Genomic DNA, 144,179 nt, shown 5'->3' with positions numbered 1-144,179 from the left:
CCTCCCTTTGGCCTCCTTTCTCATCCATAGCAGGGAAGTGTGACAGACAAGTAAATCTTCAGCTGTCATCACTTCTCTTCTGGCAAGAAGAAGGGCTAACAACCTGGCCTTTTCCCACGGCTGAGTAAACTAAAACCCATGGGCTACACGTTTGCCAGTAAATTAAATCACTAATCTGTTGTGCTTAACTGTTACAACAGGTCTAGACATACTATCTGCCAGGGCAAATTCACATTCTCCTAAATATTACTTACCTATATCTATAACTGATTGATTAGCAGGTTCTGTTCTTGTAACAGGATGTTTTACCTATTCATTGCATACTTCCAACCGGAATGACCTATCTCAATTCACTGATCAAAAACTGATCACAACCTGCAAAGGCAAACCCTGCTGTGTTTAAAGTCAGCAAAGTACAATGCCATGCAGCTTGCTCTGTTTGTGTAAGTCACTCCAACGCTCAGCATCAATCAAGAGGTAAAAGTTGCTGACAAAGGCCACCTTTCACAAATGTTTCCTCATCCCACCACTTTGTCCTTTCTTTCTGTTGAAACAAGCAGCATTTTCTCTTTGCACCATCCAAATTCTTCCCAAAAGTATGTTTCCCAGCAGTGCTTAATAAAGTCCCAACTTCCCTTTGGAGTCCATCACAGTTCCCCATCACCTTTTGGTGGCGAAAACAGTCAAAAAACTATGAAACTTCATCCTTCCATTATTCACAGGGCAGGGCCTACAGTTGTCACCCCTCTGCATAACCCCATGGTGTTCCACAGTGGCAGTCACATACAGCCCAAGCTCCTCCCTGCTGACAGCAGGTACAGTCAAGCAGTACTAACCACTATTCAACAGTCCATCATGACCTGGACAAAAGACACGAGCCTATTCAAAACGTGTAAGCATGTCTTCAGCATGTAGAAAGAACAGGCATTGGCATCAGGTAAAGAGAAATTCCCTGTGCTGAAAAAATGGGATATATTTGTGAAGGCTACTCCAGAAAATTGCCTCTAAAACAGAGGTCCAAAGAAAATGAAAAGGTTTCTTTAGGCTTTTGTTTGTTTCTGTATCATTGTGAACTTTCAAGTTATCTTTATATCTAACTAGTTGTATATCCTTGGGAGGGTCTCTTAAGCTCTGCATTTCAGTTCCCAGACACACTCAGCCATCATTTAGTGCTTCCAAGTAACTCCCTCTCCCTGGAAACACAGGGGAGTGCCTGGGGTTTATTCTCTGTAACTTTGTTAACAATTAACATTTAAAGGCACTAGTATGATAAAGACAAGAGAATTTGATTAAATTATATAGAATTATGGTGACCTTCAGGTGGAAGAGACTTCTTATCCTTTAGAGCTTATATGGTAAGAACAATGAGTTGCTTCCACTCTTTAAGTCTTCATAACAAAAAATGAACAGTTTTCACTTGATTCTACTGGATGTACATTTAAAAATTTTAGCAATAAAAGTCAGACCTCGAATCTGATTGACTTTGCATCAGGAACAAGTCCTGACCAGAGAACATGAGTTTCATAGAATCATAGAACAGTTTGGGTTGGAAGGGACCTTCAAAGGTCATCTAGATGAGTGAGCAGGGACATCTTGAACTAGATCAGGTTGCCCAGAACCACATCCAACCTGGCTTTGAATGCCTCCAGGGATGGTGCAGCCATCACCTGTCTGGGCAACCTGTGCCAGTGTTTTACTACCCTTATTGTAAAGAATTTCTTCTTCATGTCCAGCCTGAATCTCCCCTCTTTTAGTATAAAACCATCACCTCTCAGTCATGTAGCAACAAGTCCTGCTAAAAAGTGTCTCCCCAAAGAGAGCTTGCATGATGCTACATTTTTATAGTGTGCAGACACTCCTGTAATTTTAAAAAAGTATGTATTTTGAGAAGAAATAGCTGCATAAGAGGTTTTCAAGTTTCTTGAGCTAAAAAAGACCAATTTTGATTAATTTAAATGTCAAATTCAATGTCACCAGCAAGCTGGAGATTGTTGCATTGGAGGCAGAGAGATTCCAGTTCCTGAACCAGGGCTTTTGAACAAAAGGCACCCTGTTGGAATAACTGCAGAGAGATTGCGTATGACCAGAGGGAAGCGGGACTGAATATGCGCTGGTCAGATACACCTAGCAACTCCTACAGCTCATTAATCCCTTTGTAGCTACTGCCTATATCGCTGTGATGATGTCTTTTTAATCCAAAGAGAAAAAAAGTGAGCATCTAAGACTTTTTTAAGCATGCTTTCTGAATGGCAGATATCTTGAACAAGTAGCATGCAACTTTTTGGTTAAAAATAATATTATTTTTTAACCATGGAAGACAAAAAAAGCCAATAGGTGAAACGTTGTGGCTACAATTCATGGAAGCGGGGAACAAAGATAAATCTGAATCTTTAATCTGCAAAGGATGTTCCCTAGAAAATTCTCCCTGGCTGGAGCGCATCATTAGGGGTGCTGCTGGTGTTCAACAGCACCTCTGGGTGGATCACCAGCTGCCATGGCCATGAGAACAGAAAGAAATAGATTGAAGACTTTTGCATCTAATTCTTCACGCATGTTGTGAACTCAGACTGGGCTGTTAAGATCATGAAGTAGCTAGTCTGTTCCTATTTATCCAAAGAGGAAAATTCACACCATTTCCCTCTCTGCCAGCACAGTTCTTGGCAACCTGCTGGGAAGTATTTTATACATTTTTCTTTTGATGCACACACCACTGTTTAGACAATGGACTCCCACAAAGCAGGGTGAGGTAGTCCCTGCAAGAGCATCTGCATGTGCCCAACTGTTCCAGAACCCCATTCGCAGGATCAAAGATGAAAGGCATGTTTCAGCTAAACAGAAAAGGACACACATCAGCACTGATGAATAACCCTTTTAAAGCTAACAAAACACTAGCTAACACAACACATCGGACCTTACCTTATGTCATGAGTGTTTTCAGGGTTTTTGTAAAGTTAACCAGAAACAGCTAGATACAGGACTATGCTAAACAGAGCTGCAAATAGCTAATAGCCATGAGCCATGTGAAAAAGCAGCTAAAGCTCTGCTATTCAGGTAGAGTGAGACAGATCCTCTGCAGGATTACCAGGCCACGGGATACAGCTCCTGGACCACATTCAATTGCAATATGTAACCAATGCCATCAAAAACTTTCCACTTCCCTCCCTCCTAATGTCTGCAAGATTCACTGTTCTGTTCATCTAACTGTGGGCTGGGACAATGGGTCAAGAAGGAGCTGACACAGGATCGGGCTGAAAGTGCAGACAAGAGTGAAGGAAAGTAAGGGCTAATTCGGCATGGAAATGAAAACTGATGTGCTATCCTGTGTACCCAGGGGCACCTCCACCAACCCACTGATCTCCTCTCACCCAGCCACTTGCCAAACCCTGAGCCAGGACACTGCAGCCAGCCATTCGCCCTAGGAGAAAGTCTGAGTTGCCCGAGTCACCCTACAGCAATACCCAGGCTTTAACATACTCTTTCCAGTATTTGTAAAACAAGATGTTTCTATTTTTGGAATGGAAAAGAAGGCCCATTGCTTCCAAGATAAAAAGCCTGACCTGCATCCTTCTTTTGCTCTGTACCTTTCCATACTGGAAGGGATGATGAGGAGCAGGATAACATTTTAAGTCTGTGTAAATACACTGCTACCAGCAGCTCCCTAAACCTGCCTTCTTCCGATCTGCACTCTTTAGCTAAAGAGTAGCTATCTGCCTGAAAGAACTATTGTCCCTCACTGCTATTTAAAAACCCAGGTCGCTTGTGTTCACTTGTGGCAAGTCCTCCATATTCTGTTAGTCCTGGGAGACAACATCTCTGTAAATAGTTTAACCCCTTCTCAAGCCAATTAACAACACAAACGCAATTACAGGTTTTCACAGCCAGTCTTGCTAAGCAGCCTGACATCCAGTTGACCGGCACAGGGCATGCGGTGGCTCCAGAAGAACGTGCTGGGAGATCTGAGGAGGATCCGCTGAGACTCCTGTTGCATCCCGTGACAGACAAATCCCGGCCCAAGGCTGGGACTAAACGTTTTTGCTCCCCGGTGTAGCTGCTGTTGGGATGAAATGTGATAACATACGACAAAGTATGCTGAAATCTCATGGGAAGAGCTGCAGATCTGTAAATCTCAGCTTGTATCTGTGACTCTGGCCTATATAAATACATAGTGGCAATTAAATAACACAGTCAACCATAAACCTTACCTCTGAATCAGAGCTATGACCCACAAATTCTGCAGTGATTACAAAATATCTAATGAATTTAATCTAACACACAAGTGTTAAGTAATTTACTAAACATCTGATAACATAAGCGTACAATTAGAAAGGGTCCTGGCAGAAACTCCAGTGGCTTTGCCTCCTTCACACCTGCCCACTGCTTCAGAAATGAAGATTATGGTTTCTAGGGTAACTAGACACAGACACACACACAAGAAAATGGACACACTGTCTAGTTTGGTTTCCTGTCAGAGCATTGTGGGGCCAGATGCATAGCCTAACCCATGATTGTGAAAAGACTTGCAATGTATTTAGCCACTTCTTTTAATTCACAGTCATGCCTTACGTGCATTTTTAGTTTTAAGGGTAATTCTGATATTTAAATGTACGGTTTGTAACAAATAGTGACACTTCTGAATTCACAGACCCTTATGAAAGACACATAGAGGACAGATGGTCCTGTTGTGTATGTGCATATGCTACCACTGAGGGAGTTTGTACTTGGCTCCATGCCACACCCACACATAAATGTACGGATTTGAATGAACAGTTTTCCTGTGATATTTATGTTCCTGTAGGGTTTATGTGCGTACACTACAGAGATGATAGACCAGATTACCAGTTCAAATCACAGCCTCTCACACGGCACAGGGGAGTAAATTATGCAGGTCTTACAGAGGCATGAGGGCCAAAAGTGAGGATGTGCCAGTAAAGCTGGGAACTAGTGATCCTTTTAACCAATAAAGGCTTAACTTTGGCTTATTCGGTATTTGCCAGCCAGGGGTATGGGCACATGTCTGCACTCCCACATGAACACTTGAGCTCCCACATTGACACTTCCACATGTGACAGAGCTCCACTCCATTTTCTTCTTCTGAAACCAGAGAAGACACCACAATGCCCTCCTGTATGGAGACAGGCTGAGAAAGTTGGGGCTGTTCAGCCTGGAGAAGAAAAGGCTGCGTGGAGACCTCATAGCAGCCTTCCAGTATCTGAAGGGGGCCTGTAAGGATGCTGGGGAGGGGCTCTTCATCAGGGACTGTAGTGACAGGACAAGGGGTAACGGGTTCAAACTTAAACAGGGGAAGTTTAGATTGGATATAAGGAAGAAATTCTTTAGTGTGAGGGTGGTGAGGCACTGGAATGGGTTGCCCAAGGAAGTTGTGAATGCTTCATCCTTGGCGGTGTTCGAGGCCGGGTTGGATGAGGCCTTGGGTGGCATGGTTTAGTGTGGGGTGTCCCTGCCCATGGCAGGGGGGTTGGAACTAGATGATCTTAAGGTCCTTTCCAACCCTAACTATTCTATGATTCTACGATTCTATGCCACTGCAAAGCCCATGGGGCACTGTCACCTCCTGCCCTCTGGCACACCAAACAGTCTTCACCTACACATGAGCACTACTGCCCATTCCTCTCTGCACTTCCACAGTATTGCACCATGGCGTCTGAACAAGCAGCGTGTCTTCACCTCTTCAGGACCCATCTTTCCTACTTACCATGATGCAGGTCACTCAGAGACAGCATTCCTTCCTCCACTTCAACAGCATTTAGGTCACTAATGCCAGGCCTGACAACTTCTACCCAGTTATCTAAGACCTAAGGACATTCCTGGCTGGGATGATGGCAATGTATTAAACCGTGCGCAGGAACGTTCTCAGGCACTGGAAGGCAATCGTCAGTTGTGCTAAATGGCTTGAGCAGCCCTGGCAAGTTTGTGTTCCACTTGCACTGCTCTGGAGTGCTCCCAGGCAAGGCTCAGGAGCCAGCTCACTTCCAGCAGCTACCCCAAGCAGCTCCTCTGCAGCCACCCTGCCTCACCAAGACAAGGGGCTGCTTATGAAGCTCCTGGCTGCTTCCTGGTGGCTGGCCTCAGTGCCAGAGCCCACTCCCAGGCATGTCCAATATTACCTGTGTAGATAGAGCCCTTGAAACTTCCCCCTTCCCCAGGTCAGGGCTGATTGCCCAGTTATGCCTGATGGAGCCATACTCCAAGCTAATGACCTGATTCCCTTCTAATCATTCAAGGCATTTAGTATTCATATTTACCATAATAGAGCAAATGCCTTGCAGGCATCTATTTTACAGGCTATCAGCCGTTTTAAATCTAAATGTAATTGTTTATTTTAAATTCTAACCATAAATATCAGACCTCCAGTGTAAGTCTTCCACATTCAGAGCCAAGCAAAGGAGCTTGAATCCATGGCCAGAAAAAAGCTCTCCAATAAGTAACCTGACATCCTAAAATGACACCAGTGATTCACTCTGCAGCAGTCCGTTCATTCCCAGTGCTGCTGTAAGCATCTCAGGCCCTGGTAAAATCCAAACAAAAACCAAACCAGACTAAAACTCCCACCTAGTTACTGTCCAGCAAAGTGCTTGCAAGGAGCACTGAGGTAACTGTCCCACTCCCTAGCTAAGACTGATTGCAAATGCCTCAAACACAGGTTATCTGAGCAATGCTGAGGCCTGAAAGTCACTTGGTACTGTGGCCCTGAATCTTTTAGGCAAATAAACACTCAAAGAAACCTGTGACTTCCAGGAGGTAGCTCCAGGAATTTTAATAGTAGATTAGAAGATTTTAGAACAGTTAATTCTTGCAGAAAGCAGTACTTCCTGATACTGGCTTTCTTTCTCTGCTAAACAAGTACTACAAGTTAATTTCTAGGGCCACGAACCCAGGTGCTCAGTTACACAAGTTATGCTGTACAGGCTACTGATGGCAACTGATGCATCAGCATCCTTGCTGCGCTAAGCTGTGACCTGTGGACACCTCCTCTTTTACATCCTCCTTCAGAGCTGTATAGGCAAAGGGATGAGGTGGTAGGTAGTGAAACAGCCCAAGCAAAGACGAAAGGCCCTGCTCCTTTGCTCCACAGCAGTGGATGCATGCTTGAGGAAAAGCCTCTTTAGGCGGGACAGCAGGTCAGTACTTGGCAGACGTGAGCAACTGAACCTCCAGGGTGTGCGCATGAATGCCTCTGCACGGTGTTATTTTAGACTGGGACAGTCATCAGCAACACCTTACGGCCACAGAGATGTTAGCCCACACAGAAAATGAATAGCATTAGAAACCAAACCAACCCCAACACAAAACCCACCACCCTCTCTACGAATGAACATGCAAATAAGCTTAAAGGATCAGAGTGTGGCTATACGTGTGCATTATCTACAACAACTGGCATGTTTCAGACACAGCCAGCATTTTTTGCCTTGAAAATAATTAGGAATGATTATAGAGATGCCTAATTCCACTTCCAAGCCATATCAGGCACTAGCTAAACTATACTGCAAGCACCAACAAACTTGCATTTCCTGTTCTTAAATGTTTTGAGGCTCTGAACTTGGAGATAGTGATCATAATAACAGCAGCAGAACAGAACAAAGAGGAGGGAAGTGCAACTGAAGCAGAAGCTTAAACCAAAGCAGTAAACTGCATGTTGTCAATGTGCTTTTATTAAGAGGACATGAAAAGGACATTATAAGGGTTTCAAAGCATTTCGGGCTGGGGAGGGCAGGGGGGAAGAGAACACTTGAAATAAATGTTCCATGGAGAGAAAATCTCTAATAATTTATTGACCTTCAGTTTCACATTGTGGAAAAAAAAAAAAAAAAAAAGCAAGTTTTACAAAACCTTAAGATGTAGTAGCAAACAAAAAGACACAACCTAGACAAGTTTACTTCTTCACTTGCACAGTCTTCTTTTAGCACATGAACCACATTTTCAATAGCGAGGAAAGGGAACATTATTCTGCTCTAATCACTCTTATTCAGACAGGTGTCAGACTTTGAGAAAAGGGGCTGCACAATTATACCAGAAGAGGAAGGCTGCCCTTTGTATATGTTTCTACAGCAACGACCCCACAAAATAACAGGAACCTTTCCGTCTTATGCCAGGGTTTTTGTGTGCACTCCGCTGTGAACTGCATTTGCTTCAAAGTGTGGGCTGTTTTGCAAGACTGGAATGGTCAAGTAGCTAGCCAGGATTCTCACATCAATTCAAAGAGCAAGAGCCTAGCGCATTCCCTGCAGAGCCAGAGGCCCACCCTGACTTCAGCTTCCTTCAGCCTACACACAGGAATTAATCAAGAACTTGAAAGCAGGCCACAACGTTGGAAACAGCTGCAGAAAATTCATCCCGCTTCGGAAGTTGCACGGCGCTACAAAACAGATTTCATAAGCTAAGTGGTTCGATGCAAGGCAGCTTCATGTCTGGACTCTAGAAAAAACCCATGTCTCAAGCCTATCTGCCCTTGTTTGAATAAGGGGGCCACTGGGCACCCAGTTCTTTGCTTCCTTGTACCTCGTGCAGGCAATAGCACCTGGGGAGAGAACTTGAAAAGGCCAGGAAGTCTGATTTTACGTCTCCCTTGCACTCCCAGGAGTGATTCACAAGATGAAAGGCATCACCAACTCCAGGCTGTTTGCTTCAATGGGGCAACCTGTGCAACTGCAGGGACATAGAAAGGGGACCTACCCTATCTAAGATGTTTCTCTATTGCTTAAAAGCCATCTAAGAGGAAAGAACCAACACTGGGGCAGGGGAGGCATAGGGGAAGGTAGAAGGAAAGGCTGTGGGTTTAAGCACTTCTTTAATCTACCATTTCAAGAAATCAGTTTAACCAGGGGAACTATAACTGTTCACATCTAGGTGGGCCTCACCCTTTAAAAAACTGCTAATGCCTTTGCTAATTAATCAATGTTCTTTCAGTATTCACAGAATTCCAAATAACCTATTTCTGAAATGTAAGAGTCTACTCCAAACAGCAAGTCAAATGTAAGGCAGCACAGAGAAACTTCCAGTGACCAGTGTAAACACTTTCAGATGACAAAGCTTTCACAAATACAGCTACATCACTGTCACACAAAGGCAAGCATCACCAATGTGACTATTTTTGTTTTGCATGCACGCATGCAGCTGTTTACTTACACTGCAGTACACACCAACCATGGAACTGAATGTGCCAGTTAAGTTGGGCTCCGGAAACACTTAGGAAAAAACACAATACAATACAAGCTTCATGACAGGATCAGGCAAAGAAAGCACCTGTGAAACATAAGCTTCTTAAATCCAGAATAAAAAGAGTAGCTTCATCTCTGTCTCAAGATGAGACTGGTGAGATATTTATTTAAAAATCAAAGTTTGGTTTCTCACAATTGTAGCTGATGCTTTTGAGCAACCAAGTGTTTAAAGACACACCTGACCAAGGAAAATGAAAGGCAGCAGAATTTGAGGGCTATTTTTAAGATTAAGAGGTTTAACATTCATTTTCTATCCCCATAAGAATTTTGCTTGAGCACTTGGGTCTTTCACACCTGGCTGCTCAGATGATCATCTGAAATCCAAATGCACGAGGCAAGCCAGTCAGTGCAAAATTGCTGCTCTCTTCTTTTTTTTCTTTTTCTTTTTTTTTTTTTTAAGACTTCATCACTAACCTAGCTTGAGGTTTTTTTGTTTTTATTCTTAAATCACCATATTCCACTCACTCAGGTCAATCTGGCTATATTGTAGGTACCCCTCCTCCAACCCAATAAATAAATAAATAACTTTGGACAATGACTTCATACGGGCTTGGTATCCAGAAGCTCTTCCACAGTATTTGTGTTGCAATCAAGAAGCTGCACAGAGAGAGAGCTGCAAGAGATTTTGGCTTTTTCCAGATTAGAAATTGAAAGGCATGACCAACAAATGAAATGTAGCAAGGACACCATCTACAAGTCACACTACATGCAACCTGGAAAGCTGGTGGCCTGAGAAAGTGACCTCCGTGGCTTCTTCCTCTAGTACATGTGTAATTTAAGATCCTGCCTTGTAATCCTTCCATTTCTGACTGGGAAGCCACCCCTCCCTCCCACCTCCAACTGTTACCCAATAGTTTTCTTTCTTTGTGCAGCAGAGCAAGTCAGCGATCACAAAATGTGCAAAACATACAACAATTCACACAAGCCCTTGCAACATGAAGACAATTGCAGGCATTGTTTCAGCATGCAAGCACTGAACAATAAATAACTATATCTACAACAAGTAACATAACAGGAATGGGACAGTTTGAACTACTCATAAATACAGGGAGGAAAAGGAACATGGAGCATTTGGGGGATGTAGGTTTTTTCCCCCACTATTGCAAGAACATTTCACCACTGGGCTGTTCCTTATCAAGCAGAAGATCACTCACTGCACACAGGACAATGCATGCAGGATCTAAGAGATGCTGTAGGCGCCGCCCACAGACAAGCATGCTCTGATTAGCAGAGTTCAGCAGCAATACCACTGTATCTTCATTCACAGCGGCATCTTGCTGTTTCAGACCTGGCCTGTTTCCCCTACAACTGGGGCTGGCACTTCAAATCACCACAAAGAGAGGTGACAACCATTTCAAATTTCACATACAAACAGTGGAGTCCATGGAAATCAAGTGCTGTGTGCTGCACAGCTCAGAGAAGTTTGTCTCTTCTTCTCCGTTGAAGGCCTGATTAATATTGGCATTAATCCACAATTATTAGCACAAGGACCTGATCATAGGTTTGTCCATTCATATTCAAGCTATGTGCTGAACCACTGAAGACAGTTTTTTTCTCCCATTCCTTCATGTGTAGATTAGATAATTTACAAGGTGCAGATGATTTTCTTCAAACGCAAGAGACGCTGAACGATCTTTCTTCATTAAAACCATTTCTCCAGATCTGAGGTTCAAATTCTCTTCTCCAAATAGAGGAGTAAACTAAAAGCATGGGAAGAGGAGGGGGAGAGAGAAGAGAGAAGACTTTAAAGGGTTTGCTGAGACAATGTACCATAAGGTTTGTGTTAGATGTCAAAGACAATCTAAACGTTGGCTTAGGATACAATCCAGTTGATAGGCTTACCCGCCTCCCTCTCCAGCCATCCCCCCTCCAGTTTTCCTGTGCAATAGCCAACTTCTGATAAATAAGCCAGCCAAGACCGCAATTACTTAGAGTCAGATTCTGCCTTTATTATTCTACTAGCCTTATTCTGCAAACCACCCTACTGACCCAGAAGTACTTTAATTTTTTTGCTATAAATTCAGTCATTTGAAACCTAAATCAAATTGTCCCAATACAGTTCTGTGATGTGATGTGCTCTGCATCCTGCATACTTCAACATTCCTATGTTCCCCCAATATCTTAAAGGTTTGTGGATTTAAGCAAACATAACCTTGTGCAACTTCTCTTCCATAAAAACCTACATGAACACTTAGTGCAAGGAGTCTTTTCTATCCTTGGGCCAAAGCAAACCTGGCTGGAGCTAAGGAGAAGGGGAGATGAAGGTGTCTCACCCCAATGCTTCCATTCACTGTGAAGAATTCTGAATTGAATTTATTCACAATATAGAAAGGGTCATATAATCCCCTTACTTAAAACATATCTACTATTCGTTAGAGCAGAAGTCTGCCTCATTTCTTTTCACACAGTAATGTACCATGCATCAGTAATTCCATCCTAGAGTCCTTTATAAAAATTGATTATTCAATGAGAAATTCGGCCTTTGGATGCTAAGACTGCACTCTGCTTTTTCACCATGAAGCTGTATTAAAATGCCAGCCTCCAAACCATCATCAGCTCATAACAGTCATTTCTGACAGTACTGCCAGAATTTTAGGAGGCAAATCCTACATTATTACAACACAAAAGAGCTCCAGCGAACTCACAGTTCACTTGAACATACTACATCTCTCAAGCTGTGATGCCTAAGAACAACAGGGAGCACTCAGAGGAAACACCACAGCCTACATAATAGTGCAGAGCATCAAGCCTCTTTGCAACTGTGGGCTTGAAACACACTATTTCCATTATGTCTAAGAAAAAGGTCTCTGCCCTTAGTGTTGATTAGTCTTTTCTAGACATTTTTCAGCATAGCATGCTGTTCTTCCCACTGAAACAGGCTATCAACACTGAAGCCAAAACAATGTTTCCTGTCACAGAATGAACTTAAAAAAGAAAAATATATAAACAATCCCAAAGTAGGTGGGGGGGGAAATCCTCAACCTACTCAAAAGCCCCGAGTTTGAGGAACAAGACAAAGCAGACTGAAGTCTTCCTAAAAGCTGTCAGACTGGGGCCACACAGCACATGAAAACAGAAGGTAATCAGAAGTAATTTCCTTTTTGTCCCTCCCACCCACTGACAGAGCAGCAGGAGTCAGTAGGGAAAAAAGAAAACCAAACCCAAACTTACTGGATGAGCACACAGCATTGGAGAGACTTCAGTTTAGGGCTGTGTTCAGCCAGTTATCTTGTGCGCTAGTGAAGCTAAAACAAGGGCTTTTAACAAGACACTGCAAAGCAAAGGAAAGGTTTCTCTGCACCGTTATATTTTTTTCAAAATAAAGCACTCCCTCTCATGTACTGTAAACCTCAGAACAATTAAGTCAGTCTCAGAAGAGTAAGTCAGTATTTTTCTTGGCACAGATGTGATCACGGGCATTCAATACTGCTGCTCTGATAATGCTGGGAACTGCTCAGAGTCGGTAATAACAGAAATTAACTGAAGTCGTCAAGATGTTGTTCCCTGCTAGGGAAGAAGCCACCACACACACATGGGGGCTTTCATGTGCTGGCTATTGGGGATGTGATTACTCCCAGGATCTGTAAGGCTCAAGGGTTTGGCTTTCTTTCCCTGGGGTAAGTCTGGGAAAAACAAAGTGAGGAGAGGCGAGAGGGCAGTGCCCTCAACACAAACAGCCACCTGAGTCAAGAGCAGCACGACACAGCCCAGCTTCACACCACATTTCTGTGCTGACCTGCTGCTTTGCACAGGCCCAACCTCGTATTCTTTACTCAATCAGAGCTTCCAGTCTGCTGAAAGACGACTACAAGGTGAATCCTCATGTACCATAGAAAAGGAATTTCATGACTACGCTACATTTCTAGGTATATACTTCTATCTACACTGCTTCAAAGACATTTGAGTTCTGTCTTTATCGCAACAGTGACGCAAAAGTCTCCAGCTACAAAAGACCTAAACAGAATAACTTAGGGAAGTCCTTACACACAAACTGTTCTTCCTATTTTCTGGAGAACATGCATCAGTATGGAGCTCCAGGTAACTTAAGTCAAAGTGCAGAGCTTGTCTAATTACTACCACTGTATTTATTTGCCCTGTTTCTTCTAACCTGCCTGCCTTTCATGGTAATATTATATACTGTTCAAATCCAAAAAGAAATTACCACTAACAGAGTATGGATTATTTAGGATTAAGCATGCCCCTGTGTTTGGTTGGTTGGCTGGTGGTAACTGTGATTCTGTGCTAAAGTTTCAAAGAGGGTGTGGGGGAAAAGAGCTAAACAAATCTAATGGAGTCTGCCAGATTTGTTGCAAAATACACAGCTTAATAGTTCTGGAAAATGTCAGTAACTTATTTTAAGTGATGTAACTCTAGAAAAGATACAAATAAGGAAAAATCAGTCATAGTTGAAGTTACAGTGATAAAAATAGATTGAAAAATATTGGCAAAATGTGTAGGTACCCAGATTTTTTAGTGGGTTTTTTTATGAACCTTTTCTCCCCTCCTCCTAAAAATCAGATATTCACAACAACCAAACAAGCAAAGCCAAATTCAGACTTGCTTGAGAGAAGATACAGTGCTGAAGTTGCACCCAGTAAGAGCTTGGCCCATTATGTATAATTAAATTGTTGTGGAACAGTGTATGCCATAGACGGGTAATTATTTCAGCCAGCATTATTAATTATACGTCTTCCTGACACTGTATGTAGTCCAACATGTATGACTGTAACCATTTCAAAAAATGTATGTATTTCAAAGTGTATCAATGAACCAAATGCAGCCTTAGTCCACACAGGTGTAACCATGCTGTCTAGGGGAAATGGAAAATTAGGCCTGAAGTGTCTGTAAAACACCTTTCATAGAACAGCAAGTTTCCCCAAAGGCTGTCTGCATGGAGAAAGCATGCTGCCTGCCTGGAAATTCAAGTGAATTTGCTATCAAGCTTCAGATCACAATTTATAGTATTTTTTTTGGCTGCTGTTACTGGATATATAGTGTGACCTAGCCTCTGTCACCAGGAAGATGGTATCGAAACTTGTTTAGCATGCATTTAGTATTTAAACACAGAGCAGGACTCGGTTTCCAAAAGATTACCTGCATTTCTCCACAAGTTGAAAATGTCATTTTTGCTCAGTCCTTTACATCTAAATCATTCAAGAAAACACCACATAAAAAGAAGTGGGTGCAAGGTATGTGGCAAACTACTTCCAGCATCTGGCTTTGTCAGACATGGTGCCTGGCTCAAAACAGCCCATGAATGCGTGTGTCTCAATTGTTCCAGCTGCAAAACTGGCTTGAATATACTCACCCTCCTCAGAGCTGCTGCTGAAAACCTTTGTGAAAAGCATTATTACAGTGGAAATCAAAGGTGCTATTTCTTACCTGATAATTTGTAATTGCAACACACACACAATTATGAGGGGAGGTGCTTCCATGTGCTGACGAATGCCGTGGGAATCAACGAATAGGGCACAGTTGTTATGCTGTTCCACACATCTAATGTGGGATCGTAGCAGTCCAGCGTCTTGCACCTCTGAATGCCAAAGTAGCCTCCAACCACATACAACTTGTTTCCAGACGCCACTGCGTGGCAGCTCATTCGCTTGGCTGTCACATCTCCCACCTTTGTCCACTGGTACGCCTCACTGTTGAATTTGTAAGCAGAGCACGCAGAGAATTCGGTGTCTCCACCCATAATAAAAATCTGGTTTCCCAGAACAGCTGCAGCCGTGTAGCGCCAGGGCTGGGGGCAGGTGGCTGGTACTGTCCATCTGTTTTCACACTGATCATAGCACTGAACTTTGGGCAGCTTGTCATGGCTAACACTGGTACCTCCAAAAGCAAACAGCTTGAGCTTCGCACTGACTACAGCTGCGTTGCTCACTCCCTCACGCAGTGGGGCAACCATGGTCCATTTGTTGGTCACAGGGTCGTATTGTTCTACTTGCTTCAAGGATACTGAAGGGGAAGCTGGAAGGCAACCGGTTGCTGCAGTGTGTCCTCCTACTACATACAGACAGTGCTTAAGTTCGGCAGAGCCATGCCCGAACCTAGCTACCAGCATGGGAGCAGCCTTTGACCACTCCTCGTGAAGGGTGTCGTACACCCACACGTCTTTGGAGACTCCATTTTCTGACCCTCGTCCCCCGGTGATATACACTTTGCAGCCTATGGCACAAGCGCTGAACTCTTTCCGTGGACTTGGTATGTCAGCCTTTGGAATGATCTCCTTCGCCTTTTGGTCCACCAGGTACAGCTTGTCACACATAAAGGTTTGGCCACCCAGAAGAAAAAGCGAATGGCCAGTTTTCCGGGGTCTGGCACACAAACTAGTAACCACTCCATCATTCTGTAGGATTTTTAACTTGCATCTTATCGATTCTTCTACAATCTCTTTGCTTTTCCTTTGCTTGGTGATGAGTTCTTCCATGGCCACATTCTCCATAAGGTATATGGCAGGCAAGAGGGCCAATCTCACTGTCTGCAATAACTCTGGCAGGTAAGAGTGGCGCTTACTCAGGTCATAGTTGACCCAGTTGATAGCTGATTCATACACCAGCCTTTCATCTTCGGTTTCTAATTCTTCACTGGAAAGGAGCTGCACTACCATGTCTTTTGGCAGCTGGAGGAAGTCTTCACTTTTACTGATACTCTGGAAGTTGCTAAGGCACATCCTCCAAGAGAGCTCATACAGCTTGGTGCACTGGTGAGCATCCGACAGCAGCAGCATGCCAAGACAGTTGGTGGGATGAAGGTTTTTCTCCAGAAATTCTGCACAAGCATCCCGAATGTCCTGAAACTCCAACATGTCGCCAGCCTCCAGCAGCGACTCTGCATTCTCTTCGTTGATGATAACCCTGGAGGAATATGCGTAGTCCAGAAGAAGCTCCAAGACTTCTGGGTGAATTGAATTATGAAAGTTGACTTCACTGTCCTGGCTCTCTTTCAGTCCTCCACTGAACATTGCTTCGAAATAGCGGCTACAAGCAGCCAGGACGGCTCTGTGGCAGGGGAATGACCTGTTCCCAGCGTGGAGAAGTACATCTGTAAAGAGACGCTGCTGACGCAGAAGGTTCAGGTGAGTGAGGACACTATCAGCATAGGATGACTTGTGGAACAGGTATATGTTTATGGAGCCAGTACTGGCCCTAGATTTGCGATTTTCATGCATGCTGACTGACATTTTCTTTCACACCTATAAACAAAAAATTAATAAGATTAATGAGCCAGTTAAATTCATTACATACAAAAAAGTGTAACTATTATGCACTATAAGATGGGAAAAAAACCCTTAATTTATAGATGAGTGGACAGAGAATTACATCTACATTTGGCATGTGTTTACTTTTTTGTAAGATGAGTTTCATAAATGACATATTCTAAACTTGTTGCCCAAGAGCAGGTTTATCTTGGGAAACCTGATCTCCAACTTTCATACAGTAAGCAAGTAAGTTGGAGGTGAAAGAAAAGGAACCAGGGCTGATTTTCTCACCCTTCCCCAGCCTAGACCAGCTGATTCATTACATACATACACATGCACATGCTTGAAACATTCTCCTGTACTGAATCATAGCAGGAAGAGCTACCAGACAGAATACCTAAGGAATGTCAAAAGCTGCATGGAGAACAAAAACCTACTAATCCCATTAGGAAGCTTCCCTTTGGTATAATGATTCCATATTCAACAGCATACAAAGAAAAAAAGGCAACCTTAAAATAAAAACCTAGCAACAACTATAAATTTACACTTGTGAAACCGCAAGAAAAATATGATGGGTGAATTTTAGAGATTACATCTTGAACCCTGCCAGCGGCCGCCTGCTGTAGTGATACAGCACATACATGGGCAGAGTCAGAAGAAAAATGGTTTTTTTGACTATCAACTGAAGTCGCCAAGGCATCACCTCCAAAGCTACCTTGAGCCAGGTACTCAGAGCACAAGCCGTTGGTTCATTTTGAGGTTTGGAGGTGGCATAAACCAGAAGACATATCCTATCCTACCCTATTCCTAACAAACACAATGCTGTTCAGTCCCTGCTTGGAGGTGAATGTTTCTGTTATCTGCCATGATATGCAGGTCTATGTATGATTACAGCAGCAAGTTTCCAGATTTATTTAAGGGTCAAGCCAATACAGTATGACGTAGAGGGAAAGGGAAGAATATTGGCAGCCATATAAAGCTAATGGCCAAAAAGCCACAGTGCAGATAATAAGAGATGAAGCATACAGTGCCCAGTGCAAGTTGTGGCTGTGACTACTACTATAATAATTTCAACTTCTCTCTCTCCAAATTGCAAAGGAACCTTAAGAAAAAGTAGAGAACCTAAATTCTCTAATGACTATGATATTCACATGCCCAGAGTCCCTTTTACTGCACTCTCAAATGAGGAACAGAGCAAAGCCTATCTGGGAAGCACTCAATGCTCGAAGTTAGAGCATGACCTGGGGCCACTTGCGGATGATTTTAATGTGGATATACTTCCTTCTCTCACAGACTCCAACATTTTCATATTCCTGAGCATGTTTAATAAGTGCAGAACTGTACAACAGTATTCCCACATTTCATGCCTCCAGATGACACAAGAGCTTTAAAAACCTCAGAAAAAGGTTTTATTAATAAATACATAATGTATTTTTCTAGATTCATATGACCAGAACCTCAACAAAATCAAAACCGTACAGGATTAATTTGTGCAGCAGAATCCATTTCAGAACAGGCCATTTCTGTATATGGAATATGCAATACATGCAGATTAATTGCAGCATAGCCAGTACCATCCTTCTTGCTCAGTATTCTAATGTACAGAACAATTGATATGTCACATCCAACAGCAAGCTTGTGATACACCTTTCCCTCCAGTCACAGCAAAAAAGCCCCTCAAACCAATATCAGTTAAGGAAAAAAGAGACACCTTACTGGAAAACTACCACAGCCCATTTAACCTGAAACATGACTTCTCAGATCATTAACTGGGATTCAAAAGAACAACCACCACAGCTCAATATACAGTACTGAAACCAAAATCCTCCAAAACAGAGAGGAATACTTCCCATCAGAGCCACAGGTAGAGTTATCTATCTCACTCTACCATGCAAAAGTTTGGAATGGTATCTTACCAATGCTCCCCAGACCAACCTATTAAATGCACTAACACTAAGCACAGAACAACTTAAGGAGGCTGGCATTTCTTCACAACACAAATCCTTTTATAAGGAAAAATAAATTACCTTTAATGCAACTGTACTGTCTGGCAAATAAAGATTCAGATGGTATTCAAGGATCCTGAGTACTAATTTCAGACTAAAATTACTCATTTAATCTATAGCCAAAAGGATTATACTGACCATATACATGTTGAAACCTACTGGAACTGAAGGATTGCAGGGTCACAGATTGAAAACTGGTACACAAACAGTTCAGAGACACAGATGGGAAGAGAAGCCCTTTACTTACAAAGCAAACTTTTCCAGTCACTTTACCATTTTAAATGCCATTATGATACAGTGCAAAGCATTCAGTGGTTCTCTACAGACTGGCTTTCCTCACACCGAGAACATATCCCTGCAAGGTTTCCTAGCCAGGGAGCAGGACAGGAGCTAAACACCCACTGATCAGAGACAATAGAGTCACCAGGATCTGAAGATGCTCACTGCCTCCCTGCCCTCCACCCAGAGTAAATGAATGACAGCCTAGGCATGACAGGATCTGTATGAAAATCTAGTTCCTCTCCTTTCTCCCATATATTGGGGGGATTCAGAGGACACTGAGAATTTTATCATGCACACATGGTTCAGAAATAGGGCAGGTAAAGTTCACATCAGAAGCTGTCAGTGCAGGTATTCAGATCTTTCAGTGGGCTACGTATTCCTGCAAGTGCCACTGGCTCAGCATCATTCAGAATGAGACCAAAACCACAGCAAAATAGAAGCAAACATAAAAAAAAACCACACCCTGCAGTTATGCATACATTGGAGGCTAGTGAGCCACCGACTACATGAAGAGGGGAGGAACAGATCACTGCATGTTACCCAATCCCACCCACAACCATAGTAACAAACACCACTGTAAAAAATAAATAAATAAAACCAACAAAAAAGCCCTATAAGAGTCTCTCTCAAACAGCTACTGAATAGGGCGCTCGGCCTTTCACCACACTAAAATAAAAGATTTGGTCTTTCACAGCGCAACGCCTTTTCTCACGAAGCACTTGCAGATTTCATATATGCTGGTCCTTAACTGTTCCAGTAACGTTGCTTTTATCATCACAATGTCATCTACTGAGACGAAGTCAAAGTATGCCAGTGCACATTTAAGATAACCTAACATATTTCCCCAAACTGAACAAAGGTACGTATCTATGCATCTTTTTCCTTCACTGTGGTTGCTGAAATGAGTTCACATATGGACTAGTCAAACAAACACCCTTACAAGCAATTATCATAATTCACTAACAGTCAGTGTTTCTGTAAACATGTCCTTTTGCACTTTCTGGCAATTAGCTCAGCCCAGAATCTTGCAAGAATATTAAAATGTATAAATGACATCTCTGATTTTTCTATTTGGTGTTGGAAATTATGCAAGCCTCAAATACTTCAGTGGAGGCAATTTACAGTCAGTGAACAAATGTTCATCTTGAATAATGAGTCAATTCCCTTCAGGCATTTTTTCCTTAGAAATAATAATATTTTTATGTAAAAGACAAGAAGTGGTCAGAAAATTACCGATATAGATTTTATCTAGGAATGGAGGTTGAACCAAGACTTTGATTTATAATTACACTTCAACAGGCTACTTGTCACAGCAGTCAAGTAGTAAACACTACTTTAAGACTAAATAACAGACTCCCTGCCCTACTTCTTAACAGCTCTGCAGCATGCGGGTCTCAGCCTAAACCAAATGAAAAAAAATAAGTATTTTCAACTTACTGACACATCCCTGATGTAAGGCTCATTTTAATACGACTCTGTAATTACATGGTAGTGGTGGTGGTTGCGTTTTTGTTCAGAATCAGTGAAAACTGCTGAAGGGGAGGAAATCTGCTAAACATCCCGTCGATTTAACTAACACCACTTTCAACTGCTAAATCTGCAGTTTTGCAAAGCCAAATCCTGACCCTACCTAAAGTCCTCTAACATAAACTCAGGGGCTTCCTAGGACCTGCAGCGATACGGAAAGCAGAACACGCTGCCCCTGCTAGAAACGCGCTACTGCTCACCACACGCAGACAAAGAAACTGAACTCTAAATTCCCCCCAGTTCTCCACATCACAACGCCTAAACAACTCCGTCTCTGAGAAGAAACTTGCTGGGTTTCTTTCCAACCTGATAATTAGTACGAGAAGTCAAAATGCATTCGAGTTCCTTTGTACAGCAATAACCACGTGCGAAAATTTCTGTGCCAGCAAGCGGCGACCAGCAGCCGGCTCCGGGAGTAGCGAGGCGTTCGCACTTTCCCTCGCCCTGCCTCAGCCCGCCGAGGGATGCTCCGGACCTCCCGGGGCCCCGAAGAGGGAGCTGCAGCCTCCCGGGGAAGCCAGCACACTTCCTAATAGAAGTCGGCAGCTTCCTAGCACAGCCGCATACCGGACACAACAGCTACCGCGGACGTCTACCCGCCCGCCACCCAGTGTCCGCTGCCTGCAGAATTCCAGGGCGATGGTGCTCGGCGCTGCGGGCAGAGCAGAGAAGCGCTGGGCGCCGGCTACGCCTGGGACCCGCAGGGCAGCCCGGCTCCCGCCGCCGAGACTTCGCCGCCCTGCAGCAGCACCGACCCACGCGGTGCCCGCCCCAAGCATCCGGCAGCTCTGTCCCGCACGTCTGCCCCGTCCCGGACCCGCCGCTCCGCGGACCCGCACTGCCCACCCGCATCCCCACCGCGTCCGGCGCCCAACAAGTCCCGGACACCGACTTACAGCAGCGGCTTCTGGGAGAGCGCGAAAGTCCCTGTGCTTCCGCGGGCGCGCAGCACCGCGCATGGAGGGGAGCGCGGCTGCCTGCTCGGCTATGCGCAGAGAGGCGGCCGGGCAGGCTGCTGTGCCAGGAGCGGCGCAGCGCGGGGCGGAGGTGGTGTTGCTGACGGGAGGCGGGCCGCAGAAGGAGGGCGGGAGGTAGAAAACACGGACGTAAAAAAAACGCAGACACCAGCAGCTGCTGCTGGCACTGCCGGCCGCAGCTCTGCCCCGGCGGCGCCGCGGAGAAGGGGTATATGTGCTGGGGGCGGGGGGAGCATTTATGCAAAGAGCCTGAGTGACAGGCAGGGGAGGGACGGGAGGCTGAGGCCGGCAGTCCCGCAGGACTTGCTGTCCCGGCTGGCGGCAGCCAAGGTGCAAAGGTGCCCCCGCGCCGCTCCGCCGGGGGCTGCAGCACAGCACAGCAGCGTCCGTCCCGCACCTCACGGGGGGTAGCCGGGCCAGCCCAGCGACCTGCGATCTTGCGCCGGGATGCGCGGTCCGTGCTCCTGGTGCCGCAAGGGGAGCGCTGCCGCCAGCGCGGAGCGAGGCTGCTGATCCCCGCGACACCGGGCTGCCAGCGCCCGCGGCCCTCGGACTGAGCAGCGGGGTGCGCTTCGCTTTGCAGACACCGACGTAACCGCACGGGAGGGCAGAGCCAAGCGGAGCGGCGCGCAGGGGGCTGAGGGAGCCGGGGGCTGCGCTGCCTCAGTTCCGCGCGGCGCGTCTCGCGTCCGCGGCGGCTGCGAAGCCGAGCCGAGAGGAGCGCGCAAAGCGGCCCTGCGGGAGCCCCTCTGCAGCGCCGCGGGAGCGGCCCCGGGGAGCCTCGGGCATCGCGGGGGTCCGAGCACTGCTCCCGGGCTCGGCTCTTCCACGCGGCCGCGGAGCCGCAGCGCAGGGCGCTTCCATTGCGCTCCCGTGAGGCCTTCACAGCTTCATAGAAGCGCACTGGAGTGCTACAGCAGCGCACGCTAGGCCTGGCCTTAATTATTTCCCAATTAGAAGAGTATGAGAAAAACGCATTTGTGCAAAAGGCCAATTTCAAAAATAAACGTCTAGATGTAGCAGCAGTGTTTACATAATGGTACTGTGCAGTTCTGCACAAGAAAAACACAAGATACCATACTAAATACAGTGCATGTTGCTAATTTACTATTTGCTAATACCATTGAAAGCAGTGGTATTAGTCTGAATAGGATTCAAGGAAGACAATAACAATTATTTTACTCCCACCATCAGGAAATTCCTGGTTGCATACAGTAGTTTGGAGAATTCGTTCATTCCTCATAATGAACTGTCAACTAAATTTCTCCTCTTAAAAAAAGCCCTGCAAACAATCCACTAACATGCAGAGTGTTATTTGTATGCCTGTTGCTGGACTGCAGAGTCTGCAGACAAGCACACACATAGTGTACAGCAGGACACATCTGAAATTCCAGAGAGCCTGGAGAGCATGGCTGAACAGGGAACAGGTGAAAGAGAAATTTGTTTCATAGATTATTTCTTTTACATTGTTGTTTGATTATGACATGAAGTATTGCAGATAAGTGCTAAAAATGCTGCACATCTGTACGTAATAAAGTATGTTTCAAAGCTGTTCAGGTGTGAGAAGCTGTTGGAAATTGTAAATGACCTTACGCAAGAGGTATTCATGGACACCAGTGCTCACTTGAGTCGTGTATCTCTAGAGGATTTTGGATTAGACTGTTAGTGTTCAGCCTTTGTTGCAAATAGGATTGCACATGTTATGAGTGTGGGTTTTTCCTTTCATCATAACATTTCTCACAAAATGCCTTGATCTTGTTTTCTCCTATTTCCCCCCAACAAAACCTGCAGGAATTCCACCCAAATCCTGTCCCCTTAAAGCTAATTCCATTTTGGTGACTATTCCATAGGCTGGTGTCAGTCAGATTGTACCATTCTATGCAATTAAAAACACAGGGATGCATTACTTCATACAGTGTCAGGACAAATTTCAAACAGGCAGAATTATCACCATGAGTGAAAAAATGGAAATGATAGAATCATGTTTCCTAATCGCTCAGCAACATCTGAACTGTAGAACTGATTCTGAGCATAGCTGTGAGGAATAGACAGTCTCTACAGTTGGAGGTTTACGCAAATCTGTGTGCCCACAGCACACAGATTTGGATGATACTGTGCATGAACAGAATAAGTCAATAATCATGTAAGAGAGTGACCAGATGAAGTACTGGTCTTCCTTGTCTACTATAAAACAAGGAACCTGTTGAAGTTAATCAGAGCAGAATGATTGGATGAAGCTATACATCATCTGCTGGAGAAACAAGTACACAGCCAGATAGCCCCTTCTGTCTGCATGTAGTTTAGCTCATATGCACTGTGTAAAACAGTGCTGCTGGTGGGAACAGAGAGAGAAGAAGGAAAAAGTAACTCCATAATCTTCTGCCTATAATTCCACACCTGCAAAGCTTACAAACCACAACAACAGTTCTCTTGAACATGCTCCTATTTGTGCTCAGGTGTCAAAGAGCATCCAAAGGGCCTCTGCTCCTTTCTGCACAGGAGATAAAACTAGGTGGCTCTGGCTGAATACAGCTTATAACACATTTAGATTAAGAGTGCATGGCTAGCATGGGAAAAAAACATTTACGAAATAAACCTGGTCCAAAGCAAATCTTTGGCCTGGTTTATGTTGGTCTAAGAATTAAGTCGGGTCACATTAAACACAGTGCCGGTTAAGCCAGTTTTGTAGATGGGCCAATCTGTATTTTGACACTGCTGAAAACAAAGCTGGCCTAGCCTATCCCAGGACATAGTTTAACATGCCCACTGAACTAGTTTAAACATGTTTCTTCTAGTATTCATACGCTGGGGTAGATAGGATCTTTGAAGTGTTGCTAAATGTCATGATTTTATCACAAATCACAAGATAATTGGCCCTTTTCTCAAAGCTCCAGCTTCTAGAGTCATGTGAAATTGATAATCTGTTCGGGTTGTTTTTTATTTTGGGTTTTTGTTTTGGTTTGGTTTTCAAGAAGAAGTCTGAAGGAATGACTGTGGAATGGAATGTGGCCTTCAAGAACAGAAAGCATATTAAAAAAAACCAACCAAACAAAAAAAAAACAACAACCAACCCAAATATTTTCAGTTTTCATCCCTGGACTTGTAAGTGCCACATTGGACTCTGAAAAAAATGCGGTAGCAAAAACTTCTTTGTTCAACTCAAATCCAGCTTGCTGTGCAGAGGAGCACTGCTGTTTTAACTAAATGAGTTTCACCTCGCAGTTAATTTAAATTGGTTTGGCTTCTGTGTTGAAACAAGTTCTTGGATCCTTGAATGTATAGCAAACTTTATAATACAGCTTTATTGACACTTAAATGTTTTGCAGGCATACCCATGCAGCTGAAACATTTTCCAGACTACCCTTGCAATGCCAGCAAGAGTTCTAAAGCTGGCAGAGCTCTACCAGCAAAATAATCCATTTACCAGTGCAAGTTATTTCATTCAGGAGATGGAAATACACTTTTTGTTTTGTTCCTATCAGCTGCATCTACACAAGCAGGGTTTGCCAGTACAGCTATCTTGGCAACCCTTTTAAATGCAAACAAGCAGTATGTGCCCGCAGCACAGGCTGAGATCTCATTTTTAATGCTATTAAACAGCTGTGTCTTTGGCTTCTGCCTTGTTAGACTCTTTTTAACCACATTATTTTGTTCAACTGCTAAATAAACAGCATGGGGTTAAATGTATTAGTGTAATTTATCTTCATTCCTTCCTAATTTACGCTGTGAATGAATTAATTAGAATGATCTAATTAACACTGTACAATAGCAATACCAGTGCCAGAGCTCTCCCAGGAGGATGGGGCCCTCAGTGACCCACACCTGCTTTTCTTATCATTTGTCTTCGATGGGTTCCTGCAGCCTGGCCTGAAGAGGTTTGGGTTGATACGGCCGAGTTGTGGTACAATGCTTGTTTACTGACAGGGATGTATTTAAAGTGTTTGGTAGAGGGTCAGCATTCAACAATTCTTAGCAACAATTACACCACCTTGCACACGAGTTCTGGGGGGAGAAACCCGTCTTTGCCCTGTTCTGATCTCTCACCTCTCTATATGCTTATTTTTCAAAAGGATTACTTTCAGTTAGGCTGGCCCTTAGATGTCATTGCTGCATGGCACGGCAGTTCAGACTGAAAATACCTGTTGCTGTCAAATCTTGCAGAGCTAAGGGACAAATATTGCTGTATGTAACGTGTAACTGCTCCTCTCCAAAACATTTGTATTGTATGAGAGTGCAAATGGTTGTAAGGTGTGAGTTCCTTGTCACCTGTAAATTATATCAGCCCTAGCCCCTTTGAAGTCCCTGAGTTATGCCATCATCTTATTTGTAAGAGATAGGAAAAGTTAGGCCTCGGTTTCTATTTAAGGCTGAATATGTTTTGTACAGAAGATATCCAGAAGGGTCAATTTGGATGTAAAACAATATTATAGATATAAATAATGTCTGGAGTGAGAAAGATTTTCACTTGAGGTTTCTTAATCATTAGGGTAATCCCTTGGAAAAACCTGATCATTGCATCTAGTACATGATTAATAGTTCTGTATTCCAGCAGTATGTGCTGACACAGAAAGCTCAAAAAATATATCAGACATAATTCCTCTGCCTATCTTACTATCTTCCAGTTTGTCTTGCTCTCCAAAAGCCCAAGAAGTCTCTGCTATCTGACTTCATTCTGTGCCTATTCCATACTGCCTGTTCTCCATATTAGCAAGAAAAGTTGTTCCTGGTCAACAAAGACAGCAGTTGTGATGACCCACTTTTGACCAGGTTTGGTTAGCAAGGGGTCCCAATTATTACTGGTATGCAGGCCACTTCCTACAGGTACATGGGGCAGCACAGACTATGAGTACTGTTGTAAAGAATGCTTGTTGGCAGTTTTGCCAACACTCATGGTGACATTCAGCAAAAGTCTTAGCATCTCATTCACGTGTTCATTTTAAAATTTCAGTTCCCTCTGCATGTCTTTGCTGGCTGTTCCCATCTCAGAACGTGACTCCACACAGAGGCAGTTTCTTGCTTTTTTCCAGTCAGTGCAGACTCCAGGCCTTGCAGCAACTTCCCTTTGCTTCTCTCTTGCTAAGTAGCAGTGGCCCCCAGTGGTGACAGCTAAGCTGGCTTCTCGTTTCAAGTTTTTCCACTCCGTACTGTACTGAGAAGTCTCTATGCTGTGACAGAAGCTTGACCTAAAGACTTGTGCGTTTCCCGCACCTTCCAGTTCTGCATAGGACCATAGGCCAGTCCCTCTGACCCCTTACAGACCTAAGCTTGGAACCCACCAATACCGATAAGCCTCTTAGAGTAGGGCTGAACCTTATATTATTAATTTAAATGTTTAGTCTTTAAGAAGGGACTAGGTCATTTAAACAGAGAGCAGTGTGTCAGCTAGGGAAACCTCTAAATTATTAAGATTTTTACTTGTCTTCATCTTTTATGTTAGTGTTAGCAGGAAGTATGTTAGTAAGGGTGTTAGTTAAGGCAGGAAGACAAAAATGCATAATACAAATGAATAGCTGTGGCTTTGTAAGGACAGCAATACACATCAAAGTAGGTATTCTTAAATTCATGAGTAGCATTACCCATTTAAATACAAGGTATTTAAGGACTTTTAATTCTTAAGGACTATTTAAAGACACTTATTCAATACATTTAAAAACAATGATTTTTGAGTGACAAGGGAATACACATACTTTTTTAGTGATGCAACTTTGAGTCATTCAAGTCTGAAAACATAGACCTGTATGTCTCAAATAAAATTTACATTTTAGCTTGGGGACTTGTTACACTGTTCCCCTCAGTTCGATGCTATTTTACCCTCAAGTCAGAAGGGAACTAGCTTTTCACCTCTTCAGGCCTGCTGAAGAGTCAAGCAACACACTGACAGATGGCAGAAGAAGGCAGCAATGCATAGAAGCTGAAATGCCCTGACTGTATCACATCTGAACAGAGCTTTGGATTTCTTCAAGTGAGTAAGAGCAAACATAAGTGAAAAACTTCTTTTGTTCTTTCTGTTTCTCAGTGCTCCAGGGACAGTGAGCTAATCTGTCCTTATGGATATGCAGGTAGATGAGGACCTTGGGTGTCAGCCCAGGTTGCTCACCTGCCACAAATCTATGTCTCAATGCTACTATCATCCACTGTGCCAAGTTAAAGTGAGAACCAACAAGTGTCTTGTAGTCACGCTTTCCATTATCATATACATGTCTCTTAGAGGACAAGCTTCCAAACTACAGGCCATGTGGTCATAGGAAGTGGCCCACACAACCCAGGTAAACTATAGTTTCCAATTCAAAAAGTTTGATGATAAGAATGCATGAGAAACTTGGAAGCTGAACATTGTTTGTTAGAGACCTCTGCTTTAAAGAGACAGTGTACACAATTTTTGTATTTTTATGGGTTTAGGACAGATCCAGACAAGTATTTTAAGGCAAGCTTGTTTTGTGTCAGTATAGCTTTATTAATTTCCTGCTCAACAATTCACCACAAACATCTGGAAAAACTTTATTAGTAGTTTTGAGTCCACATTAATTCTGGATGTTCTTAAATAGCATTTTTAACAGATACTTAAGAACACTTAAGAAAAGAACACTTTTGAAGACTCTTGGCAGAACATGAGAAAGTTAAAACAGACTCTCAGTTGCCTAGTCTTATTCTGTGAAGCTTGATGGTTGTAAGGTCTAGGTAATCTCATTCCAGACATTTTAACCGAATTAAATGTGTCCTATGGAGTTGGTATTTCTATGGTTTAGATATAACTTTTGAACATGATGCCTACAGCAGGCGTTGTTTCCCAGGCATTCTTATATGCACAAGTAGCCTCAGTATCCTCATCATCCTATGTCCAGTTAATGAGAATAACTTAAAAGGACACATTTGCTTGTTTTAAAAGACTTGCTTATGTACTCTCTCAGAACTTCTATCTGAGACTTTATTGTTCTTGTGTACAAAGGAAATCAGTGAATTGGATCCTGCCACAGACCCTGTGTATTATACAAAGATTTAAATCCTTCATGGTGTTGGTTTGAATTATTTAATCTTTTTTTAGGAGCAACCCTTTGTAGATGAATTCACTGTTGGTGCAGTGCTGGTGCATTTACATCTGCAGCAAAACATTTTTTAAAAAAGAGGAAACAGTTTGTGACTGAAGAGGTGTCACATAATAATAGGCAAAGCCTTGCAAGTTTCATGTTCGACTGTGAGGGGAAAACAGATTTCTTAGGGGACCTGTATTTCAAAAAAGCCTGTTGCTTCTTTGCTCTGAATGTTGATTTGAACAATTTGGTTAAGCCCAAGTTAAGTTGAAGGGCTTGAACTTGGAAGAATGGGTAGTGTGGGCAAAGCTTCAAAACTTTCTTACTACAGTCAGTGTGGCATTTATTCTGGTTATTGATTTGCATCTTCAAAGCTCGGCATTATTTTAGGCTAATAGAGTTTAATTAGAGATCTGATTGCTGCTGAAAGTAGTAAAAATGAAACTGTTGATGCTTTATTTGAGCTAAACATTTTCTGGCGATTTTCCCAACCTCCAGGGCATGTCTGAACATGTTTTTACTTTCCTACCTGAAGAAGGAGCCACTTGGCATGTCAACATATGTATATTTTGACTTACAGAAAAGACAGTAGTTTGGAAATACAAAAGACACCTTCTGTCTTTTGTAACAAGTTGTGTGTTAAGATGTAAAAGAGATAATACATTAAATTAGAAAGAATTTGAAGTGCATAGTTGGAAGATAGCTAACTGATCACTTGGGCTTTCTTAAAGAAATGTATTTAAGGTTTTAGTTAACAGGCAATTTCCTTTTCAGAATCTACTTTCATCTGTATGTAAACTTAGAATTTTGCTCAGATAGAATTACAAAGCCTCCTGACAGACCACATCCGAATGACTGGAAGAATCACTGGATTTTCCTTAAAGGACTAATGGAGATTCAGCTGTAGAAGCAATCTTCGCCTATGCTGGCTAAAAGATTAGAAGATTTCCACTAGTACAATTCTCTAGACATCTTCTGAAATCGATGGCTTATTGCCATAAATAATCACAATTTCATATGCACATATCACAAGTATTATGGACAGAAAAATACTTGCCCCCCCCAACAGATGGGGGCAGGGGCTGGCAGCCTTTAGACAGTGTCTCTCATAGCGGTTGTCAAGCACACATAAATGGGTTTTTTTAATTTGAAAGTAATAGTTCACCAAAATATCCGAACAGATATTTCTATGTGCTCAGTAGCTTGCATGAAATGCCAGTACGCTTACGGCATGCACGCGCACACACACACACACACTCAAGTCCAGCCTATCATGTGCACAAGCCTAGACAGAACTTGTGTTTCTACATCAGTAGTGTGATTTTCTCAGCTAGAAACATAAAAATGAAACATACAGATGAAAATTCGTCAGATTTGGAAATTTGCCTTTAAAAATTTCTAAAGCAAATTCTACACTTCCATTATTCACATGATTATTGAAAATAGGTAAAATCCTCAGTAAGTGTTAATCAACTGCCAGATTATCATGCAAATGAAAGCCATGTGCATATGCGGCAGAATCCTAAGATTTGCCTACAGGATTAAGTGAGATCCTATGAGTAAGGTACTTTGTGAAAACCTGTTTCTTTTCTGCTCAAGAACATTTCAAGAACTGCTGGGGGGTTTTGAATTCTCCTTTACCATTGACATGGCAGATTCCATTCAGTTTTTATAAAAGCAATAAACAAAACTACTTTACACTGCTGCTCTGAGCAGGTCCAGTGAAGATGTGGCTTTTCAGGAGAGCTGTGTTGTCTAAGGACAGAACAGTTTTAAATTTCTAGAGTTGCTACTTCTTATTTCCCACCAAATAACATTAACGTGTGAACTTCTAAAAAGTGCATGAACTAATCCAGTGTGGTTTAACTTTTTCATGCTAATGCATCTCAATAAACAGACTATATAAATGAAAATACATTTAAAACACAGGGCTACCAGCCCATCCAAATATAAGACATAAAATTTTGTCCATGATCTTCAGAGTAGGTTTAAGCAAGGCATCTTTAGACTACTTAAGTTGTCAATTTTTTCCTTTTAGTGTATCCTAAATGTTCTTCATATAGTCCTGTATGAAAAATAGGCTAAACAGAATAAAAATAAATAAATAAATAAATAAAAATCCAGTCCATTGTTTTAAGGGACCAAAAGAAAAAAATCCTTTAATCAGTTATTACTACAACAAGGTTCGTAAGAAGATAAAATCTCTTCATTCTTTTTCTAGTGTTATAGTTACACCACACCTACTACCATGGACTTACCATCACATTTGACTGATTCCTTGCAGAGGATAACGCTTTAGACACCTCTTTTTAAACCGAAACAGTCTGGGATGAATTCTGCAGTATGTATCCTCATTGCCCTTGCAGTGAGGCGGGCCCCAGCCCCAAATCAGCACTTCTGCAGGCATGGTGGGACATGAAGACACACCCTGTCTGACTGTGATACAAGCACATGGCACCAGGCAAGGCAAGAAACTGCACGAAGCTCATGTGGAATTATGTTAAACTCATTGTTTAGGCAATCGCTTATCATGAACAAACATAAGATGTTTGAGAAGGGATCGGGTGAATCCTGGCTTTGTTGAAGACAGTAGACAGATGATCGGAGATATGGTTTTGTCTCACTAATTATTACAGAGCTAGGCAATTATGTTTAGTGAAACAGATATCCATTTATAATGCCAAGGCTCACAAAACATCAAACTAACTCCACCCTTCCCTCTTTAAATACATTTCTCCTCTCTCTTTTATTCTTACTTGTGGTACAATTACTTATTCTTTATAGATAAACACATTCCAAAGGAACTCATGGCAATGGTATTTATTTCCTTTGTTGTTTTTTGCATATATTTCTCTTTGCATATGCTTGTCTTGCTCTATTCAGGCTGTGTCCTATGTATTAACATACTCTTAGCTGCCCTCCTAGTTTAGCAGAATTTGTCCATAAAGGTAAATGGAGCTGCAGAGAGGGGAGCCTGCCAATTGCACAGCCAAAATATACTCAGTCACACCCTGGTAATGGGCTGATTTTGGAAGGATTGTGCAGATTCCACCAGGTTTTGGTACCACACCCCCTATCTGATCCACTTATTTCAGTAAATGCCACAACCATGGAAATATAGGTCTGACCTATTAATGCCTGCAGGTGTAGTTGCCCATTGTACTCTGATCTGAACCAACAGATTAACTCAGAGTTTCTGAAGCACATTTTCTCAGCATTATTCATTCAAGACTAAAACCCAGCTTCTGTGAAGTTAATGGGAGTTTTGCCAGTGAACGTCAACGCCTCTGCTATTTTATTCCTTGGCTTCCTAAACAGGAGCTGCCAATCATGCTGTATTACACAGTAATTTTATTAGGCATCCAATCACGCTTTCAGTGAAGTAGAGACAAGTTATCCTTTGCCTTTGCTGGCAACAAAATCAGGTGCCTTCAGCAAACCACCAAATTCTCTACATGTTTCTTTTGTTGGAAGACACAACTCTAAACTAGTTCAAACTGTTCTGAATTCAAATCATTCTGACTTCTGAACTGAAAAACTAGAACATTATGCCATCACACATATGTAGTATTATACACCTGTCTGCAAGTGTATTTTCTGACTTTGTTTCCCTCTTTCAGGACCTAATTATTTACTGATTTCCTTCTGAATAGCAAAGCCTGTACGCTAGACATTGGTAAACTCTGTTATATCATTCTGTACAAATAATATGAAGTGTCAAGAAAGCAAAATAAAAAAAAAAAAACTTCGCATTTCTCATCAGAAAAGCAACTTGAGCGTTATAAAAGTGCGTAGTTATTACTTCAGACTCTTTGCCTAGAGGTATGTATTTTTGACTGAGATGTCTTTCCGTCTGATTATTTAAAAAAATCTACATATGACAAAATAGATGGCTAATGTATTAGGCAGTCTGCCTAAAATATTGGCACATTGGCACAACAGCTCTTGGCAGAACTGAAAGGACTAGACAGACACAGCTTTAAATTGTCTTGCTCTCTTTGTTCCCCTTTCTTCAGTTTCAGCTACAGACAAGGTAAAAAGCCACCTCCAAGCTTCTTTTCACAGTGTTTATGTTTAATAGGCTTCAGGGAGGGAAGGCAAAAAGAAGAGCAGCACATGTGTGCTAGTCTAGGAGCACAAAATGTGAGTAGTTCAAGTCTCCACGATCCAGGGGTTTGCTTTAAAGCCATTTTGCATTATCAGCATCATTAGCAGCAGTTCTAAGCACAGGGTGCCATTTGACTGCACATTCCCTGTCCACACAATTGACTTGAACGAAGCTGGTTTTCTACGCGCTCTTCAGCTGGCCAAACACAGTGTTGACTATTGTAATAATAAAAGACATTATAGATTAGCATAGTCTATTCCTGATACCATTTATTCATAGCAGTACTATGAAGAACATTTACACAAGGCATTCCAGGTAGTAGAAGTAACTAGTGATCGCAAGAAGCAGGAGTTAAATAACACGATCTGAGCACTTCTTCTGACAAACTAAACTGCAAATACAATACACAAGCCTTAGAGCTCAGTGAACAAAAATGATTACTTACAGATTGCCAAAAAAGAAAAAAAAAAAAAAAAAAAAAAGAAAGTATCTGTTACTGGGGTCTGTACAAAGAAAATATTACTGTTTAACTGCAATCAGAGCCATTCAACAGTTCTTATAATCCACAGTTCACTTCAAATGTATTGTTTGGTGGTTTTTTTGAAACTTGATATTTTGTAAGGTTTTCTTTATTGCTTGAAAAAGCTTTTCTCCAAAATATTTCACAATAAATCTTGACATTCTTTTCAACAGGTCTTACTCAGTATATTGAGCAATACTGCTTACAAATGCCTTTTAGTTATATTGTGCTAGCTCTCTGGATCATGAATCAGTGATTAGTCACATTGAGACTCTCCATATGCATAGCTTTCAGATCACTCTCAGCCTCCACACCATAATTCTAAATTAAATTATCACAACAAATTAAATATTCACAGAATGATTAGGGGCTTCAGGAGGTGTGTGTATTGATAATTACACTGCTTATGCATTAAAGGATTGATCATTCATTTCAAGAATACACAGAAAGTTAAAAATATTTAAAATCTAACATTTTCATTGTGTAAAAGCACTTTAAATATGAACTCCATGAATTTAATAGAATTTACTCTGTACTTCCCCATTAACTGATTACATTAATTCTGAGAGTTGAGATCCCTCAACTAACTAAAGTATATCATATCATTATAAAGCATATCATATTATCTTCTTGATTGTGTCAAAATCATAGAATATTGGCTGGAAAAGGTCTAGTCAAACCTCTTGCTCAAATCAGCAAGTTAGATCAGATTGATAATGGTCCTTTGAAAATCTCCAGGCAAATTCTGAGAAATCTCCAAGAATGGAAGATAATCACTTCCCTCAACTCACTGATGAGGATCAAGCTTACACTGCCCAGGATGCTTTCCACCCTTGTCACTGTAAGGTCACACTGCTAATGCAAGTTCAACCTGCTGTCTACCAACAGACCCAGTCCTTTTCTGTAAAGCTGGGCTCTCACGAGTCAGTGACCAGCTTGTACCAATGTATGGGGGTTTTCTGCCTTGAGTAGAGGACTTCACAGTTGATGTTGAACTTGTTTCTGCTTGTTCCATGGCTGCAAGGCTCCATGGGTTTGTATACGTACAGCTTACGTAAGTATTTCCTAATTTGATCCTCCTGTACTGGGGGAAGTGTCTCTGTCCTCCAAACTTTCTTTGTAGTCGGAGAAACCTTATTAGAACAGAATAGAATAAAACAGAACAGAACAGTTCCAATTGGAAGGGACGTATAATGATCAGGCAAATCCAACTATCTGACCAATTCAGGGCTGACCAATAGTTACAGCATGTTGTTAAAGGCATAGTCCAAATGCCTCTTAGACATCAATAGGCTCAGGGCATCGACCACCTCTCTAGGAAGCCCATTCCAGTGTTTGACCACCCTCTCAGTAAAGAAATGCTTCCTAATGTCCAGTCTAACCCCTTCCTGGTGCAACTGTGAATCATTCCTATGCATCCTGTCACTGAATAGCCAGAAAAAGAGATCAGCACCTCCCTCTTTACCACCTGTCCTCCTCAGGAAGCTGTAGAGAGCAATAAGATTGCCCGTTAGCCTCCTTTTCTCCAAACTAGACAAACCCAAAGTCCTTAGCATGAATATGTCATAGGACATTCTTTCCAGCCCTTTCACCAGTGTTGTTGCCCCCCTCTGGATACATTCAAGGACCTTGACATCCTTCTTATATTGTGAGGCCCAGAACTGCACACAGTACTCCAGGCCACACCAATGCTGAATACAGTGAGAGAATCACCTCTCTTGGCCGTCTGGTCATGCTGTGTTTGATGCACACCAGGATGCAGTTTGTCCTCGTGGCTGCCAGGGCACCCTGCTGACTTGTATTGAGCCTGCTGCTGACCAGCACCACAAGATCCCTTTCTGCAGGGCTCCTCTCCAGTCACACTCTCCCAGTTTATACTTCTGTCAGCATTTCCCTGTCCCAGGTGCAGAATGCAGTATTCGTTCTTGTTAAATGTCATGCCACTGGTGATTGCCTAATGGAACAGTTTATCTAGATCCCTCAGCAAGGCCTCTTGTCCCTCAAGAGAGTCAATAGCACCTCCCAATTTAGTATCATCATCAACAAACTTACTAATGGTGCATTCAACTGCTGCATCCAGATCACTCAATACCAGCCAAACTCTGGTCTTGCTAATTCTATCCCTGCACGCCCAAGTGATGCTTCTATACACCTCCTTGGTAGTATATCCTGTCTTCTACTTCCCAGACACTTCTTTTTTGTGTTTGAGATCAGTCAGATAGTCTTTTTTTGACCATGCTGGTTTTGTGCAGTGCCTGCTATATGACTTGCATATTGCGATAATCTTATTGGCCAATAAAGATGTCAGGCACAAGCAGGTTGAGTCTGCTTTAAAACAGAGTTGAGGTGAATTTAAAAAATAATGGTTTCAATTTGGGCTTTGAAAGCACACTAATATTGTACGAAACCACTTTGTGTTGTCCCTTGTATCTGAATTACAAATTAAGGCTGAGACATACTAGTGCCTTAGTTCCTCTCTGTCAGAGCTATAAATTATAAATAAATCCGTGTGACAGTTTGCTTACTACTACAATCAGGGGGTTGACAGAAACACTGTTAGGATCTTGATCTGGAATGTCAGTCCTTTTTTTCTGAGCTATGGTTTCCTTTTGCTTTCCTCAATCTTGTTACTGAACAAAGCATGTACAGCCACTCTGCTCATTGCAGACTCAAAATCAGAGAAGGAGATGCAAATCCAGTGAGAGTTATGGAAAGCAGAAGCTTGATGTTGAACCTGAATTCAAGATGCCTGGCTGGAGGGACGGATGGAGAATACACACAAAAAAGTAATCTAAGCACAGTATTTTGGGTCTCCTGCAGCTTAAGAGTATAGGGATTTAGAAGAAATATAAAAGCAAACTGAAATAATTGAGACAGGAAATGATTGAAGAGTGAATAAGAATTTCAGCAGACCCAGGACTGAAGCAAGGAAGATGCCTTGCCGTGCTGTAGAGGTTGTGAGAGGTCAGTGACACACAAGCAAACTGTAAGGAGGATGACAGACTTAAAAATCAGTTCAGGCTAAAGGATGGCTTCAAGATATTTGGCCTTCACTACTGCAGAAGATAATTAAGCAAATCATTGCATTAGTTGGAATGTCGGAGTCCTCTTACAAAGATTAAAAAAAATAAAAGATTTCATAGCTGCCAAAGAGTCTTTTGCAGGCTTTCCCCCCCTTTCAATAAAAGTTAAGTGGAGGAGGGGTGCACTGGAAGAACTATGGTGGTATACTTGTTCTAACACCTGTCAAGGCTGTCCTCAGTGCACTTGCTCTAAAGCAACCTGTAACGTATATTTAGAAATACACATGTAGAGGATTTACTTGTCTGAAGAGATACTGCAGAGTAAAAAAAAAAAAAAAAACACAAAAAAAAAACCTGTATGAGAGATTTGACATTGACAGCTCTTCTAAGGCGCATGTAACAGAAGGACTATAGCAAATGCAGAATATTACAGGATCATCTCGTGTAGACAGAGCTCCATGGGCTCAACAGAAATGGGAATGTTAAATGGAAGAAAATCATGGGTGCCATTCTTGAAAAAGCAGTGAAGGTTCAGGCTGAAAATAGTAAAGAAATTGACGAAGAAAGGGTGGAGAGGAGAAAGCATCTCAGTTACTTGCTTCTCGGGGCTGGTTGGAAAGTGACAATGACGAAAGCAAGGTGGACAGGGTTCAGTGGAATCCCTTTCCCACTTCACATGGAGGTATTGGGATTTTCAAGTAAGTCCACCTTACCTGAAAATGCCATGCAAGACTGTAAAAATGGAGCCTGTGCAGCTGGCTTTTATGCAAAGCTGTTGTCTTAATGAGAAAATGTGAAAGGCTGAAGAATAAACGTAAAAGAATAATTATTTCGTAGACCTGTAAATGTAACAGAACACAGTCCTAGGGAAGAAATAAACAACTCTTAGATCAAAAGGTTCATAGATCACCTTCACTGGAGGAATAAGTAGAAATTTATTAGCTACCTTTTTTTTTTTTTTTTTTAAGCCAGTTCACAATAAGTATACAGCTAATGTCAACTTAAATTACATCTACAGTTTTCTGACAGATTCATTTGCTTTTTCAGGTTTATGTCTAACACACTGACAGTTTCTAATCAATAGGAGACAATTCCCTTTGAGAGTTATTAAAATATACCTTGCATTTAAATGCAATAAAAAGCATGACTGAACATGCCTCTGTTCCTCATAATACATAAATACCACATCTGGTCCATAAAAAACATGCATTATACAGAGGTTGTATGAATGCCAGATACGTATTATTACATGGAGCTGTTTTATCCATCTAGCCTAATTTCCAGATGTTTTATTACTTGTAGACAAGAGTATTGTCAAAACTGTTGCTGGAAGTCCATTTATTTCAGGAGTGGAAGGGACAGGGGTGGTGAGTTAAGCTACAGGAAATGTTTGTGATACAGTTAATGGCAAGTCATGTGACTGAATCATCAGTGCTATCACATTTAAAGAGATGCACTTAAAAATTCGATTCCAGATTAAAATTTCAGATGAACGCATTTTAAATACGCACTTACTTATTCTTCCAGCAGTAAATGGCACATAATTGCAGGTAATATTTACAAAAACCAGAGCAAGCAACTAATGGAAATGAAATGGAAACCATTAGTGCAAAAGTTGCAGGTAACTATAACCATATCCAAAACCATATCAAGCAGTTAGCTAAAAATTCTGAATATATTGAAAACTAATATCCTTTAATCCCCCAATTTGGAATTGGGCTGTGGGATTTTTTTCTCAGAGTTTTTTGTTTTGGTTTGCTTTTTTGTTTGTTTGTTCTCAGTAAGGAACAGAAATGTGTTTTCAAACATTATTTGAAATTAAAACAACAGTTCTCAAGGAGACATATGGCATCTGAAAAACTTGTTTGGGTCCCCCACAAAAGCACGGTTTCTAGTGCAATAGTTAAAATGTGAGGGATAAAAAGGCATGTAGGTGAGCGCATAAAGGAAAGGAAAAGGAGCAGACACTATGTCATAAAAATGTTGTTTCACCAAGATGTCAGAAGAGACTGAACTAGGCTTAGTTTGAGCACAGCAAGGTAGAAATGAAGCAATTTTAAGAATGCCACTAGGAAGTAGGCACTAACATAAGGGTTGGACAGTATCTACTAGTTTTCCTTGTAAAGAAAGTACATTTCGTTAAACACAGGATTTGGTGTAGCGAAGAACAAGCTATACAGAGATGTGAAGGTTACCAATGAAAACACACTGATTTTTAGAATATTCGGTGTATCAATATGACTTTTTTGATTTTATCCCTGAAAAAAAACCTTAGAATAACTATAGTAAGATTACTTTACAATCCCATTCAAAATGGCATCATAATGTGATCTCGTAACTTCTGTTTCTAAGAAGTAACAACCCCAGACTCTTTTCTGTCCTGAAATACTTCCTATACTGGCACTGAAAACCTCAAAGTTCCTTTCCTCAATTTACTGTGGGTCCTGTTTCAGATTACATAATACTTCTCACACCTTACTTTCTTTTTCAGTAAATCTCAAGCAGGACCACATCCATTTAAGAAAAAACCCTATCAACTCAATGAGCAGGTAAAGGAGAGCAGTCCTGTTTCTTAGAGAAACCTGGCAACTACAGTCAATGTTTCTAAGGTGGACTTCTCAGTTAACTGATTAAATTGATTACTCAGATTTACTAAATACCAGCATTTAAAACAGGTTGACACTATATTTACTAAAACCCTATAAAACATTTCCAAACTGACTTACATAATGGTTAGGAGGCTAAAATGAATTTCATTCTTATGAACACCACAGCCCCATAACTTATATTTGCCTTAAATTGAAAATAGATTATAAACGATCCAAGGCTTAGACATGACTCAAAAAAAAGGAAAATATTCATCATGCTGTCCATGAAAAATATGATGGCTATTCCACCATCACTTGGATTCCTCAGAAATCAAGTTAGGATGATCATCAATAACACACCCTACATCTCAGGTTAAGGCCTATCCTGCTGCAGCCATTAGCCCTCTTCTCTAAAGACAGCTCCAGTGAGCTATCATATGCTCACTCCATATGCTAATCAATATGCCTTATTGATTAGCATTTCAGCAGACCCCTTAAGCTAGTCAGAAAACTTGTGGTTTAGTGTACTGACAATTACAAGAACAGGACATCTAGAATTACAGATTGAGTAGGACAGCACAGGAAATTATCCCTTGTAAACCCAAGACCCCTTGGTGGAACTGAACAGGCAGCTGAGTGGCTTCTCAGCATGGTCTGGGGCCAAAGGCAGGAGGGTTCTCATATCCCTTTTCAAAATGATTATGTATAATCATACAATCATAGAATAGTTAGGTTTGGAAATGACCTTAAGATCATCTGGTTCCAACCCCCCTGCCATGGGCAGGGACACCCCACACTAAACCAGGTCACCCAAGGCCTCATCCAACCTGGCCTTGAACATCACCAGGGATGGAGCATTCATAGCTTCCCTGGGCAACCCCTTACAGTGCCTCTCCACCCTCACCATAGAGAATTTCTTCCTTATATCCAATCTAAACTTCCCCTGTTTCAGTTTGAGGCCATTACCCCTTGTCCTGTCACTACAGTCCCTGATGAAGAGTCCCTCCCCAGCATCCTTATAGCCCCCCTTCAGATCCTGGAAGGCTGCTCTGAAGTCTCCACGCAGCCTTCTCTTCTCCAGGCTGAACAGCCCCAACTTTCTCAGCCTGTCTTCATACAGGAGGTGCTCCAGTCCCCTGATCATCCTCATGGCCCTCCTCTGGACTTGTTCCAACAGTTTCATGTCCTTTTTATGATGAGGACACCAGAACTGCACACAATACTCCAAGTGAGGTCTGAGATAGCTGTGATAAGACTAAGGAGGTAATTAATAATTCTTAGTGATTGCATCAGTCTGATCACTAAGGCATTCCCTCCCTTCTTTCAAACTCTTCATTCTCTCATAGTAAATGGAAAGCAACCTGGATAGAGAGCATGCTTGCTTGTACAAAGGAGGACAGAGTACTCAGAAACATCGTGTGTAAAAGCACCACCAAGAAGAGAGAGACAATGCGCTTGTGCAGTGCTGGAAGAAAAATATCCTGTGTATTCTCTGCAATGTTTCTGTGTTGGAAATGGGGTAAAGGTTGAACTTGATGATCTTAAAGGTTTTTACCAACTTAGTTGATTCTATGATACCATGTAAGTGAATTTTTCCTTTTTGGATCCCACAAAGAAGCACTGGTTAAATTAATAGACTCTGCATAACTCCTGCTAAATATCCTGACATCTCTAGGGATCAGATGTGTCACTTAGAGTATGTCTATAGCATATTTAACAGAATTAAATTAAACTTGACTGGGTGCAGCAATATAAACACATATTAGAGAATTCAAAACAAGCAGCTTGTTACAAACATCACAAGACTTACACTTCTATGCTCAAAATGATTTTTTTTCCAAAGCTAAGAACATAAGGACTATAAATACTAACAGTAGTGTTTATGTTAGGAGGTCTCCAAGTACTTTGCAAAGGAGACACAGCTCTCCAAATACAACATGCTAGCCAAAAGTGTGCTAACAAAGTCACAAAGACAGAACAATCCCAAGCTAAACCAGAACAGCTGCAAATTATATGGCAGGTAGAACTTGTCTCATCCTCAGTCTTCAGAGTAATTCATTCACCTGTGCCCCACTATCAATTTTTATTGAAAGCATCTGCAAACTCTCACTATAATGCTTTATTGTCCAAGAGAAAGATGAGTGTTGTTAAAAACAAAACAGTACCCTTAAAGTTCACCCCTCTGGGGATTTTTCAATATACAGTTACCCATATTACTGTCTAAAACATAGGGTATTCCTTTTGCAGTTCTCATGAAATCCAAGGAGAAAAGGATATCATCTATCTGATGTTTTTTGGACCAGAAAATGCATCTGTCTTGTATGTACCCTGGGTCCTCTTTGCATACATGCTGTAATCCTAGCACATGTTCTTGTTTCATTTTAAAAGGGCCAGTGAAAGAGTTTGTATCCACTGGCTTCTTTACTGCTCCTTAAAGCATGACTCTTCTGTAATCAAAGTTCGTGATAAAAATTAAATGAGCCTAAGGAGATTAATTCATACATCCTTCCTCCATATCCCCTATTCACTCCACACTGCATTAAGGAGGCTGTATTTGATATTGCAAAAAAAAGGCTTTAAATTATTTTCTTCTTAATAGACTACCCTGCATGCAGTTTGCTGCTTTTCAGGATCACAGTCCTGTTTTAAAATAACAGCAAATCTGTAACAATTTGCCTGCAGCGAACAATGCACCAAATGTAGTTTGGCAACACACTAGAACATATTAGTGGGCAACATTATATGATCTTGTGGATCTGCTGGTACCAAATAGATGTCATAACACAAGCAACCCCAAACATTTTCAGAGCACCTCTGCCTTTCCCCTTTTGCTAATCTCTTCCTTGATAGGTGATCTGACTGTTCTTGAGCCAGCACTTGACTTGCAGGACTTAACCTCAATGGACCACTGAGTGACACAGCCTTTTTCTTCTCTTTTACTTTCCCTACAAGACTTAATCCCCTTCCAGCACCGCATAAACACAGCTCTGCTCCATGTCCAGGTGAGCTTTTCCTGCATGCTACTTACCCCAGTACGCCAAGACAGAGCCACAATGAAGCAGCAGGTTCTCTCTCCAGCTGCAGCAGAGAGGCACAGCTGAACCTAGTTAAGGGTGTCCAAGGAGGGCAGAAGACAGTATCATTAGGTATTGTGTGCAATAACTTTGATGTCACACACATTTACATCTTAATCATTGCATATACTTAATTTAATTGTAGTGTATAACAGATCTGCTGTAGCTGGCACTATGTCACAGCAGTGTTCATCAGAATGTTGGCAGGAGCGGACTTTTGCACAGGGTGGACTAACACCAACACCGGGTGAGGTCAGCCACGGCACCTGGCCAAGCTCAAAAGCCCCTATGGATGAAACACTGTAGCCTGTCTGGTGTGTCCCTGTGCTGCTCCAGAGCTACCAGCCTGTACTGATACAGAAGACTATTCTATCCCTGCACACTACTCATCATTGAAATTAATGAGTTTCCTGTTAGTCTGATGCTTGAATTTCTTGAAGTCTCTCTGAACAGAGTTCTGCCTATAGGCCTGTCATCCTCTCCTACTAAATTGTACTGTCCAGCAACTGGACATCTCGTCACAACAGGCATGGCTTAGCCTTCCCTAGACAACTGCAACTGCACATGAAACCACTGTGTGTGTTTACTGGGGACTTAGCTCAGAGCAAAATCATTAGGAGAAAGAGATCAAACTTCTAAGTACCCAGCAATTGAACTCATCCCAAGTTTAAGCAAGAAGGAAGGCAGGAAGAAAACAAGATCCACTCAGGTCCTGAGAAATAATAATTCTCTTTCTTGCCTCTCTAAACATAGCTAGGTTATCTTTTTTGCTACTGGAAAATTCTTTCAGTGACGTTGAAGCACATGGACTTACCCCTGTGCACTGAATTTTGCCCGGTCTCAGAAGCTGGAACACAGTTTACTATCTTGCAATCTGTAATCAGTAAATTTGAATGTTAAGAATGTTAAGTACTCTGAATACAAGTCATCATTAAGTCGGCATCTGATTTGCATGGATTTCTTCAGTGACAAAACAATATTTTCCTTGCCATATACGCACAGCATGGAGGAGCTTGGCTTCTCTAATCAGCTAACAAAAGGTGCAGACGAGACTAATTGCTGTTCTATCAGCCTGTAGTTCCACTTTCAGGGTTATGACCCCGGGAATGAGAGCCAAATGCTGATTCAGTGAGAGCATAGCACCACCTGCTGCCAAAGACAAGGATTCAGAAGGGAGGAAAAGTTTTTGCACTCTATAATATTGCTAATTTAAAAAAAGAAAGCAAAAAAAGCTCTCTGTATTAGCTCTTCAATTATTAATGAAGTCTCCAACATATAAAACTTGCAACGGTTTTACACCTCAGACGTTGTGTGGTTTTTGGCCATTTCAGTTATTCTGTCATGTTTATATTCAGTGCTGACAAGGTGCTTCTCTAGAAAACAATCCCTTTTAGAGCTTATACACACAGGCAGTTTTGCCTAGTGTAAAGCGAAGGAAGTAGAAGGATCTGTGTTTTCAATGTGTATTTTATTACAGTGATGCAACAGATAAGTGACTAAGGTGCTCCGACTGTAATTTAACCTCGAACAAATGTACAGCAATTATATTTGTGTGGGTCTGCCTTTGGTTCATAATACATTAGCAGATGCCTTATTGTACCACACCTCTTCCTGATTCACCAGCCTGCTCATGTGGATGCACTATGCTCTTTTGGGATCTTAGAAGCCTGATCTCACCTCTCTGAAAAAATGCTGCTGTGCAGCTGGGTGCATTGGGTTTACATGGCAAGGGTTTGGTATAGGGGGGATGCAGGGGTGGCTTCTGTAAGAAGCTGCTAGAAGCTTCCCCAGTATCTGACAGAGCCAGTGCAAGCCGGCTCCAAGATGGATGCACCACTGCTGGCCAAGGCCAAGCCCATCAGCAATAGTGGTAGTGTCTCTGTGATAACAGATTTAAGAAGGGGTAAAAAATAACAAAACTGTGCAATGCCAATTGCAGCCACAGAGAAGAGTGACAATATAAGAAAGCAACAACTCTGCAGACACCAAGGCCCATGAAGAAGATCATGACGCTGGAGCAGAGATTTCCCTGCAGCCTGTGGTGCAGACCATGGTGATCCTCCTCCAGTCCATAGAGGTCCACGGTGGAGCAGATCTCCACCTGCAGCCCGTGGAGGATGAGACACCAGAACAGGGGGATGCCAGAATAAGGCTGTGACTCCATGGGAAGCCTGTGCTGGAGCAGGTTTGCTGCAGGACTTGTGACCCTGCTGGGGACCCACGCTGGAGCAATCTGTTCCTGAAGGACTGCACCTTGTGGAAGACCCACACTGGAGCAAGGGGAGAGTGTGAGGAGTCCTCCCCCTGAGGAGGAAGGAGCAGCAGAAACAGGACAACTTTATTTAGCAGAAGTCCAGAACTACTCGAATGTTTGGGCCATAGTGGTAAAAGATCTGAAAATCTTCAGGGAAGTGGCCCTAGAAGTGTAAGAAATTCTCCTTCTGCATCAACAGCCAATATTCCTCCATGCTCAAAACACTGACTCATTTCCTGACTACCTTGCTTCTAGCCCAGGACTGCTCTACCATGTCCTACCCTGCCGGCCTGTGTGTGCAGTGATGGACAGTGGTCTGAGAAATCAGCAAGTAATGATCAGACACAAATCATTACTCAAAACAGACTGTACAAGAGCCCGTACTCACTTCAGTCTTTTTTCCTTCTGATATCTTATTGCAATCACTGCAGACAGAACCAGGGTTGATGAAACTAAAGATCTCGGAGCAATCTATTTGGAAGCAGCAGCTCTCCACCAAACCTGGAGTCAGCATCGCTCCAAATCTCAGAATTCACAGACAGCTGTGAAGCAAAAAGACAAATCAACAGAAGACCACAAGAGGTTTTATAGCTAGCCAGTAGACATTTCTGTATCTGGCATATGCTGGCACTTTCTCCCAACATGTTCTTCACACATTCTAGGGGCTTAAATACTGAAGCCACAGACTTGCCTCAGTATCAGAATCATTCAGATTTTCTTGTAGTCAAATAACATAGCAAACACCAAAACACTAATCAAACAGTAACACACAGTGAGGCTGGCATCCTAAACCACAATTCCCTTTACGAAACAATATGTATATATTACCTATACTGTGTCCACAGTTTGCTTTGTAGCTGGTTCACATACCTACACTCATCATGTGCCTGGCATGTGCATCCATTCTGTACTTGCTATATTGTTTGAAGCAGCTTTGGCTTGTGAGTTTTCTTCAAGTTACATCAGCTAAACATCCTGTTTTGGTTAGTTCTCATCCCTAATTATCTATGTGTGTCAACATCAGTACCAGCTTTCTCAGTGTGTAGCTCACACACAGCTCCTGTATAATCTTCCATTTTGAAATTCTCTCCAACCAACAAACATACTTGAGGTCAACCAGTCCTATACCCATAATTCAGCCACTCTCTGGTCACACACAGGATTTCTAGGCTGTAAAGGGTTTCCAGATTTCTAGATCTAATTGGTGCCTGAACATCCCTGATATATACACAGTGTTTTTAAAATAAATCTGTACAAAGTGGCCAGGATAAAACAGAAGGTACATCTGGCAAAATCTGGACATACAAGCACCATACAGAAGATCATGTGTAAAACAGATTAGGAATTTACAGTGCAGCAGAAGACTCCCTGCTAGAAGTTTATTCTATTTCCAAACTGCAGAATCTTCACAAATTTCCCCTATAGGAAATTAATGTGAGCAGCTACTTGTAGTATGAAATTGTCATCCTACCTTATTCAGTCACAAACCTCCTTGTAGGCAAGCCTCAGCTGAGGTACCCATGCCATTTACCTGCAAAGCAAGCTACTGCATGTAAAGATACAGGCCCATCTGCTAAGGATACATACTACTCATACTTAAATTGTATGTTCTGCTACTTACATAGTGTAACAGTGAACTGCTCACAACATCGGTGAAAACATTTACTTGTAAGTTAAGTCAGTTTCAGCTAACTTATGAATTTAGCTTAGCTTGAATGTGCAGCGGGTAAATTATCACCTGGTTTCCATATACTGGGAAAACCACACTCTGTTAGACATTATAAATTTCATTCAAAAATTAATGTATTGGCCTTGTACTTACTCTAAAGATATCTTCAAGAGACACCAATGTGGAATTCCCAGCCTGGTGTCAATTCACACCTTAGTTTACTGGGCAGTAATATCCTCATGTGTTGACCAGACTGCAGTGGCCACGGAATGTTACTTGGCTAATAGTAAGTTGCTATTTCCTCTCTGCTGCTTTGTTATTTCTCAAGTACAAAGGAGAGTTAGCTGCAGAGAATGCATAGTAAATTTCTTTGCATACCTGGAAATAATCCTGAGAGATCTCCAGTCACTTTGAAGTGACTGCTGTAGCCACAGCAGAATTGGAACAACTAAGACCAGCTTTACCACTTCCTCCTATAAAAGACACTGCTGTCCAGCCCTATTCCAGCATTTTATTTAGCAAGATGAACCTTTGGATGCCTTAATGTCCAAAACTGTTTTGGAAGGTTTTTTCCTCCTATTTAACATAAGGATGTGTGTGTGAAGGAATCTCTACAATTCTGTTGCAAAAGTCAAGTTCAGCTGTATTCATAGCACGTTTTATTTTTCACTGTAGCACTTTTTTCCCCTTCCTTAGAACACCCAGAAGAAAGGGTTAGGCTATAACTAACAGACACTTAACTTTAACGTTAGAGAATGGAAAAGCCACTCTGATAGAACTGGGGGATGCAGATTCCTTATCTGAACAATGACTCATGTTTCCACGTCTGAGTTTTTAAAAATTTCTATAAAAATGCAAAATAATACTTCTAGCACTCATTCCCTAGGCTTCTAGTAGAAGCACAACTTTGTCATTTCATAAGCTATGAAGTTGTGTAAGTCTTTACAGGCATAGATAAGAATGCATTCCCATTCTACACAGTTTACAATCTAACCAAAAAGTTCACAACAAAAAAGAATCAAAATCCATTCCTCTCAGGAGCATGAAATCAAACTTATAGGACAGGCCAAGTAAAAAGAATGATAATTTTTCACATTCAAGACGTTAACTTGGTACCAGAGCATAGTGATCTTTGAAAAATACTCTCATTGCTTTCCCAGGTTGTCCTATGAGTTAGGGGTATAAAGTCATAAACAATTCACAGATACTTTAAAACAGCATTTGCTAATCACAGTACAGTCTAGAAATAAAATATAGATATTTTAAATATACTTTAAAACAGATACTTTAAAACAGCATTTGCTAATCACAGTACAGTCTAGAAACATAATGGTATCTGTTATCACTAGTCTTAGCCATCACTTGATGCACCAGCCTACCTATAATTTAAAAAAGAAAACCAAGCAAAATAATGACACTTTGTCCCACTGTAATGAGTATGTAAAACACAGTATACCTCTCACCTGAAATGTACTTCCATTGTAAAAGCCTCCTTGCACAATTGAGGTTAAAATGTCTCAGCTGAAGTGTTTTCTCTACCACTGTTCCTAACTGTTACGGCCTTATTTCCTTATATCTACAGATAGCTGCAAAAGACTGCTTCTTTCAAAGACTCCTGCTTCATCCACATTTATTCTGTTTATTATGTATGATCTTGCCTCTCTCCTCCACTACCAAAATCCATGTCTGATTCTCTAAAAAAGGCAAGTTAGAGACAACTAGTAATTCTGTAAAAGACAGAAAAATTACTCAAGAATTAAATCCCACAGTGCATATTCTTCAGGTGAAGGAAATTACCATGCCACATGCTGCCACTTACATGTTCTACTAATAACTTCCACTCAGAAAGTCCTTATCTCACAGACACCTCCCCGCAAACTAATAGGGAATAACAACCACATAAAATATGTTCCATTGGTGTTCTACTGTCCTCTAAGAACATAAGGAACCATTTCCTCTGCCAGGGCACATGAATGTGTTTCTATCACTGATGCAAGGGTTTTCATTCAAATGGCAGAGCGGGCATACTGTGTTTGTTTGGGGAGGGGGAAATGTAAGAAAGCTCTTTGTGTGGTCATGGAGTGTGGTTATGAGGTTTATAAGAGACAAGGTAACAAAAACATGCTGTCTGGCCATGGAGCCTGTCATTTTCTTGCCTTTAATAATAATTTAAGTGTGGCTTTTGCACGTCATCCGTGTGTGCTTGGGATCTTCCAGACTTTGCATTCATTCCCTAATGAGAAAGTGCAGGGGGAAAGCACACTCATCAGCCTATTGTTGTCTAACCTCAGACTCCATTCCACCTCTCTGCAGAACTAGTCCAGCCTTTTGCTGCTTTTGAACTTCCCCTTGATATGCCTCTTGCATCAACTAAAGCTTTTAAAATTTAATTACTTATTTATTTTTAAAGAACATTAATCACACTGATGTTTCCTCTCCTTGTGCACATGTGGAAACAATTACAGTCCCAGCTCTGCTGTTTCATCAGTCTGCCATGCACAGTGAAAATCCCACTGAAATAAGCAGGCCTCTGAAGATTACATGCTAGAGGACTGCAGTCAAATTTTCTTCAATTCTAAAGCTCCCTGCTTATCCTCTGCTTTTTCCCTGTGAGCTTAGAACCAGGCCTTAGATGCAATATAAAACTGGGTTACATAATAGTGTCTAAAAATACTAATGCAAACTCAGATTGTTTGTGGTTGTTAAAGACCACCATTAGGTTTCCTCAGAAAATGGGGATAGCGTATTCATGTCTGCTTACTCCACCCTTCCACCCTGAAACATTTAAATCCCAGTGAAAAGGCTCAAGCAAAACTGCCTGAGAGGTAGCTGTCTCAGAGATACTAAGTTCCACAAGTTTGTCCAGTATACAAATGGGTAAAAGAAACTATATTCATGGACTTAAACAAGGAAAGACTATGGGCTCTCTTTATTCATCATCAGAAAATCTACCTGGCAAAGGAAAAACAAATGCAGAAATTACTTAATTATTTTAATGTGCACAGAGTAGCTTATTTAAAGACTGTCAATAATAAATAGGTGAGTATTTATCAGGTAACTAATAAATAGGTGTACTTAATTGGTATAGAACAGCCTTGCTTTATCAAAGCTACAACCACTAAAAAGAGAACTCAAAGCAAATATGCTTAGTGGATCTACAGCCACCATCAAGTATGATGGCCAGGCTGGTTAACACTTATTTGTAAACAGCAGACTTTAGTATCTTACAGCTCCCAGCAACTTTGGTCACTCATCTTTGCCTTCTACTTCCCCAGCAGAGTTTGTTGATCTCTCATTTGTGCAGAAGAAACCTATGAAATAATCCTGATTTTCTAAATATGCCTAAAAAGATGACTAGAGGAAGGCAACATGAACAGTTGAGTCAGCACAGTTGAGAAGACAGTCACACCATGCAATGGAAAGTGTGTATGTTAACAGGCAAAAACCTCTGCGACTACTTGAACAGCAAGTGTAGCAGCTGAAGGGAATGAATCAAAACACCCTGTTTTTGCTAGTCACTGTGTAAGCTAAAATGCTAACCTGTAAATTAAAACCGCTCTGTTAACTGTAAGTTAAGATGTTAAGTTATAAATTGGGACTGCTCTGTTGAGAGCAAGATGGGCCAGTGCAGCCTTGGGATATACATAAAACAAGGGTAAGCTTTGAAGATAAGGAAGGAGTAACCAAGACAGATGGGGCCAGTTCACACAGTGCAGCCTGGCCCCTGGGAGGGCCAGAAAAGACTGCACTGCCATTTCCACATATCTCATAGCATGCCGGTGCACAGGAGTGCATATATGCAGGCATTACGTGACGTGTGCCTGGTTGGTATCACATAATACAGAATTGCTTTCTTACTTACAGCATGACAAGATTAACTAACATTCTGCTATGTATAGCCTGCATCAAACAGCTTGATGGATGGGCACATCCAGCTGTTACCACAAAAGACGATTGAAGAAACTCTATAAGACTCAATTTGTAGTTTTAGAAAGCAAGCATTCCTTATTGCAGCACTGGGCTCACACAAGAATCATTTTGTAAAGGTGAGCATGCCTGGAGTCTACAAGCAGCATCCATATATACAACAAACTTACGCATATTTACAACTTTCCTGCGAAATGCTTTTATATTCACTAGATTTCCTAGAGCTAATTGTAATATCTACATTTTAATTACACATGCACTTTCTTGCTGAGTGGTAGTCTCGAGGGGTCTCTGGTGGTCCTTATAGTCTTCCTTGCTGTGTCCACTGATTGACCTCTATGCTTGCACATGTGCAAAAGATTCTTGTGAATTACTTAACAACTGTGTCCGTGTTTCAGGTCAGTTTGTTCTGATTTGTTCCTTATCTTGAAGAACTGGCCTCATCTGTCTTGGTCACTCCTTTCTTATCTTCATACCCAGCTGACTACAGAGGGGTGAACTGGCCCCATCTGTCTTGGTTACTCCTTTCTTATCTTCAAAGGCTGTCCTTTGTTTTATACATACCCAAGGCAGCACCTGCCCATCTTGCTCTCACCAGAGCTGTCTCAATTGATAACATCTTAGCTTACAATTAACAGAGTGGTTTTAATTTACAAGTTAGCATTTTAGCTCACACAGCCACTAACAAAACCAGTGTGTTTTGATTCATTCCCTTCAGGTGCAGTTCATGGTCTAAACAGGCCTGGCATAGTCCCAACCGTCCTCTTACCCTGCAGTTTATTCCCCCTGTTCCTAGTGTGCCATCACTTTTTTTGGCAGGGCATGAGATCAGCTTCCTGGACATGCTGAGTCCAGGATCTGGATCACATAAACCTGACTGTGTGACCAAGAGCAGCGCAGGAGACAGCTGGGAGTCACCTCTTAAAACTGCCGTGCAGCCCAGCCCTGCAGTGATTCACTAGGTGAGCAAACCACCAGTGTCTCCCAGGGAGCCTTCTGGAGGAAAGAGCAGCTGCTCCCACAAACTCTCAAAGGGACATAGGCTGAAAGAGGACAAACCCTACCTACTGCTTCTTGGTAGTTCTACAGCAAGACGTGTTCTTTGCGAACAGATGGAACCCTTGTTATGGAGACACTGTATTTATTTAATTTTTTTTTAAGTTAAGAGGCTATTTTGTAACCCAGAACATGTGACTATAGAGTTACCCTTCTACATTGCCCAGGGAACGATGACTGACCAGCTCCTCAGTCACACTGCAATTACAGTATGCAGGTGTCAGTTCCCCCATCTCTAGGGGTTGAACTGGTGCATCAGCCAAAGCCACAGCCATGACACCTCAGAGTTTGCGTTAATCATTCAATTAGAGCTGGCCTAAAGCCTGAATTCCTCCCCATTGTGCCTTCGAGCTTTCAAAAGCTTGATTTGCCTTCTGTACACTTCACAATAGCTTTCCAAAATTTGTATTGAGACATCAAAACACCTAGTTTGCTTGGTTAAAGCTTGAAATACTTCACTGCAACTCAGATTTCTGTTTATTCACGCTATAGCTTTTAACACAGCCTGCAGTCTGTTAAAAAGTGATTTTTCTTGAGACTGAAATTGCATCAGTACAAGAGATGTGTTAATTTCCCCTTCATAAGAATATAACGGCCTTTCCATACAGAAATGAAACCGCTCAGAATTTCGGGCCCGGCGCCGCTCTCTCGCTGTTCCCCCGGGCGGTTTCACGCGAGGACCGAACGATGTCCCTGAGCGACGAGACCCCTCCGGAGGGGCGACCCCGCTCCGGCAGCAGGCACCTCCCCGGGAGCAACCGCGGCCGCAGGCGGGCGCTTGCGGCGCGCTCGCGAGGCCCGCCTCCTTCGGCCCCGTGATGGCGTAGGCGGGGCCGAGCTGCCTTTCGAGGTGGTGGCCGCGGGCTGGCGGAGCTGTTGTGGCTGTGGTGTTATGGGCAGAGCCATGGGTTTGGCCGGGCTGTTGATGGCGCTTTTCCTCGTATCCGCCATGCTGGTGAGCACCAGTCTTCGTCACGGAGCCCCGCGGGCCGAACCCGGGCCGGAGTCGGCCGAGTGGGGGGACGCGTCGGGCGCCGGCCCTGAGGACTCGCTGTGGCCCTTGCCGCAGTGGGTGCGCACTTCGCGCCGTCAGCTGCAGCTGGCCCCCGACCGCTTCCAGCTGCTGCATGGAGCCGGCTCCTCGGCGGGGCCGGCCTGCGGTCTGCTGCAGGACGCCTTCCGCAGGTGAGTCGCGGCGGGGCGCGGGGGGGGCTGCAGGTGGCGGCCCGGCGGCGGGAGCTGTTACCTCAGGGTCCCCCCGGCGCCTGTGCTTCCTCGGCAGATACTACGAGTACATGTTCGGGCAGTCCCGCTGGCGGAAGCGAAGCCGCGACCCGCTCGGTGGCCGAGCGGAGCCCGAGCTGTTGCAGCTGCAGGTGGTGATCGAGTCCCAGCACTCCGGCTGTCACAGTTACCCGCACCTCGGCTCCAGCGAGGCCTGTGAGTACCGCGCACAGCCGGGCACCGCGTGTCGCTCTCCTTCCTCTGCTCACATCGTCAGCGCTTGTGCCCCAGTCGTGTCCGGTGTAGAAGTCAGCAGATGGGGTGTTTTTAAGGAACTGCAAACCACAGGCTCACGGTTGCGCTAGGGAGCATTTCATAATAGTACCGACCGGAAGACAAGTCTTGCTCTTAATGCTGTGGGAATCTCAGCCTGCAGTGAATCATAAAGCTGGTTAGAAGGGTAGGCTGTAATTTCTGCAGTGTAACTAGGATTCAATTAATTTACCTGCTGCTACCCTTCCTAGTAGCTGTCACTGAGAATCGGAGGTATTTTGCCGTGCGCTGCCCAGTTATGTATGGTGAGATCTATTTGTAGCCAGGAGATCATCCCTTCTTTCAGTACAGGGTGTTGAAGGCTGGATTTACTTATTAATCTGCTGTCCTTAGAAATAACCATACTTGAAAGCTACCTACAATGACTTATGTACATGGTATTTCTGTTATGTCAGGAAAACCAGAAAGTACTCGTTGAACTTTCTGTTCCTCTTCCAATGTTATAAATACACTTTCTTTCTATCAGCAGATATAAGAAAGGATTTAAAACAGGGTGGTTAGATTGGATTTGTTCTGCTCTGCTTCTTTAGTTCTGTGACTGAATTCCAGAGTGGAGATGTACTGTAAAATCAAGTCCTAGTGACCAGAGAAGTTTAACAGAAATAAGGATAAATTGAGTATTTCTTTTTGTCTGGGCAGGTTAGCTCAGAATTGAGTATATTTGACTTATCCAGTTCTGTCCTGGGATATTCTTCTGTACTGTACAAGGCAGTTGTTTAGTATCCAAGATACAGATCCTCAGAAAAAAATCCTTTTAATCTTAAGGTCATACATCTGTAGCAGGATTAATTCCCCCAGACTTGTAATAGAATGTATTGATTTAAAATTTACTAAATCTTTTTTAGTCCATTTAGCCAAGTTGTTGGTTTTTGTGTGCAAGTTTGTCATACATTTCAATGCAGATGAGGTACAGCAGTAAAACTGCTAACACTTTAGAATTTTTCTGCCACTGGTTATCATACTGGTTATATTTACTACTAGTTGAACTTCAAATGGGTTTGTGAACTATAAGCAAAACTGTTTCTTCTCATCTGTTAGAGAATCTGTCAGATCCTGTGATTTTTAGGTTCCACTCTTCAGAACAGTCAGTTTTTCCGTTTGCTGTAGAAAAGGAGTTTTCTGTTACAAATAACATAAGAGTTTTCCTCATGTAGTAAGCTGTCCTCTCCAGACTTCAGCAAGGTTTTACTTTTCTGTTTGCTCAGGGGACATATGCTGAAATACACAGTTATTAGTCATTTGCTGGATTGAGCAGTTTGACTCCTTTTTTTAATAGAGATGGCATGGATGAGTCAGTGACTATGGACTATATCCTATAGCAAGAATATTGGATACGTAACGAAAGTACAAGTATCTGCCCTTCTCCCTGCTGTCTTCTTGCCTGTTTATGTAAAAAGTTTCAAATAGCCATAAAACATTTGTTCTGCACTCATTTAAGGTATATGTTCAGAAAAAAGTCTGCTGTCTCAGAAATAAATCCTGATTGAACTACAAATTAGCACAGAAAGACCTGTGGAGATTCCAGTAGTCTTTAAGTTCTCTTTCTCACCGAGAAATTCCAGTATAAGCAATCTGTGCTTAGGTTAAAATGGAAACTTGAATTACTTTCTTCATGTCCCTGAATGGGTTTTGTTTGGTAATTGAGATAAATGTTTTAGCTGTATAACTTATCCAGCTGTTCTTTCATTCTGAGGCTGACCTGATAAAATCACTGAACAGCAATTTACTCCTGATTTTTTTTCTCTGCCGCTTTGAGTGTGAGACTGTGGTCAGTTTATTATTGCTTTGAAGTGTAAATAATAATCTAAACCTATAGATTTGTAGATAGAATTTATTTTTTATATATATGTATGTAATTAAAAAGATGGATTTAGAAGATATTTCTCTCTTCACTAAAATTCTGAAATTTACTGAACCACTTTAAATGGAAAACCGAAATGTTTTGGGTTTGGATTTTGGTGTTGATTTTTTTGTTCATACAGTCCTTTGTACTGTACTTCAGTATGCAAACTTAAAGGAGGACTGTTGTGGACACCTTCAGATAGCATTCTTCATTTCACTTACCTTACTTGATCTTGCTGCCCTGTACATACGCTCATTAGATTGTAGGGTCCGTTTTGAGCTTTGTTTGGGTTTTTTTCCTCTTTGTAATTAGACCATTTTACAAAGCACCTAACAATATTACTTGACAAGCTGTATCTCTAAAAAATTATGTAAGCAGAATCTATATAAAAGGAAGGTAAAAGAAGTAAACTTTGCAGTTAGGTCTGGCTTAGTTACCCAACCCTTATCACCTATGTCTTAAATGCAAAACTATCATCTGCTGTGTTTCCTTTGAATCACAGAATATTTTGGGTTGGAAGAGACTTTAAGATATCACCTGATTCCAGCCCCCCTGCTATGGGCAAGATCACCTTCCACTAGACCAGGTTGCTCAAAGCTCCACGCGAACTTCTTGAGGTTTGCACTGGCCCACATCTTGAGCCTGTCGAGGTCTCTCTGGATGGCATCCTTTCCCTCCAGTGTGCCAGTCTCACCACTGACAGTTGAGTTAAACTTGGCTGGAATTCTGGCCTGTGTGCCATTGACACTGCCATTATTAAGCACCATATTTGTTTTATCATTTTACTGATTAACTCTTGACTCTCTGACTAGTAGCTTGCATTATTTCAGGAGCATATAAATTAAAAATAGCTGCACAGTATCACTGTTAAAAACAGCATTGATTAGAATTTAAAAAATAAATGGAGATGTGGCACTTGAAGGATCTCTAATGCCTGTTAGCATTATCCTGTCAGTCTGTGCTTTCTTGAGGAAAAACTTCTTTCTTTTCTTTAGATCATTTAACTGTAACTGAGCCTGTGGCTACACTGAAAGCAGATGAGGTATGGGGTGCTTTAAGAGGTAAGCTGATATTTTTCCTATAGAGCTGTTTGGTTTGGGTTTATACAAACTCCGTGGTGAACAAGAACCAGCTGACCACTGAGCCTTGCCCTCATTCAGTCCTTCAAGGGAAGTATGCTTGGGCAGAGAAGCTGGAATGGTGCACGTACATGTGTTGGTCACACCTTCAGTCTGGGTGCTTGGCATCTCAGATCCAGTGGCACACTATCAGTGTGTTCTTGCTGTGCCTGAAATCAGTCAGACCAATTAAATCATGGGTGCTAAAAAGCTCTCTGATCTACAGTGTGAAAAAATTATTCTCGACATCACCTAATGATCGAACACGGTGGACACGTCACCAAGAAGACCGTAATGCTGAAGTTTCAGTCTGCTGTGCTTACTGGAATGTTAGTCCAAATTAGCAGATTTTTCATGGTCAATTAGAAGCTTCACCAGTTCCAGACATGACAGGAATAGACGCTGACAGCACCAGATATTCCTGCCTTACACTCAGTAACTTCCATACTGTTCAAGTGTTAATTTGGTACAGCTGAGCTATAGTGCTAATATTCAGTATTTGTGTATAAGGTAGAGTTTGAATGGTTCTCCCTTTAGAATTTAACTGTGGTGCTTGAGCAATTAAGGAAACTGCTGAAGAGAAACAAACTCAGCTACATTCTTTCTAGCTGTGTGAATGCCTGTAAATAGTTACGGTCCTGTTTTTAACTAAAACTTGAAGGACAAGTACTGGGTTATATTCCAGATCCCTTTCTTGGTGTTTTTGTTTCCCAGGTTTGGAAACCTTCAGCCAGTTGGTTCATGAAGATGACTATGGAAGTGTAAGTATAGCTATTAAACCACAGTCCTGATAAGACAACCATGTTCCTTATTAGGTGCTTTTCTAGAAACAGCATAGTTACTAGGTTCATTAAATATTTTTTTCAGAAAATTATCTTTGGAAAGGTGTTAACAGGCTGAAAAGCAAGTATGATGAAAATAAAATGGGAATTCTAATTTTTAAATTTTGTTCTCATAGTTTCTTGTCAATGAATCTGAAATTGACGATTTCCCAAGATTTGCTCATAGAGGAATCTTACTAGACTCTTCAAGACATTATTTACCAGTGAAATCTATTCTCACAAACTTGGTAAGTGGGTGATTTTATATCATTAATAATAAATGCTTTTTGTTGTTGTGTTTTGCCCATTGAAAGCAGCTGGAGCTGGTATGAAAGGAGAACCTGTCTCCTCTGGCTGACTTTTAAAAGGACAGCTTGAACTTTGCTGAGTGAAGGTCAGAACATACACTGGAGAGCAGCTGGGTGTGCAGACTCAGGATTTGTAAACCTGTAAAGTAGGCTGGGATTTGTGGTACCTTGGACTTTCTGTATTTTCTGTTGCCTAAACCAGCTCAGATATTTCCTGGAAGCATGTTTTGAGACATCTGACTTGTCACCAAGCAATACCTGGGAGACCTTGCAAGTCCTAGCTTCAGTGCCAGTGGTTGCAGGAAAATTCCAGTCTTTTCAATAACCAGGTTTTGGTAGTCGTCTTTTAGACTGCTAAGAGCAAGCTGGTAGTTCAGTAGTACAGAGCGAGGGGGAAAGTTGGAAATATTCACTGGAAGCTACTGCTTTCTTTCACTGCATCCCTTCAAAATTAAAAAACACAACCAAACAACAGACAGACAAACGAAAACCCAAATAAAAAAGCTTAAGTAAGCACACTAAGAACTACATGCTCCCACTTTGATGGGAAGGTGATAAATTTGTGTAATCATAGCTTTGGGGCTTTTTACTCCCCTTTTCTGCTGTTGAAATCCTCATTGCAGGGCTTATTTGGTGGGTTGAAATGAAGAAACCTTTGAGTGATAGAATATGCAATTTCTTGTCTTGTCTTTTCCAAGATGAAATAGTGTCAGAAATCTCCCTTTCGTGTTGCAGAACTCTACAGAGCAGGCTTAAGATGGGCAGAAAGAGAGTGCAGGTAAAACCAGTCTTCATTTCTGAGGTCCTTGAACTATGCTCAGAACTTGCCCCTCCATGGGTATTTACCACTTGTATTTTGTTTTAAGATCAGTCCCTCCTCAGCAGGTAGTGTTTGTCTAGTGTTCTGTTTGCAGCAGAGGCTGCTTCAGAGAGTCAAGTAGTTACTTGTGTCAATATTTATTGTCTTTTCTAAAAGACAGTGCCCAAAGAGTAACTTTACCTTTGAGACTACCAACCACTGCTGTGTTTCTGTAATTGTTGTTACTGTTTTGTCTCCTTTACTTATTACACTGTACTGACTGAAAATACAAGGGGAACGCTATCTTCTGCAGGGAAAATGCATGTTTTATTTTGCATGCATTTGAAATGGATTCTGCAGAAGCCAGTAACTGGTAGGGATGTACCAAACAGTAGGAAACTCTCATGCTGTTTAGTTTTCAAGTTTCAAAGTATTTAGGTAGAAAAGTATAAGTTTTTCTGTAAGCTGAAATGGTACAAAGAGAATTACCCAGATATGTTCTGAAGTGGAAAAAATTAATAAACATTTGTAGCAGATCCCCTTCTACCAGCCAGTGTAGCATGATTGTTGGCAGGAGTGGTGCAAATAGATGGCAGAGGAACGGAGCCATAGTAGGATAAACAGGCTCATCTATTTTGGTGTATGCTTCTAGGATTTGTGAAACATGGTATGCTTTTTCTTTGGGTTTTGTTTTGGTTTTGTTTGTTCATTGGGGTTTTTCGTTGTTGCTTTAGGCATGAAGGATATACTGGGACAAGACCACCATTTTCATATAGGTTTTCTGTGAGAGTGAGGTGCTTAACTAGACTGTGTTGTATTATTTGTTACAGGATGCCATGGCTTTTAACAAGTTCAATGTTCTCCACTGGCATATAGTAGATGATCAGTCATTCCCTTACCAGAGCATTTATTTCCCTGAGTTAAGTGACAAGGTGAGTAAACATCATTGGAGTAGGGTGGGAGGGCAGAAATGAGGCACATGTTTCACTAAAATAAAATGCACAGCCTACAAGAATACATGTGCTTTGGCTGATAATGAAACAGTACCTGAGGACCAGTAACCAGCAAGTCCAAGTTTAGGGTCCTACCTGAGTGTCTATTGGACTATGGTCAACTCTTCCATGGTGGATGCATGGTAAATGACCTTCCTAACTCTTGTGCAAATTTGCTGGTGACAGTGATCCTCGGTGTTTGCAGGTCTTCAAGCAGTAGTGTGTGCAGATAAGTTGTTGTGGTGAACACTGCTTGGATTTCTGTTCTTCTGTTTAACTTGTAGACTTCCTGCCACTCAAACAAATGTAAGAGATTTTCCTGTCAGCTCTAGGTTTAGAACCACTGCAGTATTATTACTTTTGCCCTGTCTGAGATCTAGTTAACTTTACAAAACATAACATGTCTATAAAAGGTCCAAAAGTGAGAGATTGTTTTCTAAAACATTTATAGTGCAATGTATCTCTGTATTTCCAGATTCACAGCAGATTTTGTTAATTACTGAAAGCTATCATGAGGTTCTTGTTCAGACATGGTACAGTAGTAGCCAAATCAAGCACGAATAATAAAGTAGACTGAGTCTAAGCACAAGATTTGTGATTCTGTTTTAAAACTCTTGCTGGAGTCTGACCCTCATGAAAATTATGTAGGCAATGCTTGAGCAGATGCCATGAATAATTTTATAATTTGAAATTGTAAATGTTACATGGTACAGGCAGATTATTTTTCCTAGTACAGGGCTGTGAAGTTCTGTCCTATTCCCCACTGACAGCTGGAGAGGGAGACAGCCTTTGTCTTAATAGCCTTCTGAAAGGCTTCTTGCTTACCATTATCTTTTTTGAGTAACTCAACTGTGGAAACTGTTTCCAGATAAATGGAAGCTTAAGATGCTATTAATCATGAGGAATCATGATGTAGTTTGGCTCTTTGGCAAGCATCTGTTTCACCAAACTGTAGCAGAGTGGCTCATTTGTCACATCTGTTGGCTGCATGGGAATGGAATAATGCTCAAATTCAGCGTCACAAAACAAATGTGCCCTGATGCTAAACTGGTCACTGTATCAAACCTGACAAGCAGAGGTGTTGGAAGAAGACACTATTCTTTCCAACTCGGCAGAATTTTTCTATTAGTCTTGCACGTCATGTAGCAAGGGCCCCACATTTCAGAACTGATGATGCAGAGGTGGAAGGGAAAACTAATTTGCCTCTGTACAGAATAACTAAAAAATACACCTTTCAAAAAGTCTGATGGAATAGAAACTAGCTTTTCTGTTTTCTTCAGTAACTGTGAGCTAAGGAGGAAAGGATGGTCTCCTCAGGAGATCTGCTTTAGTGTGAGAAAAGGGGTTAACCTTAATGGTTGTGTTTTGTTTTTCTCACAGTAAACTGGAAAGTTCTGTCAAGTGCAGTTTCACATGTGATAAACCAGAAAAGGACAACTTGTAAAACTGCTCTGTTGTCTAAATCATAACACTTCAATCCCAATTTTGTGAGCTGCTGGTATAACATTCTGTAAACTGCCTCTAAATGTGAATACTTTACAGGGAGCATACTCCTATAACCACATCTATACTCCTTCTGATGTCCGTCTCGTGATTGAGTATGCCCGGTTAAGAGGCATTAGAGTTATCCCAGAGTTTGATACCCCAGGACACACGCAATCTTGGGGAAAAGGTATGTCCAAAAAAGTATTAATGGTTAAGAAATTGTGGTAAGTAGGGTGTAGCAAGCAAATGAAATGTTGAAAACCGGCCTTTTAGGTGCTTTGGAAGGCCCTTGATAAGAGGCAAGCAAGGGCCAGACTCGGTGATGGTCATGACGTGTGTGTGTTAGAGGAACTAAGGTGAGTGAAGAAAGCTGACACTTCTTGTGCTGGACGTGTGTGTGATGCACAGATAATATTCTGTCTGGCTTAGACTTCCTGTTGTTGTTCTCCCCCCATCCAGTACTCTTGAGTTTAGAGTAATAAGGCAGTGGCTAGAAATACTGAGTTGCTGTCTCTAGTATAGAGATTTCTGCTTTGGAAAGGTTCTTTCAAAGTGGTTGATGTTTCTGTCTACTAGTAAACTGGTAATCTGCCAGTGTAAAAAACACAGCAAAGCTGGATGCCTCTTCACTCTGTCTTCTGGGTTTCAGAGTAATACTTCTTTTGATAGAGAATCGAATCCTGAAAGTGGTGGTGCTTAAGTGTACTCAAGGACCAAGCAATTTTTTCCCTTAATTCAAAGCACACTGACTGCGATTTCACTGCAGTTAATGTAAGATGGTTTTGGCCAAACTGGAAATAATGAAGATTCTTCTAGCACTTCACAGCTTTAGCTTTAACCATGGGGTAAATCTTGTGCTTATCCAGTGGGGATGTGGCTACAATGCTGGAAGATGCCTCAGGCTCTTTCTCACGAATTTAAAATGAGAAGGAAAGGAACAAGGCAAAAACTGAATTTGCTGAACATTCTTTCTAAGACTTCATCTCCTGTGGTCTTTGCTATTACAGAGCACTAAGAGAAGTCAGCAGCTTGCCTGGTGATACATGAGAGAGCCTACGTTCACGTTAAGAGCAAGGTTCAGCTCCCTTGCCTAAAATCAATTGTTCCTGATAGCTTCTTGTAGAATAGCTTTTATAACATGATGCACAGGAGCCAGGCTTGGTTTTGCCTATGAACCTGGGTAACTATGCTTTGCCTATGTTCAAATTCAAGTTATCATTGAGAAGTCTTAAGGCATGTAAGGACAGTAGTTGAAGTAATCTACCACTAGGGCCCTGTTTGGGGAAAACGTGCTCAGAGTAGGAAACAAGCAGCCAGGAAAGTGCTGCTGCTGCAACCACAGTTTACCAAATAAATTGGACTTGGGACTCTCCAACCTACATATAATAAACTTTTTCCTATTTTGTTATCCTGGCTCATTTTCTTCATGTATCTTGACTCAAGAATTAGTGCTTAGTTTTGGTCTCTGTCTAGCCTCCCTTTCTTGGGTAAATTCCTGGCAGACCAGGGTAGGACATCTGTCTCAAGCCATATAGCTCCCATCTACTTAGGTGTTAACAAAGCAGAGTAATAAAAAGAGGAGAGGCCTCTCGAGCACTCTCATTTTATTTGGCTTCCTTCTAATTGGCTTCCTTCCTAGATACATTAAAGGTTTTTTATTCAAGTAGTCATCCAGAAGGTGTGTTTAATGATATGCTCCGTAAGTTAATGTGTGTTAAATCATACATCTGAAAGTCAGAGTCCTGATTTCCAGTTAAAGGGTTCTTCAGCTTTTGTCAGGTTATTTCATCCCACCTCTATTTGATTATACTTAGAATAGGTGAGCACGTAAGTCATGAATATTAACCTTTTTAATATAGGCAGCTGCCTCTTCCTGCTAGCAAAGTTAGCATACAAACTACTGAATGGAACTGAATATCCTCTATTAATTGTTTCTATTAGGTCAAAAAGATCTTCTCACTCCTTGTTACAATGAAGAACAGCCAACTGGGTCCTTTGGACCTGTAAATCCGATTTTGAATACAACTTATGACTTCATGACTAAATTCTTCAAAGAGATCAGCAGTGTATTTCCAGATGCATACATTCATTTGGGAGGAGATGAAGTGAACTTCAGTTGTTGGTACGGTGACAGTTCAAAGAGTAAATATATAGTGCCTCTTAAACCTGCCTAAATGGATCAACTGTGGAACTCAGTTGTGTGAAACAGTTTTTACTGCTTTACCCAAAGATCCCCACTATTTACAGGCAGAGTGCTTGTGATCCTCAACAAACAAGGATGTTGTGCAGAATTTTGCTTTGGCTAGTAGCTTCACAAATGTTCAGGTACTCCAAAGGATTTCTTTATGAAAATTAACTTGACAGGAAAGAGAACTAGCATTGTAGAAAAGTACTATATAAGATAATTGACATTTAAATGCTTTGGTTTAGAGGAAAAGCAGTTCCTTCCATTGAGTTCTGCCTTCCAGAAAATCTGCTAACATGAAGTATTACAGTACTGACTCTTCTGTGCTTGTATAAGTAGTATGGCATATAGTAATAGAGTTCTTCAATTGGTTGTAGATTTTCACTATTGTGGTCGTATCACAGTATCACAGTATGCTAGAGATTGGAAGGGACCTCAAAAGATCACCTAGTCCAATCCCCTTGCTGGAGCAGGAACACCTAGATGAGGTTACACAGGAATGTGTCCAGGCGGGTTTTGAATGTCTCCAGAGAAGGAGACTCCACAACCCCCCTGGGCAGCCTGTTCCAGTGTTCCGTCACCACCCTCACTGAGAAGAAGTTTCTTTTCAAGTTTAAGTGGAACCTCTTGTGTTCCAGTTTGTACCCATTGCCCCTTGTCCTATCATTGTTTGCCACTGAGAAGAGCCTGGCTCCATCCTCGTGACACTCCCCCTTTTATATATTTATATACACTAATAAGGTCACCCCTCAGTCTTCTCCAAACTATACAGACCCAGCTCCCTCAGTCTTTCCTCATAAGGGAGATGCTCCACTCCCTTAATCATCTTAGTTGCCCTGCGCTGGACTCTCTCCAGCAGGTCCCTGTCCTTCTTGAACTGAGGGGCCCAGAACTGGACACAATATTCCAGATGTGGTCTCACCAGGGCAGAGGAGAGGGGAAGGAGAACCTCTCTTGACCTACTAACCACCCCCCTTCTAATACACCCCAGGATGCCATTGGCCTTCTTGGCCACAAGGGCACAGTGTTGGCTCATGGTCATCCTGCTGTCCACTAGGACCCCCAGGTCCCTCTCCCCTACACTACTCTCTTAACAGGTTGTTCCCCAACCTATATTGGAACCTGGGGTTGTTCCTGCCCCGATGCAGGACTCTACACTTTCCTTTGTTATATTTCATCAAGTTATTCCCTGCCCAACTCTCCAGCCTGTCCCAGTCTCGCTGGATGGCAGCACAGCCTTCTGGCGTGTCATCAGCAAACTTGCTGACAGTATACTCAATTCCCTCATCTAAATCATTGATGAATATATTAAATAATACTGGTCCCAGTACTGACCCTTGAGGCACTCCACTAGATACAGGCCTCCAACTAGACTCTGCCCCATAGACTACAACTCTCTGGCTTCTGTCCTTCAGCCAGTTTGCAGTCCACCTCACTACCTGATCATCCAGACCACACTTCCTCAGTTTAGCTGTGAGGATGCTGTGGGAGACTGTGTCAAATGCTTTGCTGAAGTCAAGGTAGACCACATCCACCGCTCTGCCATCATCCATCCACGATGTTATTTCCTCATAAAAGGCTATGAGGTTGGTCAAGCATGACTTCCCCTTGGTAAAGCCATGTTGACTGCCCCTCATAACCCTCTTATCCTTGACATGCCTTAAGATGGCACCAAGGATAAGGTGTTCTGTCACTTTCCCAGGGATGGAAGTGAGGCTGACCGGTCTATAGTTACCCGGGTCCTCCTTCTTGCCCTTTTTGAAGACTGGAGTGACATTTGCTTTCCTCCAGTCCTCAGGCACCTCTCCCGTTTCCCAAGACTTGGTAAAGATGATGGAGAGTGGTTTAGCAATGACTTCCGCCAGTTCCCCCAGCACCCGCGGGTGCATCCCATCTGGACCCATGGATTTATGGATGTCCAGATTGATCAACTGGTCTCTAACCCATTCCTCATCGACTAAGGCAAACTGCTCTGTTGACCTGACTTCATCTGAGGTCTCAGGAGTACAGGGCTCTTCAGGACTGCCTCCGGCAGAGTAGACAGAGACAAAGAAGGCATTCAATAACTCTGCCATCTCTGTATCTTCTGTCACCAGGGCACCCATCCCGTTCACCAGCGGGCCTACCTTGCCTCTGGTGTTAGTTTTATCTGCCATGTATTTGAAAAAGCTCTTTCTGCAGTCCTTGACCCCTCTCACCAGATTTAATTCTAAGGAGGCCTTAGCCATCCTAGCTGCCTTCCTGCATCCTCTAGCAGCAGCCTTATATACCTCCCAAGTGGCCAGCTCCTCCTTCCATGACCTGTAAACTCTCCTCTTCCACTTGAGCATACCCAGCAGTTCCTTATTTAGCCACACAGGTCTCCTGGCCCTCTTCTTTGACTTCCTATGTGTTGGGATGCTCTGATCTTGAGCTTGGAATAAGCAATCCTTGAATGCCAACCAACTATCTTGGGCCCCTTTACCTTCAAGCAGCCTTGCCCATGGGATTTCCCCTAACAATTGCTTGAAAAGGCCAAAGTTTGCCCTGCTAAAGTCCAGGGTTGCAATTCTACTTGCTATTGTACTGGTCCTACCACACAAGATCCTGAATTCCACCATCTCGTGGTCGCTGCAACCAAGGCAGCCCTCAACCTTTACTGCTTCAACCAGACCCTCCTTGTTAGTGAGGATGAGATCCAGCAGCGCTCCTCTCCTGGTTGGCTCACCCACCATTTGGATGAGGAAGTTATCATCCATACACTGGAGGAACCTCCTGGACTGTGGCTGGGTTGCTGAGTATCCTTCCAGCAAACATCAGGGAAGTTAAAATCCCCACGACGACCACGGCCTGTGACTGTGAGGCCGCTCTCAGCTGCCTGCAGAAGGCCTCGTCAACTTCCTCACCCTGATCTGGTGGCCTGTAACAGACACCCACAACAGTATCGCCCCTGCCAGCCTGCCCCTTAATTCTCACCCGCAGATTCTCAACTCGCTCGTCCCCTGTTCCTGGACAGAACTCAGTACATTGCAGCTGCTCTCGCACATAAAGAGCAACCCCACCACCCCGCCTGGCTGGCCTGTCTTTCCTGAAAAGGACATAGCCCTCCATGACTATATTCCAGTCATGTGAGCTGTCCCACCACGTCTCTGTAATTGCCACCAGATCATAATCTCCTGACTTAACACAGGTCTCCAACTCCTCCTGCTTATTTCCCATGCTGCACGCATTGGTGTACAGGCATTTCAAGGAGGGAGCTGAGCTCACCGATTTCACCCTAGGATTATAGGAGGCCTCCCGGTCTTCATCAATCCTAGAGTGCTGCCCCACTGGGGCAAGCCCAGTTACAACCCCATCCCCCTTCGAATGTAATTTAAAACTCTCAAAATGAGCCCTGCTAATTCATGCCCCAGCATCCTTTTGCCTCTGTGAGATAAACCTTTCCCACGTGCCATTATCCGGACTGGAGCCTTATAAAACCAGCTGTTATAAAAGAATCCAAAGCCCTGCCTGCAGCACCAGTCTCGTAGCCAATTGTTTACATAGTTTGAATATTGTAGAGTCTCTCTGCTAGAGTAACTAATAATACAGAATGTGGAGCAGATCTAATTGGATGAGTATTCAAATTGATCTTGTTAGTATTTGTATGTTCTCTTGAAACATCAAATCTGAACAGTAAGGAATTGCTTTAATTTTTAAAAAGAAAATTTCTGACAAATGCTTTATCAGAAAAATGTTGGTTTGCTTTTGGGGGCATTTTCCCAAATGCTTTATGTAATCCCCTCAGATTCCCTGGTACTATCTATAGCTGCTCAGTTCCTAGACCTGCTGGCAACCTTCACAGAAAGTCACAGAGAAGCCAGGAACCCCAGAGCTCTTAGGAGTTTGAAGCAGCCTGCCAGAGGCTGCTTCAGAACATGCACTCCAGTAGTTCTACCAGAGAAGGAGGACTATTGGATTTATTTCAGCTGAAGATGAAACTGTTTCAAAAAAACCTAAATCGTGTCAGCCTCCTGCTCTGTTGTGCAATCCAGGCAATGGTGCGCCTAAGGCATCACCTAGCATGCTGTACGTAGGTGGAAATGCCTGGGAAATCTGGTTTAAAATGAAACAAAATTATTCTCTGTCTGGTTTTAATTAATTAGTTTTGTTGTTGTTATTTAAGGAAATCTAACCCCGATGTGAAAGAGTTCATGGAGAAGCAAGGATTTGGCATTGACTATGCTAAACTGGAATCCTACTATATTCAGAAGTATGTCGGTTTTTTAATTCTTACTCAGCTTTTTACCGCCACTGTTTGAGGGTGGTGTTGAGGTGCAGATATTGAAGCTGATGTAGGTTAGCCTATATTGTTTTCCAAAATTGCTATGTATTGGGGAGTATCCACTTGTATTTTAATACACTGAGTGTAAAGTTAACAGCTTTAAAATGTGGGACACAACAAGGATAGGTAAGCTAGTTCTATGTACACTCTGGACATATTGGATGTCTCAGACTGTGTCTGCTGTAATGTTGGTACACAAGGTGGGGAGGAAAAGTCCTAAGGTTTTTGCAGCCATTTAATTCTCTTGGTCTTAAATAACATGTATTTAGACAGGTGTATGAGTTGCTGGTAGTTCTGAACATCAGTTTGTGTTACTGCACAGACTATCCTTATGCATGGGAGAACATGAAAAAAAAGTCTTTTTTCTTGGTCCCCTAAACAGTGCTGGGAAAGGCCTGATGTACTTTAGGGCTGAATATATTGCTATTTCATGTGCCTGTACCAGTTTCATTTAAGTTCACAAACATCATCTTATTTCTAAATTCTAGGATTTTGGACATTGTTTCCTCCTATAACAAAGGATACATGGTCTGGCAAGAAGTGTTTGATAACAAAGCACAGGTAAGATGGGAAGATAAGTAAGATACTCTTGCATAACAGCACAATATTGTGAGAGGCTTCTGAAACAGACTATCAAGCAGTTATGGTTGTGTCTGTTAGAGTTAAAGCAAGTCTACTGACTTTAGCAAGTGTCCCCAGGTGTGAGGCCTACCTTAAGATTATTTATTGAACATGTAAAATAGATGGAACAGGAACACTGGCATTAAAGGTGGACACAGGTAGCACAATGTGCTTTAGAGCATCACACTAAAAGGTAGGGAAGTTTCTGTGAGCTGCTTTTTTTTTTTTTCCCTCCTCACATAACTCTGCATCTGCACTAGTAACATCAGGTGCTCAGCTTTTCAGAGCTGATCATGTAAGTGGTCCATGTAGGAACCGTCTTAGGGCATTAGCTGTTTATAGTATAACCTAGGCCTCACTCTAGTGTGAACTCTGTTTAAAACCAGCAAAGAGCTAATCAGCTTTAGACTGGGGGAGGGGGCAGAAATGACAAAAGGAACTTCCAAAATGTTCCCCTCCAAAACAAAATACACAGTTTTGAAATCCATTATCCTTTTCCCTGATAACAACAATTAGGATTGTCTTTAATGTTTTTGGGTTTTGTTGTTTGTTTTGGGGTTTTTTTCACCTTTTAGCTGAAACCAGATACTGTAGTTCAAGTGTGGATGAAAAACAACTATGCCCAGGAACTGAGCAGTGTCACTGGAGCTGGGTTCACTGCTATCCTGGCAGCTCCCTGGTACTTAGACTACATTAGTTATGGGCAAGACTGGAAGAAATACTACAGCGTCGAGCCACTTAACTTCTCTGGTTTGTTACTTTTTTTTTATATACATATTCTATGAATGAAAGTCTTTGGAAAGGTGTAAATGGAAAGAGTAAGGCGAATTAGAGTGGTTGTGCAGTCACTACAATCTGATACACTGTCATCGGAGGACCTTAATGTCAGCTAGAAATCTGGAAAATTCTCAAATAAAAATGAAAACTGCGACTCTCCATGTCCAGTCCACACAGGAGTGTTACCTTCCTCAAGAATCTGGCACTGGTGCTTGTATGAGGCAGGAAGCTGGTCTAGTTGGCCAGATGCATCATGCATTAGGGGCAGAGTTGTGCAAAATGGCTGGTTGACAGACACTGAATTCCTGTGTTAGCAAGCTCCTGGAGTATTAGGCTGTTCTAGAAAAAGACTTGTTCTCTCCCTCTGACTAAAGCTGATACAAACATTTTAATGCTTTTCCTGGTGGTTTAATTTTGCGCAAGGTAGGCTTTCAAAGCGGGTTAGGAAGAACACCTGACTTCTTAGCTTTTTCAAGGAATGTGCTGTGTGTGATAGAATGAACAGTTTAAATCAAGACTGAAATCTCTGAAGAATGTCAGAAAGCTGAGGAATGTCTTCAGAGGATAAAGGGTAAAATCCTTTCCAACAAAGAATGTAAATTGATTCTCTGGACAAATGGCCCAGTAGTTCTCGCATTCAGTAACAAGACTACCAGAACATCAAGTTAGTGCTCAGGATAGATATTTTATATGATAAACAACTGAACATTAATCCTCTCTCAGTATTGGAAAATGAAATTGCTGATATATGTCTATTTTTTTGGCAAATAGAAATGATAACTTTCTGCTTTTGAATTCAGGATCTGAAAAACAGAAAAAGCTTTTAATAGGTGGAGAAGCCTGCCTATGGGGGGAATTCGTGGATGCAACTAACCTCACACCAAGATTATGGTATGAACTGCTTTATCATTAGATTTTATAAAGACAGCTACAAGAAACGTTAATTAATCCAGCAGGACTGTATGTTAGTGATAACAGTGCTCTGTGCTGAACCTGAACAGATATGAATATTGATGCTTCTGGATATACAAGACCTGGTATTAAGAACTTTAACGCATTCTTGGTTGCAGACCACACCTGCTCTGAACCCTAGTATATCTTTACAGGCCTCGAGCAAGTGCTGTAGGAGAAAGACTCTGGAGCAGCAGTAATGTAACTGACTTAGAGGATGCCTATAAAAGACTGACTAATCATCGATGCCGCATGCTCCGGTAAGACTACTAGCTATAGCAAAGCTTGGTTCTCACAGCTTATAGATAAAATGGAGTTCAAGTACAGGCCTAAACTACTGGCTTGGAAAGGAAGGGAGAAGAGGTAGCAGTCTAATCTGACTAGGTAAATGTCATCCCATAGGGGTTTTTGTATCCACAGAAGAGGAAGAACAGATGCAAAACAGTCTAGAACTCCTGTCTTAACGTAACTAACATTTTTAGAACTTTTTCTTCAGTGAAATTCTGGAATCCATCTCTGTCTCTTTCCTTTAAAGGAAAAACACCACTGTAATTGGGATTAGGGTTTTGTTGTGGTTTTTTTTTTTTTTCAGACAAAAATTGTATTAAAGGGTATGTGGGAAGATTACACAAGACAGGAGAGCTATTCTTTCAGGTACTGCTTTATATAAGGGACTGAAAAGGGTGGAGAAGGAGCCCCTGATAAAATTTAATTCATTTAAAAAAAAAACAAAGTCAGTTCACAACATACTCTTCTCTGTAGTTCTTTCCCAAAGGTACCTAGACAGGTTACTGCTCAATAATTGCTAGTGCTGTCTTTGTATATTCGCAGTTGTAGAAGGAAGTGATTTCTAAGTCTTAAGTCCAAATTTGACTACACTTAACAGGATGGTGCATGTCTTGATGGGGTTTAGAGAAAACACTGATCTAACTGAACAGTGAAGTATATGGTGGCTGTACCTCTAGGATTAGGATTTTAAAGTGAAATAAACCATACTGTCCCTGGACCTGGTTAACTACTGCTGCATCTCCATCTTCTTCCTTAGTGCTAGCACTGGTATTGCTGTATAGAAAGCTTATACAGGTGACTGTAGCTGTCCTGGTAGTGCTAGCATGAGAGATGCAGAATGGGGAGGCAGACTAAAGACTACTCTTTGTACTTGTTGCACACTTTTGCCTTAAACTACTTCCTGGTGCTGAACAATCTGTTATAAACAGACTATGTTAATAAAAGGACATGTCCTCCTGAAAATGATTCCTTTTATTTGAACCAGAAAAACACTAGAGAAACCATTTGCTTTCCCCAGTGAAATGAGCATTCCTTGGAGCCACAATTCTGTTGCCTTTCATATATATGTGGCTTCCTTAGCACTCTGAACTCAAGAGCTTTTTTAATCAGGCTGTTGTAGCCTTAAGAGCATGAGCAGAGGACTGTGTCTCTACTGACGTTTTCATACACAATATGTAAAGACTGTGGCAACTGTAGCAGTCCAAAGGGTCTTTGAAAAAGAGAAAGAAACAACTCTGTCTTGCTCTGCAGCTGCAGACCAGGGACTGAGAGAATGGATAGGTGGAACTTTTGTAACAGCTAGACCATGGTCACAGGAAGAACAGTAGCTCTGCCTATCCAAGTCTGAAGCCACTGCTGTTGAAACAATACAGCTACTGTTTCCACAGTACTCTGATATAAACTCAGCTTCATGTAGGAGACAACAACCCAAATTGCAGAGAAATGATGATGGGAGAAGGGAAACAAAAAGGCAGACTTACATGCCAGAGACCTAGGCAACAACCTTGTCTTTTACTGAGAGTAGGTTTTGCCTTGGGCAAGCAACTGTTGTTAGGCTGAGCTATTTCGTTATTCAGTTTCTTTCACTGCAGCTCTTAAGTGCAATTTAAACACCAGCATATATTATCCTACACTGTAGCAGTTAGGGTCTAGCTCATTAGAATTTCAACTACAATTACTGTAACTGTGAAACCTGTTCTTTTACTATACTATCTTACTGCACCATCACAAACTACAGGGTTTTTTGTTTATTTTTAAGGCTACATGAAAACAGAATAATTTATGATAGTGTAGCTGGAAAAAATCATGTTCACTGAAACTGGCTCCCTCTGAAAATGAATGAAAATTACGTAATTAAGAGCCACATATGAAGGAAACATTATGGGTAGGGTTGACAGGAAGATCAAATGTCACTGAATTCATATTTTCACATTCTTAAGACTTCTCAGTGAAAACAATACACTTTGCAGAACACTGACACAACCAGCCACTGAATTTAAGCTTTTCAACCTGTTTTCTAATGTCCTGGTACATCTGATTGAAACAGAACTGTACATAACTGAAGTACAATAAACAGTAGAATAGGGCCCTTTTTCACGGTCTTAATAGGCCATCTGTTATTTCTTGGAAGTAGTTTTGTTTATACAAAGATTAAAATAGAGTGCCAGTATCTCTCTTCCTTCCTACACAACCAGCCAGTTGTTTGATTATAATAATACACATTCCACTTTATTTTAACAGCCGTGGAATATCAGCCGAGCCTGTGTTTGTTGGATACTGTGCCCACGAAGCAAGGGGATAGTAACTGCTGCAAAGACTTCTTGTCAGAGCCTGAAGTGCCTCTGGGGTATGAATATATATATGTACATGCAGTTTGGTATTTGAACCAAGACTTAAAATTTTCACTTTTAGAATAGAGCTACTTGACATTCTTGTTGGAGTTAAAATTATGGGGTTTAGCTTTCATTAGAAATGGGGATTCTTCACTGTGAAATACTGAAACCATAGGGTTACCAGTTTCTTTACATTCTAAACCTGAGGGAAAATAAAGCTATGACACTATTACATTATTTAAATAAAAAGCAAACCGTCTTTTTATTTCAAAGTATCTTATAATTTGCCACTTTTCTATGTAACCAGATAACTGTAAATCAGAACTTGTTACACATAGCAACTCAGAGCCATTACAGCTTAAATCACTCCTTTCTAAAGGTCAACCAAAAAAATCAAAGGCAGAAAGTAGGGATCACTGTCCTAGGAGAACTCTGCCTTTCTTGTATTTTTTTGCACAGATGTTACTGAATTTGCAGAAACACCCTTTCCACTTACTTGCTAAATCAAACTTGGGTAGAAGTTACACCCAGTCCTGAAGTCTGGTTCAAATTTGTTTCTAACAATATAGGAAGCAATACTTAGAGTTGTACAGTTTAAAATGCTTATTAATGGTATTTTTTTCAACTGAAGACAAATCAAGATACAGACTGCCAAAACTGTAAAGTAATTTCACTTATGGACATATGACTTGAGACTTACACTGAAGTAAGTAAACTTCAGGAACTTTACTTCAGTAAGTAAACAGTCCTAATGGCACATTAAGGTGCACTTAGTGCTCACTTCTGTGAAGAGGATTTGCATCACTTCTCATTGCAGATATCTGCAAGATAAGAATCTGCAAAGCAGCAAATTGTGGTTGCATATCTGGTTCAGCTGCTTTGCAATTACAAGGCTGTACTAGAAGAACATAGTCTCTTGAAACCTTCCTTGGACATTTAAAAGCACAGTCTGTTCACAAGGCTGCTAATTCATCATTCACCACAACCAGCTGGTCCCACAAGAACATACTGGGGTACATAAATAGGCTTCTGAAAATATTTAAGAAGGAGGACAGAAAATACCTTTATTGTTCTACAGAGTAAAGCAGTCACACCAACCCCATCCTCCTCTGAAGCAGTGCACTTTGTTCTTGACTGTTCAGGGCTTGGTAACTGGCAAGCTCCAAAGTGAAGGTTGCTGAGCCTGATGTTAGAGAACGCAAAACTGTTGAGTAGCCCTGGACAAAATGGAGAATATACATTGCTCAGTTTAGGATAATGGGAAGGTAAGTTAGCACAAAAGATGCTTAGGTGAGAGAAAGATAGAAGCATACTGCAACATACTAGTAAGTTAATTTTTTTAATATTAGTGTATTGAAAGTGCAATATATTAATGAGTCAATCTAATACACTTATAAAAAACCTGTTCTCTTTAAAACCTGTTTCAGTAGTATTTACTAATTCTCTGACTTACAGTTGAAAACGTGCTGGTTTAACAATCTGAATCAGGCACAAAAACACTGCTAGATTTGTAGGTGCTTGCTTCAGACCTTCGGTAACTAAAATACTTTACTTTAAAAAACATTCCAAACTTCTTCCATAACAACAGGAAAAGTGAACTGAAGCCTAATTATTTTTAAGAATGAAAAAAAAAAAGACAATACCATGAAAAAATGACATACCATTGTTTCTGCTAGCGGAACAGTAGCAACCACAACTCTATTATCCTGACGACTCTGGATTTCTTGAACGCTACCTCTCCGCTGTGCAAGGTCAGCAAGTGCTGCGCTGAGGTGATCTTCACTTACTGTGATTTCTAGGTTCATTAAGGGCTCCAGTATTTGAATACCAGCTTTTTTCAAAGCCTACGTGGGACAGAAGGAGAGTTACATTGAAGCCTTTTGTGGTAGTTTGATTTTTTTTTTTTTTAAATAAGTACTTGCATAACTAGAGCTAACACTGCCTCCCACTTCCAAAAGCTATGAAGGCCTCAGTGAGGGCATTTCACTGTCAGAGAACAACAATTACCAGATACATATTTTCCCAGTAGTGTATCATGCTGCAGCATCTTACAGATGGCATCTGCCATCTTCTGTGGCAGCTTACAGTTTCACTGTACCTTTTGCACGCAACGGGAGACACAGGCTGATAGCATTGTATGGGAGGTGTCAGGATGCAGTGTCAGTGATTGCACTGTCACATCTATATCCTGAACTGGGAATCCAAGCAAAGGCCCTAGGGAAAAAAAAGGGGGGGGAAAATCACAAGAACAAAAAAAACTTTTTTTTTTCCTCTCCAGGATATTAAAACATATGCAAAGAAGTTTCCAATTAATTTGGAGCTTTTCACTTTCCTCTTTCCCCTCTTCTCCTCCTTCCTCCCCTCAACGGCATGACTATTGGTCTTGTTCCTTATTCTGTGCTTTTGTCACTACCTGGCTTTGCCAAAGGATTGTGGGCTCCTACTTTCTTACTCCTTTTACCAAAAGCACAGATAATTTTCAAAACCAGAAGTTCCCAAGTGTGCTCCTCCATACAACCATTCCCAAAGATGAAGTTATTTTTTTACATGTTATACCATCTAAAACTTGTCTGAAACAAGACCTTATTTGAGAAAGTAGTGAAACCTTTGGTTTAACCAGAAGCCAGAATATCTTCTGTGTTTTCCTTTTCAACACCATGTAACCATAGCAAAGACTGATAGAAACCCACCAGAACTACAGGGTTAACTCAATTATGAGGGATGAATCACAGAGTAGGTTATTTCCCTCCCGCCCAGGACTCTCAACCACACCAAAAACCTGTATTAGACTGGATGGGAGGCCTGAACCACATCTGAGAAAAAACACAGAGTTTTTTTCCTACAGAGAACATGGCCAGATATATTTTATTTTTTATGGGCTTTTTAAGTACTTAATGGCATGAATTTTAGGCTGGAGATGGCACTATTCTGAAGTGTCTTCAGAGAGCACGAAGAAAGCATACAGTCAAGAATCATTCTACAACCAGAGATGAGACATGCTTTCCAACTCAACACAGCAGTATTGAAAAAAACCACCTTATGCTGCTTCTTCTAGAGTCATTCTTGTTTATCAATTCACTGCACAGTAATTGTGCTATAAGGGAGAGTTGTTTGGCCACAATTTCTTAAATACTTCCTATTTTTAATCAAACATAAAGGATGCTTTTAGTCCTCTAGAAAACCTGTACTTTGCAAGTAGATAAGGCTTTTTATTATACCAGATTTAACATAGTTGAAAATTGAAAAAAAAAAATAAAAAAAATCAGTAACTTTATTAAAGTGTGGTATGTACATGTTGGTAAACCATTTCTGTTACATCACTGTGGCTTACATGACATCATAAAGTAAACACCTTATCTCTTATACCAGATTAAAAAGCAAACCAAAAGAACCCCACATTCGGTGTTGAGTGACTGAGAAGAAATCAAACATAAAACCAAACGCATGCTGTTTTCCATTCCTGACACAGGGAAAAAAATGTTTGGTAATTTCTGTAGTAAAGGAAATACCAGAGTTTTCCCTTCCATCTAGTGCTACTATGTACTATCTGTTGGTTTTCAAGCTACCAAGGAGTCTTTCCTCCTAGAAATGTAATAAATTGTTTCTTACAGAAATGTCAGACCAGGATAGCTGTCATAAAACTTTCTTTACCTTGAATGCATGAATTTGTGATTCCGTTTTCTATAGCTCCCTGGACTTCTTTGGGCAGTTCTTCAATGACACCCACAGCATACTCGATGGCAGGTTTCGTGGTTGCTGTCTCCCCTAACCTAGGCCTCACCTCTAACTCTGCAGTTACAAAATGTCGTTTATCTCCTACTGTTTTGTCCAATACATCTGGGAGGGTTGGGGGGAGAAGAAAGAAAAAAAAATGTCAAACAGCCATTTGGAAACAACACTAATACATAAAATTCATCTGAAAGTTACTCATAAGAGCATGTAAAGTAAACCAAGTGCCAGAACCGGAAACAAGATGTTCCTTCCATTCACTTGTTTTACCTGTCGCTTGGGCAGCATTTAGGATTGTTTCTCTGTACGCTATTTGAAGAGGTCCCAAATAAGTCTCAATTCCATATTCACGTTTGATTCGGTCATGAATGATTTCTATGTGTAGTTCTCCCATGCCACAAAGAACAGTCTAATAAGAAGGGAGTTAAGAGAGAAGAGGAAAACCATGCAAAACTCACGTTTAGTATAAACTCTTTACACAAGGACTTGCATGCTGATAATAGTCTTTTAAAAATATTTCAAATGCCAAGGTGCCTACAGACAAAACAGGACTGCTTTAGATCATCTGACATAAACACCACATAAGTGACAGGGTAATTACCACTACTGTGACCACTATAAAAAAGGTTATTCAATAGTAATTCAAGCTTTTTTAAAATACAGAGCTGTCACAAACACGCAGAGCACAGGATGACTTCTCTGTAAAGCGTGAGTGCACAAGGCTCCCTTTTAGTTTGATGCACAGAACTTTGTAAATACATGTTATGAACAGCAAGTCCTTTCTATTCAAGAAACCTCAGTATGTAAATGAACTAACTGAAGAGCAGTCTTGACAGTTCCAAAATAAAGCTTGGTTAAAGGTAGGCAATAGAAGATTCATCTTACTTGTCCTGTGTCAGGATCTAGCTTCACTTTTAAGCTTGGATCTTCACGCTGAAGGCAGCTCAATGCATTATCCAAGTCTGTACATAAATATCAAACATTATGTCTATAGAGACTTCAGTAATTTGAGAATCACAACGAATGTCTAAACATCACTTTCTCATAAGGTCAAATCTTATTCTCAGAAGAAATCCAAAGGACAGAAGCATAGATTTTGCCAAAGTCAGCTCAAATTACAAGCAACTTGCAAATTTTGATTCTCTCCCAGCAAATTAATTGCATGCTACAGAGTACTTTCATTTGACCATTAAAAATGCTATTTTTGGAGTGGTACTTTGTACTTGTATGAAAAAAGAATGGTGCCTGTGCTTGATCAAGTCAGTAAAAAGTACTGCTCCCTATTTACAGATAAGAAAAATTGTCAACTAACTAAGCATGACAGTAGGAAATGAACTAAAATCTAGAACACAAAATCTAGAAAAGTACCAGTGCTGCTTGACATGGCAATAGGATATGGACATGTCCAGGATATGGACAACCATGATCTAAAATTATCATCTGTGCAAAACACCAAACAGGGCCTTATTGCATCCCAGACTGATAAATCTGTGCAACTCATTCATGTCAACCAGGTGTGCATCAACATAAGCTCCATTCCTTAATTATGAGAATATGGTTATGCTTGAGTACCTCTTTTGTAGAACATCTTATCACATTCCTAGGTAACTATGTTGTACCTTGTTGTTTAGCCATTGAAGGAGGTTCAATTGTACAGAAGAAGACAGGGTCAGGGATCTCCACGCCTGCCAGCAGAAGGCTCTCTATGTTACTGCTAGATCTTTTCTCTCCCCCAGCATCCCTTTCAGCTCGGCGTGCTGCAGCTGCTGCTGAAGCCTTTGATGACACTATGGTATCTCCAGTGGCACTCTACAGATCAACACTCAGTCACCCAAAAGACACAGGATGGGGAGAGGAAGGAATATGGAAAAACAAAACAAAAACGCCTAAACAACACCCCTCCCCCACAAACTAAAACCACAAACCCTGACCATTTCTCTCACTCAAAACCACTTGTGCTAAACTCCACTTACACACTTATTTATAAACAATTATTGTAAGCAACTACTCTTCAAATACATAATATGGAAGAGGAAAATCTGTGATCAAATTTAGACTAACCTTTCTTTGTACAGTTCATTGCACTTTAAGTCTAACTTACCAGTCAAGATACAAAGCCACAAAGAACAGTACTGCTAAATTAAAATCTGCTTACGCATGACAAAGTTGATTACATTTAAAAAAAATCTGTGCAAATGAGATCTACGCAGCCTGTTCAGACAACAAAACACTGAACTGCTAAACTAAGAGAAGCAAGCTTGAAACAAACTTACTTGAACTTAAACTGTTGCTTTTGAGTAACTTATTTTAACATCACCCTCCTTCCACAGAGGAGATCTCTCCATGGCATTACAATGTATTTGAAGAGCTACAATATACTTTGAAGATCAGAACCCTACTAAAACACAACTTCAGTTTTCATTCCTTTCCACATAATCAGTACTGCAGCTCTGAGGTCAATTACTGACATTTGTACGTTGTAATATTACATTTTAAGAGGAAGTACAAGTACTTCAAATAAAGCAAGTTTACATAAGTCACAATAATCAAGACTGCTTCTGAGATAAACCACCACAGAAGCAGACAGGACACTAGTGAAACAAGGTCCCTTACAGAATCAGTATTTTCCATTACCTGTTTCAACCCAACAGTAAGGGCAATGTTGCCAGGCATTAGTGATGGTATTTCAATTTGCTGATCAGCAAAAGGCAGGAGCAGCCGGCTCATTCTCTCCCTGAAAATGAAATTCTTGTATTACATGAGACTTCTAACAGATGTTCTAATGCTACATTAAGTCACACCTCTATCTTACTCACGTGCAGCTCTTGTTAATATTATAAACAGCTGACTGAGGTTTCAGTGAACCTGAGTAAACACGAATGAAAACTAGTGGTCCACGACATTTATCATGCAGAACTTTAAACGCTAGGGCACACAGGTCATCCTTGTACCATTGTCTGCAACATAAAAAGCAACAACAAAAATGATACTTGTAGGATTAATCCACTCAAACTCACATTTACCTAAATTTCCACTCATTTAAGAAGCGACAGGTTTCTTAATGTAACAGGGGCAGAATTAACAAAAATCGTAATTTATACCAAAAACCATTAACCTAAGCAGTTTCAGCTCCAGCAGGATATACAAAATATCATGTGGCTCAGCCAGTATTAAAGATGATTCCTAACACCAGTTTTGTAAAATGGCAGTATCCGGAGATTAAAAATAAACTTTAGAACTCCAAAGTGCAAGTTTGACAACTGGAGATAAATGCACACAATTCCAGTAAAATTGAGCAAAGAAGGGTCAGTACTCAGGTGTATTTTTTATATCTGCACATCTCTACTGTTATTTAATATATAGAACCAGTAAACATTTTTAAAGATATGGATGGTTTGTCAATATTTTTCATTTTCTCGTTTTATGCTTTCCTACTATGCTATTTATGCTTTTTCCTGACCCTCCTTTCCTCCCTCTACTCACAGAAACTCATATGACCGCTCATTAGGCGCAGGCAGGTACATAGTAACAGCATCCAGTAACGGCTGCACTCCTTTGTTCTTCAGTGCACTGCCACAGAGTACAGGTACTGCTTTCTGAGCTAGCGTGACTCTGCGGATAGCAGACTGTAACTGCAAAAAAAAGAATTAGTTTCTGTTAACATGTGAACTACAGTTTAGCCTTAAACTACATTCCAGCTATCAGATATTGCTAACAAATCCCCAGAAGTTAGAGTGTGTCTGCAAATACAACAGCACTCATCCAAACTCCTGTCAGTGCTTTTAATGCCAAACCTCAAACCAAATTGTTCAGGTTTCTAAACATTTCATGCAGATCTGTGGATTGGCTAAGGAATGGCGGACACTTCGTGACCAACCCAGACGTCTTAGCCTTAGGAGATGGCAGTTATGAAGAATACAGCTGAACAATGGACATGTGAGCAATCTTAGCCAAAGTTCCGCGCGACGATGGAACCAGACCCTTTATGTACTGTTGAAACTGATAATGCGCATGCAAAGGAGGCAGAGGAGGGTCACGAAAATGACCAGGAGAGTGTCACGGACTTTCCTGAGCCACCAACTGATGCGTATCCACCTCTTCCTTTGTCTTCTCCCTCGTCGCCGGTGTCCAAGTGTTCCGCCCAGTTTCAAACAACTACTGGTTCGGGCGATGCTCAGCTCTAGCAGCTACTGAAAAAACTTGAAGCTTTGGAAGCCCGAATGGACCACTCGCCCTCTGTGCCACCGCCCTATCCTCCACAAAATCCTTTTTCGAAGGAGGTGGGGGGTATGGGAGGTGACATGGCGGGGGGAAATGTGGGAATCGCGGGACATTTTAATCCTGACCATCACTGGCGCAGAATGATAAAAGATGCTATTATTACGGGTGATTTTTCCACAACAGGGCCAACGGCATATCCAGTATTTACCACTCCTCAAGGGGGGAAGGAACGGGAGGCTCTTGATTTAAAAATAGCGAAGGAGGCTTGGCAGGCGGTTACCAATTATGGGTTAAAATCATCATACACAGTGTCTGTTATTGCCCATATATTTTCAGCGTATATTTTGGCCCCTTATGATGTGCGTATGATAGCGCAAACACTATTGACCCCTCACCTTCAAATTATGTTTTTTGATAAGCAGAATCTCACCTGCCAACGTGCAGCAAATCAACTGCACCAACAAAGTGACACTTTATTTGGTATCAGCGCGGATATCTTGCTAGGACAGGGTCAATATGCAGACCCTCAGACCCAAGCTCACCTTCCGACTGCCGCGCTCACGCTATCTCAAGAGTTGGCATTAAAAGTGTGGTATGCCCTGCCCGACGATAAGGCTTCTCCTGGGTTTTTAACAGTGAAACAGGGGACATCAGAATCATATTCCCAGTTTATTGATCGCCTACATGATTCACTGATTAAAAATCCTGACTTAAGTGACAAAATGAAAGGCAAATTATTAGATATCATGGCATTTGATGGTGCCAATGATCAGACAAAACAGATTCTTAACACATTACCAATGGGAACCTCTACAGCACAGCTCCTTGAAGCCGTGGAATGTATGGGTCATAAGCAAAAAGCTGCCTATATAGCGGAGGCTTTTGGTGCTGCTGTCCGTCCCTTGCTCCCCAACAGTGGGAAGAAGGAAAGGAAATGTTATAATTGTGGAAAATCTGGACATGTACAAGCTCAGTGTCGAGCACCACCAAAACAAAGAGAGGGGAAGGAACAACAAGGTGTACAAAAAAAGAAATGGTGTGCTAGTTTTATTTGTATTGGTAGCAAGTTGTTTGTTGGGGTGTGTGATATCTATGGTTAAGAAGAATGTAACCTCCGTCTGGTTTGCTCAAAAAAAAAGAGGGAATTGTGGATTGATTAAGGAACGGCGGACATTTCGTGACGAACCCAGACGTCTTAGCCTTCGGAGATGGCGGTTATGAAGAATACAGCTGAACAATGGACATGTGAGCAACCCCAGCTGTTTGGTCTTAGCCAAACTCTGAGTTAAGCTGCAAGGCCTGAACTCAAGTTACCCAGGCTGCAAGGCCTAACCTTAGGTTACTGAAGGTCAGCTACGTGCAGCAGAACAAGGAACTTGGCATTTGCTCAAGGTTAACAGGATGTGATGTATGGGAAATATAACCCCCATTTTCAAGAAGGGGAAAATGGATGACCTGGGGAATTACAGACCAGTCACTCTCACCTCTGTGCCTGGCAAAATCTTGGAGCAGATTCTCCTGGAAGGCATGCTAAGGCACATGAAAAACAAGGAAGTGGTTGGTGACAGCCAGCATGGCTTCACTAAGGGGAAATCCTGCCTGACCAATTTGGTGGCCTTCTATGATGGGGCTACGGAACTGATGGACAGGGGTAGAGCAGTTGACGTCATCTACCTGGACTTGTGCAAAGCATCTGACACTGTCCAACATGACATCCTTGTCTCTGAATCGGAGAGACATCAATTTGATAGATGGACCACTCGGTGGATAAAGAACTGGCTGGATGGCCACACGCAAAGAGTTGTGGTCAATGGCTCAATGTCCAGCTGGAGACCAGTAACGAGTGGTGTCCCTCAGGGATCGGTGTTGGGACCGGTCTTGTTCAACATCTTTGTGGGTGACATGGACAGTGGGATTGAGTGCGCCCTCAGCAAGTTTGCCGATGACACCAAGCTGTGTGGTTCGGTTGATACGCTGGAGGGAAGGGATGCCATCCAGAGGGACCTTGACACGCTTGTGAGGTGGGCTGATGCCAACCTTATGAAGTTTAACCATGACAAGTGCAAGGTCCTACACCTGGTTTGGAGCAATCCCAGACACGGCTACAGGTTGGGCAGAGAAGAGATTCAGAGCAGCCCTGCGGAGAAGGACTTGGGGGTGTTGGTTGATGAGAAAATGAACATGAGCCAGCTGCAGTGTGCGCTCGCAGCCCAGAAAGCCAACTGTATCCTGGGCTGCATCAAAAGGAGCGTGACCAGCAGGTCGAAGGAGGTGATCCTGCCCCTCTACTCTGCTCTCGGGAGACCTCACTTGGAGTATTGTGTGCAGTTCTGGTGTCCTCAACATAAAAAGGACATGGAACTGTTGGAACAAGTCCAGAGGAGGCCACGAGGATGATCAGGGGACTGGAGCACCTCCCGTACAAAGACAGACTGAGAAAGTTGGGGCTGTTCAGCCTGGAGAAGAGAAGGCTGCGTGGAGACCTCATAGCAGCCTTCCAGTATCTGAAGGGGGCCTACAAGGATGCTGGGGAGGGACTCTTCATCAGGGACTGTAGTGACAAGACAAGGGGTAACAGATTCAAACTGAAACAGGGGAAGTTTAGATTGGATATAAGGAAGAAATTCTTTACTGAGAGGGTGGTGAGGCACTGGAATGGGTTTCCCAGGGAGGTTGTGAATGCTCCATCCTTGGGGGTGTTCAAGGCCAGGTTGGATGAGGCCTTGGGTGGCATGGTTTAGTGTGGGGTGTCCCTGCCCATGGCAGGGGGGTTGGAACTAGATGATCTTAAGGTCCTCCTTTCCAACCCTAACTATTCTATGATTCTAAGATGCTATACTATTCTATGTGGGAGCAGGATGTTGAAACTGCAAGATGCATGCAAAAACTAGCAAATGGACAGTTTTTAGCTAGCTTATCAGCTGCTTCAAAAATACGCGTGGATGGCACTTTTGAGCCAATCAGAATCTATATTGATTACATCAGCTAGTTCTGTAGACTATAAAAGCTATTGATGTGTGTGAATGAATTTGGCAATCGCTTGATCACATTGATTGTCTCCGCGTTGCCCGTGACTCCCGCGTAGTGACACAGATCTGCACCTGTTCTTGTTCTAACAGTCCTTTAATTCAGAATGTTGTACCTCACCACTTTCAATATGCAGTGTCTGAAGATCTAACCATTCATAGAAGCTAAGATGCTACTTTTGTTAGTAAAAGTCAGCAGCTCAGACATGTACTGCACTGAGTCCACCTGGAAATTCCATTCACCTTTCCCTCAACTTCTTTGCAGCAGTCTAACTTTAAAAAAAACCCCAGACAAAACAACCACACAACCAAGCAGCCACCACTCCTGAACAAAGGTACCCTACTTTTAACATTGTGCCTAGCATGTCTAAGAATCATAGTTATTGCATTATTGTAAAAAATTAAAGTACTAAGCTTGACTGTATTTTCCTAAATTCAGTGCTGTAAATTCACTACAAAAGCTGATGTGATTTTTTTTTTGTTGATAAAAATGCACATCTGCAAAATCATCAGCTGCATGTACCAGAGGAATTAAAAAAGCAGCCCTTCAGGATAAGAACCAGCAAAAACTTGTTTATAAATAATGTAAATAATGTAAAAATTACCTTGCCAGCTGGTATTAAGTCCAAATTTTCACTGTATTCTCCTAGAACCAGTTCAGCAAATTCATCATCCAGATCTGCAACCTTCAACAGAATAGTTCTTTAGTTGGCACACAGCAGTCTCACAGACAAGTCACAAATCTTAGTTGTTCAGTATATATAGCTAAAAAGAGCAGGAACAAAGCCTTTAAAGACATCACAGATCATAAACTCAAACCATAGAAAAATATGGGAATGAAGGTTCCAAGAAAGTATGGGGATGGGGGGATCAACTTATAAAGCTGCTGTCAGGCAAAACATCAGTGGGAGAGAGAATGTTTGATCTCCCTGAAACTGAGAAAAACCTGCAGCCATACACTGACAGCCATGCAGGGTATAACTGAATGTATTTCACATCTGCGAACAGGGCAAAGTCTGAAGTAAGCAGCAAAGTAACCTTTGTGAGCTGGACAAAAAGAGACAAGCTTTCAGGGCATGTTGACACCCCTCATGTCAAAGGCTTGTAGGTCCAAGAGCTCACCTGTGTTTTCAAACTGTGCCGCCAAGGCTGACAAATAAAATACTCCTCCTTTGCACTGTCATAGGGCGAGGACAAGCTACATGCAGGAAGACTTTTTGCCCCCTCTAGTGGCTAAGACAGCAATTGATCAAATACTGAAACGAACTATTGATAAGCAATTACAAATCTAATCAAGATAACGGTTAAAACATGAGAGACAAAGGAAAGTATATAAAAAAATATTTTTTGATATCTCAATTATCACACCAGTGGTGCACCCGTTCCTGCTTCAAGAAGAGCCCAGAAACCAAAGGAAAAAAGCCCAACACTGTTCTCACAAAGTTTTCTATCTGACAGTATCGTTCCTAAGACAAGAGGCTGAGTAATAACACCTCAGTTTAAAACCTGGAAATTTTGAAAACCAGATTATGTACGTGTTTTGAACTCAGAGCAATATAAAATGGATCTCTCCAATTTTGATGCATCAAATGAAACTGAAAGCCTCGCACCATCTGTTTATGCATTCGCACAGTGTTATTCGAAGTAGTATGGAGGGCAGCCCTTTCAGCAAAATGGACTGCTATCCAAGAAAAACACAGTTGTTAACCTCCAACACTTTTGCCTATAAAAATATGCACTCAAATGTAATCACTACCACACTTTTACACTGTATATAAGCAAACTGAATGTAATAAAAAATACCTTTTTAGTTGGAGACAAAACTTGCTTAAGAGCTTTTCAAGTACAATCAGATTTTCCAATATCATTATATAATTGACACAAAATAACAAGGGACCTTAAAATTCTTCCTGAGGGGAGAATAAGAACACTCTGGACAAACTATTTCAAATGTTCTGCGCTGCTCAACAGGCAAGTTACTCTTTTACTTTGATTAATTCTTGCATTCTTCACCCTTTCTAAACTGTCAAAATGTGGTTATCAAGTAGATCAAGTTTCTATTATCTTACCTTCACAGTAGGATATTCTATTTAAAGAAATATTTATATTGTCTTTTCTCATCTCTCCCCTGGACTTTTTTGGATAGATCTAAACCTAGATTTTTATTGTGAGATTCAGCTGTGCCTAATACAGTATTTAGTGTCATTTTGACCAGCCTGTAACATCCCATCCAGCTTCTAGCTACACTCCAGAAATGTATAGATATGCTGCAGGTTCTGGGTCATATCTGTCAGGCCTCCTGTGAATGACGGCATCTCAGACAAAGCAAGATGCCATGTTAGCCAACTGAATGCTAAATTTAGTATCTGGTTTCTTCAGTTCCCCATTTATTAAGCAGGGAACATTTACGATTTTGTACACATATTGTAGAGCCAGGGAGTTCAACTATCTGTATTCAGCATGTTTTGCCATTCCATACTGATGTTTCCAACGTGCAGTAAGTGTCTTTGACAGATGGAAAGGAAGTGAAGAAAATCTGAAATTAGTTCAGTAAGGACAAACGCAGAATCTAGCACCTGGGATAGAACAAATCCATGCATTGATACATAGCAGGGATCAACTAGCTAGGAAACAGCTCTGCAGAAGTCAATCAGAAGGTCCTGATGGACAAGCGCGCATGGGGCAGCAGCATCCCCTTTCAGTGACAAAGGCTAACTGCATACCAGGCTGCAGCACCAAGAGCATGGCCAGCGGATCAGGGCAAAAGGTTAGTACCCTCTACCACGCACTTGTGAAGCTGCATCTGAAACATTGTCAGCTTTTAGGTTCCCCAGCACAAAAGAGTCTGACAAACAGCAGCAAGTCCAGTGGAAAAGCACTCAGGTGGCTGGACTGCAGCCAGAAGCCCAGAGAGATGGGTCTGTCTAACTTGGAGAGACTAAGGCAGGATGCAAATGGTGCCTCTTACTACTTGTAATGGTGGGGTGGTGGGCCTGCTTCGGGAAAAACAGAGCCAGAATCTTCTCACAGGTACACAAGGAAAGGACAAGTGTCACTGTCACAGGCTGCAACACAGTAAATTCCCACCGGATAAAAAGAAGTAATGTTCTACTACAAGAATGATCAAGCACTGGGAAGGCTGCTTAGACAGCTTGCAATGACCATCCTTAGGGATGCAAAAACTCCACTCAAAAAGACCTAAGAAACCTGATCTAGCACTGAAGGTAGGCCTGTTTTGAGCAGGTCAGGAGACACCTCCAAAAGGTCCCTTTCGCTGTATTTTTGTTACTGGTCTAAATAACGGGTTTAAATATGTTATGTATTTACTTTAGAACTTTACTTGTTCTATTAAAGTATTTCTGGCATCCTGGACTTCTTGGAACAGGTTGGGATCATCAGCCTCCAGCAGCAGCTTTTGCTCAAAATTTTTTCCATCATCCAAATCAGAAGTAGGTTTCCAAACTATTTGTTCCTTAGTGACGACATCAACCAGTCCTCTGAAGGTTTTGCCTTCCCCAATGGGCAACTGCAAATAGAGCAGAGATTTTAGACAGCTGCAAAGCACTAAGAAAGGAGGCCTATTCAAAAGAAAGCAAGTAAGCATTTAATATCTAAGCTTACCTGTAAAAGCAAAGGTTTTGTCTTCAACTTTTGTTTGATACTCTCAACAGCATATGTAAAACTATGTAAAAAAAAAAAAAGAGATACTAAGTTATACAAAACATAGAAAAATCAGTTTATCATTCCTTATTTACTGCAAAAATTACATAAAAATATGCATCTGTGTAACCAAAGATACATATAGTAAATATTAATATAATTGCTTTACTGTATGTTTAACAGAGAAACTTTAACTGGACTAGATACATTCTCTTACAAGATTTTTAGCAATGATTAAAGTAACTGTCCAAATACCTTGCCCTACTTTTGTCCATCTTGTTCAAAAAGCATATTCGTGGTATCTGATGTTTATCTGCTTGTCTCCACACTGTCAGAGTTTGGGCCTAAAGCAAAAGGCAAAATGGAAACATTAGTGCTGACAGCTGAACTATACACTCCCCAGTATTGCTGAGGGACCAAGTTCAGAGTACAGGAGGAAACTGTGCTGAAAGTGCTGCAGCAACCCATATCCAGCAGCACAGATGACCTCCACAAGCAGCTTTGTCTCATCTCATCTCTCAGCTATCACCATTCCCCCTCCCTTGCTAAGGGCACACAGGCACATGGGAAGGGAACATGGAGAGAAACTAAGCCTTACAATGGATATATATGGAAACAACTCAGTAATGTAGAGACTAAGGCTTTATTGATAAGCTACTTAAGCACACACAGACAAGCATTTCTCTGGCTACACAAACAACAATAAAAACTGCTGTGGTTTTGGCTAGTAATTTGTGTACTGCTGAGCCATTTATGATATACACTTTTGTTTAAAAGTTCAAACAGGCATATATGGAAATCAGTTCAGATTCAGAAATAGTCTCTTACCAATACATGGAAATTGTGCAACAATTTCCTACACAGTTTCAGTAAAAACACAAGCAGATCTAATTGGTTTGTTGTTGGGTGCAGCTGCTGTTACGCAGTTCAGGTTCACATATGATGGCACCTAAATGCTTTCCAATAGCAAGTTAAATCATGTAATTCACACTTATCAAGAAGAGTTCCCTCATCAAGAAAAAATGCATCTCCCATGGAACACAGCAATTTCACAGCATGCAACTTATCTATAGGACTGAACTACTCAAACATCCCATGCTATAATGTCGAATTCCAGCCTTTCTCCACCTTTTCCGTACTAGGCGTCAAAGGGCATGTTAAATATGCCACTGAGGAATGACAAATTCTCTATGAAAATTATTTTATTTTCTACATGACAACTGAAAATGAGAAATGAACAGGTATTAATTTCTTTCCACTGGTGGAGTTAGCAAGAAGCATTCACCTCAATGTTTGCACAGCAACAAAATAACCACCCCACCAGATACTAATGCAAATTTCACTTAGTTGTCCCTTATTAACATGGAAATACCTGTACACTGAAGGGATTTAAATAAAACGCACAGCTTCCTGAAGCTGAACTTTGATCAAAGCATCAAAAAAAATAATGCAGAGCAACATCTCTGTACTATTTTTATTTCAGTCTAAGTCATTAGAAAAAAAAAAAAAAACAACAACACAAAAATGGGTTATTTTTACCTCAACACCAGCTGAAGCATCAAATACTGCTACTGCTCCATCCAGGACTCTTAAACAACGCTCAACTTCCACTGTAAAGTCCACATGACCTAAAAAGCAAACTTCCTTTTATACCATCATAATTCAAACTGGTAACATCAACAGGTGATTACATTTTAGATTTTTTTTAATCTTATCAAAACAGCCCTGTCTTCACTTGCAGAGAAATCCACCATCAGTCCTTGAAAGACATAAGATTGTTACATTGCAATCTCAGGACTGAGAGCAATTTAATGTGGAAATGTCTGACCTCACCTTGAAAAAGCTCGATTAGGCACCATTAAACAATAATTAGCCAAAGCTGAATGGAGCTCAGTATAGGCCTTTTTACTGATGCAATTAAACCAATTAAATATTGCACCATATTTAAAACCAAGATACTCTACAACAACCCACCTAATCTACTCTTCGCTAATAATATGTGTACTGCTGAAGTGCAGTACCTGGGGTGTCAATCAAGTTGATTCTGTAGTCCTTCCAGTCAAACGTAACAGCAGCAGACTGAATGGTAATACCACGTTCTCGCTCCTGTACCATAAAATCTGTCACTGTATCCCCATCATCAACATCTGTGAACAGAAAGCAGGATTATAGCTGGTAGATAAATAATCCAAAATTTGAAATTGTCATTTGATCAGACGCCAAGAGAGATTTGGAAACAGTGCCCCTTTTATATATGTATAAATGATGAAAACTAGCCTTTTCCAGAAAATGGTCATGTCAGCTAACTTAAGCAGGCTTCCTTTCCAGGGAACAAATGCTTTGTAAGTTAAAGGCAAGCAATTCCAGCAACCTTTTCGTTGTTCTTAATCCTAGTGACAACACACTAAAGTGAAATACAAACACATGAACAAACTACAGATAAAAAACAAACAAAAAAACCCACCAAAAAAAAATCAAACAAACAAAAAAAAACCCCACCAAAAAAACCCCAGATGAACAACCAAACCAAACCAAAAAAACCCCAACCCAAACCAGCTGCACCCATTGCATGGAATGTGACTTCCATTTTAAAACTTACTAATTAAAAGGTAATTAAGCGAAAACTAAATTTAATTGGAATTCTGCCCTCCCACAACACCCAGAACAAAGAGGAGGTTGTGGGGTTTTGTTTGGTTGGTTTTTGGTTTTTTTTTTTTTTGGGGGGAAGGGGTTGTTTTGGGTTTTTTTTTTATAAAAAAGAAGCAGTTTCACATTTTTAAACAAACAGGAAGCAGACCGCCAAGTTCACCTGCTCCATAAGCCTAACATCTACCATTCTCATACACAGTAGAAAATGGGGAATTACATTTAAAAGGCCAAGAAGTAGCACAAATGGAGGCTTGTGCGACTCTTCCAATCTTGAAGAATTCTGTGAGAATTGCTGATGCAAGGAATTCTTCCTGTGCTGTGGCTTTCAACAGAAATGGCTACTTTTTGTTAATCTGGTTTCTTTACAGGTCAAATCAGAACTGAAAAAACAGCCTACTAGGAACAGGTGATGAGCATCAAGTAAAACAAGGAGATCCTCTAATTATATGTTGAATAAAACATAGTCCAACAAAAGTAAAATATGAACCTATGATCTCTCAAAGTACAATTGCCTTTCAACATAATGAAATGTGCATTAGAATCTCATTATATTCCAGCACAACTTTGGAACACACTCTACCAGTAACATCTAACTGCACTGCAAGTTACTGTATACTACTAAATGACATTCAAAAAGTATTTCTAACCTCCAAGGGTTCTTATGTATCCAGAATAATACAGCATTCTCTCTGTTGTGGTAGTCTTCCCTGCATCAATGTGGGCCATAATGCCAATGTTACGGATTCTGCATAAAGCAAAAACATTGATTTTACTGTGGCAATTTTTTATTCCGCGATATTGTTTTCTGCATAAGCAATTAATATTCACTCAGAATAGCATACCAGATTAATAACATTTTTCTTCTGCTGCATATTTGAGACAGTGTACTTTCTGAAACAGAAGCAGCCCCTCCACCATCTCCTCCATTCCAACCACTAACCCCTGATGCCTGAAACAATCCATCATGTACACACCCTTTACACCCCAAATATAGCACCAAAATTCCCATGAAGTTGTCCTTAATTCAATTCAGCAAAGTCTTTCTTTCTGAAGTAACTCACCAGCAACTTCCAAAGTTGCTTCAATAGTTCCATCCATCACAGGCTTGCCATCAGCCCCCATAATCACTGTTAATGATAGCTGAGTTCGCCCTCAGGACAGTAATAGTCTCCTAAGGCAAATTCACCCCCAAGCCATTTCTTTGGCAGCTCACTCCCTAATTACATTGCCCTCCTTACTAAGGCCCTTATCTAACACAGCTGAGTGATCCCGTGAACACAAAGTTCCCTGCCCACAGCCATCACCTAGATCCCACAACATCCCTTACTCTTCATTCAGCTTCCTGCAGCCGTCATGGATTTGGAGCTTTCCTAAGAGCCCAGTTCTGGTTCTGATGATGTAAAAAAGGGGCATTCCAAGACCTCTTTGACACCAACAACCACTCCATGTTGAAATGTCAGAAGAGTAAGGTAAGGAAATACTAACTTCAATGTAGAACATGCACATGAACTAAGCAGGTGACAGGCATAGCAACAACCCATGAGTTTTCACCACATCAACTGCTCTGACTGCCAGTTACATCCAAAAAAGAAGCTAGCTTGACGTACCTGGATATATGAGGATTAATAACAGAACGCAGAGACTTAACATCTCCTAGAGACAAACAAGACAACAATTTTTAAGACTTACCTCAATGTAGAAATTATTCTAACAAAATTAAATGTATTTAAGAAAGCTCCTAAAAACTTATTGAAACAAAGATTTGGATTCAAATTTCTACAGATATATATTTTCAACAAATTACTCTCTTGCTCTTACAAAAAAACCAACAAAACTCTTCAAAACAGTTGGAATTCAGAAACAACAGGAAAAAGCCAACACACAACAGTTTCACCAGCACAGCAAAATCTTATTCTGCAGGAGCACTAACAAAACATGTCACAGTTCAACAACTGTAATGCTGACATTCATCTGAACCAGCTACTAGCAAATTTCAAAAGTCATTTCTCCTTTAAATGCTAAAGCTAGACAGCATAATCCTTCAGAAGAAAACACAAACTGACCTATGCTAAGAAAACACGGGAGCGAGTTTTACATTAGTGTTTTCTTAAAATGTAATTCCTCTATCACACCCTATTTAGCTGGAAAATAAGCTGCCAGGTGTGGGTGATGGGATAGAAATAGCTAACAAAATGGATTCAGGCGTTATCACCCTGGTTCAGCTTAACCTGGGAACGGTAAAGAAAATAACCAGGTGCTGTTGCTCTGGTTCAGCTTAAGCCTTGGGAGGTGAAGAAAACACCAGGTGTTAATGCCCTGGTTGGGCCTAAGCCCTGGGAATTGTAAAGAGAACAATGAAGGGTAAAGATTGGTTAGCAAAACAAAGCAGGCGGTTTGCAAGATAAAGCAGGGTGTGCATCTCATAGACAGACCAAACAGTGTGAATATTAGTAACCCTTAGTAGTTTTGCTAAATTAGAATGATACGGGAGTAAAGTGTGGAAAGTTACTGCTTAGCACTTAATAGACTATAAAAGGGATGCGAGATGCAAAACAAAGGTCTTCAGATTTCACCAGAACTGGAGTCCACCTTCGATGTGCCACAAATGGCACCTGAACATGAGGAACTTGGGCTAACCTGTCCGAGTCAGTGGCCGGTGGTGTAGCTTGGCTGAACTCAGACGAGTCCGGTGGGGGAGCACTGAAGTCGTGAACCTATGACCTGGGAGAGGTGAGGAGGCTGGTGTGGGAGCACCAAAGAGGTCCAGGCATACAGTCACCTGGAAAAGGTGAGCAGCTGGGAACGGGACTATGAGGGGGAATATTACTAAGAAAGAAGCCTCCGTTTTAAGGATGTTTTCAGTCCTTCTTAAGAAGAAGGGAGCAACCTTTAAAGAGACAGACTTAAAGCTGAAATGGTTGAAGACAAGTTATCCAGAGATTGATGAGTCCACTGTATCTGAGATGTCTTTGTGGGATGGGGCAGGAGTTAAATTGTGGGATGCAGACACAAAAGGCGATGACACTGTGAAAAATTTGTTAGTCATTTGGAGAACTATTTTAGAGGCTCTAAAGTCAAAAAATCAGATCATGGAGCCCAGTGCCCCCCTCCCATCCCACACACCCCCCCCCGAACCTCTGCTAGTCACTGCCATGGCTGCGAAGACTGAGGATGGGGATGAAGATGATCCTTCTGACCCAGGCCCTATTGACCCTGAGAAGGAGCCTGTGCACATTCATCAAACTCCTGAGGTTCTGATGCTGACCTGGATGGTCCTTTTGACCTGGGGCCTATTGATCCGGAAAAGGAGCCTGATTTATATCCCCCAGATCCTCATGATAAATGGGCAGCTGTAAAGGGAGAAGTGAGACAGGTGGGGGATGCAGCTGTATTGTGTGCTTTCCTGGTGGTGTATGTGCCAGATCAAGACTGGCAGTGCGAAGGTCTCTCGTATGCTTTTATCAAAGATATCAGGCGAACAGTGACGGATCGTGGACTTGGGGCTACACATACAATTCATTTGATACAGTCTCTCTGTGATACTCATGTACTAGAAGTTGGCAAATATAAGTATGTCCATGTTTCTAACGACCCTTGGAGACCTTTATAGATTTTGCTGGCCACTTCTTCTGACGTAGGCTGGCCGTCTGTGTTGGAATGAGTGTGCATTTTGGTCAGTATAAAAGCCCAAGCCTCATGCAATGTGGGGGAGGCAGAGCCTCCGCAGGGATGCCCGCTGAGGTTGAGCCTGCCACCTTGCACTGCAATGATGCTTCTCAGAGCTGGTTTCCTGATTGTCTTCATAGGGTCCTTGCGCCACGTTCTGTACGTGGGACCATGTAGTGGGAGTAATGATGGTCCGGATTTTGTGTTTCAAACATTGTAGTTGTGTGGAGTTTGCCTGTCGGTCCTCTGTGTGTGTGTGTGTGTGTTGAGGGCAGATGGTGTTCTGTGCATTTTTTGTTGTCGGGTTCGTGTAGAAGTTTTTAACGGGTAGCAGATTAACATTTTGGGCAAGAAAGGGTTAATGCAAAAGTGCAGCTGCTGGCAGGTATTTATGGCTGCTGCCAAGCAGGCAAGCAGCTGTAGCTGCTGCTGAGCAGGCCGGCGTTTGTAGCCGTGCAGAGCAGGGTGAGTGACTTTGGGGGGAAAAAAAAAAAAATAAATTATTTGGTAAGAGTTCGGTACCCATGTTCAAAAGTTCAAAAGAAGCTGCCTCCGATCCGGCTCCCAGTGCTCCACCAGCAGAACAGCCAGGATGGACACCGGAGCCACAGAGCGAAGAAGAAAAAAAAAAGAAGACTATCTATTGAAGCATTGGATTGGGGCAGTTTGCAGAGACTCCACAACCAAAGCCTAAAGAGTGCCTGCAACATGCTGCGCGCGTGGCAGGAGCCTTGCTTAGTGTGTTTAAAGTAACCTGGGGGTGAATCCAAGACTTGGAGGAACAGATAGATTGGTTTAAACAAGAACTGCTAACTGAAAAAGAGAGCGGTAGTGCAACCACAAGCTTTATCAGCCATCACCTAAGCAGCCTCAGGGCGGCAGAGAAAGAAGAAAAGAAAAAAAGGGTAATGACACAGCAAACTCCTTGACTGTTAACACTGTGCAGTTTACTTCTGCAGTTGCTTCACATTCCCTTTTTCATCAGAATGCCTCTGTTTTAAGGAATCACTTTAACCTGTCTTCTTCTTAAGAAGTGATAACCTGGGGGAGGGGGTATATTTGTGTCCTCCTTCCTACAGGTCCATGGTGGCTGCCTGCAGTTTGTCAAGCCTTGCCATGAGCTGGACAGACGAGTGGAAGAACCCAATGCCCCAGCTACACAAGGTGACCATAAATACCCCCAACAGAATGAGACAGAGGAAGAAAAAAATGAATGATTGCAAAACATCACTTGGGGGCAACTGAAAAGTAACAACTTGAATATCTGTGCTTGTAACGTAGCTATGATTTATGTAGTAGCTATGAAAAGGGATTCGAGATGCGAAATAAAGGTCTTCAGATTTCACCAGAACTGGAGTCTGTCCTTGATATGCCACAGCCAGGCTATATTTTTATGAGACTAATCCGTAATTCAGTTACTTAAGTCATTTAAGTTGTGTTTCAGAAAGGTGTCCTGTTATTTTATTTTATCTTTAGTAGACCAAACTGAACTCAACAATATTTAAACTAACATTCCTTCACCATATACAACAGATCATCCCTCTTACCAGACAGACATTAAGGAGGCATCTTAAAGGTTAACACTTTGATGAGGAGAAAGCCTGATCTTAGGAGAAACATGATATCAGGCGGGAAATTCACCAACACCTACCACCACCCTAAATAAAACCTGTAAATAACGCTTCCTTTTTCCCTCCAGTTTCTAAAATAGCCCATAAAATAACACATTAGTACACTGCAGATTTCTTGCCTGCCTGAGTCATGATACCTTCTTGTGTATGGAATGAAGCTCTGCCTCCATGTGACACACTGAGATACTCAGCACAGCAAAACAGGACATAAATACAGTAGCCAGCAATGACATTGCAGAAACAACTACAGAGAAACATTAATACATGGCAACTGAGACTGTGCTGACATTAGCTATTAAAAGTAAGTCTTTTTCTCAGGTATGTGACTGTAAATTAAAAGCTTTTGCTAAGACACACAGTGCTGAATTCATTAACATTTTGTTTTTAAAGAAGCTGGTTACCCACCAGTAACCAATATTTTCTTCGCATCTCCACCTTGATGTAAAGAAAGGGTGGAAAAAGAGGCCCTTACTCTTAACACTAGCTTCTATCAATTGATTTCCATTCAGTCTCAGTGTAGCTACTCAAAAAATAGAAAAAATTCCTTTTAACTGAATTTTTGTTTTCCAAGTATCTTTTTTTTTTTACTCTTTTTTATTCTGAAAAGAAAATACACTAATGATAACATAAAACTTCCATTTAATCAGGTTCCTGTCTTTGTCTGCTTGCCCACCATGCTGGTCACCATCAGTTACTTGATAACCGATTAGGCAACTGGACAGGAGTTCCAGCACACTTCAAAACTGACCTGACTTCCTATACATCTGTATCTCTCCTTCTTATAATTTTCTAAAAGCTTTATACCATACATCTACTGAGAAAAGAGCAGCAATACAAAACACTTCAGTCCGTGAACCTTTTAACTGCTTTCATTGTGCTTCATACATCAAATTCTATAGAGAATGACCAAAAGAATTCATTAAAACACAATTCAGGAAGTATTCTTACTCATATGTGGAGTAATGCTTACTATTAAGAAAATAATTTAAACTTATACCTGGTGGAGAACTGTAGCTTCTTAGACAGCAGTTTTGCTGTACCACACTTACAACTCCCATTTTTGTGTTCCTGAAATACATGTGCTTAAAAGGGAGAAAAAAATCATACAGAATATTTATCATTATAAATAATTACTTTGTAGCTACATATTTGCCTGTAGAAAAATAAACTAAAAAAACCCAAACATCTACAGGATTGGATACTCTTGCTGCATCGTAAAATACCAGACATTTGGAAGCCGAAGCATGAAGATAGTAGCACTGAGAATGAGACCAAGCCCAACCCCAATATTATTTTGTAAGTCTAGTAAAAATCTATGATAGCATCAAAACATGCTGGTAGCCACAATATTTTAATTAGGTCTAATTATTTATGTAAATAATATAAACTTAACAATAACAAATGTCAGGTAGTCAAAACCACAGATAACTAGAAAAGTTTACAGAAAAGTTACAAATTCAACTTCCACCCTCTGACTTCTGTCACATCTAATTCCAACATGAAATTATGTATTCTGTTTGCAGTTTACTCAGACTAACCTAAGTATTTTGTTTGCTAACAGATTAAATATCAAAATTTGGGAAAAAAGTTTACCTCACTGCACAAACTTGATGACTTCAATGTGTTCACTGAAAATTTCCTTGTAATTCTCAACATCCTGGTTCCTGTTTCTAAAGCTGTTGCCTGCCAACATAAGTAAACATTATACAAAATGTTTATGACAGGAAATGGGTAACTGTATTACTTCCATATAGATCAAATGTGAAATTTCACTGTTTTTTAAGCTGTATCATGCTACTATTCTTCAGGTCACTGCTTCGCAGATTAAATAGATGTTATAATCTGTAAAAATCTAACAGATTTTAAGTAATTTAAGTCATCTACATCATTAAGCCTTAAAAATGCAGCATAAAAGCATGTCCACAAACACCGAACGTATGTCATAAAGAAATTAGCAAACAGTAAAGCAGAAAAATTAACATCAAGAGTTCACACTCACACTCAGAGAAGCTCCAGAGTATGGGTTACAGATCTGTGAAGTGCAAATAGCTCTTCTGATCTAAAAGGGCCAGGGGACGGGCACGGAAAAGTACCTATCTGGGACAAAAAAAAAAAAAAAAAGCCAAATATTAACCACCGTGAGCTTTTAAGCATCGCTCAAACCACTGTGACACAGAGCTCAAACCCAGCAGCTTCACCAGCATTCCTCGTTGGCTGCTGCTTATTTAGGAAAACACCAATATCCAGTTCTAGTGGTTTTACCCTTCGTGGCAGTCCCACAGCAAAGACAAAGAGGCTTAAGTATAGGCTCACTTGCACATGCACCCCCGCCTTACCTTACGAGCCACACTCGCCCGCCAGAGCCGCAGCCGCAGGGCGCTGACCCGCGGGCCCGGACGGGAGCCGTGCCCTCACGCCGTCCCTCGCCCGCTGCCGAGCCGGGCGGCCGCTGCCCGGCGGCGCTCCACACACCGACAGCTCGCTCCCGGCCGCGTTACTCGGCAGGCCCCTGCCTCCGGACGAAGAGCTTTAACACATGGACTTGACTTTAACTGCCTGGACTTGAGCCGCCAGCCCATACCCGGCCGGGACAGCCGCCATACCACCGGAAGGCGCGCTCCTCTTTCCTTTCCCCGCCACCCAACCACCCTCCCGCGGTTCCGTCCTCCTGCCCCGACCCGACAGGCCCAATCCGCAGGCAGCACTGCTCCGGCCTCCACCGCTCCGTTTCCCTCTCCTCGGGCCCTGACAACTCGGGCGCATAGCCTTCGGGGGCCGCAGGAAGCCTCTCCGCCAGGAAGAACCAAAGCTCCGCTGAGGAGCGTTTCCAGCCGGGGCCGCTTACCTTCCTGCTCCCCCTTTCCGCTGCGCAGGAAGCTGCAGGACGGAGGGCGAGGCGAGACGCGGGGCCACGCCGCGGGGACAGCGCCATGGTGGGCTCTGGGGCGGCTAGGTGGGGAGGGACGGCGGCCACCGAGCGGGACGGGGCAGGGGTGAAGGCGGCCGAGCTGGCTCCGCCGCCCCGCGCTGAGGGTGCCGCCGCCGGGCCGCGTTCTCCTCGGGCTCCTCCGCGTGTCGCAGCGGCGCCGGGTCGGGGAGGGTGCGGGGTCAGCCCGGCCGCCCGGCCTTCGCTCACCGCGCTGCTTTGTGCCCGCAGCCGCAGAACGAGTACATCGAGTTGCACCGCAAGCGGTATGGGTACCGCCTGGACTACCACGAGAAGAGGAGGAAGAAGGAGGGCCGCGAGGCTCACGAGCGGTCCCGGAAGGCCAAGAAGATGATCGGGCTGAAGGCCAAGCTCTACCACAAGCAGCGGCATGCCGAGAAGATACAGATGAAGAAGACGTGAGTACCAGCTCCTCTGGCGCCGTTCGGGCACTCTGGCATTTGAAGGATGAGGCGGGACGTTAATATCGTAACTAAGAACTAGTATCTGTTACTTGGTATATTTTTAAATGGTGCTCAGGTTGTAGGAGAGAGTGGGTTTTGCCACAGTGAAGACATTTCAGGTTTCCACTCTTCTAAATGGATGTTAACAGTTCTGCTTCTAAAAGCATTCTTTAAGATAGGTGTTAATTAGCAATAGCAGTGACTAATTTAGTTAAGAGAAAAAGATGAATGCATTTACTTGGGGAGTTTATATCAAGTGCTGTATATTAGTACAGCAATAGGCAGCAGGCATTTTTTAGCTGTGTTAATACAAAACATACAGTAACATGGACAGTATTTGATCAGAACATGAGGCTTGTCTTACAGGATAAACTGCAGTGTCAGACATAGATAAACAGATGCATTTTCCTGAAAAATTTCTGTTATTAGAAACCGAAATTTAAGCTGTTAGCAATATCATTTATTTCTCATGAACTTAGTAACTATCCACCGTGTTGCTTTCCTGGTTTTCCAAGTGTAGACAGTAATTTTCCTCTGCTATTTGTAAAGGTGTTGGATTTGTAAACTAGTTTGTGCATCTTCTCCCCCCTGTCCAAATGGCCTCAAAATGAACAAAACACAACTCCTTCTACACACATACATGCCTCAGATTTGCAAGCATTGCTGTCCAATCTGAGGAGCAGTTTGTTATTTTTTGTCGGAGAGGAAGGCTGCAGTCTCTCAAAGTACCTGGCTGCTTGCTTTAAGCAATTCAGAAGTTCCTTCATAAAATGCGTATCTTGTGTTTAAGTCTTAACAGGAATTGATAAGCTTTTATGCACTGTGCAGCCTGTCAGTTGTTACGTTACGTGAAATTACTAGTTTACCATGAAAGGAATTTAGGATTATTCCATAGGTATACATATGCACTTCCTTACAAATGTCTCTTGAAATTTTTAGCTGGCACAAGCTAAGTTTATATCTAAAAATAAGTGGAGGTTTTTTGCCTATTTTTAATATTGTTTTTCTTTCATTGCAGCATTAAAATGCATGAAAAGAGAAATGCAAAGAAAAAGAATGATGAAAAAACACCTAAAGGAGCTGTACCAGCATACCTGCTGGACAGAGAGGGCCAATCCCGGGCTAAGGTTCTATCTAACATGATCAAACAGAAAAGAAAAGAAAAAGCTGTAAGTAACTGTATTAAAATTCAGATACTTAGAATTACTTGTGACAGTGACCACTTTGAGTGGCTGATACTCAGGTGATATACAGCCTATAAGCAATGTCTAAGTAAAACCTGAAACATTGAGTAACTGAAAAGTAAGTGTATGCAGTATCATGACATTAATAACTTTAAATGGTGATTAAAATAAGTTGGCTGTAAGTTGTATAAAAACTCTGGTCTACCACTACGCTTTAGGGAAATTTTGTTTTGTGCTTTGGTTGTCCCTTCATTTAGCAACGTAAGACTATTGACTGTTCTAGGGGAAATGGGAAGTTCCTGTCCCAAAGGTCCGTGCACAAGGAGAAACTGAAGTTTTAAAAGTGATTCGTACAGGAAAGAGGAAGAAGAAGGCCTGGAAGAGAATGGTCACAAAAGTTTGCTTTGTTGGAGATGGCTTTACCAGGAAGCCTCCTAAATATGAGCGATTCATTCGACCAATGGTAATGTCCTTGAGCCTTAAAGCATGTTTAATTCTTTGACTTACTGCTTTGAGTTCCTGTGGGAAGAAGCTTTCTTCTATGATAATGCACTTGATCACTGTTGATGTAGAACGTTTCTATTAGTTCCTTTGCAGAAATCTAAACTTCTGATAACCTGAGGGTAGGGTGATGCCCCTGCAGCCACAGCCTGTGCTGAAATACCTCTGCTCATACTCCCCTAACTCAGGTGATGCCAGTAAGTTAAAGCTACAAGCTCTCAAATTAGCACAGAAGGCCTTTAGCAAAGACACATTGAATAGCTTTTAAAGTTGGAGGCGTGTTTTTCAAGCTGCTATGGTTCTGTCAGTTGTAAAAGCGCTCTCTCTTCTAGGATTCCAGAACTCCTTCCGTTTGGCTTGTTAAGTAAGCTTGAAGCACAGTCATGACTGTACACAAGGGAAATGCTATGCCTCCAGCATGACCTTTTCTTACACGCCTGCAGAACAGTGCCTGGGCTCTTACCAGTCTGGCGGTGTACAGGAGGAGAAAACTGATTCACCAAGACAGTGTAGGTCTTCTAGAAGTACCTGTTCCTGTTTCCTCACAGGAATCAACAGAATCACTGTGCAGGCTGCCTGTTGGATCATACCTCATTACTATTTTGATGGACTTACATGGAAACCTAGATTTTTAATGTCATGAAAGACTTTATAATATTTAATGGTGAACTACCCTTCACAAAGCACAGGTCACTAGATAGTGTCATAAGAGATGGGTATTTAATATTTTACAGCATGTGAAAAAGATTTTTCAGCTTTATAAGAAAAAAGGAAAAAATGTTTACTCTTAAAACCCCATAGCACCCTTAAATGCATTACCATAACTACCTCATTTCTTAATGGAACAGAAACCATCTGAGGTAGCAAGTATTCTTCTTGTACTACGACTAAAAATGGTAATTCTGAAAATATATGTGAATAACTTTATCTTGTTATTGATCAGGTTTTTGAGTAAATCTGGTCTTACATAGTAAGCAGACAGCATTCTGTGTACTAAATTGTTTCATTCTTACCAGTATCTCAAAACATAGGAAACTGAGAATATAATGCTGAAATTAAACTAGATTAGTCATGAGGGCTTAAAACAAATACTAACTCATTCTAACATTCCTTACGCAACAGGGCTTACGTTTCAAGAAGGCGCATGTGACGCATCCTGAGCTTAAAGCTACTTTTTGCCTACCTATCCTTGGTGTAAAAAAGAATCCTTCTTCTCCTCTGTATACCACACTCGGTGTAATTACCAAGGGTACCATCATTGAGGTGAATGTGAGTGAGCTTGGCCTCGTGACACAAGGGGGCAAAGTTATATGGGGTAAGTACTTTTGTATGGTTTTAGATCTTTGTTGCCTGATGTATCATTGAGCCCACAGCCTGTAGTCATAAGATCTTTGCTAGGTGTTAGGTTTGGGCTGTAGCTGAAACAACTACTATGCAGCTCTAAAAATGCAAGCTTTAAGTGTTAATCTTAGGCTTTCCATTCACACTTTCAAATTAAGGGAAGTTCAGAATAAATATTCAGCTTGCTTGCCTATGTCTCACACTAAACAATGCTGCAGGTGTACGAAGACGTAACCTTGTAACTGTGAACAATTATAATGTTTACAATGGAAGTTCCAGGTAGAAGCATCTTCATAGGACCAGGCTGTGGAGGGTCAACAGAGAGGTTGACTTGGACAGCAGCAGAATCTGTGTTGGTTTCCCCTCCCGCCCCATCTACCTGGAACTCTAAATGATCCATTCATAAGAAACAGCCTAAATAAAATACTTGGGAACCTAAGTTTGCAGCTCAGCAAAGATAAGTTTTAGCTTTCTAAATGCATTTCAGGCTTGTAACAGGAATTCCCTTAAAAGAGATGTGTGGACTGAACTTGCAAACATAGACATTTAATTCCTTTTTCTCTCCAGGGAAATATGCACAAGTAACAAACAATCCAGAAAATGATGGCTGCATTAATGCAGTTCTACTTGTTTAAGTTTGTTTGATACTAAGCATTGGACATGGGCTCCTGCAAAATCAGTGGAGTTTCAACAAGTTTGCAAGATCTCTGGAACCTTCAACCATTCAAGAATGTTGACCCCCACAGGCTGGTAAAGAACTTAAAGATGCCAGAAACAACTGTTTGGGTTTTTGTATTTAAGTATGCGTGTTCAGCTGAATGCTGTCCAAATAAAGGGATTCAATTTTCATGTTTTGCTAATGTGGTATGGATTTGATCTGAACTTTAGTGGTGTTTTTACGGTAGCAGTTTCCTGGCTTAGATATATTGTATAAATTCTTAATTCAGCTTACATTTCTAGTGATGGGAAATACAACCACTGTCTCACATGATGTCCTGCTGTAATGAAGGTACAGAAGAATATATTAACTTGTACTCTGCTTCTGGGAAAGCAGAAGAGCTGGAAGAATGCAGCTAGAATCTTACTCAGTTTGATACTTGCCTTTACAGAAGCATGGGTTATTTCGTACCCCATCATTACCTCACATCTTTCTCCCCTTTGCCTCCATGGCTGCATTAATGGAAAGAATAAGGGCTGGAGAGTTAAGCACTGTAGTTCTAGGCAAGAGGAGAACAGTTTCGTAGGTTTAAATATATGAAGTTGTAGGGGTTTTAAGATGTGAAATTTGAGAAAGGCATGACAGCCCTGATCTTACTTGTAGTTATTTTGGTGGCTTTAAGAAACATTCAAGAAAAACTAAAGATCACAAGCATCAACTGATCAATACATGTTTAGCTTGTGTCTTTGAAATACAAGAAACAAAAGCTGCTTCTAAAGTGGAAGCTTTTGGTAATGTATGTAACTGCATCAGTAATCTTCCTGTCAACAATTTGGTAGTAGACAAATTCAGCACAATCTATGACTACAAATAAACATAGTTGCCTACTTATACTCTGACTCTTAAATAGTACTTCATGCCAGGGAGCTTCTTAACACAAATTTTACACCAAATTAAAGCCCTACAAGCTTTCTCTAGTTTATGAGGACACTCCAACCTCTTAATATTGTAAGAAGGAAACTTTCAAACAAGACTTTTAAGATACTTCAGAAGCCAGAATGTGAATACATTGGCATTGGGGATTTTTGTATTAACATGAGTTCAAGGTTAGAGGTGGTCACACTTGCAGTAAGTAAATTGAGTAGCAGATTATAGAATCACAGAGTAGTTAAGGCTGGAAGGGATCTTTTAAGATGGTGTAGTACAAGCCCCCTGCTTAAAGCAGAGTCTGCTACAGCAGAGCATCAGGCCCATATCCAGTCAGGTTTTGAGTATCTCCAAGAATGAGGACTCTACCACGTCTCTGATCTTTTCAACCTCATTCAGTGTATGACCACTCTTGCAGTTTAAGACATCTGATGTTTAAATAAAATCTATATTCTAGGTTGTCCTGTAACTGAGCACCACCAAGGTCTTGGTCCACCTTCTTTACACTCCCCACCACCTCCTCTCCTCCACCCGGTATTTGCACACAAAGATCAATCCTCCCGAGCTTTCTCTTAGCCAGTCTGAACAATTGCAGCTGTCAGCCTCCTGTATGACACATACTCCAATCCCCTAATCATCTTCATGATGTTTCAAATCTCAGATGTTTCAAATTTCAAACTCTGGCCAGTCAGTCAAGCTAGGTGCTTTTGAACCAGTTTTCTTAACTTCTCTTACACTATGATAGAGGTAGTACTTTAGCTATACCTCACTGCCGCCTTTTCTTAACAGGCTATTTTGTTAGTTTAACACATTACCCTAGTCTACACTTAATAACTTGCTATGATTTTTATTTCTTTGTAGTGACAAGAGATTTGAAACTAAGAGAGGGTTGCAAGCCAGTAAATCTGGTTGGAGAGAGGGCATTTGTCAAAACATAAGCCTCTACTGAAGTTCTTGTTACTGTAGCCTTTACTGCACATTAACAAGTAACATGAACAGAATACTTTCATTTTGTACAGCTGTCTCAAGAACATTACTACATTTGTGCTATAAATATGCGACTTGTTGGCTGAATAAACATTGTTGCACTTACAAAATTTTAAGCTACCACACTGTGGGAGTGCATTAACAATATTTCTAGTTGGCTTGTGTATAGCAAACTATCTTAACATCTTGCATAGCTGATACAAACAGCAGAACATACACTGTAAACTTCAGAACAGCCTATTCTACAGCTTTTATTAAAAAAAAAAAGTCTGATCCATAAGCTAACTAGGTAGAGGGAATTGTTTTAATTGATAGAATACATTTCAATTAACAATCTTTTGAGCTTTTAAAGCTCCTTGATAGCAGGCAGATTGCAAAATCATGGCCATTCTAAGAAAACTGAACCACTTCAAAACATGCCTCCTGTATAGCAGAAAGGACTCATACTATAAACCAAGCAAAAAGTAATCACAAAATATAAGTTTAATTACTACTTCAAAACTTTCAAAAGCTGCCAAGACAGTACTAAAGAAAAGGAAAAACTGACAGTAACAAGACTTCAGTACAATACTCCAGAATAGTAATACAGCTTTAAGATTCATAAACAGCATATCACTAGTTTAGAAAACATCTACCACCACTTGGAAATGTATCCTTTTGGAAAGTTTCATAATGATCACTTAAAGCAGAGAAGCTGCAACTTGGGCCTATCTGTTGCTATGTTTAACTAAGTAGTGTTCATGACATGGTAAATGATCAATTTGATTACTGACTTCTGCAAATGATGTTGTATAAGGAGCAAAACAAAGGTCAGACGTAATTTCAAATAAGTACTTTTGAAATAAGACATGTATACACTTTCACATAAAGGGCTATGAAGCATGAGAACAGCAAACGAGCCCTACATGAAATGAAAATAGGCCAGAAGATAATAACGAAAGAAACACAAATCCTGTTAATAAGCAATAGAAGACAGATATTTGAAAAAACTCCTGGATTCAAATCCAGACCATTTACCATTTAAGTTGAAGGCTGAAGTCACAAATTAATATTCTTTAAACTCTATTCCTAGGCTAAATAAAGTTCAAAAACAAACCTGCTTGCTTTCACTGTACACATGTAGTTCCACAGCATGTTGTAATAGCATCTGGTACAAACTTGTATAAAATTGATGTTTTAATCACTGGTTGCTGGTGCAATAAGATACTAAATTCTGTGAGTTTGATGGTAGCAAGACAGTTAATGGATCAAATCGTCCAAGCCTAAAAACCACTTATTCCCCAAGGTAATGCGCTTCAGTCAGTACAGCTGGTCAGGTATGTTCCCTTATATTAATGGAACAGAAATTATAGACTATTAAACTACCGTTCCAATGAGACAATCAATACAGCAATAAAACCTATTATTTAAAGTCAGTATTCTGACTTTGCTACTGTATTTACCGCATGATTGATGCCAAAGAAGTTGTTATAAACTGTACCCTTTAGTTCAAAGTACTGTTGCAACCACAGTCAGAACAATGTCCAGTTTTCAAGACTGTATTAGTTACCGAAATTGGTAATTGCAGCCAACTGCCTACATTCCATATGTGACAGTCTGGCCGTCAGCTACTATTTCAGGTACCCCAGATCTAGAGAGGTATCTACTCAAGGGATGTGAATTTAAGTTCAGTATTTAAAACTGACTCACTAAAATGTGATCAGAAAGCTGACTGCTGCTAGTAGAAACCAAGACTGACCTAATCTAATGATCCTGTTATAATATTTGTGTATTCAAGATGCAAATATCTTAAGGAAAGATAACTGAAATCGGCTCCAACTTAACCATGAAAAGTAAAAGCCAGGTGAGTGACATTACCTTCTCATGAATAGTTTTCCAACCTCAGAGAATACAAGCAATAAATATATGTATCAAGTTACATCGGAGTAATTGAAATAACTGGGACTCACTTTTCATAAACAAAAGAATCCTTAACTTTTTGAAAGTGGATACATTTGTAATTGATTGGAGTATTTGACAGATCAATCTTAGAATCATAGAAGAGTTAGGGTGGGAAAGGACCTTAAGATCATCTAGTTCCAACCCCCCTGCCATGGCCAGGGACACCTCACACTAAACCATGTCACCCAAGGGTCTGTCCAACCTGGCCTTGAACACCATCAGGGATGGAGCATTCACAACCTCCCTGGGCAACCCATTCCAGTGCCTCACCACCCTTACAGTAAAGAATTTCTTCCTCATATCCAATCTAAACTTCCCCTGTTAAGTTTTAACCCATTACCCCTTGTCCTGTCACTACAGTCCCTAATGAACAGTCCATCCCCAGCATCCCTATAGCCCCCTTCAGATACTGGAAGGCTGCTATGAGGTCTAAAAATCCTCAGTGAAGTTTGCTCTAAAAATGGAAGATAAGTCACAATACACTGTATACAACCACGCTTTAAGCCACCAGCCCTCACAACTGACAAATTCTTCACAATGCAATAGATTTGTTTTCTAGCCACCTTCTGTTCGGTTTTTGGTTTTAGGTTTCGTTTTTTGTTTGTGTTTTTTTTTTTGTTTTGTTTTTTGGTGTTTTTTGTTGGGTTTTTTTTTTTTTTAATGCAATAAATCTTAGCAGTAAAAGAAAAGCCATACAACAGAACTTTTGTCTTAACATGTTTTATAGAAAATGCTGGATTAATTTTAGAAATAATTAAGGTTCACTTGAATATGTTTACAATTATGAAAGATCTTGAATTTTTTTGATTGATTTAAAATTGATTTATCAATCACTGGCTTCATAAGGAATACCTGTATGTACATTGACAGGAAGTTACAGCTACATGCAGTAGTTAAAGAAACCCAGATTTAATTCATGCACCCCCTGAATCTAAAGTTTATGTAACATACTTTTTTTTTAAAAACCATTTTTTTTTCCCCTACAAGCTGCTCTTACCAGATTAAAAAGGGGCACAGTACTTCATCAGCTGAAAGAAATAGCATGAATCTATCTTATATAGTTAAAATATCTTATAAATACAGTTAAACTATATAAGCATAAAAACCAAAATCAGACTCTTAAATTAGATTCCGAGGGGTAACAGTTAAGACAGCATTGCAACTATTCAAGTGAACCCTGTACTGAAAAGTCCTGAACAGCAATTTCTAGATACCTCTGGTTTTGGGACACTGTGGGAGACTAGTTCACCCCTCTTAGACATATAGCAAGACAAATAGTGGTGTGATTTCCTGTTCTCTGAATAGGAAACAATAGGAGCTTCCTTTATTGAAAGAAAACCTTTGCCAGCTATGTAGTAAATTTACTCTATGTGCGACAAATTAAGTTAAATACATGGCTTGCCAGGAGAATCTCTCAAGGGGAACATGCATGAAAAGCCTGTTTATATTTCTGCTTGCTTACAGCAAAGTTTGGTTGCTGCTTTTAAGGAAAACTGTGAACTGAAAAGCTACCATTGCAGGGATGACACCCAAGTTAGAAAAAGGAAGTGGGAATCAGAAGTACTCAGAAGCAATCTTCTGCTAATTCCTAAAGGCATAGAAGTATGGCAAGCCAGCATTTGCTGAAACACCAATATTCACACCAATGAATGTCACAACCACCTGATATGCCAGTGTTCACAGAAGTCACACTTGGCAGACAATATTTTAATAGTTACCCCACAGGACCAGCAAACTATTTGAAAACAAAGTACTGCTTCCGTTCAGACAAAAATGAGATCAAAAGTTGTCATACTCTTCCTGTAATGTAACCAGTATTCAAGTATCCACTCAACACATGCAAATAGTTAGGAAGGTAATGTATGTACTGGAGCCTATACTCCATAAAATTTGAAAAAAGCCCTGGACTTACCCAGATGCTTGCTTTGGAAGCTACCAGTAATTTACTGTGTAGGCATCTCTTAATCCCCAAGTAAAAAAATTGCATCAGAGTGCACCAGGGCAGACACTGTGCTGATCGCGCTTCTACTCACACAGCTGTTTCAAGCAATTCTCACAAAAGACACATGCTGCTTATGTTGTTTTTATCTACTGAGTTTTACCTTCTTGCGTATTTTGAGACCTAGATTTACAGAATATTTCTTTCTTTTAATTTCATGTGAGAAAGTCTATGGGGAGGGAACAAGCAGCAAGGAAAGACTTTCTTGTTCTGCTTCCCCCCAGAGTAGAAAACTTAAACATAATAAATGCTAGAGTCATCTCTGGCCTCATGGAATTTAGGGAACCTCTACAGGGCCAGGATTTCAGGCTGCATTTTTCTTCCACAACTACCACCTCAAATAAGCCAACTGTTCCCTTTGCTAGCACAACTGTATTCAGCATGTATCCTTTACTTTTATAATCTGAAGCTTACTTCAGCTTTACTTTTATAATCTGAAGTTTACTTCCATAATCTGCAGCTCAATGTCTAGTACTTAAAAATTCAAGAAAACTCCATGAAAGTTGATGAATCCCAAAAGGAAGTCCAACCCAGAATTTTAAATGTGTGTCCCATGTCCCATATGGTTTAGTTAAGCCCTAGTGTTTTACACAAAACAAAAACTTTATTATAAATAGATGACAATGAGTATTCCATTTCTAAAGTGGCTTTCCTTTTTTCTTGGGTGGACCTTTGTAGCTTTTCACCTTTCTTCGCAAGCTTCTCCGATCTACAACAGGTACCTCAATTTCTGCTTCCTCAGAGCTGCTGTCAGCGGCCCGCTCTGCTCCTGTCTGCGTGTACTGATCCATCTGCTCAACAGTCTCTTCCGACTGCTCTTCCAACTGGTTCTTCTGTGCTTCCTGTCCAGAAGGCTGCTGAAAAGAAACCCCATCAAGTTCAACCATTATCAAAGAACTCTGACTCAGGGCAACAGGGGCCTCCTGTGAGTTGTGCCCTGCTTCCTCATTTTGATCTTCCAATGAGGAAGCTGTTTTGGGAGAGACATTTTCAGAAACAGACTCTTCTACTGCTTCAGTTACCATGGAGTTGGGCAGGCCATTGTCAGAGGGCTCTTCCTTTGATGCTGAAGCACCTGCATTTTCAGTGGCAGCCTTTTCAGGTTCTTGCTGTTCTTCAGTGTCCTCCTCTTTCAATGTACTTTCTTCAGCCAGGATTTCTGAATCACCCGCAGTTGCTCCCTGTTTTCAAATTCAAATTATTCAAAGGATTATTCAGGTACAATAAAAACATTCTGAAATTAATCCCAGGGTGTGGGTGGGAAGGCAGTTTTTATTTTGGACATACACAATTATCATTTTGGTAGTATATAATAATCTGCTTTTGCACTATAAGCAAAACCCAATAAAATCTGTGTTCTAAAAGGGTATTTTACCATTAATTAATCGCTTGCACACTTCAGAGTGGAATTACTAGACAAAGTAAGGATGTGGCTTTTCACTTATATCTAACTAATATTTTAGTGAGAAAGCTGTTTCATTACTGTCAAGGCAAACTGTAGCAACATATCCTTTTTGGTATCACATGCATATCTGACCCACTTCTGCATATCAAAACAGAAATGTTAGTCTATTCTGTTCAAAGCTTCACATCATCTGGTCTAATTATCACTTTTTCCAAGAATTTCATATGATGGTGGGGGCTACTCTGAAAGTAAAATGACTTCACATTTTGTTTCAATTCTTTCACCTTCTCTGATATAGTGTCTTCTGAAGGTTTTGCTGCAGACTCAAGGATTAATGGAACAAAAAGCATTAAGGGTTCTTCTTGACTCTCAGACTGCAATTTTGATTCACTACTTCGAACTTCATTTGCCATTTCCTCTTCAACCACAGTAAAGCTCTTACGAGTTTCTTCTGTTACTTCACCATTTAGAGACTCTGATAGAGTTTCCTAAAAAAAAAAAAAAATTAATAGTAAAAAAAAAAAATCACATTTCTAAATCAAGATTACGGTCAGTCATTGTTCCCCAACACTAGTGGGTGTATCTGTGATCTAAATTCGTAGCTCAATGTGAGAAGCAGATAACTCAGATACCTAGATATGTGTACAAAGAAGACAGAGTTTAGAGCAGAGTAGCTAATGTTACCAGCTTATTAACCTGGTGTTGTCACCTGCACTAAATTTCTAACCATAGTTTACAGCATTAGGAGCCAAGCCAAGCAGTTCTAAAGCATCTCACAAGCATACCTACTGCAGTCATTCCTTGAACCTAACTTAGTGTAAGATTCACTTTCTCACTCATCAGAAAGAACATGCCCTAGAAGCATCACTAGGCACAAAGGGTACTTAGATTTAAATTCAAGCTGTTAACAAGTGCAGATAAAAGTTGCATTTTAACAGCAAAGCAGGCAAGCTCTAAGTGAAGAAGTAAGAAGAGCCAACAGTAGTAACCAAAGCATACCAGCTATTGGATTTTTCAAAGACACTTTTTTTTTTAATAAATCAGAAATACTGGATCAGATCTTGACCTTACCCCAGTTCTCTGGAATATGCAAGCAGGAAAACAAATTAAGAAATTATGATGGTAGACAAGCTAGGAATTCACCTTATGAGGATTCTATGAGCTCTATTTTTCGAAATAAATATAATGGAATATTCCTTAAAACTAATTCCATATTAGCTTCAGTTTCTCAGCTATCTTTCTCAACGTAACATCAATATGAAAATCAAGGAGTTGACAGTAACATGGATCAAGGCAGCAAGGGCCATATTTAACACAAACTGTAGCTGTATTGCAAACTTATCTGCTATCACTATGATATCCAAGCTCACCTCCTCCTCACTCCGCTTCTCAGGGTTTGATATATGTAGTTCTGCTTCTGATAAAGACTGGCCCTCATTTTCATCAGTCTTTTCCTCATTCTTCTCAACAGTATTCTCCTCAGATACTTCCACTAAACCTTCAGAGCTTTCAGATGTGTGGGCAGGAGGTTCCAGCCTGCAGCAGGTATTAAGATACAGCCTTTAATCTTTCAGACTAATACATAATTTTAGTGATCTCAGCAGGGAAATTCTTTCATGACCAATGATGAAACGCTGTATCACATGCTTGCCATTCAAAATAAGAGTCCAGAAAACTAAATGCATCTAAAAATGACTAACTCATTAGGAGAAAAAAAAAAAAACCCACAGCAACTAGGAAAAATTGCTTTGGCAATTTAAAAAATGAAGACATCTATCTCATGTCTGCGAATAAGATGAAAGTCAGAAATTTGTCTGTTATTTTACGTTATGTTATTTTATGTTATTTATGTTTGTATAATCATTGAATATTACAAAGACCATGACTAGAAAACAATTTAAGGCAATAAATACATCATGTCTGAAGATTTAACAAGCCAGAGACTGAATTATCAGATAGCTAAAGATGAAGCTCTGATGCACGTGATAGGTAGTAATACTCTCAACATAAAACTTAGATTTAGTATTATGTACAAACAATAGACTTGCAGGAGGCTACTTTACCATTTTATAGTAAAGGCAGTATTGGAGGGTTTTATCCCAGATGTCAGTCTTGAGATGAAGGCACTTCATACGAGAAAGTCCCTGACATAAAACCCTGCTGTATTTGCTAACATGCATGAAAGGAGAGAAGCAAGCTGATATCCTGGCCTTGTTGCCATCAGGATTTCCCTTGGATCTGCTCATAAACACAATGTTACACATCTTACTCAAAGGAGCTGGAGCACCTCATTGGCTTCATTTTGCAAGTCCCAAAATACTGACATTCAACAGCAAACAAATAATCTCAAATATCAACTAGCAAAATATTAGTAGTAACAGGACAAAGGATTTTTCAACCTGTGGCAGTATCAAACCATGCCATTTGGCCTGTCTGAACCAGCTCTGGGTAGCACACTGACAAGTGTAGGACAGCAGTGCTGTATCTCTGCAGTTCCACAGAGGAATTTAAACACAAAGATTAGGCTGTATCTAGCTGAAGACAACTTCACACAAAAAACCCACCCAAACGCACAACTACTTTTAGTTGAAGAAGCCTAAGTGAACAAGTTTGAGGGATTTCCTAGAAAATAATCAGGTTACCGTCAGGTCTTCAAAAGAGGCTTTTGGGGTTGAGATCTTTTTTTTTTTTTTTCTTTTTTTTTTGGAAGTGAACAACAAAGCGAGAGACACACAGTGAGGATAACAGTGTATGTCTATGAAGAGTATATACTCACACAGGAAAGAAGCAGTAGTTTATTTACAATAGTCACAGTTCTGCTTTCTGGAAGACATCACAAATTAGTACTTCAGGTTCTGTCTTGTATGAATTGTTGCATGCAAGCAGTGCAATTCTTCACACCCCCAGCTGACCGTATTACACAGGATAACTGGAGATGACTTCCCCTACTACCTTGATGTAAGTTTGGATAAGATGGTTTTAAAATCAGGATTTGTGTAAAAAGGCTTTACTTTGAAGACAGGTGGCTTCCTATAACTTTTGTTACTAAGTGACAAGCAGTAACCAGCTCGCAGACTAAACAGTTGGACATGCCTCCGAAGATCACACATAGCACTGTGGATACCTGTTCAGTTATATTATCACAAGAAACTATGCTGCACGAATACAGATGTTTTTACCTTCATGCAGACTAAGATCTAATAGAACACCCTCAACCTTCACTGTTTTCTTATTATTTCCAGTATTTGCTGAGCTTTCAGAGACAGAGTTTGGTACAACCACTCTTCAGGTAGTATCTCAATTTTCTTTCCCACATCACGCTTTATTTTTAGTTATTTTAAAATCAAGCAAGGAAAGTAAGAAGAAAGGAGAAATGTTAAGTAGTCCACTGTGAGACACTTATGTAGCTTATGATGGCCCAAGCAACAAAATAAAAAATCAGTAAAATACAGGCTTCTCTACCTGCTTTCTGACACAAAAGCATTTTCCTCATTTCCTTGGGAAGTTCCAGATTCCTGTCTCATCTTTCCTGTCCTGGGACGTTTCAAATGACTGCTTCGTGTCCGAATGGAAGCAGGAGTTGTGTTAGGGTCTTAAGAAGAAAAAAAAAAAACAACAAACAAAAACCACCAAAATAAAACACCAAAATAAATGCCAGTGAACAAATGCAGTCTAAGATCTGCATATAATTCTTCCCCTAGTACTTCATTAAAGCTGAGCTCAAGTAGAACAGCATTTCATTGTGGTACTTCTTTTCTGAATACACATAACATAGTATCTTTACCAAGACTCATAAAAATTTTATCCAAAGTCCTCCAAAAGGTTTGAGTTGAGCCCCAGAACTTCGGAGGAAGGTATGTTTTTACACATTTTGCAGATGATTATGTGGAGACTGAAAGCAGTAAAAGAGCCGCTAACCTACTAATCCACAGTAATAACAATATTGATAATCAAGGTTAATTTTACCTTCAGATGTGCTTGCATGGACATCTGTTGATTCTTTAGATTTTTGAGATTCAGCCTGTGAAGAAAAAAAACCAAACAAACTAATGTTACTCCAAAACTTTCTGAACTGATTGCAATACCTTCATCTCCCTATCTGTGGTTGCATCTTTGTAAAGCACTATTTTGTAGTAAAGATACAGCGGAGGAGCCGCTACAACGCAGGAGCCGCTACAAGCATTCATAATTTAAGATACTTACATGTATTTATTTTATCTCTCAAAAGATTTTTTTTTAATTATCTTTATTACAAAGATGATTATTTCTTCTGCATTTTACTCCTGGCCTCAACACAGAAGGTAAGACTTCAAAGTAACATGCCATTATAAACAATGATACCAAGCTTTTTTTCCTAACCATTCTATTTATAGCGGGTGCCCACATAATTAAATGCTAGAAGTCTTTTTGTTTCCCCTTTCAGTATAAACACAAGGGCATACACTACAGTATTTGACAAAATACAGCAGGAAAGTTTAATTTTTATATTTGTATTCTATTTTTTAGTCTTATTTTTACTGTGGCATGCAACAGAACACAGCAGCTCATATATAAAGAACAAAGAGCAAAACCAAAACCACAACAATCCAAACAGAAAAACAACCTACAGAACTGGGTGAATCAGCAGGAATGCAGGTTATATGCACAGTCAGCACAAGATGCTGTTTATTTCAGAGTTCCCTCTCCCCAGAGCTCTTTTGCCTCTTGTTCTTCCTCACCATCCCAATGCTTCTATTTTTTTCCTGCAACTAGCTGAGGACTCAGTGGTCAAGCACTTCATACTCTGAAGTGGATACAAGCTTTACACATTCACATAAAGATATGTGCATTACTCTCAGCTGCTGGAAGTAGTCTAGAACTGGCAACAATCAGCACCCATAATGCTGCTGCATTTCCAGCCTCACTTCCAGTACCACCCAAGGAGGCCAGCAGGAAGTGGCCATATCTACATTCTGCTGCTTGAAGTAGTTTCAATTGGTTTTAAATACGCAAGAATTTGTAGACTAATGACAAATTATTCTATCAGCAAAACACATAAAATAAGTACCAAGTAAAGAGTGAAAATTAAAGTTGGAGAATAGAGTATTTTTTCCTGGTGCATGAGTAGGTGGGGTATTATTTGTGGTCCAACAGTTTTCAAAGCATTGCAGAACTGCTGGTAGATACTACAGATGCCAACAAGAAAGCTGTCAGCAATTCTACCAAACTATGAGGAGTTGAAGCACTTTGGAACCTACCTTCTTTCTTTTCTGGAAGAAGGTAGAGACAGGGCTAGAGTTCCTAACTCACAGCAACAAAATTCCTAAGAACTACTGTTCCTCTGCTATCTTCTCCAAGTATATCAATGTTATCTACAACCAAACCATGCATGTTTGTCCTGGCTTTGGCTGGGATAGCATTAATTTTCTCCCCAGCAGCTGGTGCAGTGCTGTGTTTTGGCTTTAGTCCAAGAAGAATGCTGGTAACACACCAATGTTTTAGTTCTTGTTAAGCAATGCTTACCCGGATCAAGGACTTTTCAGTCTCTTATGTCCTGCCAGTGAGGAAGGGCACAAGAAGCCGGGAGGAAGCAGAGACAGGATACCTGACCCAAACTAGCCAAAGGGGTATTCCACACCACAGCACATCATGCCCAATATATAAATGGGGGGAGCTACCCGGAAGGGCAGACTGCTGCTCCGGTCAAGCTGGGTATCAGTCAGCAGCTGGATAGCAATTGTATCATGTATCATTTATGTTTATTTGGGGTTTTCTTCCCCTTTCTTCTTTTAGTTTCATATTTTCTCCCTTTGTTATTTCCCTTATCATTATTAGTATTATATTGTACTTTAGTTATTAAAACTGTTCTTATCTCAATCTGTGGATTTTACATTCTTTCAATTCTCCTTACCATCCCACCCAGGGTGGAGGGGAAGAGAGGGTGAGCGAGTGGCTGCATGGTGCCAAGTTTCCAGCTGGGCTTAAACCACAACACATTTTAGATCATTTTACCAATCTGATCATTATTGGAATCCAAGTCGAGAAGTCAGTAATGATGCTCAAGACACTGTTACAAAAGACAGACAACTAAGAGTTGTTTCTTCTGGTCATTTAGAGAGACTAAAAACACCACTACTTTGCTATCAGTTTTGCTTTGGGAAATGCCAATTTTCTCAACTAGGAAAAGTGACATTGGACTTACATTTAAAATCTGAAGCTTAGACATTAATTAGTTGGGAATATTGATACAGCCATTATTTCCTATTTTTAATTAAAGCATTGACTTCTACAGGAGCATACTCATGTCAGTACGACAGACAGTCTTAAAGCACACAAATTATTCGCAAGCAAATTCTGTGTGGCTTCAGAACACAAATGAGTTAGAGGAACAGCTTCATAATATTCAAAAGATACAGACATATTCATGACCACATATCCGTCTGTAGCTGAAATCTGACTGATATTTCAAGTAAGTAGAAATAGAAAAATACTAAGTAGAAAGAAAGCTGCATTCCTCCTGTATGGACAATATTTAACTCTGAATGCAAACTGAACACTTTCCATTGTATTGAAATGTGATGCAAATATGCACTTTTATGAACACTTCTTCATCCTCTCTACTCTTGAGAATGACTCTACTGTTCCAACAGCCTTTCTAGACAGTTAAATCTCAGAGCCAGTTGAAGTACTCTCCTTTCTTTTACATGCTAGCAAACAGTTCAAATTATAGACCCTGACAGTTGTGGCACAGACCTTCTACTTTCATAGGGACACCCATTATTGGAATGCTGGGGAAAAAACCAACAAAACCAAAACAAAAAACAAACAAAACCCAAACCCCAAAAAAAACCCCCAGTATTTTTAACCCCATCAGTGTTAAATCAATGGGAAACACAACATCCACACCAAAAACGTAACAAAAGCATCTGTATTTTATATATAGTGTGTACTTGAACCAGTTAGAGGCAGACAAAAGCATTTCTCTGGTTTTTAGTAATAATGCAATCAAAGACAAAAAAAAAGTAACAGTCTGTGTACCTACACTTAACTGTGTTTCTAGCTCAGTCTTCTGTCCACCTGCTTCAAACACTGCTGCAGACTCCAGAAAATGAATCTTTGCTTGGCAACTCTTTTCTGCCTGTGAAGCCTCTGCTGTTGAGTTTTAAAAGAGGAAATGGGAAACAGAAAATTATAGTACCTTTATAGATCAATTAACCATTGCAGATACAATGCAACAGACCTCGGGACACATTAAAAAAAAAATAAAAATCTTTCTACTAGTTTCCATGGGCAGTGTTGACAGAATTCACTGTTGTACTTGTAGTGTTTGTTCAACATTTGCAACATTTCTCAGAAACATTTGCCAGAAAACAAAACAAAGCATCCCCACCTGCAAACTGGAGCCTTTCCCTTTGCACTATAGTTGCAACACATGTTCTCTGGAACCAATATCCTGGTCCATTCACTTCGTAAAGAAGGCTTTCATCCCAAGGGTACTTCTCAAGATACTGCTTACAAGCTAAACAAATATAAGAAAACCCACTCTATTATATATACTTGACTGTACTTCAGTTTTTAAAGTTTATCTGAAATAAACTTAATTTGCAATCTTCCATCATATACATAAGCCAACACAGAAAGAACTGTTCAACAAAACAGGGGGCTCTGAAGTCAGGGGTTGGATTAGATGATCTCTGAAGGCTCCTTCCAACCCAAACTATTCTGTGATTCAATGAAATAAACATAACACTGTTTTACCCTACTCATTGTTCTCAGTAAATCATTTCTTCAGGTTTAAACACTTTCTATTATTATCCTAAACTCCAGACAGAAATGCCTCTTCTCTAAGCATCCACCTCAGAGTTTTACAACTTTACTGGTCACTGCCCATGCCAACCACAAGACCCAGCCAAGAATGGAATGGAGCTCTTCAGCAGGTAAGCCAAGTGAGTTTTGTCACCCCATATTATTATAGGCACTCATGAAAAGCATTCTTTGGGAATGCACACATGTTCTCATTGCATGTCTTATCATCTACTCACTGTTCACTGCTGGAATTTTTAATTCCCTGCTGTCCCTCAACCTTTTTTCTCTCAAATACACATACTAAACATACACATGGAGAGGCACGCTTAAACATTTTTCTGTAGCAGCTACCAGGAAAACTACCATTTTTGTCGTGGTTTAAGCTCAGCTAGTAACTCAGAACCATGCAGCTGCTCACTCATTCCCCTAACTTCTTCCCTACCACCCCTGCTCCTGGAGGGATGGGGAAGAGAATCAAAGGAATGTAAATCTCATGGCTTGAGATAAGAACAGTCCAGTAGCTAAGGTATAACACAAAACTACTACTGCTACCACCAATAATAATAAGGAAAATAACAAGGGGAGAGAATATAAAACTAAAAGGGGTAAAGGAAAAGAAAACAATAAACACAAGCGATGCACATCACAATTGCTCACCACCCACTGACCGATACCCAACCCGACCCGAGCAGCAATCTGGGCCTTCCACGTAACTCCCCACCGATTCTATACTGGGTATGACATGCTGTGGTATGGAATACCCCTTTGGCTAGTTTGGGTCAGGTGTCCTGTCTCTGCTTCCTCCTGGCTTGCCCTCCTCCCTGGCACAGCATGAGACTCAGAAAGTCCTTGGTCAGAGTACACATTACTTAGCAACAACTAAAAACATCGGTGTTATCAGCTTTGTTCCCAGCCTGAAAATCAAAAACACAGCGCTGCAGCAGCTACTAAGAAGCAGAAAAATGACTGCTACTCCTGAACCTGACAATTTTTCACTCAATTCAGCAGTGATGCATAATCTCAGTGGACAAGATCCCTGCCATATCATTGCTTGACCAGGGAAATGGACTAGTCAATGATTTCTGCTCAGTACAGTTTGCTGGTTTAAGCCTAAGAGGCCTAGTCAGATCTGACAACAGACAGCAGTACCTGAAAAAGCAGAAAATTTCCAGTGGCTCCAGTGGCTAAGGCAGTCAGATGAAAATGTTCACAGAAGGAAGCCTGGCAGATGGCCTAAGAATAGGACTAGCCTTGAGAAACAGGACAAAGAATCATGCTCCTAGCTTGAACACAGTTCCAGCTGACATTGTTTCCAGAACTGTGTATCACTTCCTAGGTGACACAGCCCTCTTGGATCGCTAATGGAAAAGCTGTGTTTCCCTTGTACATTAGAACTGTACCTTCTTATACCCAAGTTAAAACATAGCCTAGTATGTACATTTGACCACAAAGTTCTGAGAAAGCATGAAGTGAGCAGAACATTTAATACAGAAACTGGGGATGATGCCACAAACATTGAACTTGAATGACAGCACTCATTTGGACAACTGAAGAAAGCACAAAGATCAGAAGAATAAAGAGCTTGCCTGTGTACATGAAGGATGACAGCGGGTATCGTAGGCCAAGACATTTTTCAGTGAAGGAATCCACAAAGTCTTCCAAAATGATTAGCCCAGAATCTCTCTCACGATGTCTGGGTCTTACAAATGCTGTGTCTAGCACTGGTAGCTTATAATTCTTACCACAATGAGAGCTACAAATACTTCCTGAAATAACAAGAGAGGAAAAATATCCATTGGCATGCTGCAGCATGGATTTTAGCATATTCAAACAGAGACTTTGATAATTTATAAAAATTACACCAAACTATATACTTGTTAGTCATAAACAATGATAAAACTCTATATCTTTCCTTAAAAATAAGTAACTGCTATCAGCCATTTATTGATTCTTTGAGCAAGCTTCACAGTTTTGCCAAGATACATCAGTAGATTAATATGCTAGAAAAAGTCTGTAGTACCAGGAAAGAATAGCAGAGAGAGAGGGGAAAGGCTCACTTTGTAAATCTAACAATACAATTCCATAGGAAAACTACTAAACATGAAGCTGACAGACTGAGGACGGAAAAGGAGTCAAAATTACTGAATTGCACATATATGTAGATCAAGACAAATACGAAGATCATAATTCAGCTCTGATTCGGAGAAAACTCCAGGAATAAACTCGCCAACGAAGTTTTAAAATGACAAGCAAGTATTCTTCATTGCGGCGCCGGGAGACACGGGGGATAGCTCCACCTAGCGTGTGTCCCCGTATTGCTAGCAAGCCGTCCTTACATAGTCACTGGGCACACATACATACATATTCATGAGGCTACGTATGGATTACGTTATTTTCCAGAAAGTTCCCCGCATGCGTACAAAATTGTGGTGGTGGTCTCTGAGGGTCATTTACTTCTTCCAACAATCTCATCACTTCTGGCAGCATTTGAAGCATGCACAGTAGATGCTCATACCAGCTTAATTGGTTCATTAACACCACAGAGGTAATAATCCTCCTGTCCTTCTACTTATCAGTTAGTTTAACCGTAGCCCATCCTGGACACCTCCCATTCCCAGGTACTCCTTATCCTTGCATCCTGTTCTTCTAGACTGTTTTTCTTAAAACTACTTCAATGGTTTATTTTGTACAAGAATTCCCTGTTTGTTCTGTAGCTGTACTCTATTTTTTTTTCTATGTATCATGCACCTCAGTAATTTTCCACTGCTACTGTTACAAAGCCATCAAAGTTAACATTACTTAAAACTGATTCTAAAGGTTTATCTATTCCATTTTGTAATTTTGTGCCCCACCTTGTCTCAGCTCTCCGTTAAAGACTGAGACAGTAATTCCAATTTTTTAAATAAAAAAAATAAATCCTAGAACACTACACTGAAATTCTCCCATAAACAATACATTATCCATAATTAAAAAAAGATGAAACAGACTGTCATAACACAGAGGCACTTCAGTATCAGAGGATTCAAAGGGTAGCTAGAGACTCAGTAGTGACAAAGGGATGACACACAACATCAGTAAGACAGCCCATCAACTATTCAATCCATTTTCAGGACCTCATTTGCCCTTTCCTCTAACAAGGCTGAAGAGAAGCATACAGTTGTCTATACAACATAGTTAGTCTTTGCAACTTTGTACTTTTGGGACCAATGGACACACTCATCTGCATTTTTCAAGCAAGAATAATGTGGGCAAAGAGGTTACATTCCTTGGGCACCCTCTGGGATACCAGTCAAGCTCCACCACTCTTTCTTAACCATGTTTCCAGAGCTGTCTTTCTCCATGTAGACTACTCATGTGCAGAAGACAGTAAACTATCAAATATGGGTGAAAAATTGATAATCCCTTGAAAGTTAGCCTTCAGTATTTGCTAACTCAGGACAAGCAAATGAGAGGGCGTTGTGAGACATTTAACAAACGAGAAGACAATCAGAATGTATTAGCTGGTTGACTTCCTATCTTGACTGGTAGACCAGAATAGGTCAGTGATGCAGGCAGTTTACTATTTTATTTTTAAAGTTTGCAAAGGCATGTACTTATGTTAGATAGGGGAAGTCTCCAGCAAGTCTCTAGTATCATCATTAATCGTGAATTAGTTAATGCCCTCTAAGTGGTGAAACAAAACAACCAGATTATTTCTTCTTTATCCAAATATTGTTATTCTTCAAATTGCTGTTAATGTGCTAAACAGCTTACCCAAATACTAAATTTCACCCAGCACAAAATGAAAAACACAAATTCCAAAATAACTAAACGGAAACCACAATGGTTTAGAAAAAAACAATAGGAAGTCTGTAACATTAATTACAATTGAACTGGCACATTTCTGTTATCTCTGCACAAATGCATGGGCAGAAGGAAAGGGAATCTCTTCTTGTTATCAGGTGTAGCTGAAAATTACGCCTGTGAGCAAATCTTCTATGCTGTCATGCTATAAAATGTTTAAGTGGTAATGTGTCATGGTTTAACCCCAGCCAGCAATTAAGTACCATGCAGCTGCTTGCTAACCACCCCACATCCTGTTGGGATGGGGAGGAGAATGGGAAAAAAATAGTAAAAACCTTGGTTTGAGATGAGAACAATTTAATAATTGAAATAAAATAAATAATAATATACTAGTAATGAAAAGAGAGAGAACCAGAAGAGAGGGAGAAATAAAACCTAAGGCAGACAAGTGATGCACGATACAACTGCTCACCACCCACTGACCGGTATCCAGCCTGACCCCAACAGCAGTTGGGACATCCCTGTCACCTCCCCCCAGTTTAAGTACTGAGCAGGATGCTCTATGGTATGGAATACCCTCCTCACTGGCAGAGGACAAGAGACTGAATGATCAGTGTTAACAACTAAAACATCTGTGTGTTATCAGCATTCAGCATATTCTCAGACTAAAGCCAAAACACAGCACTGCACCAGCTACCAGGAAGAAAATCACTGCAATCTGGAGCTAGATCCAAAGAAAACCTAATCAGAACAAACCAAAAAACAGAACACCAAGCACAGCCCAAGCCAGCTGCAAGCAACTGTTCCACAAAAAGAAGGTTAAAAAAAAAAAAAAAAAAAAAAGCTTTCTGATCTACCTAATCTCTTTTATTTTGTATAATGTGAAGATCGCTAAAGCATGTAAGCATTTAAGCTAGAATTTTAACATCAAAATTTTGATGTTTGTCTGACCACTTATGATTTCAGGAAAACACCAATTCATTAGGCCTGTAAGGCTTATAAAGTCTACTAAATACAATGTTGTCCAAATAAGCTATCTCCTCCCCTTTAGCCCCTTCAAATCCCACAATACTCAACCATTTTACCTGTAGGTTTAACAGAATAGAACCCAATAGCCTCTCCTTCTTTCCACATGATTTTAGCATATTCATTGCTACGATGACAGAGAAATGGGATCTCATTTCTTTCCATTTCTTGCGTCCGATAGATAATTCGATTCAAAACATAGAGAACAATCCTCTCTCCAACAGACTTAACCTAAGGAAACAGAGAACATGCAGAAGAGTAGTCAGATTAGTTAACACTCACATATCAAGGACCTTATTTTTCAAAGCTTCCACTTAGCACTGTTGCAGATGGAGTCAAGACAAGCTGTAAGTGCTAAAGCAGGATGAAGCTCTGGGGTTTTGTTTGAAGGCACAGAGCTGCTTGGAAGCCATAGCAACAGGTCAAGTAAAAGGACTACCACAGACAGAGGATATTTCACAACTTCAACATCATTCCTAATACAATGGGTAAAGCTGAGAGAAGTGCTGGGAGTGTGATGGTGGGGGGAATGTTCTGATTTCAACACAAAAAAATTTTTGGATTTAAGGAACATTCACCAAACACAATAGCAGTACACTAGCCTCAGACTTCCCAGCCTAGCAGTAAACTGGAGTCCCACAAAGCAGGATGAGTCCCATGGCATAGCACAACTTGGCACACTCAATCACAGCTAATAGAGTGGCAGAAAAAAGGACATGATGCAGTGGAAAAGCTAGTTACAAGTTTGAGGTATGAAATAAAGAACTCAATATTCTTTTCTCTGTCCTGCAGGGTTCCTCTTACACATGAAATTTAAGTTCACCACTGTGAAGGACGAATGGAGGAACCATGCTTTCTTCCCAATGCCCACAGTCTCAGCTACCCTACCTGTAAAGGATTCAGCTTTCCTGATTTAATCATCATCCTACCATTAAGAAGCATATGGAAAACAAGGCTGATTGCCAAAACCTCTAGACTAAATTAAAAAAAATACAGAAATCAGACAAGTGCCCAAATTCCATGAGCAGATATAAATTACACTCTTGGAAAAATACAGATTTCCAGTTTCAGAAAAAAACAACAAACAAAACCAAACAAAACCCTCAAAACTCCATGCTACATAGGTGTCAGTAACAGTAATAAAGGTCAATGATGAGCAATAAAACAAATACCAGGCAACTTACTTTTACAAACCTCATATTGCCACTGCAAGACACCAGCTCCAGCTCACCCCTATCAACTACATTCCCAGCAATATTTTTAGCTTACTAGTCTCCTGTTAAGGCCCACAGGTAGTACTATTGTACAGTGCACCACCCTAAGACGTTTCAATACAACCACATATACAGTGTTCTAAAAAGTAAAGAAAAAAAAACTCTTTATCATTAACATCTAAATAGCCTACATGTGAATTTACTGTACAAGAATCGCTTCTGCTTTAGACCCTATCTTCACAACCAAGTTCCTTTCCCCCTACTACCTGTTCTCCTATTCCCACTGACCTTGCCTTTGACTTGAGACAGCCAACTCATTTCTAAATGAAATGAAAATATGTCATCTCCCACACATTAGTTATTTGCCATTACTTTTCACTACCTTGAAAGGTAGGAATAATTATGAGGTGCATGCTGGAGCACTTTACCTGATGAAGCCCCTGTCTAGCAGAGACAGATGTTCTCACAATGTCATCAATTGACCACCACTTGTCAGCAAGATACAGGGCTACAGCTTGAAATAAACAAAGGGAAATAAAAAGTTAGTGATTCTTAGCATACCAAGAGAAACACTCATTAAAGCTGCTAAACAATTACAAATAACACTGTAGTAACCAGGCATTACTACAGTATTGCTCAGTAACCATTCAGTAACGATGAAGTATACAATAACCAAGTTCTAGCTGACACTATATTAATGCAGCTCTTACTACCCTAACACAACAAATGTTATATATACCCTCTATATGCAACACTCCCTAGTCCAAAACTCATTTGAAAACTGAGAACAATAAAACCAAATGCAGACGTTTGCAGTATGACATACAAAATTCTGTTTTTCAGACATAGAAACTATCCTTCACGACTGTGCTCTAGCACATCCTTAGACTAGAACTTGGGCCTGCCAAGAGGAGTATCATTCACACATGTATTTTAGTTTTGGGTTGCTAACAGATATTATTATTGAAACTGTGTAAGTTTTAGGGAGTCACATGCATGTAAAAAGGCTGTTGGCTTTGTGATTAGCAATCATGACAAATTTGCAGATAGCATTAAATGGAAAGGAAAGGAAACATGGAGGACTGGAAGGGAAGGGAGAAAGGGGAAAAAAACCCCAAAACAAATTCCAAAAAAACCCAAACCCCAAACCCATGAGATGTCACAAAATCATAGAAGCTTTGGGTTGGGAGAAATCTGAAAGCTCATCCAGTTCCAACCCTCCTGCCACAGGCAGAGACGCCCTCTTCACTAGACCAAGTTGCTCAAAGCCCCATCCAACCTTGCCTTGAACACTTCAAGGGATAGGGTAGTCGCAGCTCCTCCAGGCAACCAGTGCTAGTGTCTCAAATCTATCTTCTTTCAGTTTAAAGCCATTCCCTCTTGTCCCAACCCTACACGCCCTTGTAAAAAGTCCCTCTCCACATTTCTTCTAAGCTGCCTTTAGGTACTGAAACTGCTCTAAGGTCTCCCTGGTGCCTTCCCATCTCCAGACTGAACAAACTCAGCTCTCTCAATCTGTCTCCATAAGAGATGTGCTCCAGCTCTCTGATCATCTTCATGGCCCTCCTCTGGACTCACTCAAGCAAGTACATGTCCTTCTTTGTGTTGGGACCCCAGAGCTGGATGCAGCACTGCAGGTGGGGTCTCCTGAGGGCAGAGTACAGGGGCAGAATCACCTTCCTTGACCTGCTGGTCACACACCTTTTGCTGCAGCCCACCATATGCTGGCTTTCTGGGCTGCAAGCACATGTTGCTGGGTCACGTTGAGCTTTTTGTCAACCAGCACTCCCAAGTCCTTCTCCTCAGCACTGCTTTCAACCCAGCCTGTATTTGCACTTGGGATTGCCCCAGCTAAGGTGCAGGACCTTGCACTGGGCTTTGTTGAGCTTCATGAGGTTTGCACTGGCCCACCTCTCAAGCATGTCAAGGTCCCTCTGGATCCCATCCATTTCCTCCAGCATGTTGACCGCACCACACAGCTTAGTGTTGTCGACAAACTTGCTGAGGGCACTCAATCCCACTGTCCATGTTGCCAACAAAGATGTTGAACAGCACCAGTCCCAACACTGACCCCTGAGGAACACCACTTGTCACTGATCTCCACTTGGACATTGAGCCGTTCACCACAGTTCTCTGAGTGTGACCATTCAGCCAACTTCTTACCCACTGGGTGGTCCATCTGTCAAATCCATGCATCTCCAATTTAGAGACAAGCATGTTGTGCTGGGACAGTGTCAAATGCCTTGCATATCCAGGTAGATGACATCAGTCACTCTTCCCTTATTCACCAACACTGAGGCCCCATCATAGAAGGCCACCAGATTTGCCAGCACTATTTGCCCTTAGTGAAGCCACCAGTGACGTGACCATCACCAATCATCTGCCTATTGTTCATGTGCCTTAGCACAGTTTCCAGGAGGATCTGCTCCATGACCTTGTCAATCTAGGTGAGACTGAACAGTCTATAGTTCCCTGGGTCTCCCTTTTTTCCCTTTTTAAGGATGCGAGGTTATATTCCCCCTTTTCCAGTCAGCAAAAACTTCACCTGACTGCCACAGTTTCTCAAATATGACTGATAATGTTCTGGCAACTTCAGCTCTCAGTTCCCTCAGGACCTGCAGATGCATCTCATCAGGTTCCATGGACTTGTGCACTTTCAGGTTCTTTAAATGATCTTGAACATGATTTTCTCCTGCAGCAGGAAGTTCTTCATTCTCCCAGTCCCCGCCTTTGCCTTCTGCAACATGGGCAGTGTGCCAGCAAAGATTGGCACACCGAGGCAAAAACCCTACTGAGTACTTCAACCTCCACACTTCAGGTAACTGGGTCTCCCATTTCCTTCCAGAGGGGGCCCACATTTTCCTTTTTCATAGAACCAACTAGATTGGAAAATACCTTTAAGATTATCGAGTTCAACCATTACCCCAGGACTGTCTAGACCTCCACTAAACCATATCATTGTGGGCCTCATGTACACAGTTTTTGAACATTTCCAGAGACAAATATTCCACCAGTTCCCTGGGAAGCCTGTTCCAATACCTGATAACTCTCCCAGGAAGAAATTTCTCCTAAGTAAAGAAAGTTTTCCTAAAAATTTTCCTTCCTTTTATCCGCAATGTACCTATAGAAATTTTTCTTGCTGCCCCTTGACTGATGTCCCTGGTCAGATTTAATTCTATCAGGTCTTTAGCTTTCCTAACCTAATCCCTGGCTATTTCTCTATATCCCTCCCAGGCTACCTGCCCTTGCTTCTACTATCTGTAGGCCTCCTTTTTATGCTGGAGTTTGTTCAGGAGCTCCTCATTCATCCACACAGACCTCCTTGTGTTTCTGCCAGACTTCCTCTTTGTTGGGATGCACTGTTCCTGAGCTTTGAAGAGGTGATCCTTGCTTGGGCTCCTCTTCCCTCCTGGGCTTTATCCCATGGCACTCCACCAAGCAGATCCCTGAAGAGGCCAAAGGCTGTTCTCCTAAAGTTCAGGGTAGTGAGCTTGCTGTGCACACTCCTCACCACCCTAAGGATCTCAAAATTCAGCATTTCATCGTCACTGCAGCCAAGGCTGTCCTTGACCTTCACATTCTCCACCAGCCCCTCCCGTTGGTGAGGTCAAGATCCAGCATAGCCTCTCTCCTCATTGGTTCTTCTATCACTTGTAGAAAAAAAATTATCGTCAACATATTTCAGGAACATCCTGGACTGCTTATGCCCTGCTGTGTTGATCCTCCAGCAGAATGTCAGGGTAGTTGAAGTCCCCCATCATGAGGACCAGGGCTTGTGAACATGAGGCTGTCTAGAGGGCCTCATCCACTCATTCTTCCTGATCAGATGGCCTGTAGCAGACCCCCTTAGCTAAAGCTATGTTACGGCCTAATGCTAAAGACAATTTTATACTTCATGCTGATCAATAGCTGCTAATAAAGAGCCTCTAAATTTACAAGAGGATTAACAGATTCTATGAGTGCTTAATAAATTCCTTTTGGCGACATGAGATGTATACAAAAAGACCAAGAGATATACATTGTACTAGAATTCAGACAAGCACCACGCTATTTTGCTACATATCTTCTGAATTCAGTGGGTCCACCTCTACTCTAATTAGCATACAAAGTTCTATCACTTGTGTATATGAATCCACAACAAAAATAATAGTATGGGAACAAGAACACAGTGAACAACAAATGCAAGAGTGGCAAAGCTATGAACTACACTAGCATGAAATGAACAAGGACTTGGTTATCTGCCTTTGTCACAGAAAAATAAACAGCAACACAGATTAAAATCTTAAAATGAAACCTGTGATTGAGTCCCTTGGTGAAAACAAAGCAAGAACTTTGTGTGTCTGCTCTTCACCATAAAGAGGAACAAAGCCCACAGTTGACAACTTAATAGGAACCTGAAACAAAAGCATACAACATTTCAATAGACTCTTGCTAAAACAACATTAGTAAAACACACGAAGATTGTTAAGCAGGGTAAGCATGACAAATGTTAAAACCAGAGTGCTTACACAAGCTAACTGTAAAGGACATGTATCAGATCCCATCCCTCACTTTAGACATTTCTGCCTAAAGACAGACTAAATTATAAAGAGCTCTGGCTCTAAAGCTCTTGCAGTTAGCTACAGCAATTTATACCGTTACAGCTCTCTGCTGTCAGCAGAAATAAGTTGCACAAAAAGCCAGCAGTATCTCTACTTCAACTGTCCCAGTTATGCAAGCCATCAAAGCCAACAGGAGAATGAAGAAGGTAGTCAAACACAGAAACAAACTGCCACAGCAAAACTTCTGTTTGTTAATACCACCCCTAATTCGCTATGGTGGGAAGGCTGGATTCAAAAGGGGTTTCTTCCCTTAAATTGCACACATTTTAGAAATTCCAAAGTTGTCTGCTTGATTTCCCCTCAGGAACAACATGAGAAGGGTCAAATCAATCCACCTTTCAGGAGTTTCTTTGTGGAAATGCATTCTGATATTTAAATTCACATGTTTTTCTATGTATAATTAATGCATAAAGACTAGGCAGACATTGATGGTGTGGTAAATAAACTTGCTTACTCAGTTTAAGAAGGTTATGATATGCTATGCCACAAACTAGGATGTCAATAACAAGTATTTAGGCATACAGCACCTGCAGAAATGCAGGAAAGTACTCAAGACTCTGCTTCTGCCACGGAATCTGCAGCAGTGACCTTCTTTTCCCACAGAGAATCCTCTCAGGTCACTTTTCATTAATGCTATATGCCATTCTAGTATACTAGTTCTAATAGAAATGCTCATTTAGACAAAACCAGCATTGACCGACTCATCACACAAGGGACAAGTGTTTAAAAGTGTCACAGAATATTTCAGATAAGAAAAGAATCATTTCTGAAATTAGTGAAACTTGCTGATCAAGAACTGAACTCAACCATGAAGAACACTGAAGGACTGATATACAAAAACAGCCAGTTAGCTTCAGTAAATCATGAACGCCTTAGTTCACAATAGATTTTTGTGACTTTTAGGAATGAACGACTCATTAGTTGAAAAGTTTTTTGGCGTTTTCTGGTGGTGGTGGTGATGGTGTTGTTTTTGTTGGGTTTTTTTGTTTGTTTTGATTTGGTTTTTTGTTTGTTTTTTTGTTTCTTAATACACACAGATTCATTGCCTAGAAGCAGTGCACAGTCACTGATACAATGTGTCAGATTAAATGCTCAGATCGAAATCCAATTACAGAATGAAAAAAGGTATAGCTTAACATAAACAGGAATTTGCAAAATACAAAACCTTTGCTAAAATAATTATGTCATTCAATAGTTATGGACTGGATATTTTAAATCTTTTAAATCTACAGGTATATCAAGAAAACTGGGAGTAAGGTATTTGCTGGTTTCTTACTTTGCCGTGGGCTGGCAGAGACAAGAATTCAGGACAGTTTGGACTTGCAGTCCGAAGGTTAGACAAGTACTTGTCTGCTGAGTTCTTCAAGTCTTCATGACTGGAGTTGATCAATATATCCACAGGGAATGACACCCTCTTGAGAAAAAAAACAAGATTATTACTGTAGGTAGTTTGAGAGATATGATGCACATTTTATCACACATTCTCCTCTACTAATTTCTAGAGCCCTTTATATCCAAACCAGAAAGGAGAAACACTCCAAGCATTTAATTAGGATTAATACCCTGTCTGTAAAACAAAAAAAAAACCACCAAACAAAACCCCTGAACCCAGACTGTGTTTATAAGCAGAAAATAAGTTTTAGTCCACGGATTCCCCTTAGACCCAAATATGGCAGCCTTCCAACATACAAATCCCTGCTTGCAGCACACCTAAAGTAGATCACATGCTCTCTTGAGGTGTCAGGCGAGTTATCTCCCTCCCAGCTGATATTAGGCAGTAAGTGTCCAGTCACATAAAAAGTAAACAGCATGACATGTCACAAAAAAGAAGTTCATTTATTTTGGAGATTGCATTTAAATCCATCTCTGAAGAAGCCACAGCAATGTTCAGAACTCTTCTCAACAACTGGCCAGTCAGTGTGCCTACCAGCTGTTTGTTTCAAAAAGCATGTCAACTTTGAAAAGAGGATACAAGCTTGTTAAAACAAGAGACAACAGTAGATTAAAAAGACACTTCAAGGAGGTGAGAGGACAAACTAAAGTACTGAAGATCAACCGTAGTGGCAATGGCTCCTTCGAAAGCTCTTAGATTCAAATTTTCATTGTCAAAGAGGTATACAAATTAAGATGGACAAGAGCTCCTGGAATCCACTGTGTGCTCTTCAGCTAAGGCTTTTCCAGGTCTATAGAACCATACACAAAACAGATCCCTCAGCTTCTTTCAAACTACAAGCATAAAGTACCACAAGACCATGCTCTGCAGGAACACAGGGATCTCTTTATCCATCTCAGCTCCCAGGAACTCATCACCCAACTCTCAAAATGGCAAAGCTTTTCATAGGTGATTTAGGGTTCCTAGTTTCCCCTACAGAGTCTTTTTTTTTTTTTTTTAATTTTAAATATTAATTTCCAATGTTTAGGGTTTTTTTTCCTTTATATCCAGTCCCCTCCCTTTCATACACCAGTGTTCTACTGACACAGGTAAATGCAAAGGAACTTTTTATTATGACTCATCCAGTAACAGTTAAAAAGTCTGCATTTAAAAATAATTTTGACAGCAATAATATATTACTATTGAGGTACTTGAGCAGCTGAGGAAGCTTCTTTTACAGAAATTGTTTTTTTTTTCTGTTAAAAATATAAAAACTTGGACATGACTTCACTGAAATTTACAACTGCTAGTTACATTGCTTTTGCTGATGAAGACACTACTGCTTTCCATGTATGTTATTTAGACATACACACATTCCCCGCAGCCATTTCTTCTCAAATTCAGCTCATTCCTTCCTCTTATCTGACACACATTCCACACAGCCATATCCTTTTGAATTCAGCCCATTCCTCCCCCTTATGTTATTTTGATTTCCTCTTGCCTTCCCCTCCAGTCTCTCACATTCCTTCTGTTATTGCTTATCTCTTTCAGGTATGCTTAGCAGCATCTCTTAATGTTCCACCTGTTTCTTCCCACCTTCTAGATGCTGCCCTTGCTAATGGGGCAGAAGCAGGCAAGAGACAACTGATACCAGCCAGCTCCATTTGCTCCTCCAGTTTGCAAGCAAAGGGACTTCAGGAGCCAAAGGTGAAGCATGTATGTCTTCAAATCCAGCAACAATGCATAGCAGCCAGAGGAGCTGCTGCCAGGAATAAATTCATCCAATACTGTCCTACTTACCTCAAGCAGATAGGGTTCATCCACCCATTTACAGTTCTGAAACACAACAGCAACACTAGTAGATGTAAATGGACTAGCTGATAAAAGCATGTTGCAAGAGGAACAGTAAGAGGTAAAGTGTGGTACTACATGTCACTGCTTCTACAAGAAGGTGAGGCTTTAGCATCCATTTAGCTGCAACAGGCCAGGTAAATTCTGATTTAATGGAATACAGACACATGAAAAACATTAAGTTTTATTTTCTGTTTGCTGGCAGAAGGGGGAAAGACGCTTCCACTACTAAAGAAATTCCTAAGCACTTGGATAACTGAAAATAACAGGCAAATTGAGCTGAGCTTTTGTTACTACATGACAAACAAGCCACAAGCTGTAACTAGAAGCCTAGGTAATAATTCCTGACATTTTTTGGAATAAAATAATGCAGGACCAGAGCAGAAAACACGCAAAAGTTCAGTAGATTATCTGAGTTCCATCTACTGCACCGCTACGAAAATAAAAGCATCAACCTTATCTTTGCTTTATAAGCAAAACAGACCACCCAAACACAAAAATATCTACTCTGCTAATTAAGAAATTCTTTCAATTACCCTCAAAATCAAAGACCTCCTTTCTGTTTAGCTGTTTGAGTTAACTTACCACTTTCATACAGCATACTTAGATTTTATCCACTCCCAACTCACTTCCATTAGCTACTTTTGACTTTTCATCTTATAGCATTTACAGAGAACGGTTTACATAGGAAAAAACAATACAGATCAAGATTGAACCAAAAAATCTACCCAGCATCCCTGCTAATGTTGTAATTTGTACGATGCAGCAGACTAGAGACAAGTATGTAAAATTACAAGCTTTCAAATACTCATGTGACACAATTTGTCTCAGTGTTGATAAGATCAGAAATATTTCACATGTAATCTCATTAGATCCCTGAAGAAATTAGGAACTATACACAAAGTTATCAAGTTACATTAAAAGCATTAAACAGGTGATGAAAAGAAAATGTTACATGCCAATCTACAGCCAAGCATTAAGGAAGTAATTCAACAGTCCAAAATGCAATCATCATTTTGAAAGGCAAAGTAACCTACCAAAGACAAACCAAATGGCTTCCAATAGCAATGAATTAATACATTTTCCTCACAAAGCCACAACTGTTTTGTCAGTGTCTTTAAAGTAAAAAATACAAATGGCCCCACATCCAGCCAGTGTCATATAATGCAGGAGAGGAAAAGAAAAAAAGAATACAGGTTTTCAGTTTTTCTTGACAAGAGCATTTGTCTCTGCAGGAACAACACAAGTCTCTGCCACAGTTACTCATGCCTCCTTTTGTTGCTCTAAGCCTCCATGCATTGCACAACTGTAAAACTGTCAGGTCAAATCCTTGTCACACACTGTGGGATTTTGTTCTGTTCATGAGGTACCACTCCAATTGGTTAGCACGGTCAGGTTGATCGAGTGCATGCGATGTAGCCTTAAGCAACCAAAGTCATCATGATTGTTTCTACAGAACGCATAGATGTGTGTTTGAAGACAGGGAGTAAAATCTATTTTATTAACTGAGGCGAATTATGCTTTTCATGTTTCAAGTGAAAGAAAATAAATCTTACACTCTTCATAACCATATCATTTCACACAGTAGTATTAAAGACTCTATGTATTAAACTCACATACGCAACATTTGCTTTAATGAGGAATCATATGACTTTCCCCTTGTCAGCATTGTGCAAACTACTATGCAAAAAATGGCACGTCTTTTTCAGGAACAGCTGCAGCACCAGAGGGTAACAAACATCAATTCAAGGAACACCAACAAAACCCACATTTAACAGGATGAGTGAACATGTTCCCGTGCAACTGAGGCAGCTCCTTATTCATGAAATCTTTATCACCGTAAGCATTAAGGTTAAAAAATACCCCAAACAATTAAATGTAGAATAACTGTGTAATGTTGTAAATAGATTTTATTACAAATTATAGCTGCAACCCCTATTTAATCTTAGAAGTGCATGAAGGAGAGATGCACAGTACATGCAGCTTCCAGCCCACACCCGGATTTCAGCAGGAATCAAGAAATCTCTTCATCCCCTTGCAGACCCACAATACTGAGTGCCATGAAACAGCAGAAAGAAAAAAAGCCAAAAGCTGTGTTGTTTCTTACAGCATTTCAGAGGGCTTAAATACAGCTTAAAAATCCTTCTAGGTGCCTTTATCTTGGGGGAACTGAAGTCTAAGCGGCCAGCCAAGGATTTAGAGCAATCAAGATGAATTTCCAGCTCTAGCACAGATGTCATGTTACTGATCTGCCCGAACTCCTCATCTACAAAACACTGATAATTATTTCAGAGACACTAGTATGAAAAAAATACTTCACAGAGATTGAGATACTTAAACACAAGCGGTATCAAACCTTGACCAGTACTGGAATAGATGAAGACTTACACAGCACAACCTCACTGCATTGCTAATTTTCCTTTTAAAAAAAGGAATCACAAACAATCCACCAAGGACTTTTTGACCTAAAATAACTGGGACAGATAAACACGTCTGGCATAACAAATACGTGCAAAACTAAAGCAGGTGAGCAATCTTCAGATTGTGTTTAACAATAAGTAGTAATAATTTAATTAGTCAGGGTTTGTGTATTTTTTATTTTTGGTTGGTTAGTTTGGTTTGGGTTTTGTTTGGCTAGGGGTTTTGTTTGGGTTTTTGCTGGGTGGTTTTGGGTGGGATTTTTTTGTGTGTGGTTTGTTTTGGGGTTTTGTTGGTTTTGTTTGGGTTTTATTTTTTTTTCTTACTATAATTTGAAGTTTAGAGACCAGACACTGGGTTGTTCAAACTATGATCTTCAGAACTCTTCCACTAAACCAGGACAATCAATCCAGGCCCAGCCTGCAGGATGCCAGCTCACAGAACTCCTAAATGACTGCCATGTATTTATGAATCATCATGGACCGTGAACCAAGTTCTATTTTAAAAATACAATCCTACCATGATCTCCCATACTAGCTATAAACTACATCTGGGGTAGCATCATGAGATGATCACATCAATTAAATATATATCCCATATACACACTAGCTGCTGATGTTTCAGAGAAAATAAAGCCAGGACTGCAGAAGTGCCAAACCATGCTCCAGAACCAGATCTAATGATGCACCATACCAGCTTCTCAATCAGAGCTGCAGGAATATAATTTCCTTTTTCCTAGGTTAGTTTACCACCTTGCAATGTCCAGTTGCCGGTTTACTGAAAGCTGTGAAACTACATAAAAGTTGGAAGAAAAAAAAAAAAAACAAAAAAAAAAATTTAGAAGTAGTATTTCCAGTCTTCTAGCCTCAACTACAAGAAAAGCATCGTATCTGCTACTTCTAAAATTGTTAAATTCTACTAGCAGTAATTCTATTAACATGTTTCTTTGCTTAGACTACCAGCTGTCCTATATGCAAAACATTTTCATTGCTTTTGTTTCTTCTTTATTCACAAATACAAACAAGGTAAACCAACATTTAAAAACAACCCCTCCCAATTTAATGTAACCAAATATAATCTGAAACATTTAAATAAGTAAAAAGGTTGTTCATCCTTCTCCAGTACAGAAATTAACAGATTTTAAACCTATGCTAAGATGCATATAGAAAGTACCATCTGACTTATTATAAGCTTTTTAGTTTGAATTACATAGAGAAAACCTGCCCCATAATTACATATTTAGACCTCTACTGTGGTCTAAAATACAGCTTTTATGTTTTATGAATATCCCCAATTCTGAAACAAAATTAATTTTAATTTGCAATGTAATGTATATCTACTGCAGGAAGAGAAAGGCATTTTATGAAAGAGAAGTTATTTTTCTAAATAATAGAGTATATATGAATGTTTCTTGAAGGCTTGAGAAAGCAACAGTAATATACTATTTGATCAACTCTCACTCTTCTTTCACAACTACTTACAGTAAGGGAGATTTTCTTGGGTTTTAATTAAAAGCTTGGTTTTGTATATTCCTAACTAGTCTTCAAACCATTACCCACACCATACCACTAAGGCATATAAATAAGATTTCCCTTCAGTCTGGGTTTTGCTCACACTTTTAAAGAATATACACATATCCATCTTAAATACAAGTTCTTGTCAACTCAGATAAATTTAGGGGTTTTTCCTAAAAGGAAAAAGTTGGAGTTTTTTTGTAAAAGAAAAAAAAAAAGGAGCATAGGATCCCAAATAACATCTACTCATACCCTAATAAAATCCTGAATAGAAAGTTCTTAAGGAAACACAGGACAGTGATCTAAAAATTGTTGTAAACATCCACCAAGGGCTTTGGATTAATATGCCAACCACATTATCCGTAATCTACATAAAGCAGCTTATGCAGCTCTGATTTTCTGTCAGAGACACAAATCAAAGCTGTCAATTTGAATGCAAATAAACAAACAAAAATAATCAATCCTTTCCATTCATTAATTATCCACCCTAATTTAACTTTAGCTGTACAACACACTTATGAAATCTACACAAAGGATCAAACTCCCCAGTCCTAATATGAAACATAACTGCTGTGGAGATCAGCAAGAATTATGGTAGAAAGGTCTATGTACTGAGTTCAAACAATCTCCAGTTGAATGAAACATGTAACAGGAAAGGAAAGTGTCCTCCACATTGAAAAAGTATCTGCACATTATTAACGCAAGTACAAGCAAAACCACTAAAGAGTGCTTTTAATCAACTGGTGGTTAGATTTGCAAAAAACAATCTCTATTAACAACTATAAACTTACGTCTTTAATGAAAACAGAACAAAAAACTAGCCAGTTACAAAAACTGATGTGACAGAGTAGTATTAGAAAGACATATTATGCAACCTCACTCTCAAACCCACCTTAGGCAGGTAAAGTTGTTAAGCATATACATGATTAATCACCTGTGTACCACCACTAGCATTTTGCTCAAGTAATTAAAACTATGTATTTGATTAGATAGCCTATTTAATTAAAGGCCAAGTTCTTAGGTATACAAACTACTAACATGTTATTTACATTTTTCCTACAGCCTCACATTTTAATGATACTATAATCTGGTTTCTTGAAGTGAACTTTCTCCAGTAGAGAGTTTTGGGAAACTAATGACAAGCCTTTCCTATGAGGAAAGCATACTATAGCTTTACTAAATTAAGATTTTGTATTTGAGACCACTCAAAATAGCCACAATTAATAAATTTGGAGGGGAAAAAAAAAAAAAAAAAAAAAGAAGTCTTTCTTAAAGAATTCATGCCTTCCCTTTCAGCTTCTCAAATTCAATATCACAAAATTAAATCCATTCCAGTAGTGTTTTAAAGTAATTAACATCTAAAAGACAAATATAATACTGTGATTACTTCTTCCTGGATCTGCCTCTTTGACATGTATCTGATCTCTCCTATGCTCAGCACTCACTCTTCTAATACCCAGTTTCTTCTATCTCCCCTTCGTCACACAAGACAAAACTGTTTAGTCTTGAAAAATAACACAGATAAACCTCACACAGATACCTCAACAACCCACCTTTCCTCTCTGCTCACTGTTCTTTCTCCCTTCCATGCCTCAGCATTGAGAGCAGCTAGTTTGCAGTTCTCCAGCTCTATCCTCAGTTCCCTCCAGTTTTGCTCCTACACTTCATACCCCACAGCATCTGCTCTTAAAGATCTTAAAGGCCTTCTTGCAGCACAGCACTTGTAGTCCACACTCAGCCTCCCTCCTCAGGTGTCTGGCCAGCTGGCCATCTGGGACATAACCAGCCATGCTGCTCTTGCCCCTGCTTGTCTTCCACAACTCTGCACCCTTAGGTTTGCCTCCTGCTTCTCCAGCCACCTCTTCAACAAGGTGACAAGAGATGCCCCTTCTCTGATTTTCTGCAGCTTTATTTCCCACTTGCTATCAGCAGACCACCACCTACTCCCTCTTGGCACCCATGTTTTTTGGCAACTGGTTCAGTTTTCAAACTTTCGTACCTTCCTCTAAAGTCATCCCTTTGGTTTGGAAGGGCCACCTCAAAAAGATCTAATAATTTCAGACATAAGAAGAATAAAGCAAGCTTTTCTATGGTTAGACAGATGGTGGACTATCTAAACAGCGAGAATGGCGGTGTGACGCATTAGCACAGACTAATGAGTTAGTGCTCATCAGCCAAACAACAGCAACTCTCTTTATGGTTGCTTCGGGAATTTCCACATGCACATTCAAATGTGATGGTGACCATGGTTACAAATGGTGAGTAGATCACTAAATTCTGCAATCATATCCTCCATACCCAAGGAGTTCTTAGAACAGTTGCCTGAGCTACAATTATGCCACATGAAATCTGTGGATGTCACGGCTTTCAGCACAGGAGCTGTAGGAAATTCAAGAGTTAAGTAGCATTCAAGCTGGTTTTTCCTTTTTAAAAATACCATTTGCAGCAGCAAACCTCTAACTAAGAAAGTAGCAGTTGCCTTGGCTTTGTGGAGGATTCAAATGAAAATGCAGGAAGAGGGACAGAAGCCAACATGGGATCTTCCCAGGAGTAAGAGGAAGTCACAGAGCAGAAGCTGGGAAAATAAATAAGGAAGACTGCAACAACAGATGCCTGACAGTCAACCCTAATGCTTGCAGACCAGCAGGTACACAGAACTGAGAAGTTTCAGAATCTGACTATATGGCCCTACAGCCCATTTACAATAGTTTGAGGATCAGAATCCTGAAATCAGCACTACATTAAGTATAATGTATTTGGAGCAGTAAGAATCTAAAGAATTCTTTACAGTAAGAACTTCATCTTACTGTAAATTAAGAATTGCATTTTTTCCAAAAAGGGACTAAGCAGCTTTCTTCAACTTCCTGATCCAACTCCAGTATCTTGAAGATATTAAGATAATCTTCAGAAGATGACAATGTTTAATAAAAATAAATTCTGAATTTTACCTGCTATTTGCAATCAGGTGTTCTATAGTAGCAAATTCTTTCACCTGCATACAGCTGAAGGCTTGACAATGTACAACCAAATTATGAACTTCACAGGCAATACAGTTTGTGGACTTACGAACACAGGCTGAGATCAACACCAGAGGTGTTACGTATACAGGTAACTACAAAGACCTTTACCTCACGTTTCTTAAGGGAAAGGTAGGGTAAAAGTCAGATGACAAGAATGCCGCAGACATTAAAAACACTGTTCAAACAAAGTAATTAGGGCCTTCATACACCATCCTTGGGCCACAGACATGATGAAGTCATTACTGAGCGTCAGTCTGAGCCCAGTCACTTTGTGAAGAGAATTTCAAGCTACCATCCCAGTCTCACAAATACAGTGGGTAGGTGTAAGCATTTCTGTATGTCTATGCAAAACACCACCACTACTTCCTTACCTTTACAAAGGCCACACAGACTACCCCAATTTAGCTCACAGCTGGACTCAGCAGTATGTTTGTCTTCTTCATCCCATCTTCAGAAGGATAGAAAAAAGGCACATGTGAACTAGAACTGCAAAACTAGAAGTAAACTCCATCCTCTGACAAAAAAGCATTTAAGAAACACAAATTCAAACTTAGCATCAAGACCACCAAGAAGTTAGGAAAATGCTGGGCATCTTGTAGGCTATTCCAGCTAGAAGAAAAAAGCAAATATCAAGGTCTGGTATTTCTTGTTTATGTAGAAGTCCTGTTTGCAAAAGAAAGGAAGAATAAAACATCAAAAGAGTATTTCATTGCTCAGAGCCCCCAAGAATCTGTTCAGACATCAGATGACTGACATCCCTCTTCTCTAAGCTTTCCAATAGGATCACACCATAAGCAGCAGCTCAGAGCATATCACCTTCCCCACTATCCAAACTTACTCCTGTCAGAAGCAATACTTAGCAAAATCCTTAGTAGACAGAGCACATTCCTGAGCAGCTCTGCATTTGCCTTTGCCTTCAGCAGTTTTGTACTTGCAGATGGTTGTTTCCCACAGTTGCCTGCATATAGCCACTGCTGGTTTAGTTCAACCTTTCCCAGTTACATTATGAAAAAGCCCCAAACATTTGGTAGCACGCATTTGCTAGCTATCAATAAAACATGTTACTACAGGTCTGAAGTTCTATGTCTGAGAATGTTAAGAAGAATGTCTCTAGTAGTGGAAAGGAATTCACACACAAACACCTCCCTGGTGTCATCCTGTCCTATAGCCATCATCAACCATCTTGACATCCTTCAAAGACCTTACACATTTCTGTAAATAGACCACATCTTTCTTGCTTCTCACTGTAATATGTATATAATATGCAAGGTTCAGACTTCTAAGCTACACCTCCAAGTCCCTAAGCTATTCTGTTACAGATGTACTTAATTTTTTTTTTTTTCAGAAGTGCATTAAAAGCTTCAATAACTAATCTTTTCCAGAAAAACAGACATTACTTGCTTGTTAGGAGTGGGTTTAGAACAAAAATAAGCAAGTCATACCTCTGGACAGATCACCATACTGTACTGCATAAAAAAACCTGGAACAGTAGTAACATTGCCAATTAATTCTATTAGCCCTAAATTAGTGTTCAGCTTTAAGCCTCAGTTGCAGGCATCAGGTTGTTTTCTCCTATTTCTTCATAACTACGTTCTGCAGCTTCAGAGTAAAGGTTGACAACAAACTCCCACTGCTGCGAAGATTTCAAAAGAAATACTCCAACATTTTAAAACTCTTTTAAGTTGTCTGTGTTGCATTGTAATAACATTTACATTGTTATTGTTAACATTCCGAACTATTTTATCAACTCACAAATCATTCAAATTCCCCAAAGTTATTACTATTGTTGGCTAATTCTACAACAGCTGTGACAAACACTATCCAAGGTAGAAAGCCTTTACAATTGCAGGATTTGCTATCTGCAGAAGAGCTAAATAAAAGATTGGTCTTTTAGCAATACATTTGCTAACCTGAACACATTTCTTATTTTTATAGCTGGTGTATTAGAAGTATAAAGTCAGTTAGGGTTAACGCAACATTCCATACAATTCAAAGCTCATTAGTACTCAGGGCTTGGGAAAGCCTGGTGCAGCAGCAGACTCACAACTACTGCTACACTCAAACTTCTGAACAGGGTGCAATCTTCAGGACTGCCTCAGGGGCTAAGATTAGACAGAGACCACACCTTTTCCAATTATTTGTTCTCTTCAATGATCCACAGAATTAAAGAAACCTATCTAACCCAACTTACTTGTCTTGATGAAGCCTAGAAGAGAAAGGGTAACAGTGAATTCAACTCATCCTGGCCTATAGACAATTTATAACCATAAGCAGAAGGTTAAATGCACTGTAAATATGCAGGTCCCCTCTTCTACAGTTTATAATAAGCTCATAAAACATTATCTTACAACAAAACAAAGTATAGGACCAAGAGAGGAATACCTAAGATTTGAAAGCAAATAAAAAAGCCTAAAATGTTACTTTGAATAGCTTTCTAATACACAGTTCAGTACACAGTTCAGACAAATGCATCTTCCTAGATTTTCAATCCAAAGAATCATTTAGTACATACACGCATATATTTAAAACATTAGTAAGTTTTCCAGTTAACTTTGAAAACAAAGTTACATTAATCCTGACTATTCTCACTAATTTTAGTGAAATTTTAGGAAAGATTTGAAAGCTCATCACTCTTTTGGAACAGCATTCTTTTACATATTTTAGGGAGATATTTAAAAACTTATTTGAAATCAGAGGCTCACTGGAGAACACCAACTAAATATATATAAATATACACTGTCACATCCCATTGTTCAAAAAATTTAAAAAAAAAAAAAAAAAGGCAGCAGAAGCAGACAAAAAAAAGTATCAAAAAATGCAGGAATGCCAGAGTAGAACTAACAAGACACTGCACATGCCATTTCAGTCATATTTAAAACAATGCAGTAGAGGGAACACATTAAAACAGGCTTTTCCACTCAGGATTGTTTAATCCATACTGTAGCAGCAGAAAGCAAAAGTTTGAGAGAAGGGGTGAATTTTGTTTGACCATTTTTTTTTTTCCAAAATCTGTTTCTATTGTATGAAAAAGGTTTTTTGCTTCTAAACAATCTGTGAAATGATTACCCAAGAGACATTCAATGATGAAAGCCGTTCCAAAGAAATTATGCACCTCTAACATTGTTGCCCCACACTTTACATTTCACAAATCAAAGGATGATTATGGCTGTCTAGAATAGATAGCTGGTACAATTTATTGACAAGGTTACAGTCTTGCAAGTCCTGAGGAAGATATTTATCTGTTCAGGAAATGAAAAATTAGTAACTTGAATAGAGAAATATTTCAGGAATAGCAATGTGAAAACAAGTCTAAGCACACATTATTTCAGCTCTAATGTCATGTTTTTGTTTGAAATTTAGAATCATAATTGGTAGCATCTTTAAATGATTACTACTACTAGATATTCACTGATTGGTAGGAGATAAGATTAATAACACTGCTAAGAATGTAAGCAAGGCTCTTCTACTCAGAAGAGTTTCTCTAAAAGCCCCAATTTCCATGTTCTTCTTTTAGTGATTTCTTATCAAACATTTCCACTTTTCAGATTTAAACACGAAAACAAGAGCATCAATAAGTGTCACACTTCATACTGAAGTGAATTTCCATCTTTCATTGGCAAAGATTCTGCACTGCAATAGGTATCCAGCTACCTATTACACATAGGCAGCTATTTAAACCAACCTGCAGAGATCGGATGTTTAGGTAAGTAAGGAGAACTCAAAAGTTCATTCTGAGCTGTGTTATCTTTACAATACTAATTAAAAAAAAAAAAAAAGCCCACACAAAAAGGCATGTTTTTAATTGTTACAGTGAAGAGACTTTATCTACTCAAATATGCATACAGAAGAAATTACGAGTATTTTCCAAGTAAATTCTCAGAGTAATGCCTCTTTGTAAAGGAGCTTGTTATGAAACACTACAGAAAAACTTGGTACTGCGTGTCTTGATCACACAGTACTGGAGAGAGTATATTGGAAAAGTACAGTAGAATCCCATTTTCATTATATATCTTCCACAAAGAGTAAGGAAAGGCATGTTTTGCCACAGAGCAGACGTGAAGCAAGATGCAAGGTAAAGGGAAGCAACACCTCTCTGCTATAACAGAGTTCTCAGCAGCTTTTCATTCATAAAATAGTATTGAAATTGAGAAGATGACTGAGGTTAACATCACCTGAATTTTAACATTTAAAGTATAAACCACTCTCTGCCCTAACGCTTCCCCTCTATGAAACAGAAATGTTTTCTTAGTAGCCATCATTAAGACAAGGAATGCGAAGTTCTTCAGTATTTAAGTCAATCAGAGGTCAATTTAAAAAGAAAGGTGACAGTGTGGTTAAGAAAACAGAGAAGATGCAGCATAGGAGGAGTTTGAAGGAGAAGTGGGACCATGATCAATCACCTACAGCAATCTTTTATAGGTCCGCCACAATACTAATTCCCCTTAAAATCTGGAGGGTTATATACCAGACTATGACCAGTGGTGCAGCCCAACACACAAAAAAAAAGCAGCTGCACTTAAGCAGAAGAGCTCCCTCCTTTCTCCTGCACACACATACACAAGAAAACTATCAGCTGGAGACTGTCTCCACACCACAGACTAGTTTTCTAAATTTCTCACTATTAATACTGAAAATTTCATAGCCCAGAGGAGCTTAAAGAGCACTCTTTAGTGGTTTCCTCTAAATAGTACATTAATACGTACATAAAATGAACGACACAGCATATTTTGGTTTCCATTAATGCTAGTAAAACCTTTTTCTTTAGCTCCCAGAGTAACCCACTTTCTCAGGCTCGAATTAACACTCCATAAGCAGGATAGTAATGCTACATCAACAGATATCTTAGGCACTGTGTTTCCCCTTGTTTTAAGAGGGAAGAAACAACCCCACCTCAAAATAAAATTCAAAATACTTCACACGCCGCATACAGGAAAACAGAAGAGTATGTGTGTGTGTGACTGTGCATGTCCTCATTTATTTGCACGTACTTGCATGCATAGAGCCATCTTGGAGGGGAATACTGTAGCATTGCAATAATCACTTTCATAGATTTGCATAAAGGCGTAGGCATGTATATAGATCTTTTCATACGCATGTGGCTATAACCCGTAAAATGCAAAGCTACAGCAGATGCCCCCACAAAAGATGGCTGGCCCTAGGCAACAGAGAGTGGCCTGGACCAAAACTCACACCTAACTTGATACCACTCAAACCGCAGTCGGGCCCCGCGGAGGCGAGGCCAGGCTAGGCGAAGAGTAGCGGGGCCGCTCGAGGGGAGGCCGAGCAAGGCAGCCCCCCGCTGCCGGAGCCTGCCCGGCGCCACCGCTTGACAGAGCAGCCCCTGCCTGCCTCCCCCCTCCCGCGGCTCTGCACCCGCCACAGGCGCCCCGGCCCGCCCACCTGCCTCCTGCTGGGCAGCGCGCCCCGCGCCCGCCCGGGCCTGCCACCCTGCCCCCGGCCGCTGCAGCTTAGCTCTCAGTCACTCCGTCCGCCTGCCTCAGCAGGTTACCCCTCACACCGTGCCCCGCCTCACCTCAGCCAGCCGGGCAGCCATACCGCGGCGGCCGGCAGCGAGCAGCAGGCGAGAATGAATGGAGTAGGAGAAGGTGGACAACGACGAGGCGGCGTCCGCGCTCCTTAGCAGCGTTCACACCCCTCCACAGCTCATCTCTAGCTTAGCTCGGCTCGGTTGCCCGGCGCCTGATATCATATCCCGCGGCGGCCGCCCCGCCCCCCGCCGATGACGCACCTAGCTCCTACGCCTCGATTCGCCGCCGCTCGCTCCGCATCGCTCGCCATGGCGGCTAACCGGGACCACCGTGTCACCGCTCTCTGACATGGCGAGGAGTGCGTAGCTGCGCGATCGCTCACTGCGAGCGGCTGACGTGGGGTACCTCCATCATCGCTCCCCTCCGTGGCAGCTAGAGTGGTGCCCGCGCTGCCATCGCTCACCACGGGGGCAGCCCTGGTGCCGGTTTCAGGATATCATAGAGTCATAGAATAGTGTGGGTTGGAAAGGACCTTAGAGATCATCCAGTTCCGACCCCCGTGCCATGGCCGGGGAAACTTTCTACAAGACCAGGTTGCTCAAATGCCTGTCCAGCCTATCCTTAGACACTGCCAGGGATGGGGCAGCCACAGCTTCTCTGAGCAACCTCTATCAGTGTATCACCACCCTCACAGTAAAGAACTTCCTTGCAACTAATTTATATCTATCTCCCCTCTTTCAGTTTAAAGACATTACCTGTTACACCATCGCTACATGCCCTTGTAAAAAGTCCCTCTCCACATTTCTTGTAGGCCCCTTTAGGTACTGGAAGCTGCTCTAAGGTCTCCCCAGCGCCTTCTCCAGCTGTGACAAACCCAGCTCTCTCAGCCTGTTTCCACAGCATAGGTGCTCCAGCTCTCTGATCATCTTTGTGGCCTCCTCTGGACTCACTCAAGCACATCCATGTCCCTCTTTGTGTTGGGGTCCCCAGAGCTAGATGCAGCACTGCAGCTAAGGTCTCATGAAGGCAGAGTACAGGGGCAGGATCAACTCTTTTGAGCTACTGGTCACGCACCTTTTGCTGCAGCCCAGCATATGCTGGCTTTCTGGGCTGTGAGCACATATTGCTGGGTCACGTTGAGCTTTTTGTCAACCAATACCCCTAAGTCCTTCTTCTCAGGGCTGCTATCAACCCACTCCATGCCCAGCCTGTATTTGTGCTTGGGATTTCCCCAACCCAGATGCAGGACTTTGCACTGGGCTGTGTTGAACTTCATGAGGTTGGCACTGGCCCATCTCTCAAGCATGTCAAGGTCCCTCTGGATCCCATCCGTTCCCTGCAGCGTGTCAACTGCACAACACAGCTTGGTGGTGGTGGCAAATTTGCTGAGAGTGCACTCAATCCCACTGTACATGATACTAACAAAGATGTTGAACAGCACCGATCCCAATACCGACCCCTGAGGTTCACCACTTGTCACTGATCTCCACTTGGACATTGGGTCATTGACCACAACTCTTAGAGTGCAACCATCAAGCCAATTCCTTATCCACTGGGTGGTCCATCTGTCAAATCCATGCCTCTCTAATTTAGAGACAAGGATGTTGTGCAGCATAGTGTCAAATGCCTTGCATATCCAGGTAGACGACATCAGTCACTCTTCCCTTATTCACGAATGCCGTAGCCTAACTGTAGAAGGGCACCAAATTTGTCAGGTATGATTTGCCCGTGGTGAAGCCATGTTGGCTGTCATCATTCACCTTCTTATTGTCCACGTGCCTCTATATCATCCTTTGAGCGAGGGAAGTACTAGGTATATAGCTGTGGTAATACTGGTGGGAAGGAGGATGCTGGCACAAAATGGTGTCACTGCCCACATGGGAAGTCGTTACATGGACTTCTCAGTGCTATCTGCCGAAGGCAGGTTTGTCACTCCAGAGCCAGGGGAGCAGGGGTTCAAGATCTTAATAATGGTGACATGCATGTCCAAAATAATGTAACTTTGCTGAACCTATCAGATTACAAGGCATTTGGGGAGACAGCCTGAACAGAACTTTTTAAATTCAGTGATTACCTTAGAAATTCATTTATGACCAAGCTTTGACAAAGGTCTGTTATCTACAGAAAGGGTGCAGGGGGACAGGGAATGGGAGTTGCAGTCAGTTCATCATGCATTGTTTCTGCTGCTCTTTTCACACTCTTCCCCTGTTCCAGTGTGGAGTCCCACCCACAGGAAACAGACCTCCATGACCTTCTCCAACATGAGTCCTTTCCACAGGCTGCAGTCCTTCATGAACTGTTTCAGCATAGAGTCCTCCACAGGCTGTGAGTGGA

The 144,179-nt window shown here is 41.1% G+C and overlaps 5 protein-coding genes across 10 annotated transcripts; 2 read left to right on the top strand and 3 right to left on the bottom strand.

The window, feature by feature from the left end:
• Positions 1 to 14,649: 14,649 nt before the first annotated feature.
• ENC1 (ectodermal-neural cortex 1) lies at positions 14,650 to 16,419 on the bottom strand (the record flags this gene model as incomplete). Its single annotated transcript, XM_080637775.1, has 1 exon — positions 14,650 to 16,419. One exon carries the CDS (start codon positions 16,417 to 16,419, stop codon positions 14,650 to 14,652), a length of 1,770 nt encoding a protein of 589 aa, XP_080493901.1.
• Positions 16,420 to 51,313: 34,894 nt separating this feature from the next.
• Positions 51,314 to 78,617, top strand: HEXB (hexosaminidase subunit beta). Of its 3 annotated transcripts, none has more exons than XM_080637056.1 (15): positions 51,314 to 51,661; positions 51,759 to 51,916; positions 54,872 to 54,937; positions 55,709 to 55,755; positions 55,953 to 56,063; positions 57,753 to 57,854; positions 59,457 to 59,586; positions 61,341 to 61,521; positions 65,729 to 65,815; positions 66,376 to 66,448; positions 67,084 to 67,258; positions 68,086 to 68,176; positions 68,392 to 68,496; positions 70,766 to 70,871; positions 78,421 to 78,617. In XM_080637056.1, the coding sequence occupies exons 1-14, from the start codon at positions 51,369 to 51,371 to the stop codon at positions 70,824 to 70,826; spliced, it is 1,680 nt and encodes a 559-aa protein (XP_080493182.1). In that variant the 5' UTR covers positions 51,314 to 51,368; the 3' UTR covers positions 70,827 to 70,871; positions 78,421 to 78,617. The 3 variants fall into 3 exon arrangements, with proteins under 3 accessions (XP_080493182.1, XP_080493183.1, XP_080493181.1); XM_080637057.1 differs by lacking the exon at positions 78,421 to 78,617 and adding an exon at positions 72,446 to 72,550; XM_080637055.1 differs by lacking the exon at positions 78,421 to 78,617 and having other exon boundaries at positions 70,766 to 71,901.
• On the bottom strand, positions 71,946 to 96,365 carry GFM2 (GTP dependent ribosome recycling factor mitochondrial 2; the record flags this gene model as incomplete). 4 transcript variants are annotated; one of them, XM_080637053.1, is made up of 22 exons in its annotated part: positions 96,285 to 96,365; positions 95,439 to 95,536; positions 95,033 to 95,122; positions 94,437 to 94,521; positions 89,750 to 89,795; positions 88,790 to 88,887; positions 87,515 to 87,640; positions 87,033 to 87,121; positions 85,749 to 85,837; positions 85,455 to 85,515; positions 85,174 to 85,359; positions 82,439 to 82,519; positions 78,070 to 78,218; positions 77,403 to 77,543; positions 77,221 to 77,320; positions 76,206 to 76,395; positions 75,472 to 75,548; positions 74,857 to 74,995; positions 74,509 to 74,694; positions 72,956 to 73,071; positions 72,519 to 72,701; positions 71,946 to 72,074 (listed from the first exon to the last, which is right to left on the bottom strand). In XM_080637053.1, exons 3-22 carry the CDS (start codon positions 95,093 to 95,095, stop codon positions 71,946 to 71,948), a joined length of 2,334 nt encoding a protein of 777 aa, XP_080493179.1. In that variant the 5' UTR covers positions 95,096 to 95,122; positions 95,439 to 95,536; positions 96,285 to 96,365. The 4 variants fall into 4 exon arrangements, with proteins under 4 accessions (XP_080493179.1, XP_080493178.1, XP_080493177.1 ...); XM_080637052.1 differs by lacking the exon at positions 96,285 to 96,365 and adding an exon at positions 95,776 to 95,894; XM_080637051.1 differs by lacking the exon at positions 96,285 to 96,365 and having other exon boundaries at positions 95,439 to 95,765.
• Positions 95,903 to 100,704, top strand: NSA2 (NSA2 ribosome biogenesis factor). The gene is made up of 6 exons (XM_080637058.1): positions 95,903 to 96,372; positions 96,597 to 96,784; positions 97,848 to 97,998; positions 98,297 to 98,476; positions 99,637 to 99,829; positions 100,423 to 100,704. Exons 1-6 carry the CDS (start codon positions 96,370 to 96,372, stop codon positions 100,488 to 100,490), a joined length of 783 nt encoding a protein of 260 aa, XP_080493184.1. The 5' UTR covers positions 95,903 to 96,369; the 3' UTR covers positions 100,491 to 100,704.
• Positions 100,705 to 107,005: 6,301 nt separating this feature from the next.
• FAM169A (family with sequence similarity 169 member A) lies at positions 107,006 to 143,343 on the bottom strand (the record flags this gene model as incomplete). The annotated part of the gene is made up of 16 exons (XM_080638287.1): positions 107,006 to 107,548; positions 108,057 to 108,260; positions 109,143 to 109,308; positions 111,235 to 111,364; positions 111,739 to 111,793; positions 114,794 to 114,903; positions 115,085 to 115,270; positions 117,144 to 117,323; positions 120,426 to 120,597; positions 122,009 to 122,094; positions 125,875 to 125,974; positions 127,458 to 127,652; positions 129,354 to 129,430; positions 136,728 to 136,804; positions 142,106 to 142,321; positions 143,258 to 143,343. The coding sequence occupies 16 exons, from the start codon at positions 143,341 to 143,343 to the stop codon at positions 107,006 to 107,008; spliced, it is 2,583 nt and encodes an 860-aa protein (XP_080494413.1).
• Positions 143,344 to 144,179: the final 836 nt, after the last annotated feature.

Source organism: Psittacula echo (genome assembly GCF_963264785.1).
Source record: "Psittacula echo genome assembly, chromosome: Z".
Classification (NCBI taxonomy): Eukaryota; Metazoa; Chordata; class Aves; order Psittaciformes; family Psittacidae; genus Psittacula; species Psittacula echo.
This window is presented reverse-complemented; position numbering and strand designations above follow the sequence as displayed.

Bases quoted from the DNA above. Each gene is read 5' to 3' on its own strand.
- HEXB (XM_080637056.1), top strand. From the start codon at position 51,369: ATGGGCAGAGCCATGGGTTTGGCCGGGCTGTTGATGGCGCTTTTCCTC. The intron at 57,855-59,456 runs GTGAGTAAACAT...AATACTTTACAG, and splicing joins TCCCTGAGTTAAGTGACAAG to GGAGCATACTCCTATAACCA. The intron at 67,259-68,085 runs GTTTGTTACTTT...TTTTGAATTCAG, and splicing joins CGAGCCACTTAACTTCTCTG to GATCTGAAAAACAGAAAAAG.
- NSA2 (XM_080637058.1), top strand. The intron at 97,999-98,296 runs GTAAGTAACTGT...TGACTGTTCTAG, and splicing joins AGAAAAGAAAAGAAAAAGCT to GGGAAATGGGAAGTTCCTGT. The intron at 99,830-100,422 runs GTAAGTACTTTT...TTTTCTCTCCAG, and splicing joins AGGGGGCAAAGTTATATGGG to GGAAATATGCACAAGTAACA.